The sequence below is a fragment of the Passer montanus genome, unplaced genomic scaffold, assembly GCF_014805655.1.
Source record: "Passer montanus isolate IOZ18808 unplaced genomic scaffold, ASM1480565v1 scaffold19, whole genome shotgun sequence".
NCBI classification, from domain to species: Eukaryota; Metazoa; Chordata; class Aves; order Passeriformes; family Passeridae; genus Passer; species Passer montanus.
In genome coordinates this window covers 267,532-411,710 of record NW_024366480.1, presented here as the reverse complement: position 1 = coordinate 411,710, position 144,179 = coordinate 267,532, and the positions used below count along the sequence as shown (strand labels likewise).

At 38.4% G+C, this 144,179-nt stretch overlaps 1 protein-coding gene across 1 annotated transcript; it reads right to left on the bottom strand.

The window, feature by feature from the left end:
* Window positions 1–69,962: 69,962 nt before the first annotated feature.
* Window positions 69,963–138,363, bottom strand: SLC26A7 (solute carrier family 26 member 7). Its single transcript, XM_039706370.1, has 19 exons — window positions 138,302–138,363; window positions 137,826–138,123; window positions 124,011–124,121; window positions 120,184–120,356; window positions 112,576–112,740; window positions 104,745–104,897; window positions 103,307–103,389; window positions 102,469–102,616; window positions 100,311–100,424; window positions 97,966–98,043; window positions 96,406–96,501; window positions 89,639–89,745; window positions 87,388–87,454; window positions 83,587–83,703; window positions 81,908–81,956; window positions 79,146–79,246; window positions 76,932–76,986; window positions 76,739–76,842; window positions 69,963–74,735 (listed from the first exon to the last, which is right to left on the bottom strand). The coding sequence occupies exons 2-19, from the start codon at window positions 138,016–138,018 to the stop codon at window positions 74,700–74,702; spliced, it is 1,950 nt and encodes a 649-aa protein (XP_039562304.1). The 5' UTR covers window positions 138,019–138,123; window positions 138,302–138,363; the 3' UTR covers window positions 69,963–74,699.
* Window positions 138,364–144,179: the final 5,816 nt, after the last annotated feature.

The following is a 144,179-nucleotide window of genomic DNA, read 5'->3' as shown; positions in this document are numbered from 1 at the left end:
CTCACTCATTCTGGTACTTTTCAAAAATCCCCTTCTTTGAAGGAAGATGCTACTTGTTTCCCAGTTGCTGTAGGTCTCACCGAGCTAAGGCTGTTCACACAAACAAGGTGTTGGTGACCATGTAAATTTAGGCAAAACTTCACGTATTGCTCTTCCTAAGAGTGTGACCTGGTGACTCCAGACTGCACTGCTGTCACTTGCACCTAGAGTAAATAAAGAAGGCATGGAGTAAAGCTGAGTGAAGTGTGCAATTGCACAAATGCCACGTCATTTAATACAGGAGTTTAATGCAAACTGTTGAAATAACCTGGTACAAGGGAAACACAAGCTGTACAAGAGGAGAAGAAAGGGCAAAGAGGACTGCATAGGAATAGAAGAGGAGCAGAAGCAGTGTTTATAGTAGGAAAAGGGATAGGGATTGTACTTGTTCAAGGAACAAGTACAAGCATCATTAAAATAAAGGGTAAATTCCTGTTTGCTTCCCCAGATGATAACAGCGATGATAATATGATTCACAGCCTGGTATTGCTGGGAGCCCCAGAAAGGCTCTCTTCGTGCAAGGAGCAAGGGTCTCACATCACCTCTCTGAGGCAGCAGGGCCTCATGTTCAGGCACTGTGAGGCTGTGTTCCCAGAAGACCATTGCAAAATACTAGGAAGCTGTTTAAAGTGGAAGGATTCCTCTTCCGCATTCTGATTTTAAGAAATCATAATGGAAAATTAAAGCATATGTTTTTAGCAAAGCAAACCAATGTCTTTTTGTATAGAACCCACTAGACCATCACACATCTAGAAAGTCCTAACATGATCAACAGTGCACATAAGAGAAGACAAGCTGGGAATAGAAAAGGCTAGACTTCAAGGGCAATTTAACAAGCAGCAGAAAGACATTTGCATATGTAGTGTTTGAAACAGGAGCACAGAAGTGTAAAACAAGGATCACCAATCCAGCCACGGCCACTGGCAAGCGTGTCATAACATTTGGTCTCTCCTTTACAGCCTACAAAACATTTCTGTGTGCCCTATTACCAGCTAATGGGCTTCAATGTGAGAGAAAATGTCACAAGCATATCCGAGGAGGAGAGCAGAAGATGAATGAAAATCATGACTAGACTTGCAACTTGCCATAGCAGTTCAAACCTGCTGTTCTTAAGGCACAAGCTTCACTTGCACTGGACATTGAGATATTTATCTCTGAGCCTCAGTCCTCTCTCTGCCTTTGTGTCTGCATAAAAGGAGAGAGAATCAGCTGTCATTTCAATGCTAAAGTCCTTGAGATGGCAATGAAATGGAAAGAGTCAAGTGTATATTTGTCTCCAAAGGTTGTGTCCTCGAGTCTTCATTTCATGGTGATGGCCAGGGGTTAGAGAAAGTGTGTATGTGCTTGTGTTCCAGTAGCAGATTTCTTTTATTCTTAAAAACATATGATGTGGTTAAAATTATTTTTTTATGTAAAACTGTGTCACTTTAATGATATATTTTCAGGGATGGATTTCTGTCTACTCATTTAAATCAGACAAGCAATTTAAAATAAAAAATGAGAACTGGTAAATAAAAGCATCTCATAGATGACTAAGTTCCACTTATTGAGCTTCTATTAGGAATAGCTGATATAACTCTACAACAGATCTTGCATGTAGGCATTATTTATTTATATATGGTTCCTGATCAAGAATGGTAAAGAAACATGGAGGAACAGCAAAGCCATGTGAGACTTCTTTAACAGTGGACTTGAAACATGCTGCTTCCTCATGTATTCCTCTTCTTCTGAGTGTGATGTGATTGCAATTATCAGGAAAAAAATACAGTCAATTCCCTCCATTTTTTTTATACTTGGTGCATTAAATTAGATGTCCATACTGTCTTTGAGTAAGTGCACTGGTAGGGAAAGGGGAGGAAAGATTTCAGACCATCCAGTTTCCATCAGAACATCCCTGGGAATACTCGGACACTTCTGACCTGCCACATGCTGAAGGCACTTTGTCTGTGGGATGTGTCAGCTTGAGAAGTAAAGTTGTTCCCAATTAGAAGTGACTGTAAGTATGACAGCTTGCATACAAGAGGTACTCTCCCAATAAAAACACTATCAAGAAGTTTGATTCCATTAAAGGCACAAAAAAAGAGAGGAGATTTCCAGCTGACCAGCAAACTCAGCAAGAGACGCAAGAGAACCTTTGTTATTCCTTTAATGTGAAGAAAAGCCCTGGACTACACCCAAAGGTGTCTTAAAGTGCCAACACACTCAATATGTCTGTGTTAATTTATACATCCTTACCTTAAATTACACTCTTGACATTCCTAATTATGGAAATCAAATATCTGTACAAACAAGACTTATGTTATTAATGTCCTGCACACCATCAGAAAGTGGGAGGCATTAGCCCTGGTGAAATGCAAGAGAGCTGATGACCCTGGTCTCTGCTGGGTGAGCTGGTTGTGCATCATTTCTGCCAGTGAGAGCCAGTGAAGGGCTTTGTGTTCCTGTGCTGTGGGTGCATGAGGCTGAGAAAAGTTCAAGGCAACAGCATCACAAGGATTTTTACAATCCCAGACATCCAGAAATTCCTGTCAGTAAGAACTGATGTCCTATGTGCCCGTCCCTTCTCCTTCTGCCCTAGACAAGGGCATGAGGGATAAGAACGTGCTGTGGTTGCTTTTGCTGAGCTGCAGCCACACTACAGCCCAGCAAAGATCCACTGCTGAAGCCATGAAGATGCAGATGTCCACATGGACTACACAAAGGCTGAAGCAAGCATCGCCCTGCTGCACTAGGAACCTTCTTCGGAAACATTTCTGGGAGTAACATCTTATTTTCATCAAAAGTGGATACAACTTCATTTCAGTAGGGCAGTCAAAGCCAGGGCAAAACAAATGCTTTTGCAATTTTTCTCCATTGTCTTTGTCTGGCAATGCTATCCCAAACTAACAGCTTCACTTGCATTGCACTTTCTCAAATGGGAGCCTGAAAGGCTTTTAGCTGTGCATGTTCTTGATTATTTTTATTCATAGGCTTCCATCTTCCAAAGCCTTATTTACGACAATAGTGACATTAATTATAACAGGACTGCCTTACTTGCATGATTGAGAACTACTCAAAGCTTTATCAGATTGTGTCCAAGATGCAAAGTAGAGAAGACTCTGTATGCCAAGAGTTTGTGGACTTTAACACTTTCCACTTTCAAGCAACTAAATCACACCATAAATAAAATAGACTACCAGGAAAATTAAGCAGCCTAAATGTAGCAAGGGGGAATATTTCAATAACAAATATTGCTACCCATATACCTCAACAGAATGTGCTAAAGTAAACAAAATGATAGCATAATTATAGTCATTTCAGTTATGTTAATTAGGCTATATACACGCTTCATTGATAAGCAACTGTGGTGCAAAAAGTGCTGTAAGCCTGATATTTCCTTGGTTAGCAGCTTTGTTGTGCATATGCTGCTGTTATGATCTTAGTTGCATTAATGCAGAGCAAAAAGCCCCCACAAGCCAGACCCAAAAACAATAGTAATAATAATGGTAGGTATCAGGGCAGGCTTGGAGCAAGGTTCAAGCTGAACAGCCCAGTGTGATCGTTCTCTCACTCTGAATCCAGATTCCCAGAGAAGATTGCCAGCAAGACTTCCCAAGACAACATCCCAATAAATGCAAATACACAGCAAACATCACAGTTAGTTGTGCTCCACAGAGGGAGCCTTTACACCTGTGTTTTGCTGACTCTGTAGCTATAATTTCTCAACACTCTGCAAGGTGTTTTGGATTGCAGCTGCTCAGAATTTAACATCGCATCTTTTTTTATGGAAGTATCACTTCTTTTTTTTTGTGTAAGGATTGTTGTTCCTTTTTTCCCTGAAGTGTTATTATTACACAAAAACTGCTGTCAATTTCTTGCATAAAAAAATCTTTTAATGGGAAGAAATATGCCTTTGCTCATTTTTGATGATTTTTTATGGAGCACCTAAATGAAAAAAAAATTGAAAATTTTCATAAACTCAACAGAGAAGAAAACATTGCATAAAACAATTTAAAAATAGGATCAACAATATTCACAAAATGTTTTATATCAGATAAAGGGTTCATTTTTTAAAACAAGCAAACATTTAAGCATTTGCCTCTTAAAATACTCTAGGTTCTCTGTTTCAATCTTAAACATGACCTATGACATTTTAAGTAATCCTTTCTATTTATTCAATATTTCTAATTTTGAACACTTGCGATTGCTGAAAAACAACCACCAACTTTAGTATTTTTACTAGTTTCCTTGTGTCATTGAACTTTTCCTACTGCTCATTTGGGCTGCTACTACTGTAGTTTAGGTGCATCTCTACTACTTGGTGGAAAGATCCCTGAAATAGCCTCATCCACACTGTGCCAATATTATGGTATCCCCAATGCTGTCAACAATTTTGACAACACATTGCAGTGCTGTGCACTGGAGATGCTCCTGCTTGCTCTGAGCTGCTCTCAGCCTTTCTCCTGCAGTGCCACTTTTCACTGTCCAGGAACAACTTTAGTGAAGAATTAGGCTCAAAATTAGAAATAGATCACTGTAGGATCACATTGGAACACAAAAGGAACAACTTTAGTGAAGAATTAGGCTCAAAATTAGAAATAGAAATGTCAGTGAAATAGATCAGTGTAGGATCACATTGGAACACAAGCACTTAGATGAGGCTGGAGAAACCAAAAGACTCATTTTGAGTTGCAGGTTACATTTTTACCTACATCAGGCAGTTTCTCTCTATCTATTCTGCTGGTAGGAGTCATGACCTCTGTGTCTTGGCCTCTAGAGTACTTTGGAGAGGATACTGCTGCTTGCCTCACTTCTAGTCTCACCTCCAACATTTATAAACTTTTAAAAAATTATGAGACTAGTTAAAAAATCAAAAATACACATACAAAAGTAATTATTCATGGTCCAGTTTTATTTTCTTCAGCTGCTGATGTGGCTCTTACATTTCAGAGTAATTGGCATTTCATCAAGGAACAGCGAACCCCAAGTGAACGTCCTGGCTCACCCAGTTCTGACTGCCAGCTGTAGACTCAGTGTTGCACAGACAAGTTTGTGGCACAGGAAACAAACGTGACAAACCATCCCCAAAGGAAGATAATTAAAACAACTTTCAGAAACATTTGCCTTGGTGATGCAAACATTAAATTAAAATAGCTACAAGCCTGAGATAAAACATACTTTTGAAATCTCATTTTTGTTCCACCCCTGCAGATTGATACTCCTCCTCTTAAAATATTCAAGAATTAAAGTTTCCTATCTAAGCATTTAATCTGAAATACCATATACAGATCACACCAAACTCCTATGTCAGTTTCTTTCACTTTGAGGAGTATTAAAAAAAAATATCCTGATCTAAACAATACCTCCAGAAATAATGAAAAGTCTTCTCCAAATTCTACAAATAGTGATGCTCAATTCTGCAAGACCTTCAGCTTCACCTAAGATTTGTTGAATACAAAGAACAACTTTCAAGAGAAACTCAGTAATGCCTTTCCCTGACTGCAAGACTGGAACTTAAATGCTCATGTAGAATTTTTCACAATATGTCGTGTTTGTGGTTTTAATTATCATCATAAGCGCCACAGTTAATCTGTAGCTCAACATGTGAAAATGTTTATATAGTTTTACATGCTGGCTTGGTAACCCATACAAACATTTAGGTTTAAAGGAACACTGCAGGTTGAGTCCTCATCACTTTATGAACCCTTACGTCAGCCATCTGGAGTACCTCCCCAGCTCTCTTGCCACCCGTGACTCGGCCACCCAAGCTCTTTCTCCTTCTGACCTCACCTCCTCCAGCCAGCAAGAGAAAGAAACCCTTCTCTGTCCAAAGGAAGAGGAGAAGCAAAGGCGAGAGACTCAGAATGGAGGATTTCTATGGTGCTGAATCCACCAGAAATCAATGTATAAGGAGCAATTCTGAAATGACCAGGCTCTTCATCAGTGGTTAATGGAGGTGGATTTTCCCCAGCACACAAATAGGACCTTGCTGGAAAGGAACCTTCCTCTTCCTACCTGCTTATTCCAGCATATGTCTGATGCCTGGCAGAGGGGCAGAAAAAGCATGGCAGAGAGGAATGCGGAAGGGTAGGAAAGATACCAGGAGGTGGATTTTCCCCAGCACACAAATAGGACCTTGCTGGAAAGGGATCTTTCTCTTCCCACCTGCTTATTCCAGCATATGCCTGATGCCCAGCAGAGGGGCAGAAAAAGCACGGCAGAGAGGAATGCAGAAGGGTAGGAAAGGTCACCGAGCACAGGCACTTCTTCACGAACCCAAAAGCCACCTGTTGCACTGTGGTGCCAAGCACAGGATAACCTGCTCACCATCCCACAGGAATGCCCAAATGTCACAGTCTTTACCCCCAACCAAAGGATGCTGGCTCTGACAGAGCACTCAGCTGATCATGACTGAACATTTGAAAGCACAGGTTATTACTAATGATCACACTGAAGAAATACAGATTGAAATGCTCTGAGTGATGGTGCTCCAGTAGAGAGGATACTGAGGCACATCAGTAGGCTGTGCACTCAGAAGAGAGTGGGCTTCTATGGATCCAAGAGCAATGCTGTAACATTGTGACACTCCTGTGCTTTTGCCTCTGGGACTGCTCCACAGATTAACCTGCAGAACCAGATCTTTCTTTTCTCCTCACCCATCTTTTCGAGGAGGAAAACCCAACTGCTCATCCTGAGCCCAAGAGATCATCCACTGTCTGATGGAGGGGAGATCACTGACCTCTCCACAACTGCCCACAGACCAGAAACATTAAAAAAGGACAAATCTCTATAAAAAGCCTGTCAGGCACTTCGCAGCAAAGCTGCTGTGCACTGTGCTTCTCATATTGGCATCTTATGAGGAAAAAACTCTGATACTGACTTTTACCATTTTTCTTAGAAGCTTCTTTCCTGCTGATGACAGACGTGGTAGAACTAGAAAGGAACTTAAATTATTTGTGCTGCCCATTGCCAGTGGTCTTCTAGATAAACTGAAAATAAAATTGTAAAGAAAAATTGTTACAGAAAAGAGCATAAAGAAGTAATACAGCTAAAAAATTCAACAAATGGAGTGGCGGCTTTTGTTTTTTTTTCAGCAAGGAGTTGTAAAAAGCTTTGGAAGAATCAGCTACTTCTGCATGGTCAACTTACCTTTAGTATATAGTTTAAAAGTAATGAAGTACATTTTTTTTTACACAACAGGATTGATGAAATCCTCATTCTTTCTTAAAATTCTTCTGTGCAAACCATGTGAGAAGTATGCTGTGTATGGGGTAGCCAGTAGTAAACTATGACTCAACAATAGAGCTTAAGAAGCAACCTCAGAATCTAGTAGGCCAAAATGCTGCCTTATGTTTTATCACAATGGCATTACCAAACTGCTTAATATGTCAGCATCTCTCTACGGCTCAGATCACAGGTGACACTTTAAAACAAGATTGTTCACACTCAAAGGAATTCTCCTAAAACACAATTCATTCATACCCAGCAAAACCAAACCATTTCCCTGAGTATCACCTTCCTTCCTAATAGTACTGATGTGATGAGAAAGGCAACATAAATTTAAATATTCATGGAAGTATGTAGAGGGCACAGTTTAAACAGCTGTGAAGAAGCTTATTCTGTATATACATCAAATCAATACCAGTCTTCAGTGTGTGGAAACAGGAACGTCTTCATTCAAACCCAAACTGCTTAACAAATTCATTCTGCTTCCAGATAAATCATATATTTCTAGATCTGTCTCTCATAACATTTTAGAAGTGTTCCTTGGTGAGAATGCAATAAATAAAGATTGAGCACTACTGTGCATGTGCATGTGTGTGATCAAAGCAACTGTATATTAGCTCCAGGAAAAGATTTGACTCTCCTTATGCATCCCTCCTGATTCTTTCATGGTTGACATGGACATATCAATGCTATTTCTTGGAACAGTTTATTTTAAGCTCCTCTTTCATTGCAGCCAACAGGCTATTTACTGGCCAACCAACAACAATAATTTTATAAGTCTAAGGTGATCCTGCACACACCTTTTCCACTTTTTTTTTTCTCTTGCTAGATAGATAAATGAAATAATAATTCAAAAGGAAATTAATGTTATTTTTTACCACAGAAGACATCCCTTTCATTCAGCAGTTTCACTTGGACAAGCAATATATGGAAACTAATGAGGGCGGTACAATGCAAAAACTTACTTTTTTGACTGACAAAAAAGCCATGGTGAACTTTCTGAGACATTTTAAAGCTCCTAGGTCCTCACAGTCATCTGCCAGCAGTTATCACCCCACAGCAGAGCTGGCAGAAGCGTGTGCCAGAGAAGACCCCCAAGCACCACCCTCAGCCACAGCTCAGTCACGTTTGCTGAGCGCTTCAGAGTGAGCGGCAGGAACCACGGCCCCGAGGCTCAGGTCGTGCTCCCTCCCACTGTACCACAGCAGCCCTGGCAGAAAAGAACTGGCATGGGGCAACAGGGGGGATTTTTAAATCAGCACAGCTCATGTGGACCAGCACATATTCATCATTGCATCCAGGGGACAGGGGCAGCTGGAGGAACAGAAACTCAGCAGGGTGGCATGTAAAGGTAGCTACCTTCCAGGCTTCTCAGCAAGATTCAGCAGAAGACCTGTATGACAATCCTTGGAGACATTTGATACAATGTCTATGACTGTTTTCTTAGGGATCAGCTCTGGACCCCAAATACTATGTGGCTCTGAGGAAGACTACAATGATTATGTACAGAGCTGAGAGAATTATTCACATCTGGATGTGGCTGGCAAATACCCAGCCATTCTGGCCTTTCCTTGCAAATTATTACAAGTGTGGGATGCTTCACAGATTAAAGTCATGTCTCAGCTTCCATGACATCCACAGGCCTGGCTGCACTGATGGGTCTGGATATGCCATCATCAGGGATTTCACATTATTCCTTCCTTAGCGCTTTCTATGTCAGACAATACTTGCAGTATAACTGTATCTTATGAAGAATCTCCAGGTAGATGAAGTTGCCCAACCCCTGTAGGTATTGAAGGGGAGACAATGAGACAATGTAGCTCATCCTAAGTGTCATCCTGACACTTTGAAAACAAATAGCACATCGTTGTAAATGTGTTGGGGAACGACAGAGTGAATGATTCATGGTGAGTCGTTTCTTGTTGCTGCTTTAGGAGAGGAAGGCCAAGTATTTTCTTGTTTGCTGAGCCAAGCTAGACTAAATAGGTTAGCTATGGCAGCAGCATCTTGTGTTTCCCAGTTAATATGGCCTGACCCAGGCAGCCATTATGTGACAATTTATATTTGCACACTTGAAGTTACAATACCATCTAACTGCTGTCCTTCCCAATTTGTTAGATTTCAGGTCTTGTTCAAAATAAATCAATCTGGAGTGTGCAAACTCTGTAAACTCAGGAGGCATTGGTTCAAGACAGAGTGAAAGATGGAGAATCTCATTTTTGGTCAGAAATCCAAATGTCTTCTAAGAAGGTTTGATTTTTTTACCTGCTGAGCAAATGTTACAGAGAATTTTATTCTGAAGAAAGATAAATTAAAGGACATTAGTGCTATCAGAAGACAGAGAGTGAGAACAGGTGACAGCTTCTAAATGGGCTGACAAAAACCTGGATTTCCTCTGCTTTCAAGCAGAGATGGGAACAAAACATGGTCAGTACCATTCCAGTAAAAAAGTCCTGACTGTCTGAAGGGCTGTTTAATATAACGTTGCCCTTGCAAGTATTTGCAATACTTCTGATGCACAATTAACATACGTTTTCACCAGCCACTTTCAAATATATTTAAATTTCAGAGCACAAAAAACCCCCCAACTTATAGAAGTAAACTTCTAACTGCATGCTACAGAAAAAGCAGAAAAATGTTTCTGCTATCAAAGCTTGTGTAAGAATTCTTCATGGGCAAGCTTACAAGGAGTATACCATCTCTTAAAACAACCTGAAACAGATGCTGAACTACTTGAGGCTTAGTTCCTTGAGGCAATTTTTGTACTGTAAAGTAGCACAAGCAGATGTTGCTACCTGAAGGCCTTCAACATCCATTGCACTTAACATAATGTGAAGATGACCAAACATTATTCAGAGCTGAAGACTAAATGCAGTAGAAAACATAACTCACTGTTAGTTCAGTATGGTCGTCTCTGAAGAATCAGTAATGATTGGAAGCTGACCTTTAAGACACGTCTTAATACACATATTATAATATCTTAATACAGCTTAATAGATACAGCTGAAAAGTAAAGGGTGGCTCCACAATGTTCCATAATGAGAAAGGAAAATATTGGAACAGAAGATTTCACTGGAAAAAATGTTAAGCCTAAGTGCTGGAGAATTCTGAGCTCCAAAGTAACTCCTCCTGCACTGATGCTCTAGTGTCATTGCCCAATAACATTTTCACTCCCTCCTAGGAAGAGGGTTCAAGATCCTCTTGCATGTTCCATGTTCCAAATAGGGCACATCTATCCATACCGCATTTGCAGTACCTTTTGGGTTTTCCTCAGTTGCATTTTCGAGCAATTGAGGTGAAAGAGAATCTTTTCACCCCAATCCCACTTAGAGTCTAATGAAACTTCACAACAGCATTCTTCTTTCACAGATCAAACTTTAGTATTTAAAGGAACTGCAGAAAAGTGAGATTTCCTGTGAAAAATTCTCCTTTTGGAATTTCCAGTCTAATTCTTATTTCAAGTAATAACAAATCATGGAAAAAAATAGTTTAATTGTACAAATCACTGACTTGAAATGAATCCAAAAGCAGCCCTAGACGCTCTTCTATCATCTTGATACAAATCAGAAAAAAAAAATGGAAGAGGCACGAAAGAAAGTTTCAATATTCTAAAATCTTATTTAAAAAAATAGAAGGTCCATTTATTTCCCTCCTTGCTGACTGAAGTTGAGGGGTTAGCTATATTCATATACTATCTATTCAAACTGATTTTATTTTAATTTAAATAAAAATTGAAAACATTGTTGTTTTTTTTTCTAAGGCAGCCACATCAGGAGAGTTTGTCAGGCTTTCCAAGAAGCATCTGCAATGCAAAAACTGAGCACGGCTCAAGATGCAGGACCTCAGAAGAAACCCACAGATAACGAGTTGCCTGGAGAGTTTGTCAGGCTTTCCAAGAAGCATCTGCAATGCAAAAACTGAGCACAGCTCAAGACTGCAGGACCTCAGAAGAAACCCACGGATAACGAGTTGCCTATTGTATGGACACCAAGGTTATTTTGTTTGTCTGAACAGTGGCTTGAAGTATAACCTCATTCCCACACAAAACAGCAGAGTGCATGGCGTTTTACCTCCTGCATATCACAGCAAGTCTCTACATTTGTCATTTCCTCAGAACTTATTTTTCTATGCTACAAAAAATGCTCCCAGATGAAACCCATGCCAAAAGCACGAAACTGAGAGGCAGTAATAGACACAGCAGAAGTCAGGGTCAATATTTCTCCTGCATATCACAGCAAGTCTCTACATTTGTCATTTCCTCAGAACTTATTTTTCTATGCTACAAAAAATGCTCCCAGATGAAACCCATGCCAAAAGCACGGAACTGAGATGCAGTACCGATGCAGACACAGCAGAAGTCAGGGTCAATATTAGAGAAGCATATACCACCTTAACTGCAGCAAGGTTTAATAAATGACACTTCTAAAATACAGCAACTGAATTCTACTGGTGTAATTAGTAAGCTGTCTCCTGTACTGAAGGAATGAACAAGGACAATATTGTTACTTATAATTCAGAGCTAGCTTGTATGAAAAAGACATGTGGCATCAGGAAAATGTAATTAATTTGGTGGTGTAAGCCTTCATAAATTATCAAGTATTCCCAATAGCAGTCCTGCAAAACTTACAGAGAACATGAGCTGCCTTTAAATTACTTAGTTTGCTTGCTACCAGAATTCTTTTAAGGTGGTTAGATACTGACACAGTATTAAAAATGCTCAAACTATTGCAATGGCTGACATATTGAGCCACCTTTAATTAAGACCATAATGTTCCTTTGGGCCATACCTAAGACAGTAATCTGTGTCCAGAGGCTGTCACTCTCTTCTCTAATGGACTACAGCACACAAAAATTAATTATAGGGGAAAGGTTGCTGCTCCAACTGGGACTAGAGATTCGAAGGCAAACGTTCCGCTGTTGATCAAAATGAGTAGCTCCTTTTGCAACAGCTAATACAGTTTCTGTCACATAGCACTTAACCCTCTCTTCCAGCATTAAATTGAGCAAATTTGTTGCCCAAGGGGATGTTTTTACATTTTTATGTATTCATTCATTTGTTCATTATGATACCATCACAATTTCACCTCTCCAAAAATCAGGAACAAAACTTCATCTGAAAAATTCAAAGGGAAACATCAGAGATTCCAGCCACAAGATTCTTGGAAGCCTATATCAATAGAAACAGACTACAGCTAAACAAGGATTTCAAAATATTTCTAACTCTTAGTTGTTTAAATTTTTAAACATAATTATTTAGAACCTGATTATGTTTTTTTTTATGTTTGCTTTCAGCAGATATTCTACTGTAAATAATTTTATAGGAGGGTTTGCTTGTGGACACAGTACATTTAAACCAAACAATATAAAATATTAGCTAAAAGAGAATTTCAAATCATGGATAGTACTGCCCATTGCCCAAGGCTGTTAACTTTTTGACTCTCTGAACCAGAGAAAACAAAGCTGCAGGAAACAGAAAGAAAAACATTCCCTGACAAAGATACCTTCATGGTAAACTCCAGTTACTTGTGTTTATCAAAGAATCCTCTTGTGTTGTGAGCTAACCACAAAGATTTCATAACTCACCATCAAGCTCACTGAAATATTCTGCTGGGTTAAAACACATCTGCACAGTGTTGACACAGTTCCTGCCTGCAAGAGGAATGAGGGAGAGGGAAATGTGAGTTATTGCAAATATTTAAGCTGAAGCAAGGGGTTAGGGATGGAGGAGAAAAAGGCATAACCTAAGTAGTAAGCTTGAAGACAAATTGCTAACTAAAAGGAGGAGACAGCAATGATTGTCTTGACACAGGATGGCCCATGCAATTTTTCACCAGACAATCATCAAAATTCAGAGCAGCAAATGCCAGAACGTAGCTGCAGACCCCCTCCTCCAGCCTCAGGATACAGGCAGCTCCCATGAACCTCAGGGGAAATCTTTCAAGCACCAGTGTTCCCTATTTCAGTAACACCTGAGATGATTAAATGAACAATGAAACTCAGCTGTAAATTTGAGCAAGGTTGTAGTCTGCAATCTGAATAGTATTAGGAGGAATGAAATAAAAATGAAATCAATGCTCACAGGATAATGTAAATCAGATGCAAATAACCTTCCATTTTATTTGTCTTTTCTTTGTTTCTTTCTAATAGTGGCATATTTAGCTCATGAAGTGCTCCACATTTCTTTTAAAACCCAGTGACTCTATTATTTCAGAAGATTTCTTGTGGGATAAGGACATAGAAAGTTCCCAATCCCACGAATAAATGAACCCATATCTTTGCCAGTGAATAAGTTCAAAATGCAAGTCAGAATCAAATATATGAATATGAAATTACAAAATACAATTCTTATTGCCAAAAAATCACAAAAGCAGTCATTTGTCTATCCTCCTTCAAAAAAGCAATGCCAGTGTGGGCAGCATGGCAATGTGCTGCAACACCCTTTTTTAGAAGCTCTTTGACCATTATTTCCAGCTCACACAAACACATATGTGTCATATATATGTCAGTGATACATGTACCATGTATCCTCATTTTGTCTGATCAAAGTGTCTGAAAAAGCATCTGAATCATTATCCTTTAAAGAGCAAGGATGTGTCCCTAGGATCTTAAGGATGCAGGTCTCAGGTTTGGTTCTGCCATCAGACTATGGTACTGATTTGGTCCAATTCCTCAATGTCAATAAACCAGCTTCCTAGTCTGCTGTATGGAATATTCCACAGTTCAATTTTTTTCAGAGCTGCAGTATAATCTGCCTCTCTAACACAAGTGCAGCCTTATGAAAGCTACCTATTCATCAACCCAAATATCTGACCTGTAACCCTGAAGATAACGGCTACCAAAAAATCAAAGTCAAGGACAAAAATACCTACAGAATCTCCTAATGTCTCTGTGGCATCATGTAAGTACTTCAGTCCTAGTAAAACTGTTTTGAAGTTAGCACTCATTCTTCAACCTGCTCCAGGCCAGCCTGACACAAACCCCTGCCAGTTGCCAGGAGCAGGCTGGAAAGTGTCGATGAGGGTTTGCGTTTTGGTAGATCTATTGCTACAGCAGACACAATCTTTCTCATATTTCCCTAATTTCCAAAATTAACCCCTCCTTCAACTGACCTTAAAGCATTAATCAATAGCTGAAAAAACCAGCATGCAGCAAGATTTCTCTATGTTTCTGTTCTTGTTTTCAATGTCTGAGCAGCAGACAAGACCACATAGCCAGTCCTTCAAGTCCATCATAGCTCCTGGCTTGTGGCATAGGCAGACATGACTGTAGAGAAAACACTGCACCTCTGTCTTGAAAATTCACTTTTTAACCCCAGTATAAAAACTTTCTTGGTAAGGTGTAATCTGTTCTAGGACAAACACAAAAGCAGACCCTTGGTCCACATGGTGGTTTTTTCACATTCAAATAGCCTGAACAGTTTGAGGCCAACACAAGTGCTTTAAGAATGCCCTGAAAACCTCTCCCAGAGCTTGTCAGAGCAATATCAATAACCAGCAGGAAAGATGTTTGAACTGAGAAAATTGGAAGCAAATCTGGTATGATACTACTTTAGTCTTTGAAGCAAAGTGTACAGCCAAGCTGGAAGCCAGGAGAGAGAACAGGAACTTCAAAGAAGTTCAAAGGAACTTCTCTTTCCTTTCACTACCACTCTTTGCTCAGCTATGTGTTTCTGCCTGAACAGATTGTTCTAATACCTTGAAATGTACAATGGCATCATCCTATGCAGAACTGGTCTCTGTCAACTGTGCGCACCAATAAGTACCAAAATAAACCAAAAATCTCAGAAAAGCAGCAAGCTTCATCAGTCTGTAGTCCTCCTGTCTTTTTAGTAGGCTGTCAGAAAGAATAATCTCAGACACAAAAAATACTTCCAGGCTTCTCCAGATCAAATATTTTGGGATTTGGATCTTCATCTATTATCCCCAATTGAGGAAATAAGGTAATAAATGGAAAAGACCACGGATCTATTTCATTAATGTCCCAAGTGTATGAATACACTTCAAAATTGCTTTGTTCCTAGAGCCAAATAGCTGAAAATCCTGCTTTGGTTAATCTTTGCCTAAAGGGTTGCTCAAAGTCAGCCTTTTTGATTATCCCCAGTATGGGAGAATAGCAAGGTGAAGTGTGAGCAGAGACACTGAGAAAGAGTGTGCGCAACAGCAGCCCAGGTAGCTGGTATTGACAGGGAAGCATTCCTGCTGCCCTGCCCTAAGGGAAATTGCATGGTTGAAGAGCTTTGGTCAGGAGCAGAAATAGAGCAACTCGGGAAGCCCCTCCTGGACTGCCAGGAACACTGAAACAGCAAACAGGCAGCTCCTTCTGCTGGTTATTCCCTGTGCAGAACTGCTTTTCTTTGTGCTACAGGTACACCCTACTTTTCTGAAAAGTACCTGACTCTCCTGTTTTCCTAGTCTTGATTTTTTCCTCCAGACTTTTTCACTTTTATTGAGTTATTCAAACAGCAAGGATAAAAGGGCCCTTTCAAAACTCAGAAGGATGCTGTGAGATTTAATACAGGCAGAGAGTTTGGGCTGCTCTAGATAGTGAAGTTAGGGTGGAAGAGGGATCTACCACCCATTATCACTAACATCCTGTTTCTTTGTCATTATCCCTTAATTATCTTGTCTTGTTTATTTAAACAACAAGGCAATTAAGAGGCACTGTCAATGGAACAGAACCCTGGCACAGGCGAATGGTCTCTGCTGTGAGATAAATGCCAAGATATTTAACAGGCAGCAGCATAACAGGAGAGAGATTGTTTCCAAAGCACTGGGCAGTGATTGCTGGAAAATGTGTCCCATTGCTACTGCAGGATACCTTACATTCCTCCTAATAGTCATTAATTGTCTGCTGCTGGCAGGTCCCTTGGTACTTTCTCCAGATATGGCTGTACCTTATGAATAGACCTAAAATTCTCTGGAGTTTGGCATTACCAAAAGAATGCTGTAAATACCAAATACCACAAACCAGAAAGAACTCAGAAAATAACAACTGGAAGTAGCAGTGACTTACAAGAAGTAGCTAAATATATTTTCATTAGGAGATTACTTATAGGGCCCATGAGAGGGATTGTCCTATCTCATCAGACCAACAATTCATCTAATCCAGTGGCTGTTCTCTGACAGCACCGACCAGCAAATTGTTCAAGGTGCATAATATCTTTGCACCAGGTAATGAAAGAACAGTATGCCTCTAGCAGAAGTTTCTACCCAAAATGTAGAACTAGTGGTGTTTTCCATCCTGAAGTAGCAAGAATGATTTGTCATTTCATTCTTTATTTTAGTTTAATCATGCTTACCATTTCACAGCTTAATGTTTTTTGAATAATTTTCATTTTGTCTGGATTTGCATCAAGTAAGAGTGGAAATTTGCACCTAGTAGATGAATAGGTTTCTCCTAGAAAGGAGAACCAACCACCTTTGGTAAGAACAGAATGCTTATGGGAGAGGAGCTGTGGGAGTGAAGACACTTTGAACGAGCTGAAGGGAAGGAAAGGATTAGGTCTGAGGTTTGAGGAACTTTGAGAAGCAGTTAGGAGCAGGTAAGATGAGCATCCCATGGGAAGCTCTCGTGGTTTGACATTGGCCCAGCACCAGGCACCCATGGGAGTGGCTTGCTCACCCTCCCCTGCCACAGCGGGGTGGAGGAGAGAAAAAAAATTAACAAACATATCATGAGTGAGATAAGGACTGGGAGACACACTTCAAGGGAAAAACAGGCTCAACTGAAGGTTGCAAAGTGAATTTATTACTATCATAATTAGAGAAGGATAATGAGAAATAAAATAAGTCCTTGAAACAACTTCTTCCCTCCAGCCCTTCCCTCCTTCCCACTGACAGTGCAGGGAGACAGGGCGTGGGGTTTTGGTCAGTTCATCACTGAGGTTTTCTTCCACTGCTCTGGGAGTGGAGTCCTTCCCCTGTGAGGTCGTGGGGTCCCTCCCACAGGAGACAGCTCTCCGTGAACTTCTCCAGGGTGGGTGCAGTCCCACGAGCAGCAGCCAAACCACACCTGCTGCACCCTGAGTCCCTCCCACAGGCACACAGTGCTCCCAAAACTGCTGTGGCGTGGGTCTCTTTCCACGGGGTGCAGTCCTCCAGCCTGGAGCAGGGGCCTGCTCTCTCCAGCAGGCCTCCCACAGGATCACAGCCTCCGCCAGGCATCCACCCGCTCCGGCATGGGCACCTCCCCCAGGGGCTGTGGGTGGATCTCTGCATCCCCCGTGGATCCCCATGGGCTGTGGGTGGATCTCTGCATCCCTCATGGATCCCCATGGGCTGCAGGGGCACAGCTGCTTCACCTCGGTCCTCACCCTGGCCTGCAGAGCAATCTCATCTCCAGCGCCTGGATCAGCTCCTCCTCCTCCTCCGTCTCCACTGACCTTGGTGTCTCCATGCTGTTTCCCTCACATGTTCTCACCCCCTCCTCTTCTCTGACTAGATGAAATATTGTGTGACTTTGTTTTGATTTTCTTCTTAAATGTGCCATCACAGAGGTGTTACCAACCTCTCTCATTGGCTGTGCTTTGGCCAGCAGCATGTCCATGTTCAGAGCCACCAGGGATTGGCTCTGCTGGACATGGTGGAACCTTCCAGGAGCTTCTCACAGAAGCCACCTCTGTGGTCTCTCTGTTGCCAAAAATGACACCATGCAAAACCAATACAGGAGCATTCCAGACACTCACACTGAAGCCAACCTTCCAACCTTGCACCAGCCTCAACTCTCTGTTTTGTTGATGGAAAGATGTTCTTTGCAGAAAAGGGTTTTTGCTAGTCTAATGGAATAATAATATGGCATATTTGTGGCAATGATTATAAAGAATGGCCTGAAGATCCTTCTTCCAGTTTTTCTTAAGGGTACAAAGTTCATGTTTTGGGTTTATGTTCATTTCTGCATGACCACTTTAATTCAACAGAAATAATAGCAGACTACTCTGTGGGTTAGTGCTTTAAAAACATATTTATTTATTGATATTTTTAAGTGCCTGCTTTTTCTTTGTTGCTCTCTGGAGCCAAAGGTCCATCTCTGGCAGAAACACAGCACTGAGTCCAGTTTTGAGCTTAGAAAATACAATTGCAGAAATGGTGTACACTTTGAGATAGAAACAGAGAATAAAAAATGGAGTGGAGGGGTGGAAGGAACTGGGAGGCACCAATAAAGAGGCATAGTTTATTCCTTCATACTGTTTTGATATTCTACCTGTAGTTGTGTATTTTCTTCTTTTTTCATCACCTTTTCTCAGTGATTCCAAACACTGTGGAAATACTGGTGCTGATGTTGCATAGATTATTATGACAAATGCCACCATCACTTCTTCCTGTTCTCTCACGTAAGTGAGCTCCATTGCTTATCTAAAGATCATGTCTGACTCCAGTTATCATTACTTATTAAATCAAGTTTGACTCAGAAAAATAATTAAATGTTTAAATTAAGGCATTCTGCTTTGCCACACAATTGGATCTTTGCTGGCAAGTATATGGAACAGTTGTTAATATTGAAAAAGAGATGAAAGATGTTCTAAATTTATCTCCCCAACATTTCCATTCAGCATAATAATGGGCATTTGACAGTAACACGTTGTTGAGCCAGTGAGAATCATTTCTGAAATGAAGTGATCACACACCTTTGAAAGTAGTTTCACACAAACCTGGAATCATTCAGGGTAGAATAGATAAATTTTCATTCACCTGGGAGCTGCCTTATGGCTCAAATAAAAATGAACAATTTTCAAATGAATATAAAAATCATACTTAAAAGACTTCAAATGCAAAGTATATAAGTATTTGCCAGCATCCATATATAAATTAATATGTACCATCTGGGTTACATCTGGTGATATTAAAGTGTTGTCTCATGAGCAGAATAGGTGTGAGAACCATGAAGAAAAGCTGAGCAGTTCTGGCACTTACTGCAAAGGAGACAGCATTCATATGTAACTCCAAAAGTAAACTGCCTTGTCCCTTCACTGCTGCTGCTTTCTTGTCTCACTGCTTTTCTCCCATATTTTCCCCTTTATTTTAATTTTATTTTTCCTAAGGAGGTCCAACAGCATCTCCATGATGCAGGTTGCCATTTGCTCTAGGTCCAGCTTTTGCAGCAGGCTTTCAGTCATGTCTTAAGTGAAATCCACAGGTCTTACATTTTCCATGGTGCTTTCACAATGAAACTCATCCTCTTCTCACCGTTCTCTGAAAATTCTGCCCAGAAAAGTATACACCTTTGGTTCCTCTGGTCATCTTCAGTCTCAGTAAAACTTTCCAGGGGCTTGACTTCCTCTATTCCATTCTTTTGTTTAAAGACTGTTACCCATCTGGACCTCACCTTCACCTCCCTCTCTTTTGCCTCAAATTACCCATCTTCCCCAAACCATATGTGTAGCTGCTTAATTTCTTTTCTTGGTCTACCTGGATCCCTAATCATGGGCACTCTGAGGGTTCCCTATGAGCAGCTGTCTGGCAATTTTTGTTGTCTCCTGAAGCACAAAGCACCCCAAAATTCTCTGGCCCCTCATAACACCAAGAAATCTTATTTATGAAAGGCTGTATTATGAATTCAGCACACATTCTATAATCCCAAAGTAAAAACTGAAGACAAAATTAAAGACATCTTCATTATTGATTGTAAGAGTAATCTATGGCCTAGGGAAGACTGTTCACAGTGTGGAAAGTGCAAGATGGAAACACAGGAAGGTGAAAGGATTACCTGATATCTTGCTATGGACTTCAGATCCTGAGGTATTGTGGACTGTAGTACCTCTCAGAAGTCAATTCCATAGCTGAAAGAGAAAAAATGTATTATCCTTACACACAGCTATTTTATTTTTGTTTTCAGATACAGTCAGATGAGATGTTAATATGATAACATTGATCTTCTCACAAAGCAAGGGAATTAATAACATGGCCTTTCCTGCCCCATTTCAGAACTATTCTTTCTTCTGTGGGCTACACAGTCACACTGTGAGAATGGCCTTTTGCCATGTGCCACTTCAAGAACCTGCACATTTCAGAAGAAATGTATGTAAAAGCTCTATGCACAAATAAAATCTCAGCCAACCTGTAACTGAGCAAAGTGCAGAAGATGCCCAACTTCTGATTTATCATGTGTGAAATTAAAGTACTTCAGCACAAGTCTTCACATGAGCAAGGGAGAACAGCACAACATTACTCACCCAAAGAGATTAATCTCTTTCTGCACATAAACAAAAGTCATGTATGTTTCTCTGGCTTTTCATATGGGGTGTGTTCATCTGTAGGACCTGTTCTCATCAATGGAGAGATCTTCAGGTTCCATGTGCAAGAATTTCAACATGTAAAAAATCTGCCTAGAAATGTGGAGAGAAAGCCTCTTCTAGCTCTGACTCACCAGACACTAAGTTATAGACAAGTCTGGCACATGTCTTTCCCTTTGCAATGCATGTAGGAGGCCCTGGGCTTTCCCAACATGCTGAAGCTTTGGAGATCCTGTTTGCTTTCCTTAGGTCCACTTCCAGGAGTAACATTTAGAGAGGGAAACTGTTTGTTTTTAACAGCTCAAGATATTATGCCTTTTAACTTACTTGATTAAGCAAATGAACACCTTTTAAGCTTCAGAAGAAGATTTTCAGACTGGCATCAACTGCCTTGAATTATGTCAAAAGGCAGGTATCTCTGAAGGTTTCTCTGCAAAAAGCATTATATAAAGACATGGTGACAGTCCAAATTATTTCCCAACATACCTAAATGAATCAGATAGAAGGAACAACATTTTCACTGCATTTTATGTACAAGAAACTGAGGCTTGCAGTTGAACAAAGAGACTCATCATTGTTCTGGACCAAGGACTGGCCCCAGTGCCTTTGCCATTGTTCTCAGCCCAGAGCCAGCACCTTCTTTTCACACAAGACAAGTTATCTTGAATTTGGGCTCACTGCAGAAGAGAGGGATGAAGTGAAAGGTGTCTCTTTCACTTGGATGAACTATGGTACAGGTGGAAAAGTTACAATATTTTTTATTTTACTTTTAAATGAAGCGTTAAAAAAATCTGCCAGGCAGAATATTTTTTCAGCTTTCTTTCCTAACCCTGGAGTGGCTGTAAAACCTCAGCAGTTAAAAATGTTTTCTCTGGCTCCAAGTCTCATGCATCCATAAAAATTGCATTTTAAATAAAGAAAACATGTTTTGTTCCAGCTCCAGAGTGGCTCTAAGACATTACATATTTTCTAAAAATGCATTTAATTCTCATTTTAAAAATCCTTCAATGCACCATGACTGAGTAATTTGTTGAAAAGTATATATATGTTCTAATCTTCAATTTATCAACCTTAAACCAGCATTTTGAGATCTGGTAGAAGAAAAGCCTTAGATTGAAAACCTTTCATAGTTTCCCCAGACCACATTTAGTTCATGGCCTCTCTGGGGATGTCTGGGCTGGATTTTATGTCATGTGAGAAGTAGAGCTCCCCTTGTTTTTTAAGTCAAGTCCAGATATTTTTCAGAGAGTCTGAAAAGGTTTGAGACCTCATGACAGAGAAGTGTCACCAAACACTTCTGCCTCTTTGAGTATAGCTGTGATTGTCCTGCTCTGAGCAGAAGGGAGGGTCTCATGAGATGCGTGGCTCTCTCAGAAAGGATCCATCCTAAGAAATGAACTGCATGACTTCCATTGTTCCTTCCATCTCCAGTAAAGGCTCCCTCTTCAATCTTGAGCAAGTCACTTAACCATTTTCATTTCATTTCCTTCTTTGCAGAACGGGAAAACTAATTTTTACTGGCCTTAAGGCATATCGTGCAGAGATCAATTCTCATGCTTTCAGCAGGCAGCATTTTGCAAATGCCTGTTTTAATGGATATGCTCTGAGTGAGGACAGGGGAGGAGAAAGGATGCTCAAATTGCCCATGAGGAGAGGTTGTCAGGGTTTGCAGTGCACAGAGCCTGTGCCCTCTCGCCCTGCTGGTCCCTGAGCTTTACCGTGTCTCACTGGAGACAAGGGACAAAGATGAAATTAGGGGTTAGAGGGGAAGAGCTCCCTCCAAGGATGGCTGCAACTGTATAAAGCTGTTTTCTGCTTTGTTCTCCATTCCTAACTCTTCTAAGGGCCTCCAAAACTTATACTCTGAGAGATTACATACATTATGGATTATTTTTCCCTCGCCCTCCCTCCTTGTTCTGGCCAAATGTTTTTTTTCTGTGAAATTCTCTTGCAACACATCACAGGCAGTTTGGGTGTTGCCAATCATTCACAGTCATGTATGACGAGGTAACCATCATCCCACTCTTCATTCCTCAGGTAAAACACAACCCAACCAGCACAGGCTCTGGTACAGATCAGGTTCATGTGGGGCTTTAAACACAAATTTGGGAAGGGTCTGATGAGAAGAGTTACTCAAAAGACTACAAGAAATCATCTGAATAGGTTCAACCACCCCCTTCCCACTGAAGCTGACTGGGAGTATTTTGCTTCCATGGAGAGTGGGTTCCAGCTCCAACTTTTCTTCTTGACTCATGCCACAAGCCAATGAGAGCTGTGGGTTAAAAAAATGCTGCCCCACAAGAGATATCTCCATCACCAGCTCAGAGCACAGCAAAACTGCCCAGGCAGCCTTTGCCTCTCCACGAGCGAGACACAGAGCACACATGGCCAGCAGTGCCCTGCTCTCAAAGGTAAACCTGCTGCCCACCACTCACAGAGCTCAGCCAGTTCCCTGCTGTTAGAGCTCTTCTGGGCACTCCTAGAAATGGTCTGCATTTGTTTGCAAAACTTCTTAATAACCTTTTTATATATTGAAAATTAAAAGCTGCCAGCAAGAGCAAATGGACTACAGCCATAGAATATAGTGAAAGGCATACATCTTTATTTTTTTATATAAATAAAAATTTGTTTAATGCCTGGAAGAGCCTGCTGTCATCTTCTAAGATTCTCAGTTCTGCTTAGTATGAAGCGCTATAAACACGGTTAAGCAGAATCTGTTTATGTTGGAAGTCTAAGGGAATAAAAATATTTTCACAGGTCTGCTAAAAAAATGCCATGATCAGCTCTGTCTCATGCTAAAGAGCACTGATCTTACGGACGGCCCTAAAAGTCACAGTCTCTCTTTAGCAGAGAGGAGCTGGAATACTTATTTCTTCCCTGAACAAAGAACTGTCACATTCTCCCTAAAATAATGAGCATTATTTATTCATATACAAATAATTTTAGTTAAGTGCTGAATGAAGGCATCCCAAACATTTTCTATTAATCAAAGACTAGAGAGACAGCTCTCAGTTACCACAGCACTGTTTTGTTAGATTCTCGATTCCTGCATCCCAACCAGGAGCAGCACATTGTCACCTTTTTGCTAGAGGTGACTACGACAGCTGAAAGAGTAAAAGACCAGGGTGGTTTTATGAACTGTGTACAGGGGGCTCTGCATTTGCTGCTTCACCTGACTGGTTGTTTATGAGATCTCAGCAACCCCCCCACTGCCATGGGGCAGGGTGTCTGTGATGTGAACACAACCAACGGCACTACCAAATGTTGCCACTGCGAATTAATTGTCTTTTGTTACATCAATTTAATGAACTGTTTTTCAGGGACATCTGGCTTCCCTGCCTGAGGGTGGGGGAAAAGGTGGACTACCAAGAAGGCAGGAAAATGCTGCTCTTCAGCATATTTTGTCTCAAATATCCCTGTTGTTATCGCTTGCTGATATGGCCCTGCTGTCCTGCGTGATTGATCCATACTGTTACATGTTCTCTTCCCAACATCTCCATGCGCAATCTTCTCCCACATTCCTCATGTTTACACTGCATTACACTGCAGAATCCACTTAAGGCTTTTCTCTGGTTTTCATGATCTCTGCTAAGCTCTTTTCTCCTCTAAAAAGACCTCACTACAACACACAAGACCACTGACCAGGGTAGAGTGATTCTTGCCACCATTTCCTGCATTAGCACAGAGGATCAGTGTCTCTCTAGAAGTGGGACCTTATTTTTACTAAATGGACTGTGAAAGCATTTCCATTAGAGATGGTTTGGCATATTATAACTAAGTGGACGGAACAGAGTGAACATTTATTTACCCAGGAAAATTTGGATCACACAGCACATCTGGTTTTCATTGAAATCCTCAACTTTACTAAAACACAAAAAAATCCAGCTGAGTCAATAGAGACTCAAGGAAGGCAGGTGGTTGATGTGATTGCAAGAGAGTTGAAACAGGATCAAAACATGAGCATCCTCCGAAGCTTCAGTTCAGATCATTCCTGGAAAGCATTTTAGCATTCAGTTTGTAGGCCTGAATGAGTAAAAGGATTGCTTGTAAGTGCTGAGTGCACAAAGAATCATGGGTCAGCCTAACCACTGCACAATCCTGAAAAAATACATGAGCCATTTGCAGTGTGGAACACTACACACTCAGCTTTGTAGCAGCCACACCAGACAGACCGACTGCCACTTATGCAGAGGCACAGGACATCCAGCTTAGCTGTCGGTGCTTGGGAAGAGTTTTGAGAGGGATGAATAATGCTAGCACTCAAGCCTGGCTGAGAGCTTTGTTCTGAAAGCAGTCACAATATGCAGCATCTGCTGCAGCAGCTTCAGGGAACAACAGTGATGAAAAAAGAAAATTTCCTTCAGTCTGTTAGTGCTCACCACTGTCCCCAGTGATATGGGATCCCAGGACAACAAAGTCCTTCCATTTCTAACGAGGTTAAACATTCTTCATTGTGTGGGAGATGTGTCCTGCATAGTGGGCACAGTAGGGCCTGTGACAGTTTGTCCTGGATATCCCACTAGATCTGGAACAAATGTAATGAGGAAACAGAGATGCTGCCATAAGAAAAAAAATATTGGGACTGGCATGGAGCATTGAACATTTTTCTCAGACACCAGGTGCTTTGAAATGGTGTTTTGCTCTTTCTGCAGATAGCCTTATGTCTTGGCAATGTGCTCATATGAGAAATAATGTGAAGAGGTGCCCTGTTTGTGTACGGGCATATGTGCCTGTTTTGCTGGCTGTGCTGGGCTGTTAGCCTGGCCCTGACAATGTGGGACAGGACCAAGTAGTACCATTTTGTGACTGGTACCATCAAACTGATATTTCAGTTACTATTTTTCACATCAGCTAAGACTTCAATGAAAGACTCAAAGAAAGAACTAAGGCCCCTTGATCCTCAGTCCCTGCTCTAATAAAGGAGTGATTAACATTACAGTTCATTATTATTTTCAATTTCAACTCCCATATGAAGCTAGAGGAGCTGCAGTACTAGCCAGAATCCTATTTTCTGCCTGTCAGTTAAGCAAATGAAGTCCCAAGACAGTTTGACTCACCTTCATATATAAAAGAAAATTCTTTATTCTAACGCACCTGTGTCTTTCTTAAAATGAGTCTTTATTCTGAAAAGTGGCTGTCAAAAAGTTGCATCTTTCACTCAATTATCTATTCCCTGTCTGTACATTTATCCAAAGTATTTAGTACTAAAATTAATTTTTACAATATTTTTTTTCTTTCACTTCTTAGTGTTGACAAAGGTATGAGAAAAAAGCTGGTTTCCATTCTGGCCTCATGTGTCACCAAAAGAATTGTTAAATGTTTTTCATTTCCAGGACCAAAATGCTGCCTCTTCAACTATTACTTTGCAAACTCAGAGGAAAATTTATCTGCAAAGGTTTAATTGTGAGTAGAATTTGATGTAATGAAGCTTTAATGGCAAAGCTGTATGAGCCAGAAAATGCACAGCTTGACTTTCAGATCCCAAGCTGAGTCTGCAAGTGGAGATGCTTCTAAACTGAGAAAATGTCATTCAAGTCACTCAGGCACAATAAGTGTGAATCCCTTGCCACCTTTTTTATGGCAAAGAACAGGCTCATATGAACACTAATGGAGGACTAAGACACTGATGGCTACTTCTGCATAACCAGGGTAGTATTTAATGACAAGACTGAAAGAAGCATTGTGTAAAAATTGTCAAGCTCAATACACACAAATGGCCAAATGTGTTTTCTTCAGAGCAGAACAACTGTGGTGCACCAAAAATGCCTTATTTTTCCAGCTCTACCAGTTAATCTAAAGAAAAATTACTCCCTAGAAATCTTCCCCTGAGCTGTCATGGCTGCAGCGACATTTCCACTTTTGCTCAAGAACTCATCTGGAGAGGCAAATTCTAAGAAAGCCTCAGGGAGTGATGGACATAAAAGTCTCTGCTTTTGTGTGAAGAATAGTGAAATGTGCCAACCAACCAGGAGTTGAAGTCTGGGAGGCTGTTCTAGGTAAAAAAAAGGAAGTACAGTAATGCTCATTGGAGAAAATGACAAAAAAAATTCTATGAGCGAAAAGTGTTCAACAACCTTTCCGTTCCTCACTCACTTTACCAGTGTGGTCTGAAGATTAATTTTGAAACAAATCTGTATTTAGAATCTATTCACTCAGTTTTCCCCTTAGGTTCTTCCTCCAGGCAAAACCAGCCCAGACAAAGTGGATGACACTGTCCTTGTTTACACAGGCAAGCACTGAGTATCTTGAGTCTCTTGGCCTCTGGGAATGCTTCCAGGCAGAGCCAAGCTGGTTAAACATCCATCTGAAGCATTGGAGATGGAAGGTAAGAAGGTAAGGGTAGTCTTTGATAGCTGGGAAGCTCCAATTGTTGGGAGAACATTTTGTTCTGCTATTACTTGTTGCTCACCACAGTTATGTTGTTGCCAAGGACTGAGTTCTCCCCTGTTGCAGCTTTGTAATTAATTGTGCGCTGTGAGTTAAATCATAGCAGAGTTTGGGTTGGCAGGGACCTGGACATTGTCAACTAGGCCAGGTTGCTCAGAGCTGCCTACAGCCTAAGCTTGAATGTGGCCAGGGGTGGAGTATCTATCACCTCTTTGGGCAACCTGATGCAGTGTTTCATTGCTCATCACAAAAGATTAATCACTCTCATCTTCCTCATATCTACTCTGAGTCTACCCTCTTTTAGTTTTAAACTATTACCCCTTGTCCATCTCAACAGGCCCTACTAAACAGTCTTGTCCCCACCTTTATTACAAGACCCATGTTTGTACTAAAGGCTGCACTAAGGTCTCCCTGAAGCCTTCTCTTCCTCAGGCTGAACCATCCCTTCCTCTCTCAGCATGTCCTCATAGGAGAGGTATTCCATCCCTCTGACCATTGCTTCCCTCTGGATTGTTTCAATATGTCCATGTCCTCTACTGAGGACTCCAGAGATGTGTGCAGCATTCCAGATATAGTGCCATGAAAGCAGAGCAGAGGGACAGAATCACCTCCTTGACCTGCTGGCCACGCTGCTTTAGATGAAGCCCAGGATAAAGGTGGCTTTTCTGGGCTGTGAGCACACACTACTGGTTCATGTCCAGAATGAATATCAAAGGGTACTTCAGATAGGTTCTTGCTAATGCCATATTTTTAAACAAGCACATTAAATAGAAAGAATTAAAGGCCAGCTCTGAATCTTGTTAAATTTACTGTCATCTTGCAAATTGACAAAGATGTCTTCAAAATTGTCCCATAGTAACTCAATTCAGCTGTCACATAGTCAGTTACAACTTGCTCTATTTTTGCGTAATTAATTTCCCCTAATATTTTGATTTCTTTGGCCAAACATACAGTGTTACTGTATTGCTGACATATTTACTTGTTTCAAAAACTATATATAGTTCCTGGCTGGTTTATCAGTCATTTCAGCAGAATATGAGATAAAGTGACCCCTGTATCTTCAAAGTGCTGCATGAGGTTTTAGCACTCATCTCTCATTAAATTCAATGATACTCAAGCTAAAAGCATGAATAGTTCCCTCTCTTCACTGCCCTCTTACCTGCAGCTAAAAGACAGGCAAGCCTATGATCATTCTTTTCTTTAGGTGCCCCATGTTAACCTGAAACTCAGTAAATACAGTTTTTATAACCCAGTCCTTTTGAATGTTAGTCCACGCAGCACAACGCTCTTTGTTCAGCTTCCAGGTACAGTGAGAGAAGTACTCTTGATGGGTTTGTTCACAGTCTCTACATGGCTGTCACTCCTTCAGTGGTGATCTGTTATATATGCTGTGAATAGTGCCTAACAGACATTTTACTGTATGTGGATGCATGTAACTAGCACTATTTAAGTGGAACCTTGAATTTCTCAGCATTTTCTAAATGGCCACACTTCATTTAAAAGAATTCTGAGATTGATCAATGTTGTATAATAAAGAATACCAATAAGCATAAAAATAGTTTCTCCATGGGGTTTGGGTTGTTTGTTTTAGGTTTTTAAAATTCCTTATAAAAAAGGGGATCCCAAAACAGTAATTATCAATCTTCACCTGACAGAAAAACTACATGCTCCTTTAGCCGTTTTTTTTACTGCCCTTGTAATCCAAGGTCTTCCCTTTCCAACAGTGCTTTTACACCCATCAAGGAGAGGAAGTGAGAGGTCCCATTTTCCCTTGTGTTGTGTTACCAAATGAGTGGACACAGAGGCTCAGAGGGATGAGCTCCTGCTCCGAGCAGCCTTTTAGCCCCTGTAAGAAATGATAAGCAGTGACTTTGCCAGCTGTTGTTGGAGGCAGCTCTGACCTATGCTATAGGGAATGAGACCTGAGCTCTGTGTGTCACCTACTTGCTTTGTGTGCCCAAAGAGCATCTCAAGGTGAAGGGCAGTCTCATCTAATACAGCAGTTTTCCTCTTTTCCTCCTCTTATTCTGTTCATGGCTGCATTTAAAATTTGTTTTGCTAATTCTGTGGCCCGATTATAAAAGCGTGAATGATACTGAGTGAATTAGAACTGAGTGCTAGTGGAAAAGTACAGGTGAAGCCACTGGTTTTCTGTAAAAACTGAACAGGAAACCTGAAACAGGAACACAGAAGGCAAGTTCTCATCCTAAATCCAAAATACAACAATATACCAGATACTGTGAACAAAATTAACTGTATCCCAGCCAAAACGAGACAACGCCCATTTCTAAAACATAGAAATGTGATGCTGTGCCAATAACTAAATACTTCATCACTGGAAACCTTAGTAAAAATGTGCTAATTTCAGTTCAGATTAGATGCTCAAAGGCAATAAATTATAATTCTCTATCCCACTCACATACCTTTCATGATTACTGTACTGCTATGGAATTAATGCTAAGTCTAAGTGTTTTCTGTTACCACAACCTTATAAAATCCTTCTTAAACCTAACAGAAATTAAGTGTTGATTATGAAATGTGAATTTCTGGATTCTGTTAGATAATCTCCAAAAATACTGATGGTAAACAAACAAGAGAGTCATATAAGAGAATTACAGCAATAAACACTTCATTTACAATGTTTTCCTCCTAACAGCAAGAGCAAAAAACTTCCAATACTAAGGAGGACGTATTTGTTACTAATATAATCTTTCATGTGCCTGGCTGCTTCTGAACTGATCTGGAGTAGAGCCCCAGTGTCACAGTGCTTTTAAGGACAGGGGAATCCTGGCTGCCCTGAGAGCAACCTAAGGGATAGGTATTAGCAAGACTGACAAAAACACCAGAGGAAAAGCACTTTCTGTTCAGGTTCTTTTCTTGGCATTTTTGTTCTCCCAAACACTCTTCCACCAAGCCCATACCCTCAGACCATTATCACCCAGAAATACAAGAAACAACTGGGTATTGACATGCTTTTCTTCCCTGTTCCCTCCTTTAGTCCTTCTCTTCATTCAAATATCTCATACCATTGTATTAGAAATCAGTTTAAGGCAAGCTGTTGTCTTGCCTTTCTTTAAAACATTTTTAAATTGATAACACAAGAAGGAGCACTCTAGTCTTCTCACTTTATAGAAAATATATTGTTCCTTCCAACTTTTCACGTTGGTGACATTGGAGATTAATTTCTCATACTTTGTCACATATATAAATCCATGGCTCTTGGTCTTTACTTCTGCCTTAAGGTATCTGCAAGGTATCCTCCAGATTGCTGACAGAACTGTAAGCAGATGCTTTGGAAACCATTTGGACTTCAATAAAGGAAGTATCCTTTATTTGGTCAGTAGATTATGTACAGATTTCAGAGGTTGAATTGGAGTCATGAACTTGACAACAAAATCCAGCTTCTTCTTCATTCAGAGGCTTTTTGAAAGATCGTGAGCAAGCAGTTTAGTCTGATATAGAATGTAAGCATTTCCAATATCTTTAAGGAAGTGTGTCTGGCTTTTTCTGTTCTTTGGGAAGTAGAAACATCTCACAGCAGTGTTCATAATTAAATTCTCTAAAGGTCCAGAAGTGTCCAGATATTATATCCTGACATCCCAGAAATTCTTTTGTTGGAGCCTCCTTTCCTTTTCTGTGATAGTATGTGTAGGATAAGGACAATTTTCTCTTCTTCCTGGCTACACCGCATATGAGTGGGATATAATGTAAGCTTCTTGAAAGAGTAGTCATTTACTGGCTCATTCAAAGTGCCTTCTTTTGCTACAATCTAGAGGCATGCATGGAGCAGAGAGACCACATAAGATTTGAAGAGTTATTATTTCTTTTACAGAACCTGACAAGTCTCCCATTGAACTTATGCACTTCCTTCTACCCTATCAGTCAGCACTACTAACAATAGCACCCATCTGACCACTTTCTTCAGAGGGTTTTTTTGATAGCCACCTGCAGGAATCTGTGTTCTGAATCCTCTAAACTACCTAGGGCTTATTGTTGCAATGCCTCAAAATCATCTGACCAACTCAGCTTGCCAGTAATGTCTTTTGCAGCGGGACAGGCAGCAAATACAAATCAAGTCTTACAACTAACAATCATTAAATAGCTTAAAAACACCCGAGTTTCTAAGATGTTTACAAATTGCAAGAGGAACATTTTGCAGAATAAAACTGCAGTCCTGGAGCTTAATACTCACTCTACCATTTCATTACTGCTCCTGTTTTATATTAGCGCACTGAGCAATTTGTATGCATCTATGGACCTTTTAGAAACACAGACCCAAAGCAATTGCCAAATGTTATTCGGGGCTGCTAATACGTAATAGTTCTAATGAATAATGTTTTTGTTAAGAATGTGGCAAACTGCTATTTATTCAGATGAATTCCAACCAACCATAATGCCTGGGTCTTACTTCTGAGGTATGAATGCAATAATTACCAAACACAGTTCTAAAACACAATTTGTTAACTTGGAGGAGATTGTGAGATTGTGACATACATTTAAAGTGTCCCCAAAGGTGCTTTTGGTCGCGTTTTTTTCCCCCTTGAGTCTTTGTTTATTCAAGCAGGATCTACAATTACTGAATCCACCAGCTGCACGTCTACACAAGCATTTCTGCTGCGTGCACCAAGATTCAATGACTGAACATGAAGCAAGCAATAAGGTTACACAGAAGATAAAGGAGGAAATGAATTTTCAAAACTGTCAAAACTCTTTTCCATTTTTAGGTTGAGGCTCAAAAGTAACTTACAGTGGTTTTGAAAATGTCCTCAGAAATGTCCCAGAATCAGCAGACCTTTTAAGTTAGCAAGAAATAGCAGCAGAAGCAAAGGTTTTGTATTGGACCTGAAAGCCACACAGTTTGCTTATGGGCCCAGGACCTGCACAGAGCTGTCAGAATCAAACAGAACCATGAGCAGCAGGCTGAGCCTGGGGGGATGGGAGAAGAACAAGAACAGTGTTGAGGGGTTGCCATTGACTAGACAGAATCAAATCAAATACAAAATCCTGCAATTATGTATTTATTAATTTAAAGTAAGCATAGTCAAGCTTGATGTCTTAATGTGGCACAGTAGATTAACAATTAATTTTAGATATTATGAAATTATGATTAAATACTTTTATTGGAGATTAAATTAGAACTAGCACTGACAAATGTGATCTAGAACAAAGTAGGTGAACTCAAAAAAAGAATAACTGAAACTAACATATTATTGAGAAACTAACATTGTATGAACATAAAAATATGTTGGAGACTGGCCAAAAAACTTTTAAATCACATGATTTAAATCTAAATCTAATCATGTGAATGTGAGTAACTTGTATCATGTTGTATGAATTTCCCATCAGCCAGGACTGTTCAGGACATACACTTTCTTCTGTCTCCCTGTAGAGTTTCTGCTGAGCTTGCAGAATTGCAGACATGTTTTATGCTGGCAAAGACTTATAAGCATTTCAACTTATGCACTGATAAGTGCAGAAATTTGCAGCCTCATAGCTGGGAGAGAGATGATACTGCAGGTGCATTAGTATGAATATAAATGCCACACTATTTTTATCATGACTCATCTGGGAATTTAAAGAAGAAGCAGTCTCCCCTCCTGCAGCTGAGAGAGGCCAGGAAAAAACCTCTGGAGAATTCAAGCAGCTGGGCTGGAGAAACATTTGAGTTTTGTGAAACTCATAACTTCAAGCATTTGGAAAGCACAGCAAATACAGAGACAAGGAAGGAAAAAGACTTGGGCATATAACTATTGGTACAGTTATATGTTAGTATATATATGTTAGTATAGTATATTAGGAAGAGTGTTCCAAAAGAAGGGACAGGTAGTACTTCTCTGAAGTACTTCTCTGAATGTTCTATACAGCCCTGAACTTTCCCATTATTAACATAGAGTTTTTTAACACTAGAAGAAGTGTTAAAAACAGATTGGAGTAGCTTGTCACATACACGACCACAGAAGGCAATTAACAGTTGAGGATGGCAGAATCTACTTCATGGCAATACAGACAATAACATCTCTGTGGCTGTGATCCTGATTAAGCTGAAGCCAGCTCTCCCATCTTGGGATACACAGGAAGAATTTGAGTTTAAAAAATGTGCTAATTTTTTTAAGGAAGTCATGTGTGTCTGTGTCCTGAATCCTTCTCCTGATTGTTCGACATTGCTCTCTCACAACCCATTAAATCAGCACAAGTAAGGACAAGCAGGCAGACAGATGCAGACAACAGGCTGGTGGGAAGAAGGTGGAAACTTTCAAAAGTAGTTGTGCCTCTTCAAAAATACTGTGTGAAATGGCACCAGGGAAGACCTGATCTGGAGAAAGGAGACCTCTGTATTCCCCTCCAGGAAAAGGCTGGAGTGATCTAGACTTAACTTGGAGGGTCTGTGGCTCAACTGATCCTTGCTGCAATAAAATTCCATGGCAAACCAGTGAGCTAGACAATGTTGTTCTCACCAGAAGAATAAATGGTCTCATGATGTCCAGCCTTGCAAACCAGAATTCACCTGGACACAGCTGTGGTCAGGAGAACAGAGTGGAAAAAAGACTTAATTTTAGAAGAAAGGGTCAACTTTTGTGCATTGGTTTTGTATATGGATTCAAAAATTATTTTCTTAGTCACATTTAACTCCAAACTGTACATTACATGTACTGGTATAAACTTCTCAGAACATTTTCTTACTGGTATTTTAAAATGGAAATTGATTTAAAAAAAATCAAAAGGAATATGAGCAAGCTATTTTTGATGAAATTTTTCTCTCTCCCTGTAAATGCACTGCATGGGCTGGGCGTTCCCTCACAGCAAGTCATGCCCCACTGCCCCAGCCAGGGACAGGGTAGGACAGAGGGCAGCCTGGGCAGACCCAGCCCTGGGCATCAGCCACCTCCCTGGGGAAAGTGGTGGCCAAGGCTGGACAGGAGCTTAGGCATTCTAGGACCACCTTCCCCTGCCTCCAAAGGAATGGATCAGCCAAGGCTGCCCTGTCTCTATGCCAGCCCTGGGCTGGCAGCCAGATCCCCAGAGGGGGATGCTCCCAGAGCCCTCACAGTCCTCTCAGAGACAGGTAAGGATTCCTGGGAATGCATTTCTTTTGCTGAGAGGAGAGGAAGGGAAAGCCCTTTTGATACCTGTGTGATATTTGCTCTTGTGATCCATGCCATCTCAAAAGAGAAAAGGGAAGACTGAAGAGTGGCAATCAACAGGGCAGAAAACATGGAAGAAAATGAGAGATTGATTAATTGCCAAAATTATGCTGCCATGAGTCTTGGAACCATTAGTGTACTGCAGCTTCCAGTAGAGCTCAATCCCTCATTGCAGTACCACCTGCTGCTCTCCAGAAGATTGTGGAGTGATGTGGTTTGCCTATGTTATATATGTGACATTCTTTTACATCAAAAAGATGAATTTTGTAATGCCTCAGATATTCCCTAACTTAATAAAGTCCAGGTGGATTTAGGGTGTAGATCTTGCCCAGAGAAACATCAAGGATGTCTATTTTGCCCATGAAGGTGTGGCATGCCCCTCTGCACACCCACTGCATAAGCTTAGCACTCAAATGGAGCAGCCACATTGTTTTCATCCTAGAAAACATCCCATTCATTGTTTTCACCCAGTACCTTCTTCAGTATTTCCCATTCAGCACACGGCCAGGCACTCCCACAACTACTTTAGCAGACATTATTCAAATTAGATAGTGATCACATCTTCAGTTCTCACAGAGCTCTTCTTTCTGGTTCTTCCACAGGTACTAAAAATGCCAGTTATATGGCATTCCTGACACCCCTACAATTTAACCTCTGAGGAACTGAGTCACAGGTAAGTGCCAGGTCCTTCCTTTGGATGAACATCCTTCCTTTGGAGATGATGACTCCTGATATTTCAGGATACTGCAATTTTCAGCCTATAACCAATCCTCTCATGGCTCCAATCCATCAGTTCTACCTTTGTGAACACTTTGCACCTCTGTTAGCTTGGCCTTAAGAAACTTGCAATTGGAGACCAGAAAGAAAGGAGCAAAGAGGTTAGTGATCCTCAGAGGAAAATAAGGTTTTATATAGCTTACCCAGCATCACAGAGGAATCCTGGGCCATAAATACAGCTGTCTAAACTCACATTTCATTGAACTGGAATGAAATAATTTCTTTGCTGAAACACATTCTATCAGATTCTCACATTTTTTAGAAAGGGTTTTTCAGGTAATGGCACCCTCCTTCACTGCAGCATCATGACACCAGCGCACCTGAAACACCTTCAAAGTGCACACACAGTGCAACAAAATAGTCTTAGATGCAATGTTAAAATAGAAATTTTTAACTTCTGAAGCCTAAAAATTGCAACTTATTTTTTGGATTTTGAAAGGCCTAGTATAATTTTAACATGTCTCATCCAACATTTTTAAGTTGTTAAAGGAGTCCTTGTAAAACCTGCTTTCTTTGGTAATATGCATGCTATTATTATGTTCCACATGCAAATTAAATGTGAAGGACCAATTACACACTGCCTTTTATGTTAGTGAGTAGTTTTCAAGTGTAGGAAATGTAATAAGTACATTTCTTTCTGAGAGGGGAGTTTTAAGTAGTAGTTTTTTACATCCACTCCATACTTTTATTTCCTTAGTAGCAATGACTGTGAGGAGCCCAGATGAGAGGAGTCAGGATCTATACTCTCAAAGACAGATTTTGCCATCTTCACCCACTTGAATGTTCTTTCTTCAGTTCTGTCCAGTAAGACAAAAACCCTGAATTTGTGAGATACTGAAGTGAAAGCCATCTGATGAGTGAGAGAGATTCGGCATAGGAGGATTCAGAGCTTCTTGATACCACCTACAGCAGCAAGAACTTAAGACTCACAGTGTGACCCTGGTCAGGACTAACAAACCAAGGGAGAGCCCTGGGTGGGCTCAGCCCCATTGCAAACAAGCGAGATAAGCAGCTGGTGCCTACAGAAATGGCAGGAGAGAGGTGCAGTAGGGCTGGAGGCAGGAGGGAGAGCCTGCCCTGCAGGAATGTCCCTGGCACCCTGCACACAGTATGTGTGACCGAGGAGCCACGGGGAGCTGTTCAGCTCCTGACACTCCACCTGCCAGCAGCAGGGTGGGCCTGCAGAGGGAAGGAGGTACATCCTCCTAACGTGCCAGGTGTGTGTGAGTCAACACCTGCATCCTCTCTGAAGCAGTTCCTCCTTCTCCATGCCACGGAAAAGTTGTACACAACATGGAATAGGCAGTGACAGCAGTTGGCAGCTGCTTAAGCCCAGGCAACTATTTCATCATTAGTCTGAGTGTAGAGTCATGCAAACTGATCACGTTTATTGCTGATTTTGTTTATACTTCTGTATACTAACGGGTTTTCAGCCAAGAGTAACTCCCTTGTTCAGACCCAACTCATTTGCAGCAGAAGTGATCCTCAATGCTGCTGCATCTGTGTGCACCCCTGCAAAAACAGAGGGAGGGTGGCAACAGCATTGGGAGCAGTGCCAATCTTGCTTTGCCAACATGGATGCATACTCTAAAATATCCAGAGCTGCTGTACACAGGGAACTGTAGTAAAAAGGACAAGCAGATGTGATTTACCTAATTGATGGCCTAATTAAGATCTGAAGAAGAGGTGGGTGATTTAGTGCTGTTGGAAAACAAGTTATTGAAAGGATTGAAAATTGATATAAAAGGTCTCAGTGGTGTTTAATAAACAGAATTCACTCCAAAATGTTTTTAAGTGTTCCAGACCTCATTTTCTACAACAGCTCTGCCAGACTACGATCACCATATTCAATACAGAGCCAAGAGAGCACAGCTGGGGTGAGTGGGGATTGCCACTTTTCTTGCTCTCCTCTGTTTGATGTGATGCCTGTCCCTTAGACTGTGGCATTAGTCAGTAGACAAAACAGTGTGCAACATGCTTCTCACTTCAGTGGAACTCCCATGTTCATTATAGCATGTTTTGTTCAGCAATTTCCACTCAGTTGCATTTTTAAGTGCTTCAAAACAAGTCACTCTGGGCTGGATGTGGTTTAAAAAGCAGAGAATTGCAATGCTCAGCCCTGAGGTGATCCTCCTGGAGTTTACCTCCTCCTTTCTATTTGTTCATTTGCCACTTTATAATTTTTTTACTGTTTCCCACAAAAGGGAATAAACTTCTGGATCTTCCACAGTGTTGTCAAATTCTAGCCATCAGTCATGAGGTGGTGCTGCACCACAAGGGAAGCCAGATGTCCCCAGGACAACCTTGCTCTTAGATTTCTAAAACAGATATTTTGGCAGGGAGGCTGGGAAGAGAAAACTGCTTGGTTGTTTGGAAACTCAGTAGGTTTCTTTACAAAGATAGTCTTGAGATGAGTGAGGAGCAAAGGCAACATGTAGGTGACAAGGAAGGGTCTTGCACAGTCTGAGTCACTTAGCAGTTTGCCCCACAGGAAAGGAAACCATTCAGTCCAGGGAATCACTGGTGGTGGGATCGCTGACAGAGCTACCTTTGAAGTCAGCTTTGGTGCCACAACTGGGCAAAGAGTAATGTGAGTGACAGCAAATCTGGCTTCCTGTCTAAAATGATCCTACTTGCAAGTAGGATCTCTCATTTTGTATCTAGATACCTCATCAAGCTACATCATATTCATACCATACTTGTGTAGAGGAGGGATCCCACACCTGTGGGATACTGCTTTAGCCACAGCCAGCAAAGAATGGTCATCTCTTATCACTTACAAAGGGAGATTATTAAAGAATCTGGTTTCCTAAAAATAGAGTCTCCAGGTGTTTTGCAAATCCAGCTTCCCACACAAATACAAAGGGTTTGATCCTTCTGGATTGATTCAATCAAATTTGACACAGATGCAGGGATTCAAAGGTAATTAACATATTTAAAAAATATGAGAAGTTAAGGACAGAGCCTCTATGAGACAGCCATGTGAAACCAACCAAAGAATCTATTCTGGACAGAGACTTCATGGTTCTATCATTGGCACGGGGGAGGACGGGAAGCATGGGGAAGGGGGAAAAAATCCCAAAAAGCAAAAAACAATTTTCCCCAAAATGTTAATCAAAATAGCATCTTTTTAGATACCAAACTCAACCATAAGACATAGCTTAATAGAAACTCTGACTCCAGTAGCTCAGACGTTCACAGGATAGTTTGTTCTCTGTGGGAATCCTTCTTCTTTGAACTTGCTTCCTCCACTTGGTCAAAAAAAAAATGTATTAATGATCTTCCCAGTACAGTGTTTGCCTTAAAGACTTGGGGATTGTTGCAGGAAAGGCCTTGAAAGGGCGAATGAAAAACACGTTTTGCTGATGGTTGAAATTAGTTGTGGCTTAGATTGATTTTATTTTAGTTTCATGACAAAGAAGTCTGAAATACTTAGATGTATTTTCTTGTACATTTGTACAAGAAATGAAGTTAAATATAGTAAATCTATGAATAAGCATTATCCAGTCCATGTTTAACAAGCCTATAGAGATGTAGTCCACAAAATAAATGAGCACAATATCACTGAGTGCTGGACTTTGGTCAGAGTAAGCTGAAAGATGCAAAAAACCATAATGAGACCTGCTAGCTTAAGCAAGAAGGACATTAGTATCCAGCCAATGATATTCCCTTCTCTTTTGCACCCTGTTTATTTTAAGAAGCTTGTGAAGTACTGGTCTCAAAAAATGTAGCCTGTGTACTTCTGAGGGGAGAGAAATATGCAAAACTGTTGATGTGGCTTCATCATGGGTTTTGAAGTGAACCAAGGTGTTTATTTTGTTCTCTTGCTATTTGTACCCAGTTGAGAATGACCTCATTCAGCACAACAGAAATGCCACCCTTCAGGTGATTATAAAGATTTAAACAGGAAGCTGGGTCGTTCTTTCTTTCTTTCTTTCTTTCTTTCTTTCTTTCTTTCTTTCTTTCTTTCTTTCTTTCTTTCTTTTCTTTTAGTTTATTTTCGTTTCTTTTCATCAGTAACTGTTCCAACATACTCTCAATACTGGAGAAAAAGGAGCTGGGAAAAATTATTTATAAAATTTTCAGGTAAAGGAAGAGTCAAGAAGGGACTTGGCAGCTATGTCTACTCCCCTCACTTGCTGCTTTATCTTGGAGGTGCCTGAGGTATTGAGGATACTAAGTGCCTGACACTGGGAATTGCCAAGATGCCATCAGCACCAAACAAATTTCTGTCCCTTAAGTTCTGGCAGAACTCCCCAAGCAGGCAGCAATCAAGCACCTGTGGCCTCCATGGATCAGTACCAATGCTCCAGCTTCAAAAAATGGGGTTTGGCTTTCCAGTTTCTGCCACTTAAAAACCCAAGAAATCTGTTTCTTTTCACCCATCAATCTTGGCTAGACTATGAGTCAAATTTAGGATTTTCCATCCAAGCTCTTAATTTGCTTCCACAACAACACTGAAAGCACTAAGTATGTGCTTTGGACACTCACTTACTGACTAAGACCTCATATACATTATCATCTGACACATTGCACAGATGGGCGCACATCTCCAGTGGGATCTTCTTGTCCAGCCATAACATATCAAACAAATCTGTAGTAATTTTCCCTTCAAACAAGAACAGCTTTCCACACATCCCTAAGATCCCCAAAACCAAAACTCATTGGATCTGAAAGCCCTCAGAGTGCCCATTTGCTCAGATTTTGAGAGATTTTGAACGGTGCAGGTCATATTGACTGAAGCTGTGACTGTCTGGACAACAGAGGATTTAGGAGGTATTAAAGGGAACAGCCATATATAAAAAAAGGTAACATTTCAAAGACACCTTATTTCTGCTGGTAGTCAAGCACTTTTCCTCCATGCTTATCTCCAGTGAAAAATACCCTGGAATTTCCCCCCTGCAACACTAACTAGTCTGATAAAAGAGAAAGCCCAGTTAACTTTGAAGTATAAGTATGCTTAAATTTGCTGCAGGCTTCAGTACCCCTGAGGGTCCTAAGGCCTACAAATTATTTTTATTCATTTAAAATGAAATAGAAATTTAAAAAAAAAATCAATACAGCTGAAAAAAAGACACTGAAGTGTTTCGTAACCCCATCACACTCCCTACAGTGTTTCGTCTTCAACCTAATGGGATCTCCTTTATCTTTCCTTCTGGAGAAAATTCTGCTTTCATTCAAAGCAAAGTAGAATTTGACAAATGGTCTGGGGTCTGGAAAAGGAAAAAAATATTGATGCCATAACTGTGTCTGTTGTGAATTAGGACTGTTTGTGTGTTTGTTTGCATATTCTGACAGCAGTGTATATGGAGAAAAGCTCCAATGAAAGTGCTGTCACAGAACAACTTATTACTGCGCCACAGGATACGACTGCAGCAAAGATGCCACATTTCTGCAGCCCCAGGAACACTGCAGTGGAGACCCTGAGCTGAACTTGGTCACACAAGAGGAGGGTTTAGCTGGTAGCCTGTGCTGATATCTGTGCTTCCATGTCTTCCGTGCTGCTACTTATATTTTAGCCCTCCTGAAGCTCCTGAAGATGTATCTGCCACACTTGTGTCAGACACCCAGTTACTCTGCAAGAGTAGCATGGGCTGACCCAAGGGAGCACAGATTGAGTGTTTGGAGGCAATTTTCCTCCTCCTGTTTGTGGAAACAGGAAGCTCAAGGAACAAATGTGTCATCCAGCCAACTTGCATCAACAGATTAAATACTGTAACCTTGCTATTCAGCCTATGGTTACCTCTGTGCTATTCAGCTAAATATTCCCCCAAATATTTAAATATTTCTGGGAAATGCTTGTCACCACCTATTAAGCTTAGGTCCTACAAACCCTTCTTAAACGTCATACATTTTCCTCACATTTCAGGTGCATTAGCTCCTATGGCAATGAGATGCCATTGGCATAGGAGAGCTCAGTGGCATTCATAATAACCCTTATTTAGGGGAAATTAAAGAGTCCGTTTATAAAACAGAAAGTCATTTATACTATGGTTTTTCAAATCAAGAAAGTGTTTATGGGCCAGGTTTGGATCTGCTGGTGTGGGTGGGAATTTTGCTACTGCCTTGAGTTGTATCCAGTAAGGTCCTTATGCTGCACACCATATGTCTTGCTAACCACCACACAATCCCTCACCCCAAACTGCTACCTCCTCTATTTTTTTGGAAGAGTATCTACACAGACAGATTCATGCAAAATACCCTCATTGTTTAGAAAGAACACTAAAAGCATAAATATTTTTAGGAGTTCCTCAGTGATAGGAAAATCTAGATTTCAGACAGAGATGCCAGATGATGTAGACATTGATTTCAGAAAAAAGATTTCTGCAGGTACTGCACTCTCTTCTGTTTCATGTCTCTGCACCCGCCTCTCACTGACTCCTGGCTGCCATTTTAAAGAACAGTATGGAAATTATTTCAGACATGTAGAAGATGGGGTGTGATTCAGTTCGAGATCTAAGTGGGCTGCAGGGATGAAACTGGTGATTGTGAAAAGTCTTCCTACACATTTTCCATATATTTTACATGCCATCCCACAAAAGGAATGAAAATAGATGAGTCCATTTTATCAAAGCTGTGAGAAGAAAAGTATAGAAACCAGAAAGGTGAGTAAAATATGGCAGAATGCCTCCATTTCACACAAGCCATTCCACAAAAAACAGAGAGAAGTCATCTTCCACACACAATATTTTTTAAAACCTCTGCCACTAATCCGATTCCTTCACCATGTATTGTGTGCAGTGTGCTCAGGATAGGGAAATAATTCAGAAAGAACACAATAAATCCCTAAGAAAATGCAAGAAGTCTGAAAATGGAATTAATAGCCAATGGCAATTAAAAAAACTGGATTTGGGCTTGTGTGAACTGGCAGATCAATATTACTGGAGTTTTCAACAAGGTATTTTCGGAGGAGATTTGAAGTGAGTGAGGGAGTTGCCCCATGTACTGCAATGAGAAAAGACTTGGATAAAATAGACCTCATATATTGTTTTAAAAGGTAATTTCCTAATGAGACCCTTTAACATGACATTATTTTGGTCATTATAGGACTTCTGATGATCCCCTACTGATAGAAGTAGTATCCTCAGACAGACACATGGAAGTGTGTGAAGAAAGGCGTCAGAATGGCCAAGTGAAAAGGAGTTTATTCTGCAATGCCCTCAGACGAAAAACACTGCCTGAAGCACACTGACATCTTAAAGCCTCTCTGAGCTAATTTCCACTTCCTCCTGGGACATCTAGGATGGGGAACTCTAGATATGAAGGCAACCAAGGATCTTATGAAGGGATCATATTAAACCTCTAGAAGCAGCATGTGTTTGTCAAGATCCAGCTTTGTGGTTGCAAAGGGTGCTAAATTTTAGAAATTCAGTGCTAACTAGGGAAGGCTACAAGAAGTTTTAATGTCTTACATTAACTTTCGCCTGAACTCTATTCAGCTCTGCCTGACTCTTTATGCAATATGGGACATACTGATATGTGTCAGTTCTGTCTGGAGGGATGTACCAAAAATATATCAATCTTGGTACATGATGAGACTGAATTGAATATTAAATTGTTATTCTACATAGGCAACACATTGCCTAGATTGACTCACACATACAAAAAGAAATGTCTGACTTAATTTCTGTGCTTTTTATGTCATTTTTGTGCATTTTTGTAATTTTAAGAAGAATCTGGTCTACTTTCACAGCTGAAGGTTGTTTCTTGTGAAAGAGGAACAGTGACATCCTGTGGCTCAGCTATAGTAAAAACATGTATTTTATCACTACCTTTTCTTGAATGTATTTTCTCTTCTTCTATGTGATTTAGCAAGAATAGAATCTAAATTTTAGATTCTATTCCAAAAAAAAAAGGGGGATAGCGCTTTACTTGGGACTCTTCTTCTATGTGATTTAGCAAGAATAGAATCTAAATTTTAGATTCTATTCCAAAAAAAAGGGGGATAGCGCTTTACTTGGAAATAATCTTTCTGTATATGTGGGACTACAGGGATGATGTAATTGAAGACATTTAATAAATGTGACATTCTAGCTTCATGTTAATCAAAATAGAGTTATTTTAAGTTATAACAAATTATAACAAGTTATTTTAAATTATAACAGTTTTCTATAATTTGAGAAAATAACTTAGACAAAAATAGGTATGAAAAGTGACTTTTGAAAAACAAAGTCTCATCAGGTCTAGGATTTAAGCCTTTCTTTCACAAGCACCTTTTGGTCTTTGGAAATACTTTGATTATCACTGTTACCAGAATGTATTTGAAGGAATAGACTTCATTCAGAATATGATGGCATGTCTCCAGGGTAAGCTGAGAGCACCAGCAAATGTAATAACTAAGCAAAGCATGGTCATATTCACAAAAGAAAAAAAAATCTGATATATTAATTTAAAAAGTAATTTCCTCATGAGATCCTTTTAAACTACATTATTTTGGTCATTATGGAACTTCTGATAATTCTGTACTGATAGAAATAGTATCTTTAGACAGACACTATTTTCAGATAATGTACTGAAAATTATACTAAAAAACTTTACAAAGGCCTTGCAATAATAACATAACAATTTTCTGTAGAAGAAAAGAACTTAATAACTCCTTCCCTTTGGCATAAATTTAGTGTCATATACTGGTGACGTCCTGAAGAACTTGTCTTAAGACTCTATTTTCTTATCAGATGTTTAATCAGAAAGATTGTTTCTGCAGTTGTCTTCACATCAGGTTCACACTCCAGATTTTCTTCTCAATATATTTTGCTCTATTTGCACATTTATCAGTTGTGGGGTTGTCCCTTACTTAAAATTAGTTTGCTTTTATTAAGATTCTCAGAAGCAGTCAGTGGAGCTGTTACATTACAGCTCTGCAGGTTCTGGTTCAGCTCTTGACTGTGGCAGCAATACAAAGAGCAAACGTTCTCCTGTCCCGACTCCTCAAACACAAATGGCCGAGCGGATGGGTGACAGTGATGAAGAATGAAGTTGGAATTGAAAACAAACCTGTTCAGACAGAAAGGCTGAAATGTGTTTCTTGAGCATAAGTGATTTTCTCCAGGGCTTCAATTTCATGACTTTTTTCCCCTTCAATGCAAACAACCTCCAAAGGCAGAAATGTGTTTACAGGAAAAGGACACCTCAATGTGATGTCGATGTTGTGCACGATGCAGACATTCATGATGGAAGACAAGAATTCCAAGCCTTAAGCTGTAAAGAAAGCATTGTTGACAATAGATTATTTCTTACCTTTTTTATCATTCAAAAGCTATGCACTCAGATAGGCACTGTTTTTTAAATATAAAGAGAAAAAAAAGTAAATCCCCACATACAGCAGAGAAATTGTTCACTGAAATAGCTAATTTCAGAGACAAAAGAATACACCATCAAACATTTGCATGTATTTCATTATGTTTGACTGGCATATGGTGATCCGTAAGCTTGCTGCTAATATAGAGCCTGTGTTTTTTAATTAAATTGGTGGTCTTAAAAAAGGTACCTAGTCTCCTGAGTAAGGTATAATCTTTTCAATTTTGAATATTGCATGGTCTCACACCAGCACTGCAGTAGTCCTAAAATTGCTTCAGCCTCTAGAAGTTGCTTCAGAATAATTTTTAAATATAGGCTTGTAAAATTATAGTAAAGGACAAAGCAAAACTATAATCAGGGATTTCCCCAAAGAAAAATGAAACAAAGAACAGCGCAGGCTATAATTCAAATTGTCAATTAGATTTGACTCAGAGGAGTTTGAAAATTAAGTTTTTAATTTCTATATATTCCTTCCACTAATCTGTTTGTGAACTTTATACTGTCAGCTGAGAAACAAAAGGAGAGAAAAACTAGACTCTTTTGAACCAGAGATTTAATAACTCCCCCAGGTCACAGTGCTCATTATAAAGGGAATGAAGTGCTGGTTCTTGGGCAACAGAGCAAACATCTGCATTCTGAAACAAGCCAGGTGCTCTAAATCAGGGCAAAACCAAGGCAGCCCAAGCAGCAAAATCTGAGCATGTCCTCTGTCTCTGCAGCCTGCCTGAGTCCCTGCTATGATTGTGTCTGCAGCTGGAGCGACCTCCCAACCGAATAAGCACACCTGGAAACACTGATGGGCAGCAGCTGTCTGGCACCCACAGCGAAATTCCCAGCAGGCATCAGGTGTTTGCCTGACTTTTCCTAGGGGAGCTGGATGCATGTGCACTGTGCAAGCTTTAAAATGTCATTGTTAGTTTGTGTGTCAGTGAATAACATTTAGGTCTTGAATTGAAATGACAAGGGAAAGAAACATGCTGCAAGAGGTTCTGCCATTGGCAAAAAATACTCGCTGCATTTTTATTGTGAATTTCCTTTCTGTAAATCTTTCAAGCCTCTCTCCTTGTGAACAACAAAATGTTACCTTACAAACAGCTGAAAACTGTGCACACCTATCACTACGAGCAATGCATCATCTCCTTTATATTCCCTTTCCCAGACACTGCTTTACCAAAGTACAGAGTTCATTTTCACGCATTTCTTCAAATACTTCTGTATAATAGCAGTTTACATGAACTGCTTATCTGCTCTGTTTCTCCAAGTCTGCCTTTGCTCATCCAAAACATACAGTACCTGCTTCCTGACTCCTAAAATGAAGCTTTCAAGAGAATCACTATAGGAGATGCCTATTTACACAGGGGTTTGTATACCTATATACTTTTTAATATCAGCAGTGCATGTGTAGGAGTATTCACATCCCTACAGATAGCCTCATGAACAAAAGCTTTCACACTTGAATGTTTGCAAGCCAAAGGCAGAGCAAATGCCACCAAAGGCTGCTTTTATGAATGGGGATCATGTGGTTTTATTTTACTCCAAAGGTTTATGCATCTGGGAGCTATGTTGCATTGCTTGAGTGGTGCATTTTTGCTTTGATATGATTTCATTCTCAGCTTGGCCCAGGAGTCATGTATTAAACACTTGCTTTCTTTCATTGGGTGAAAAAGCATTGGTTTTGCTCATACAATACCGTGTCCCAGTCCATAAATGCACAACAGGTATTTCCCAACTTCTAAAAAAACCACCTTTTGGGTATATCATACGTAAGAAAGAACCATGTATCTGGGTTGTCCCAGGCATGTCCCCTTTTTACCTCCATAATGAATCTTAGGATGCAGGAAATCCAAAAGCAACCAGAAATCCTACACTGTGTACATGTGTCATTTGTCTGATTCCCCCAGTAGTTTATGGGCTGTGCAGATGACAGTGTAAATGCAGCATGTACTGGATCCATCTGACTGACTGACTGTGCACAGCTGCACAGCACATGCAGAGCACATCAGACATGCTGAGGTTGGGATGCACTTCCAGTTCATATGTAGGCCACCTGGGTGGTTCATGCACACATACTTCTGGCCAGGAAACCCTTGTCACAAATACAGCAGTCCTAATCTAATCCAGGAGCAGATCTGGAAACAAGTGCCAATCACCACAATTCTTCTGCTTCCTCCCTTAGGCGTTCCTTTGGCATTGCAGATCAGAGATGAACTCCTAGATGCACACACTGAAATCTTAGGTTTATCTTTTTGTAACATTCATATTCAAAAGGTTTCCCACCTCTCCTAATTTTGATTTATTGTGACTTCAAAATTTAATAGCTCTCTATTATATTTTAAAGGTGCCTATATGAAAGGAAATATAATGCATTTATTTTCTAGAGATTTTATTTGGTGTTCCCAAAATGGGTTTCCAACTCCATGTTCCAAACCATCTGAGAGACAGCAGCAGCCAAAAACTTAATACTTTTACACAGGCAAGACATGGTTCTACTCCTGTATCCAGAGCCCAGGATCAGTCATGAAGAATCACTTAAATGCAACATCTCCAGCAGAGCTTAGCTGCATACTGGCAAAGCCTCTCTGAAACACTTTGCCACACTGAAAGCCTCCTGTAAATGATTTGGCTTGTCTTTGACCATTTCACTGGATTACTTGATATAAACACTAAGCATTTGTTGCTTGCTGTTACACAGTCATCTCCAGTCAGCCATCCACAAATTAGTGGTCAAAGTAAAGTAATGCTTTGTTGGTGTTTTCTCTTCCTCTGGTTTTATGTTCACTGATGAGAAGAACCTGCTTGTTATGGATGGACGAGTTTTTCCCAGAATTTCTGCTTTTTCTCAGGATGCTCTGAACAGAATCGGATTGTGGTTTAATGTGACCTCAGCTCTGGATTTCTGTTCTGTAGAAGATGTGCAGATTTGATTTAACCTTTGCTTACATTTGCACATGACTTTTGCATGAGACTTCTTATTCTTAAATGGTATTTAACACCAGATTATAAAGACATTTTTCAGCCTTAGAGTCACCTAAGCAAATATATTTGCCAGAATCACAATTATTCATCAGCCTTTCCAGGAAGTAAGTACCATAAAGTGTGTGGCACTGCACCTAGATTTATATCAGCTGCTCATGTTAGAAATTTAATTTTAAAAAACTGTATATGCACAGACCTATAAATATGCAATGTTTCTCAAGAAAAATCATGCAGTTTGATGCAGCTTAATAAGCACTAAAACAGATGATATTACAGTAACATTGCTAGAACTCATCCTACAGACTTAAAATCATTGAAAAGCTAGAGCTACCAAGGCAACCTTGACTGTGATCCATATCTCCTTAAGTCACCTGGCTGTATTGCAATAGACCATCTGATCACTGTCTGTAAGTTAAAGGTCTGTACTTCAGAGATGTGTTTCTTTCTCAGAGATGGTACATTGTGCTCTCAGCATGTGCAGCAATGGTAGTAAGTCAAGGGATAAAAATCAAGATGTTTTCCTTCTCTTGGCAGCAGAGATTTGGAAGCTTTGGCAATGTTATTTCAGAGTTAAAGGCCTCAATAACTCCACCTCATTAAATTTTCATAATTGCTAAAGCATATAGATCAACAACACAGATATTTTCTGGAGAAGGTGGATCTGGTATGGCAGGAGATAGGCTACTTTAATGACTCTGACAGTGCTGCTGGTGAATACATAACTAACTGTTGATAAAAGATTAGAATGATTTCATTTAAATTATCCACTCTATTTTAATGCAATTTGTGTCTGAATAGCAAAAATTATTATCAGGTAACACCTAGTTTTATAAGGAAGTCCTCACAAAGGTCAGCAATGACAGGTTCAAAGTGCTGCACCTGGGAAGGAACAACTCCATGCACCATTCTGGGAGCAACCCTGCTAGAAATGAGTGCTGTGAAAGGGACCTGGGGTCCCAGTGGACACTAAGATGAACATGAGGCAATGATGTGCCCTCCTGACTAAAATGAAACATGGTAGACGGGGCTGCATTTGGCAAACCATTACCAACAGGTCGAGGGAGGTGGTCCATGCTCTCTACTTGGCAGTGGTGAAGCCACACCTGGAGTGCTGTGCCCAGTTCTGGGCTCCTCAGTATGACAGAGACATGGACATACTGGAGAGAGTGCAACAAAGGGCCTTGAAGATGTTTAAGCATCTGGAACATCTGTCCTATGAGGAAAGGCTGAGAGATCTGGGACTGTTCACCCAGAAGAGAACACCTAAGGGGAACCTTATCAATGGCTATAGGATCTTTTTAGCAGTGCCCAGTGACAGGATCAGAAGAAAAGGCACAAAGTGAAGCATAGGAGGTTCCCTCTGAATGGCAGGCAACACTCTTTTACTGTCAGGATGACCAAGCACTCACACATGTTGCCCAGAAAGGCTGTGAAGTCTCCCTCTTTTGAGACTTTCAAAAGCTATCTAGACACAGGCTGGGGCAACTGGCTCTGGGTGGCCCTGCTTGAGCGGGGTGAAGTGAACCAAATGATCTCCAGAGGTCCTGCCAATTTCAGGCAATCCGTGAATCTGTGATTTTGAAAAGAGATGAAACTCTGCCATTTTTAGTGTTCCACCACCCATTTTAATCATCAAGTGGGGCTGTTCATAGGAGCTGTAACTGCAGGAAGGGACAATGTAGAACAATTTTAAGAAAGCTCAGGTCTCCAATCCCTGCAGCTCACGACCCAGCAGTCAGTCAGGCACACACAAGGACCACTGCAGTGTTTTCTTCACTGTTGTTTTTAGCCCTCACGCTGCTGGCTCAGAGGAAAGAGCAGCACTTATGTGCTGTGAGCACGATGAGAGTAACCCGAGGGAATGGGACCCCAGCATAAAGAACATGCTGTTTCACTTAGACACTTTTTCAGGAAAATGAAAAAAACTTAAAATAACATGTATGCCATCGAAGCAGTTTCCTTTGGATTAAAAACAGAACATTAGACACATATTTAATCAGTTTTGCTGTCCCTGGGGGTGTTAATATTTGGCACTATCCCCCTTTCAATTAAGAGGTGGTTCTCTAGTTCTTAAATAAAACTAGTCAGGAAATTTCCACAAATGCTTTCTCATATAAAATGCATTTTCTGCAAAACTGAACTTTACTGCAAGGAAACAATAATATTCCTTGAAGTTTCTGAATCTTCACTGGGCAACACTGACTCCAAGAAAAACACTTGGCCGGTTAAAACACTTCAGACCAGATCAGTTAGAACTTACCTCATGGTCACAAAAGTCAAAGAAATATCTCATGGCAGTTTAGTTCAGATAATATATGCTCCAGTTCTTTTCTGCAAAAACTTCCTTGTCTGAGTTACACCACAGACATTCCTGAAGCTGAAACACCAGACCAGGTCAAATTGAACAGGGAACCCCAAACCACTGAGGAAAAATGGGGATGCTGCATTTGAACTACAATTCCTGTGAGGAATCAAAGTCCCCCTGAGTCCTGAACTCAGAATGTTCAGGTAAATAAATCAAAATGAAACAATTTTATTTGGAGTTGTTAAGAAATTTAACTTCAGTCAAAGGAATTGAAAGCATCTGCTGAAATGCCTTTTAACTAGTTCTGTAAAAATATTGATATCCATTGTTTTCCCCCTTAAAATACAAAGACAAGTAATGTCTTGGGGTTGTTGTTCTACCTTTCTGTGTGAAGCAAGATGTAACAGAAACGTAGTCTGACACAGATAGTCACCTCAGAGTTTGCTAAAGTTTAAGGCAAGGATGATCCAACATCTCTCTCAGTCTGTTCTCCTGAACATCTCAGAACACAGCATTTTATCCAGTGTCCACGCAGTGAGTGAACTCAGTAACATGTGTGACTAAAGTAAAACTTGTGTGAACACAAGTCTCACAAAAAAGCATTTAGATTTTCTTAGGCAGTATCACTGGGTGGGGGGGGTTTGGTATTGTGTTGCAGTAGTTTCTTGCCACTGCTGCTTAGGGCCTGTTTCATGTTTTCTTCTGACTTCACCTTCATATGGCAGAGCTCCAGCCGTAACTCTTGCTGTGGCCATACCTGTTTGATTAGAGATTACGACAACATCCACCTTTTCACTTGAATAAACACACTGTGCTTCCAGTCTGTGAAGGGAAAGTAACTTCTCTAGCTCTCAGACAATTTTGTTTACTCTTTTTCCTTATTCTCCAGAACTAATTCTTTTTAATTGCTCAACATCTTGCTTAAAAAGCTGACTGCAGTCCCATGTGTCATGCTCCTACACTAGGCTTCAGATGCACATGCAGGAGAAAAGTAACTCCTGATTTCTACTTATCACTGACCTGATTGTATACCTGGGGACTTCATAAGTCATCTGGCCTCAATATCATGGCAGCAAATTGTCATGAACTTTAATGAGTTTCCATGTCCTTTTTCTTGTGTTCCCCACCTTATAGCTACAGCTGTTTTCCAATACTTTCTAACCTTACTAGGACACTCAACTTTTTTTAGTGTACTACAGTTCTCCCTTGATGAATTTACCACACAGGAATAAATTCAATATATTCTATGATCCAAAAAGTAATCTGAACTTTGACTTTTTCTTTAAATACACAACCTTCTTGAGAAAAGGATTTTTATGAAGAAGTGCTGATATGTCCATACTTTCTTCCCTTTCCTCACCCACCTTTTTTTTCTTTTTTGACAGAACAACACAAAAGCAAAACACACTGATTAAATAGGGATGGACATAAGTTTTCAAATTCTCCTATTTTTTCCCTTTTTTTCCCTCTTTTTCCCACTTTTTTCCCTAGTCAAATTCCCCCTTCCCTCCCCCCCTTTTTAAATGTTCATTTCTAGAAATTTTTTGTAATCTGCAGCTATGATCAATCCTGAAAGAAGTGAAAGAAGCAAAAGAGTCTGGAATGGTTTTCCATAGGGAAAGTAGAACCTGTGTTCTACTCTCTGCTTTGTTGAAAGAATGAAAAAGACTAAGTACAAAATATATTGGACCTCACCAAGAGACAAACTAAGAAGAAAATGAAATTATGAACTAGTCAGGACAAAGAAACTTGTACATATCTTCTCAGAAATAACTGCACTGCAGCCAACGAAGGTAAAGGATTGGGATACACTGGGGTGGTCCTGGTGTGGTCTTGCAGATTGAGGTGGGAGCAGAAGGGAGCACTGTGAATTCTTTCCACATGGAGACAAACATCTCAGTGTCCAGATGGGCTGCAAGATAGCATGAGGACAGGAACTCTCCCTGAACTAGCCCTTGAAGAATAAATAAGTGTTAGGGCTTGCAGAGTGGCTTCCTCAAGGGGATTTAAACCTACGACACAACCGCTGATTGCATCTCAGTGACCCCCACTGCAATCCTCACTTAAGTTACTGACAATAAGAACTCTTTACATGCACTTGCTGACTTTGCAATACAAGCCAGCTCTGCTTCCACACCTTGTTCCTTAAAGCCTGGGCTCTAATAAAGCCACCAAGAAAATTCCCATAGATTTCAGTAAATACAAAATTTCATCCATTGTGCATTTGGGCTGTACCACCATTAATAAAAATTCTATGAGCACATTCAGTGACAGATGAAAAGAACCCAGTACCCTTCTAATAGTCCTTTGTTCTGCATCTGGCGGGGATCAAATCCAGCAGCAGGGTCTCACTAGTTAGGAGGAGAACCAAACATTGTGTGATGAAATATACCCATGCAAGGCAGTGTTCTTGCATACTTCCTTTTCAGCTGAGGCAACACAAAGTAGATAGACAGCTAAGAGTGACACTCCTTAGCTTTCAGTAATCAAAGTATTTGAAGGGCAGGTAAATAAGAGAAGATGATGTTCCCAAATTTTTCCATGCCATGCATATACAAGGACCTATCCCTCTTCACCTAGTGACATCAGGAAGTGGCTCTCCGGAATTAATTAGACCAGTTCTCTTGTACAGCAGCTGGGAATCAAGCTTTTTTCATTTGCACTTTTAAATTTTAAAGGAGGAGCATACTGGTTATATGTTGACTTTGTGTGTGTCTGCATCTGTGTGTAAATCCATGTAGAAAAGCTTAGTGTAAAGCTTGGAATAATCATTAGAATATTAGGCAACAGAACCAGAAAATCTACTCATTTCCTTCATTTCACTGAAAGAAAAGTATGACAAGGAGCAAACCCAAAGCAATACTCAACCCTGGTTTTTGGATGCTGGCTCTGAACTGTCAGTGGCCATTACATCAGATAAGCCATGAGCCCAAGCCAAAGTCTAAAGCGTTATAAGGCCAGGAAGGTAAAAAGAATCAGGGCCAGTGCAAGCTTTAAAAGTCAGCAAAGAATTTTAAAGCCATATGCTGCTTAACAGGCACCAGGGTAGAGGGAACGTGAGACTAGAGAAATACGATCTGCAGATCAAGTCCTAGTAACAATTCTGGCAGCAGCAACATTCAAAACCATCTGCAGCCAGTTTAGCAAACAATCTGGAACACCACCAGGAACAAATTAAAATAGTCAATCCTGGAAGTCATGAAAGTCTGTATGAACAAGAGCCTGAGCAAATGAAATGGTGTTTTCATGAGAATATCTTGCAATATTCTCAAAAAACATCAAAAGATTTTTTTGCCCTCTCTTTCATGTGAAGACAAAAAGCTGAAAGGAGAGTCATATGGGTAAGCAGAAAGCAAGACGTTTCAGCAGCACTGGAGCTCCAAAGCAATCAAAATGCCACAGATTTCACTGGCAGCAATATTAATACAAGTCAGGAAGAGTCCTCCTATACACTGCAGGGCCTCAGACCCAGATATTCCACTACACATTGCAGCACATGTTGAGTGCAGGAGCTGGGAAGCAAATGTGCTGAGAAATCCCACGGAGAGGGGTGTGGGTGAGAAAACTGGCTAGCATATGCCGTGCTCCAACATGTAGCAACTGAACTCTCACTACATGGATCTCATTGTGCAGCACCTCCTCCAGCAAGTGAAAAAATCCAGTGCATGTGTGTAAGAGGTTAGGAGTTGAGCATGCAGTGCCAACAGGAAACGGAAAAGGGGAGACAAGTAGAAAAACAGGCAGTTGTGGAAAATGCAAGGAAACACAACTCCAATAATGCTATCCCAGGAGCATTTGAATTGTCTGGGGTGAAGAACAAGAGAGAAAGTACTTTCACAAAGGCTCACACACAGCACACTCAGGGACCTCTGTTGGGGACTAGATCCCCTCTTTAGGGGCAACTTCTGTCTGCTAAGTTTCACTGCAGGCATGAGAGGCATCTTCTGCTCCTGCTGCTCTAGCACCATGCCCCACTCTGCTCCAGCAGAGAGAGCAAAGGCCTTCCCATCTACTACTCCAGCTCACCCTCCTTTTCAACATGGGAAAGACAGGAAGGTTTTCAGCTGTGAGTTTGTCTGGATTTTTTGAATCAAAAGGAAAGCTGAATTCAATCCAAATCCCTGGCACTTCAGATTCTCACTAGTTTAGCTGAATACAGGAGCTATTGGAGAGCTCTTTTCACAGAGCAGTTTGACCCACCAGCACAGACGGAGACGCAGAACATACGATCTGGGCCAGGTTCTTGTTCAGATACTGCAGGGTGTGAACAGGCAAGTTTCAAGCAGTGTCTATTAAAAGGAACATTAGCATGGTATTAGCTTGTTTTTGAGCATCCAGGAGGACAACATGAGAACAAAAAATTAATTTGTTAATCCTGCTGTGATTCTTGTTTTCATCACTCTACATTTAGCTTTATTACTGCAGAATTAATAGATATTAAAGCAGAATTGTGTCCACTTTAATTGCAAGTCTTATACTCTTTGGCTTTGACAGGCAAGGTGAGACTGAACCCTTGGCCTCAGTGCTGAGGAGGGTTATGTTCTAGGGTTGCTGGCATAATAACAGAGCTGTGATGGAGCTGGCTCATTCCCAATCCCTGCTGATCTTTACTTTGCCCAGGAGAAGGGTGGTTAAGCTCACAGCAAGTCAGGGCTGATCTCACACTAGGTGATTGTCTCGTTGCCATTCTCTTTCTGATTATTTTCAATCCAGCCCTAAATCTACAGTCAGAGCAAAATAAAATAAAATTAAATGAACAAAAATAAAATATAAAATTATTTAAAAAAAAATATATATATTCAAGAAAATATTTTCTGACAGTCTGGGGCAGAGGAAGGGAAGCCAAGCAGGCACTCATAAAACACCACTGCAATTTGTGTATTGAGGCTTTTTTTTAGCACAGCGGATAGCAGGCAGCATTCCCGGCTGATAAAGCTCGCAATAAAAAAAACAGAGAGCGTTCCGTGGCTTTTTAATTGCCTTTTCTAAATCACCCATGGCATGGATTCGGGAATTAAGTGATTCAATAGGTGACTCGCGAATGGTTTTGATGACGGCTTTTATTTTCAAACGAAAGGCGAAACGGGCCCTCAGCGCGGCGCCGGGAAAGGCCCGTGTCCCGCTCGGGGTCCGTGTCCCGCTCCAGGGTCCGTGTCCTGCTCGGGGCCCGTGTCCCGCTCGGGGCCCGCCGGGGCCGCGGCCGGGCCGGCACCGCCACGGCGAGGCCGGGGAGCCCAGAGGGCCGCGCCGGGACCCTCGCACGCAGCCGTGCCCGCAGGAGGAGCCGGACCCGGCTGGTGACCGCGGCATTCCGGGGCTCGGCACCTGCCCGAGCCCCCGGGCAGGAGCAGCGCCCGTGCCGCTGCTGAGGGACAGCCCGGCAATGGGAGAGCTCGCTCCAGCCGCTCCACGGGGCCCCGAAACACCGACATGGCCAATCCTACCGAGCAAGGCGGCAAAGACAGGTGTAAAAATAGAAGTCAAGTTCCATTTTCATTCTCTTCTGTATCTCAGCTCCTCATTTCATGCCCAAACTTCGATCCATCCCTGTACCCCACGGAAGCAAAGCTACCAACAACAGAAGGCCATGCCAGCTGGGGTTGATTCCAGAGTAGAACCAGAGAGCAAGATGTGAGCCAAGAAGATGCCCAGTGACAGGCCAAAGTCCCTGCCCTTGCCCTGCCCTCCTTCCAGCAGGAGCAAGAGGGATGCAGTATTTGGGCAAGGGGGTCACCAGAGTTGGGAACACAGACTGCATTGTCTGTTTTACATCATGTATGATCCATGATCAAAACCCCAGATTCCCCTTCAGGCCCTCGAGAGCAGGAATCATTTAGATGCCTCAGCTTGCCAGAAAAGACCTGCCCCTGGAGGTCTTCAAAGCCCCTTATCCGTTTTTCATCACTTCTTTAGGGAATATAAGCACTGATTTTAGCAGCACTGTTTCACTAGGTACCCACAGCACAAGTCTACGTTTGGCAGACAGTGCCAGACCTGTCACACACCCTATTTTGCAAAATATTTTTTTCCAAACTTAAAAATGCTTTCTTCATTTCTGTGTCTGTTTTTTTTTTGAAAGTGCAGAGCACTTGAAGACAACCAAGTAAACTTGTGAAAACACAGTTCATGTGTTCTGTAGGGCTCCCAACTCACCATAATATCTAACAGGAATTTTTTTTCCACAGCTTCTAAATCCCCAGTAATTAAAGAAGTAGAAATAAAGATAAAAATGCTTAATCACTTTTACCCAATATTATTGCATCATCATTAGGACATAAAGGCCCAGAACTTTGGAAAGCTAATAAACCACAATATTTAGAGCAGATCGTATGATTTGTGATATGTAGCAAGTTGTCAGGAGCAAGACATAAAATGAAATGGAAAACAAGTGAAAAGAGGTAAGGAAGTCATAACTAGAGTTCCTACCATTTTTATAGAATAAGATATCCTACCTACAGCTTTCAGCACAAAATGGCCAACATAAAAGAAACCTGGGCTTTCTCACCTCTCTTAAAAAAATTGCATTTTCACAAACTTTCTTTAGAAAGCTGAGAAAGGATGAATGAACTGTGGATGTTTTTAAAGAGCAAATGGATGACCAAGTAGGATTAGGCAGGGCTATACCCCAAGAAGAGATTAGAAAGGAGATCCTCCACCTCTTAAGATACACAAAAAATTAATCACTGATCTTAAGAGATAATTGAGATTCATATAACCTCAGGAGAGGGGAACCAGAAGTCCCAATAGTTAATTTGTGGGCAAATGAAGTCAACACCCAAAAATACACAAGCAGGTGATTGCAGCAGGAGTACTCTGTTCATAGAAACACTTCATGGATCTTGGGTGAAACTCTCAGGCTCAATGCAAGAAAACCCTATTCTTTATTCTCTATTATACTTTATTAGTGAAATAGTTTTGTTTCCAGAAAAAAAATTTGAAATAATTTAAAATTACCGTAATTGAGTACTTATAAGCCCATTGAAAAATAGACTAATCATGGTATTCCAAATGGAAAATTTGTTCTATGGACGAATTACCCATTATTTTCTCATTTCAAAATTGTCCTAGTTTTCTGGCCCCCAGAAGGGGCAATTATAACTTGAACTGCTCAGAGGTCTGCTGTTGGAAAAGTGCATTAAACCACTGTCTCTCTTGTGTACTGACATCCATCAGTCAAGATCATTGCTTCACCGTCCATCACCCGGTACAAGAAATAGTGCTGTGATTGTAATAGCGTATGATCGATATCTTCTGCTTTGAAGATAAATCTCATTTCTGTAAACCAGCAAGAGACTATTACTCTATGAAAATACACTGTTTCTTTCAGACTACCTCTTGATTAAAAGTTTATGGCTTCTATTAAAAGTATCATCAGGAATTTCATGTGTACTACAATTTCATATGTAAAGCTAAAGCTAACTAGTTCTGTGGTAGAGACAGAAGGAAGACAGAAAAGCTGCTTCCCCTGGTCCTTGGCTCCAGATGCTGCCTCCCAGTTATCCTCACACTCCCATTCCCAAGAATGATACTTCACACAGGCTATCTAAAGAGGCTCCTGATAGCTTCTGACCTGTACCTTTATCTTCCAGCCAGATATGTCTTTAAAAGAGGATTTTCCACCCTAGCCTAACTTTATTTAAATCACAATTAAAGCTGTTAAAACCAAGAAAATTATTGTATTTCAGCAGTGAAACTAGTATCTCAGAAATTGCTTCAGAAAAAATATTTTTCAATTAATATAGAATACTTTGTATAATGCTATAGTTCTTTTTAATGGAAACTAGATATGGTTTGGAATTAAGAAGTTGTTCTAGAATAAGCAACATGCTTATCAGTATTACTATGGACTCTTGATATAATATTTTCAAGAGAATTCCATTTCATTTTTTTTCTCACATGCTCTGAAGAATCCACTGGCAAGAGAGAAGTCCCAGCCCTTGAGCAGAGTGAAACTGTCCAGCACAAAAATCAGTGGTAAAAAATCTCTTGACTTGGATGGGGTAAGGACTAGTCTGGAACAACTGGAATTTCCATCACTGTAGTCATTTTCCTTGTAAATACTTCTCAGGCTAATACCATAGCCTTGCAGTTTTCTTATAAAGTCTGTTTTGTTTTAAAATGTTCCCCATAATATTGTAGAGTAGAAATATTTTATATGAGAGTAGACTCAGTTAAGAACTAATTTTTTTTCCCATAGTTCTTCCTTTCTTGGCAGGAAATCAAGATAAAGTTCAAAAAAAGAGGATTAACACCATGAAATTGAAATATTTTATACAAATGGAGGTGTAGAGAGAAGCTGTGGTTCTGAAAATTTAAGAAAGTGAAAAGCTGTGTATCAAGTATCTAAACTCTCCTTCCAGATAGTGAGCTTGGGGGGTGATTCATCTTTCCATTAGACAATTCTCATGATATATGTCCAATTACTTTCAAGATATAAATGGATATAAAGTTAAGGGTACTCTGTGAGATTTCAAGACAGCTTTAATTGATTTCAGTGGGAATTGCATTTATGTATCTAAGGGGAGAATTCAGCTGTTCATATTTAAAATGTAGAATCTCAACATCCTAAAAAATATTGCAAGAAGCTGAAAAAAATAGCTTATTTTTTTTCTCAAGAGAGATAAGAATGCTGCAACTTACGTGACATACAGAACAATAATTTGAAAAGATGGATATTCACATCAGCAAGGATGTGATTTTTAAGTGCAGTGATGCAATTCAGATAAGAGGCCTGAATCTCAGATCAGAAAAATTGTCCTGAGTTTATGCCAATTTCATTTTGGACAGATGTCTGAAAGAAATAACAAAGCACATTTGGGAGAGCTAAGGGTTAAGGAGTGCTGCTTATTTATTTTTTCTTTGGAGCAGTTTGGTAGGCTGATTTATCATGCCCTCATGCCCCTCTGCAGGGAATGGACCTGCTTGTGTAGTAATGACCCTTTGGAGTCGGTGATTTCAGCCAGCTCTGAGAAGGGTATTGTGCTGTCCACCAGCCCAGTAGTTAATTCAGTGTGGGATTGGGGAGCCTGAACCTCCATCAGTCCCAGATGCTCTCTCCACTTTTTCCTCAGTATGAGGAAGGGAGAAGTAGCAGTACAGACCCTATCAGGAGTTTACAAAGCCATGTGTTTTCCGGCTTTGGCAGGATGGCTGCAGGTCATGCACAGAAGTGTGAGTGTAGGGGAGTGCTCAGCACTGAACTGTGTGAGAGCCACTGAGATTAACCCTTCTTAGCATATGCATTTGTGCATTTCATCCTCAGCAGATGCCGTGTCAGTGGGCACCAGGACAGGAACTAGTAGTTGTTATTTTCTGCTCATATGTGTTTCTCAGTGTAATGTGCAGTTAGTAGAGTTACTCGTTTCTGTCACTGTGGTTGGTGTCTGGTGGGCATTAACTGAAGCAAGCACACCGCGCTTAATTTCAGACTTGTGAAGGAACTTTATTTCATGCTATGTTTTCTTGCAAGAAAATCCAGACAATATATTAGGAGCGCTTTTCTGTCCCATTTCACCCTTCTGCATTTAGTCACTTGACTCTCTTTAGCTCACTTGTGTCTCACAAAATCTCCTTTGGGCAGTGGTAGCAGAGCTAAAAGCTCAAAGATTTATGACTTCAATTGTTTAGCTCACTGGCAATAATGCATCATGATAGAAGCAATTGTTGGAACAGGCAGCTATGATACCATTCTTTTATGAAAAACTGTAGTTGGAGATAAGGAAGGCAAAATAAGTCTCTTGTGAATATTATTATCCTCTGGAAATTATCCCCAAAAGATTTGCAGTTTCTCTATAGACTGTGGCTAGAGTTCATTGATCCACAGACTATCATCCTGAATAGAGATTAAAAACAGATGGCCGTAGATCTCAGCTTGGCTACAAATCTCAAAAGAAATGAGAGGGAGTACAGTGGTGACTGACCACAAATGAAAGCATTGAAGGGATTCTTCTTTTTTTTTATTTAATTCCCTATTTCGTTCCTCTATAGTTTTATACAAAGTCCATTGTACTTAAAACTCAAATAATATCAACACAGAGAAGGTATGCAAAGTATACTGAAGTAGATCAAAATTATACAAAGTGTCCTAAAAATACACTACAAAGTCTTTTATGTGGGGCTTTTGTTAAGTTATTGTGCTGGAGCAATGCATTGTCAGTGAAAAGGGTCTTTGTATAAACTGACTTGAACTGATGGTAATCCATTTGCTTTAGTGGCTCAGGTCAAGTGAGAAGTAGGTATAAATTATGTGCCTCCATAAAAGTGATAAATGTACTCTACCAGTTAAGACAATACAAACCTGAACCCTCAAAAATAAACCCCAAAATATTTTAACTGTCAGGACAAAATCCTTGCTTTTATTTAACATATGCACATATACAGATTTTTTAATAGAATAAGAAATATCAGTCTTCATGCAGCCTCATAGACCAAGATTTCCCAGCATCTACTTTCATAGTTTTTAATTTCTATTTTTGCATAGTGCCATTTCAAATTTTTGAGTAATAATTTCTATTTTTTTCTCCTTTGAATTGAATTAAGGGGAGAGATGAAATTCTGGTATTTCTCATTAAATAAAAAAAATCCAAAAATCTTTAGTACGTGCTGTTTGAAGCAATCTATTTTGGCAATCTTTCTAGTGTTATTGTAGTCTAATCTCAATAATATCAGTCTAGCAAAATAAAAATCACTCTATTTCAAATTGTAAAAATTCTCGAGATTCCAGTTACAATTCTAGATATTTTGTTTGAACTTTATTCTATATTAAATTCTCCTTTACATATAATCACTATCAAAGAAGTAGAGAAACTTTACATGTCTGTTGTTCAAGTGTTAGTAAGAATTATATGCAAAACTGACCAAAAAAACTGAACAAAACTCACCTTTTTTCAATATTGACAGTCCATTAAATACATGTATTAATTAATTGAGTTGTTGTTTATTGTTAATGGATAATGAAAGAAAAACCCCATAGCTCGGCTCAGTGTAAGTTAATGGAAGAGCATCAAAGTATTAAAAGGGTGACAGCCATTCACAGTCTGCCTGTGTTAGCATTACCTGAAGTGGATGACAGCTTGGAAACACAACACCACAGAAGTTTTGGTCAAGACAATTCCATCCTTTGAATTAAAATCTGTATTTTGTAATTAAAATCTGTAAAATTAAAATCTCTACATTAAAATCTGTATCTTGCAGCTAACACATTGGTTGCAACGTAGACTGAGCTTTTGGAAGGATGTTAAGGTTTTCAGCTGAACAGCCACTGAGGCTCTTATCTCCCATAAATTAAACTTGCTTTTCTGTGGTAGATTATAATTCCATTTGCATCATTGTTGTTCTCTAGCAACATGGAAGGATTTAATTCTGATTTATATCAGGCTAAATTTGCAACATTGTATCAAGATATTTTCCCCAGTGAAAAACTATTTTGCAATTAACATTAAATTTTTATAAAATACTTTAAAAATGTTCATCCTTTTAATTAATAGTGCAAAAATTCAAATAAAAATTAAATAATTTTTCTGTTACCGGTTGACAAAAAATACTTCATTTTCATGTTTCAGGTACCAAATCAGAACAAAGGGCTTTTTAAATCAAAACAGTTTATTTCCCCTGCTCAATCCCTTCTCAATGAATGAAAATAAAGGATGTTTTTCCAGAATAAAATATACTAATTAATTTGTTCTTACATACTTACCCTTTCTTTAACCAGCTCTGGTTTGTGGTGCTGTTGGGTGCTATCAGAATTTATCTATGAGGCAAGGCAGGGAATATCTCAGCACATCAATTCTTCTTAAGGGTTCAATCCATAAATTCAGCTCTTTTTTGATTATTTTTTTTGACGGCAGATAAACTGATCTCAGGGATGCTCTGCCTTTTTTGTCATGATAAGGCCTACTTCCCCTCAAATCTCAGGTTGAAGAATACAACACTATTGCCTTTATTCCAGATATGACTCCACAAAAAAAATGTAATAAAAATTATGACAATTTCAAAAACATTATTGTAATGTTTTTTGTTTATGTTTATGTTTACTCTCATAGTAAATAGTCCTTATTTTCTCTCCTTTGTGATTGAATTCTGATGTAAGTTAGACTAGCTAAACTTTTTAAGGATCCTAGCAGAGAAAAACTGAAATTGATATATCAGTTTTAAAGCCACAATCCAATATATAATCCAATATATAATTTATATTTCAGACCAAAGGAGACCAAGAGACTGCCTGTTTCTAGAATATTGTTCATGTGTATGTGTCGATTTCTACTTAGATGACAAGAAACACGTTCCTTCAAAATAGAGAGGATTGCTTGTATATTGAGGAAATGGGAATGTTTAGAAGTGAATGTATAAAGGAAGTTCCTGGTCTGGTTCAGTAAGCTTGTACAAAGAATGCTAAACTGGATGTAGTAATCCTATAGCAAAATTAATTCCTGTTTCATCCTCATGAACTAACATAGGCCTACAAGTCTGTGACTGTAAGCAAGAGCTCTCCTTGAACTGGCTGAACAGAGTTTGAAAAATGGGAATGCATAATCCATTGATTTCTCTGTTGACAAAGAGACCTTCAACACGAAATATTAGACAGTTTAGAGTTCAGCTACGCAGTTTTGAACTCTGTGGAGGAGCTGGACAAAAATTAAAGTCTTTCATTAAAGCAAATGTTAACCAAGTTTGCAATGCCTCTTTGATTAGCAAAAATAGCTTTGCATGTTATGCTTTAGAGTGCTTCCTTAAGGTCCCATTTCCTTAATTTTCTAAATGTGGTCTTATTAAGTCTTCGTGTACTGTCTTGTTATCACTTGTGCAATAATGAGCACTCTTTCTCCCTGGTTGTGTTGGTTACCAGCCGCAAAACATATTCATGATTCTCAACTGCCAAAGCAAATTCTTTGTTATTCATTCTCCTTTCTTATAACTTTTTCTTGTCCATCTGGTACAATGTCATTAAAGAAAAAAAAAAAAAAAAAAAGCATCATCCCTTAAAATGACTACTGCTTTTTTCTTAGTGAGTTTTTTCCCCATTTGTATTTCCATGCTCAGGTAGAACATCACATGAAATTTGCATGGAGATCTAACGTGGGAGTCTGAATAGTCTCACAAGGCTCCAGACCTTTCTGATCAAGTGTCTGGTTCAGAATACCATTGGTACAATGGTTAAGAATTATTTTGAACAAAAATCCCTCTTCAATAGCCCAGACTCAAGTCCTGAAGTGTTTATTATGTGAACAGTGAATGTGAACAATGAATCAAAATATCCTGCTGTTAAAATGACTGGTGTATCACCATATTTTTGAAGATAGCAACTATTTTTCTGTAATTTACAATGTCTTACATGCTGCAGTGCCCAGCAACTGTTCAGCCAAGAGCAGCAAGGAAGGTTAACTAACAGGTCCTGTCTCCAGAAGTCAGATGATATTATTGATTGCACTGTTATATAAAGAAGGAAACAAGGAAGCCACATTAATTTTAGTTTTGTTGAGTAGCCATCATATTGAAGGGTCAAAAAGAAGGAATGTGTTATGAAAACAAGTGGAAACATTAGAAAGGAGTAATTAATCACAAGGTCAGAATAGAGAAAAATACAATAGGCGTTGTGTATCTGTGTGTGCTGTAAATGATATTGCAAACTACAAATTCTAGGATGAAATGAGGTGTATTCTGAATATCTGCTTTGCTTCAGAATAGAGGCATAGATGCTTTGATTTTTAAAAAACGCAAAAAAATTGACAGTAGAATCTGTCTTACTAGCCAGAGATGGTAAGTCATAGCTACGTATATCTTCCAGGGGAATGACAAAGTGGGAAATGAAAACTTTCTAAACAGGACTCCTGTTTAATTTTATGGACTGCCCAGGGAGCTGGGTAACCTTTACTTCACTCACTGACAAATCTTTTGAATTTAAACATCAGTTGGACATACAAGTCCATTTTAAGCACTATAGTAGCTGGTTAGAACATGTCTTGTTACCCCTAACCAGTTCTGTGACCAGCTTGAAGGAGAATGTTCCCTGCAGAGTCCGTTGGCAAAACTAGTGTAAAATAATCCACTGCAATCTCCGTGTGCAGATATAGGCCTGGCCAGGAATAATGAATTAATTCATTCTGGGACTGGGACAAATGCTGGCGAAATAGAGGTTTGAAGCAACGTCTTTTTTGCTTTTGCTGTGTTTTTGTAGGAGGTAGCCTAGATGTAGACTGACATGCAATGATCACTGAATTCATCCTTTTTGAACAAATGCAAAAAAGCTGAACTTGTTGAATTTTTTTATATTGCATTTATTGCTTTGTTAGAGAAATCAATTGACACCATAAATGAAATAATTAGAAGGTCCTCCAGAAGAATTTTAGGGGATGGAGGCATTTTCAATAATAGAACATTTGCTTAAAGGCTTTTAGCAAAATCCCTTCCCCCTTCTTTTGGCTTTACATCTATTTTGAATCACAGCATGGCTGGTTTACCTTTCTACCCTTCTACTGTCACTGTTTTTATCTGGAAGTATTTTTCATCGGATAGGAGTGTCCTGTACAACAGGGAAGGAAAACATTTTTGCTCATTCAAAACAAATCCAAAGGTTTCACTGTGGAATGAGAAAGGGTCTGATGACATTTTCTAGCAGCTAGCAAATCATGCTGTCATGCATAGGGAAAAAGCCACTAAAATATCCCCAGCTAAAATATCGCAAAATTATGTAGAGCTCAATCCTAGGGAGCCATCTGCCATGTGAAAGCTCCACTGATTTCTAAAGGCGTTCATTGCAGGCAGGTTTGCAGAACTGGACGCATAATTTGTCCCTTTTAGAAACCATAGCTGTTGAAAAGAAATCCTCTTCAAAAACACAAGTGGCAGAAGATGAAAAAAGTCGGTGTACAATTGGTGAAAAATCCCCACCAGAGCTTGTGTGCTGGTTGAAAATACACCCCAGCTACAGGTAAGAATTGAGCTACTCATGAAAGGTGTGATCCTGCCATGTGTGTGCATGGAAATCTGACTGCTGTCAGGGAGCTTTCTGTTCTGAAAGTGTTCAGATAAGGTTCATCCTCAGTAATTGCCTTTTTCTGTGTTACTGGCCCTTTGAAAACTAAAGGTAAATAGTACCAACCCACAGGGAAGAATTTTTGACGTACACTGAACATGTATGAAGGGGATGTGTATATGTGTAAAATATTTTACTATTGCCTTCTATTTTGTTGAGAACTGTTTAGTTCTCAATGGTTTAGTGGGTCCTGCCTTGGGGCAGGGAGACAGAGAAGCAGCTTCTCAGGAGCTTCTCCCAGTTCTGTGTTTCTGGAAGCACTGAGCCTCAAAGTGAAGGAAACAATCTGCAGAGAGGCAGAAGGAGATGTGTTTTACAAACTGGAGCCTGATGAGCTCTTCAACAACATTAAACACCCACCTTTAACACCTAGAATTCCTTTAACACAAATACTAAATGAAAAATCTCTTATGGCAGTAGTGAAAGCTTTGATATATATCTGTAAAATGATAAAATTCCATTAATTTCCAACTTGGGACAGACGTTATATTTGAATTTACAGACATGCCAAATGGTAATTTTGGCTTCCAATCCTTGAGATGTGGCTGATCTATTATGTGTGATAACAGCATATGCTACTTTCTGAGTCAATTTCTATTATGTCATGAGAAGCAACACAGCTAGTAATGGAAGGCATTTTTGCAGTAGCTAAAATAGCAAATGAGGTCCATAACATAGAAGATAGGTGGGTTTCAGAAGCAGATCCAATATTTGAGATGGTTGTCAAATTGAATACTGAGTAAATAAGTCAGCAAAAGCAAATCTCACATGAAAAATGAACATGGCATATAGCTTGTTCAGACTTTTTTTTCTTTCATGATGTCAAAGGGTTGCATATCTTGACAACTTTCTTTAGCTGTTTATGTCTGGAAGAATTGATGGAGACATTTGGCCTTTGTGTGGGTCTGTGTCCGAACTTGTATGTCCCGAGGAGGTAAGTGGCTGCTTGAGATGCTGTGGAGCAGGGGTGAACAGCTGAGAAATGCGAGCATCTGAGTGCAATTTGATGGAGCAGATGTTTCATCCCAGCACTCCACAGCTGCCTCAAGGCTTTGTCTGGTGTCAGCCCTTTCCTAAATGAGTTTTCATAATGAATTTATTGTTAATTGACACATAAAAATCTATGTTAATATAACATTAAGGACCTATCTTATATTTGCAAATGCCAGGAAATGGAAGGAAAAAAAATAAAAAGCTTAAGCTTGACTGTCACCAAGACTTACCTGCTGTGTTCCATGGGGAAGAAATCACTGATGCAGAAACACTTTATATACCGCAGAGTTAAACATCACCTTTTCTTTCTTTTGGTCCTTTTTGACAACTTTGTGTAGACAGAGGAAATACCTCCAACACCTAATAAAAGGTTTAGGCAGTTGCTCATGACTTTAGGTATTAGAACACTTCATTTGTTTCTACCTAGTGTCCAGACTTATGGCTCTGGTGGCACCAGAGTTGTCCACAGCTGACCAGACCAAGCAGTGAGACTTGTCATTGATTTTTCCAGTGTGTCCATTGTGTTGACAGCAGACAGCTAACATATTGCTAGTCCTCTTTTCATAGTCCTCTTTTCATACCCTTCAATACAATAGCCCAGGTTTTGCCATATGAGTTGAGAAATCCAGAAACTACTTCCTCCTCAGGCTGTCAAAATTCACATCTACCTTTTTACCTTCAGGGTAAAAACCTTCCTACTGGTGGGTGAGGGTACTTTACAACAAAACTATGCCAAAAAGAGCTTAAGCCTTGACTGGGCTGCCTGGGAAAGGGAGACACTGTATTTCTGGGGCTGGGGAAGTCATAGGAGTGAGGAACTTCTGGGCACCATTCCTTCTTCCTAAGACTATATGTATTTAATGTTAAACCGCCATTATGAAGACCAGACCCCAGGAACTTAGATTGCCAGCTCATTCCCTCTGCTGTCTTTGACCTTGTCACCAGTGAATCTTGTTGCCCTCTTTTCTATGTAGCCAGATAATGTCCACAGGAAGAAGAAATCCTGGAAGAGTTGTGGTACCTTCCTGAGGTAAGTCCAGACTTGGGCACAGTAGATTTTGGCAATCTGGAAACACTTGGTTCAGGTTCTCAGACCATGCCTTGGTGCGCACAGCCCAGGCAGGCAGGATGATGCCATTCTAAGCTGAGGACCATATTAATAAAGACAGATTCAGCAGCTGTCCAAAGCCACACAGATGTCACTCTCCTGATAAAAGGTGCAATAGTGTCTCTGCCAATGCTAATGCTTGATTGCTCGATGGGTCACAGTGGTCCTCTGTGTAGTGTCTGCACATCTCCAGAGCTGTGCATCTCAGTGCGGCTCTCATGAGTACTGAGGGTACTGAAGACTCTACTGCACTGCCTGGTTTGGCCTTTCCCTGCACAGACAGAGTGGAAGCACTCACCAAGGCGCAGGGTACAGGGTGCCCCATGAAACTCTACTAGCATTGCCCATAGCAAAATGTTTATTAGCCCTAATGGACTGGTTATTCTAAAACTGTTATCCTACCTTGGAATTAGTCTTTCAACTGAAAATGTTTCCCATTTAACTTTCTTTTTGTTGCACTCTTCTAGTCCTGTGCTAAATTTTCTTTGATGCATAACATGAATGCAGCTGCCAGTACCCCAGGTGGATCCTGGTGAAGTATCTGAATGGTGAAAATGCTGGAGAAATGACTGAAGTGCTTTGAGCACAGTGTTTGCAAGGGCTGCCCATAACATGGAGGTGGCAATACTTGGGGTACACCTGTTAGTCCTTATGGACCACCTGTCTCTGAAAAGGTGTAGTCTGTGAAGCTGAAAAGAGACAGATGTGATCTTCATAATATGTGTACTTCATAGTTAGATGAATAAAACTCCTATAAATGCTGCATTTTTTCTGAAAAAGATGTCTGACTCAGAAAAAAAACAAACAAACAGACTCTTACTGGTATAAAGTAATTTAAATGCTGCTAAAATCACATTAATAGGATCAATCGCACTTGTGAGGAAATTATCCTTGTGTGAAGCAAAATTTGGAAGAAAATGACCTTGTGTAGTGATGAAGGGCCTGCCTATAGGAGTTTGTTCAAATTTTTGTGGTCTGCCTCCCTTTCATCCAGCACCTCCATGCAGCCTGACATCCCTGCTGCACCTTTGCTCTTCAGCTTTGTCATTCATGCACAGTATCACAGTCTGGTTCACTTGATTTTTTTTTCTCCTGTATAGCCTCTTCCCATATCCTGCTGTCCACCCCAGTGTGAACGGATGGAATGTAGGAGAATAGAGATAGTAATGAAGGTAATTTCACCCCTAAAGAGTTACAGCTGCACTAATTATCAAGAATTAGGAACAGCCCTGCCCTTAATAGGCCACAGCTAGATCCAGTTAGGATGGGTATTGTAAAAGAGTAGGTTGGCTGGTCGAGAAGTTAGATGGAGTTTGTTAGCTGTGCTGGGAGGAAAATGGAGTTAGTACTGTGAGGAGCTTCCCATAAGAAATCATCGACAAGGTATGGAACGTTTGCAATAAGATAAAAACACCCCAGCACCCTTCTCCTCCCAATCCCATGCATGACAGTCTCACAGCCCACCAGCATCTTAGCCCTGGTCTCCAGCTCTGCATCTGCAGCGTTTCACTTGTATTTTGATCACCTCTGCAGCCACTAGTGTAGAGGAGATTGTCTCCTGCAAGGAAAGAAGCAGAAGGAAGCTGCAAAGCAAGGAGTCCCCAGGTCTGCAGAGCATCATGGGTCACCTACAACACTGTCTCTGTTTCATGGGATATACTGGAGATCTCTGAAATCAGGACAACTGTGGAGTCAGGCCAGCACCAAACCTGAGCTGTGATCAGCAGATTTAAACACAATTTTATTACTAAAAATAAGGTCAAAATTATCACAAATTGCAGATTGCAAATGTAATATTCCAAAACATTCTTCAAATCTGGAAGCACTCCAGAACCAAAAAAGTGATGTTTTTGAAAATTTATACTGGAGAATAAACTACGCACTCTGTAGTGTCAACTCACAATTCCAGTACTGTTACTGTGAACTCAGACTTTATTTCCAGACCCAATGAGCAGCACACATTTTTTACTATACTATCTAACCCTACAAATCAGAGCAAATGTGCAAAAAAGCACCTTCCCCAAAATCTTACAACTATTAATTGCAAGTAACAATTAAGGGAGCAGACAGTTTTGCTTCTCAAATGGAATATAGAACAGTGTGTCCAAATTAGTGGGATATATTTTGTGGGATATAAGTGAATGTACAGGGTACAGCTTAATTCAGCATTGTAGAGGTTTCAAGAATTCCTACAATTTTGCTGTGTTTTTAAACTGCAACAATATGACAATCAAAGCACAATGGGAATGAGAACACTTCTTATCGAGTCAGTCAGAGCAACAACATGAGCCACTCTCTTGGTTCTTCTTAAATATTAACCACCTGAATTATCCAGTACAAAAGACCTCTTTATTGGAAAACACATGAGAAAAAGCAGATATTTCTCTGCTTTTGCATGTCACGCTCCCCAGAACTGCTGTGGAGCCAGAGGATTCCCAGTAGGGAAGGAGTTGCACTTCAAGTTACCTTTCAAGCTCCTGTAGAGCTGATCTTGGGTTTCAACATGCTCATTCTGGGAATAAAAATTATGATATTTTCTGTTATCTCACTCCAAAGAAAGATAACTTGGATTTTCCCTTACTATTGTGTGAGTGTAATTGGAAAGGATAGCTCTAAAAAATAGCCTAGCTCTAGAATATAGCCTATGTCATTAACATTAAGAATATTTAGCTGTCTAGCATCTAGGAGTTTATGGCACTGTAAATTGTTTATACTTTTCCATACCACTGTAAAATAAAAAAAATGTAGCAGTTGTATTCATTTTGGTAGAAGCACATGCTTTCATAAATTACCAGGCTTGAAAAATTAAGCTGCTACGTTCAAGGCCAAAGTTTTAAAGAGATGTCAATCCGTTTTTCATTAATGTCATTACAGTTATTGGGAGGTGGTGGGAAGGTTTGCCCATCATTTCGTCTCTACTGGGATAAGCCACAGACTGTATGTAAGCCATGCCGTCAGTATGTGCCAGTTGGATATGAGGTGCACCATCTGTAGATGCAAATGACAATTAAAAAAAGACATATTCAAATGACTGTGCATGCAAAGAGGCAATACTGGAGAAATTGGACCAAGATTTCTGTATTTCTTATAGAGGTAAAAATGTGTTGTGTGCCATACTCCTTTAAGAGCTGTGAGGAAATAAAATTTCTGAATGTAAGGCAAATTCTCTTTTTTCATTGTTAAAATTTAATACATTTTGAGGTTGGAGAAGGCAGCGTATCTCCCAACAAAGTGGCTAGTACAGAATGTAAAAAAAAAATAATTTAAATAATGAAAAAATGCATTTCCCTCCTTCTACATGCAAACTGTCTCATATTCCAATTTATTTCAGTATAAATTTATTCTTGCATATGCTAATACATGGAATCAGGAAAAAATATTTAAATGCATTAGAAAGCATATGGAAACATACAGATTATAAGCTCTTTAATAAAATCTATCTTAATGATAAAGGCACCACTTAGCATGCACTCTGGAACTGTGCTCCTTCATTTATTTATGAGTTCCTGTAGACAAAGAAAGTATCTTCCAAAAATAGGAATACCATATTTTCAAGGCATACTGTGTATTTTATTTTTGAAACTAGTAAATGTCAGACAGTATTCATACACAGTATTGACACATTAAAGTTTTCATTCAACAGTGAAGATACCTTTCCTTGTTACATTATATATTTATGACACACAGAGCTGTCAAATAAATTATGTCAAAGCAGCTACAGCCAGACCTTGTGACACTTGAATCATAGAATCAGGGCAAATAACCTTTAAAATGAAAGACATATGACAAGAATTAGAAACATTTAATTTGCATAAATATAATGTTAACAGTCTTTTCCTTATTACATATTTTATGCCTAATTTTTCATTGCCATTATACTCATTCTTTAACATCAGTTTGCTCTCTCTTTTTTTCCTCATTGCTTGCTTTGTTTTGGAATGTGTGAAACAAATTCTATAAGAGCATATGATCAGATCACCATCTGAATATACTCTGGTTAGCAAATCTTAAATGTTGCAAAAGACTCTTTACTCACGTTATATACTATTTAAAATGTAGAAAAAGTTCCTAAAGATAACTAAAAATTCCTAAACACGTCAAGTAAATATGTAATCTCTGATAACTTTGGACCATCTCTGCAAAAAACCCCCCATGTATTTAAGTTCTCCTATGAAGTGCAGAATACACCAAATGTGCAAAATTGAAGCGCTGATTTGCAAAAGCTTGGTGACTCATACATACTGAATTTTGCAATATAAAGTCTGAGCATCTAAGTATGCATACAGGAAACAGGGTGAATGATTAGATTTTCAGAATTGCTTACTAAGAGTGGTAAACTCATTAGTTTCATTACTTGAAACCTGTTTATAAATGAGAGACTTCCTTAAGCCTCTGCTGGCAGGTGCAGTCTCTCTCTTGCACCTTTAGAAATCACTGAGGACAGAGGAACTCCACAGTTTGCTCTTACTGCCAACACTTTGTAAGCTCACAGATGTAACCACACTTGATGAAACTTTGCATTATTCTTAAAAGTCCCTAGGGATGTTCAAGTAAACAAGGCTGAAGGTACAAAGATGAATGTCTGCAGCAGCAGGGCACAAATAACTAAACCCCTTATTGTAATTCCCAACTCCATTGGGATAGTGTGGCCAGGCCTGCACAGCCATTAGACATACAGACTTTTTGCAGGCTCTTTGCTACAGGATGAGTTTGGTTCCTTCACCCTTCTGGATCAGGAAAATAAGTATGGTCTGTTCTAATTCTTTTATAATGAGGGCAGTTGGACTAGATGATCCATGTTGGTTTCTTTCAAATGTTACTTTATTCTATTTAATTCTGTTCCATTCCAGTGAAGCTAATTGTGATGTTTTGGGTTTGGCTTCCATATATTTACATAATAATTCTGAGAGCCAGAGGAAAGCCAGTGAAGTCTATATAAAAAAGCACTGAGAGAAGGGTAGAAATTGATAGTGGGGATTGCCTCCAAAGCTTAATCCAGAAGGTTTAGGGTGTTTCCTTAAATTTTCACCAAAGAATTAAGCAGCTGTTTGTCAGTTGACTCTGTCAGTGGCACAAACACACCATCACTAGGCATTTGCAGAGAGCAACTCGGGGAGGACATGAAGCAACTCCCATCCCACCAGCAGCCCAACCATGAGCTGGCAGTCCATGAGGTCAGATGGCAATGTCCTCCAGGCCATTTGAAGACAGGCAAGGTGCAGTCACATGTTTCAGTAAACATCAGTAGCTCAGAAGGGTGGGTGGTGGAGAAATGGAAACTGCATCAGTGGTTTGTAATTTGCAATTTGCTCTTCCTAGTCAATGATAAAAAAGAAGCTACATTCCCTTCCCTCGCTGCCCATAGTTATATGGAGCAGTTCTGGTTTGATGGAGCTTGAACTCAGTACAGGTGTTTTAGAAGAAATTGAAAGGGCAGCTATCTTCACATGCCCCTTAACACTGTTCTGCTGAGAAACAACCATCCTAAGTGATGCCACTTGCCAGACGGGGAATACAATTAACAATGCATATGCTCAGAAACGGAAAGTTATTTAGACTAATTATATATAGCAAAATAGATTACAGAAATATTATCGCAAAGCCCAGTGTTGGAAGGTTGGAGCTAATGGGAGATAAATGTTCATCCCTAAACCAGCCATTTACTGATCAAGATCAAAAATTATTCCTATTGAAAGCAGTAAAACTTAGAAGCTATTTTGATAAGCACTACAAAATTGATTATTCAATGCAGAAGGTTTCTTAAAAGGCTAATACTACAAGGAATTTTAAAAGTATCTGTGTTGTTACATTTACAAGATCATTCAGAATAAAAGTGAAAGCCTCCTGAAAAGTGATGTTATCTTTGCTAAAGACCCTATTTTTAACAATTCCATTAATCAACTAATATATAAATTTTCAGAAAAAACATTTAACTGACAAAGAACAAATGCTGAACCTAGTAAAAAAGATACCATTTATTCACTTTGCAGTTAAGTAGAAATCTCCATTCAACTGTGACCTAAAATTGATGCTTCTGTGATTAAAGTACATTGTAAATAGTTTCTAAAGTGTTAATAAATTACTAAAACTGTTTCAGGAAATTATTAATCAAATGTTATAGCCTGTTACTGAGTCCAGTGATGTAATGAGCCATTTGCAATCAACTACAGCATCTGAAATTAATGTGCTTGGGACAATATACAGAATTTATTTCTCCTGCATATAATGAGTTTCTCACAGTTACTTATCAGCTTTTTGCATAGTAATTACCAAAGCAGTCTCAAAAGAATTTGTACTGAACATTTCTAGTCCTCTGTGGGACAAAGCAGGGAATAACTACAAGAGTCACTCATAAGTGAAAGGGAAAAAAACCATGGCTCTCTCCCATTATCATCTACTAGTGTGGAGTGACCAAAACCTGAGGAAAAGCATATTAATATCTTAACAATGTAGAGATACAAAAGTCACTCCGTGAACCACCTCATCTCCTGCAGGCAGCAGTTTTGGGCAGAGAGAGTGAGGAGGGTCCAGACAAGCATACCGATGTAACTGCTGCTGAAAACAGAATGCTTAGAACTGGATTTTGCCTATGTGTGTCAGCTGCACAAAGCCTCCTTGTACTTCCCTCTACTTCCCTCCTCTCTGTAGTGTAAGATGGCTGTTATGGCTGTGCCATATTCATTTACCTTTAGCTTCCTTAGATTCTTTAAGTTGGTGAAAAAAAACCAAAAATCCCTACTTCCTTATCTTTCTTATTTGTTGATTCCTTTTTGCTCAACTCACATTTTACTGCTAGTGTTCACATAAGGGAACAAAGGCAAGAGGAGAAATAAATCATACATAGAATGTTAGAATGGCCTAGGTTTGAAAGGCTCTTAAAAATCATCTGGTTCCATCACCCTGCCATGTGCAGGGACACCTTACACTAGAACAAGTTGCTAAAAGCTCCATCCAACCTCACCTTGGACACTTCCAGAGTCAGGGCATCCATAACTTCTCTAGGCAACCTGTTCCAGTGCCTCAGCATTGTCACAGTGAAGAATTTTTCTTCTAATATCTAGTCTAAACCTACTGTCTTCCAGTTTGAAGCCATTCCCCTATCACTAAAGCCATGCTCCTGCAAATAGTCTCTCTCCATGGTTCTTGTAGGCTCCCTTCAGGTACTGGAAGGCCTTAATATGTTGCCAAATAACATGATAGTTATGTGATTGTATGATCTAATACAATTGCTGACAACCCATAAATACAAACCAAATACTCAACCTGTGAGTTCCTCCACCCACTTTGTGTGCTCACACACAGTATACTGCACATCACATCAGGTTTGTGGCTGAAGTGTGGCACACACCTTATGTGTCACTCTGGTCACCTTTCAGCTGCCTCAGCTGAAGATTTCAACACCAAACAAATCACAGTTCAAACTGGAAATGCAGACCGGAAAAAATGTGCTGGAAAAAAGAATAAGTTTTGGGGAAAAACCCCCAGTTTTTCCTCTTCAGACTGAGCTAAAGAGCACCTGTGGCTTTGAAAATGTAGCAAACCATAATAGCACAAGATAACAAATAGAGAGGGAGGCAGTCCAGTGTTCTTGGTCAACATGTATCTGCCTTTTCTGCATATACTTGCAAGTTCTCCCACTGATCTAGGCAGACATTAAAAAGTATACAAAACCAAGTACCAAAAAGTGGAAGCATATGATAGCTGTGATATGATGCTGTTACTGCAAATGGCTGTGTTGAACAGAAGAAAGAGGAAGTAAAGCCATTAGAAAATGTATGCATTGCTATACGCCTTGCTGCAGATTCTGTATTAATTATAACGTACTCTTTTAAGAATTCACGTCTGTATTCCATACACAAAACTACAGATGCATATTATAACTAATGTTACAATGGAAGATACCTAAAAGAATACACCTAACTGGTAAATACAGTATCTCGTGTCTGCTTTCTAATAATTTGTATCTAAATGTATATAAAAATATTTTATAAAACCACTATAGAACAATTGCATAAAAATTCTCTGAGTGATCACAGCTGAAAGATTTTCTCTCTGAAAGGTAGAGCTGTCATTACTGAATGTACTAAATATATATGGTATACAAAAGAGCATCTATGAGATCCACTGGAGAAAAAAAGTGAAGGAGAAGCCATGATGTAGTTCATTTTGAGTATGAGCAGATGAAACTTGCTATGCTCAATGGGTGGGCATCACACTTCACTCTGTTCACTGAATTTGCTGTAATTCTAAAATGAGAGAAACAGGAAAAAAAGTATTATAATATTTTCCTAGAATATAATGTAAAATTAGGTTATGAAGGAGTGCTAGCTTGCAAATGCCACTAATATTTCAAAAAGTTATTTATGATTGCGATTAACTACATTAAGTAATAGGCAAGTATCTTATCAATTTATAAACATAAAAATGAGAACAACATAACATTTTGGAGCATATAGATAAGAATATCTTTGCATTTCTGAACAGCAGCAGCAGAGATGAAAATGGACCACAAAGCCCTCTTACTCTACCTTTCTGACAGTGGAAAACTATTTCCTGCTATATGGGGAAGCTGAAATGTGAATTGGGACAAATCACTTTCTGTTAGTCTCCAACTGCTTCCTGGTATTTTTTTCTATCCTATTCTGCCTATTCCACCATGTTAACACTCAAGAGTCCTGCTGACCTCAGCACCATAAACAGGCACAGGAAGAGTTCATAGACTGGTAGCTACAGTGTGCTGCTGCTATTGCAGTCACCCTGCTTTTTCACTCCTGTCCACCTTATCTTCAGGTGTTCAACACAATGAATACATTAACATCCCTGAAGCACATACTGTGACTATTCTGAAGAAGCATCAGGAGTATATATATGTTCATAATTACATGTAAAATTTGAGGTTGCATGCAAACCTTTCAGACTAAACTGCTAGTCCACTATGCAGAGGTTTGACTTGCCTGGCAGCTTGATAGAAACAAGCAATCGGTTCCTTAAAAAGTTGACTTTGAGTTTTAACTCCCCATATTCATTATGAGCATTTGTCCTAGTCTATCTATGTCCCACTTCCATAAAATGGGAATGCTAGCACAAAACTATCTTACAAGAATGTTAGGAAAGTTAATAATGTCAGTATAAAATGCAGACATTTTATAACACAACAATCATTCTAATTCATTTAATCAAACCCAGACAAAATATACAATAGACAACCTCATTATTTTTGCCCTGCAGTTACCATTTCAACAAATTATTTTTTGTAGGACAACATAATGAAAAATGTTGAAAAGTGCTGAAGAGAACATGTTTTTCTGGTCAATTCACTAGACCAACTGTGCCAACTCACCTTAATCTGGATAAATCAACGGAAAGTGGTTTTGTCCATAGGCAAGTCTGATTTAATTAGTTAAATACAAAGTGAGGAAAAAAAGCCAAATGACCAAACCGCAGACCATGATGAGTTTAATGTCTCTTGGAGAAGGCTCTGAGCCAAGCTCTAGCTATGTTTGAATCATAAATAAAAACACGGGAAAGCACACTGCTTTCATGGATACTCACTTGCACTGCCATGACAGTGGAAAGGATCCATAGTTCAAGAGGAAAGTCCAGGTTTACAATATTTTTTAAAAGGAATGCAAGAACCATTGAGCAACTAAATAGATGCTCAAGCCCTCCCTTCTCCCTCTTGCTCTCTCTTCTACCTCGTGCAATTCCCCTCATTCCACCAGTGAGCCAACACAGCATGGTAAAGTGCAGGGCAGAGACAAGATTTCTAACTCAAACCAAACTAGCTGGGGATCCAGAACCATTTCAGTCAAATCAGTGCTGTGATTTGTGAAGCAGCTTCAAGCATCTCGGGCTGAGAAACAGGAGTGTAGTTTCAGTGATGCAGAACTGGCTGTGAGTTTTAATTTGTCTCACTGAGAGGCTGTGTTGGGTGTTTCTAGATGACATAAATCTTTCCAGTGGAGAATGAGCCCAGATTAAAGCACCACAATGCAGCACCTCTGGATCTATCATAGAAGATCAAGATGTTGTTGCAAAAGGATTTGTGGTGATGGGAAGAGAGTGCTAGCAGCAAAAAATGGAAAACTGCATTCCTCAGGCTGAGAACTAGTTGTAGATTGCAGACAGATAAAAGATTTTTACATAACAGGTTCACTGGGTGAATAAGACTTTCCCAGACTTTAACAAAATGCTGTGAGCATCCAAGAAGCCCTTCCAGGCTTTACCTACTCCTGCTTGTAAGTCTTACCCTGTGAATCTGAATGGCATCAATTGCTGAAGAAATAGATTCAAAAAATACAGGATTTTCAGAGTCAAGATTTCCACCATACTGCATTGCTTTTATCAAGGAACCTGCAAAAAAACAAAGACATGAACACTGAGAAGGTAATGAAGATATATAAACCATCATGTTAAATTTTTTACTGTAAACTGATACTTGCCTTTGCAGTGTGCTAGCAACACGTCGATGTATCTGTTTTTACAGTCCACATAAATCTATGTTTGAAAACAAGAAATTTTTTTTAAAAAAAACGGTTTAAAATACCAACAGAGAAGAAATTTCACAAAAAGCCCATATTCCAGGTAGGCAGAGCCTGGAGTGCTGCTGCAGCAGCTGTACTGCCAGCAGCCACCAGAGCGAGCTCTTCTATAATGCAAACATCACCAAGCCACATTGATTTCCTGCCACCTCTTCACAGTACTCTGCAGCTCTGCTGAGAATTAAAACTGAATTTGATTAAGAATTTTGCAATTTCTGACTGTATTTTTAGGGGTATTATTTCCATTTCTCTTTTTTCAGCGTGTTTTCCCATGTTGTTACCATATGCTTACTACCAGTCCACACAGACAGGACTCAGACCTAGGAAACTGTGAGATTTATATCAAAAAAGCACCATAACTATCATGCTGCATTCAGCAGTAAGTTGTTCTTTATTCTTTCTTTGAAAGTGTTCAACTCCCCAGAGACAAAATATTAGTAAGATAGAAAACAAAACCAAAAAAAAGTGAAAATAACTCTAAAAGCAGAGTAGGACATTTTTCTGCCAAATGGGGAATATCCAAAGCAGTTACTGTTTCAAAAAATGTTTAAATAATCCATGTGAAGTAGAAGAATTCTGAGAGAGGAGATTCAGTGGGAACAACATCAGAATATTCTATTTTTAAAATAAAGCAAAAATCTTACTCAGTTCCAAAATACTCCATCTCTGACATCAGTGATTATATTTTGGGAAGGAGTGTAACAAGGATGTTTTGAGTGTGGTCCTCTTGGTAGGAGGAGGGGTAACTTGGTTTTGGACCAGCTGTTTATCCAGAGGCTGCACTACCAACCTGTGCCCTTCGCAGCCCATGACAGACTTACCTCTCACAAATTTGTCAAAACACTTCTTTGACATAATTTGTAATTTGGAGGTCTCTAAGACCCTTTGAAAATCAATTTCACAATTTTTTTGACTAATACAATATTGAATGCTCTATATTTCAAAGAGATAGCTAATAGTCACTTCCACTAACCTTATTTTTCCAGTTTTCTTTTTCATTATATCTCTGCTTATATGTGTAGTTTTAATTGAAAATATTTAAGGCAGCACTTACTTCACTGTGCAATCACTGCAGTAAATTGAGAAAATTGTTAGGGCAACAAGAGATCTGGGCCAAGACCCAAGTTCAAATCTAGTCCTTTATCAGAAAAATTGTGCAAACAAAGTCTTCCATACCCACTTAACTCATTACTCACTACACAACTTTTAAACTCCAGATCTGATGGAAGTGTAAGAAGCAGCTTTTGAACATAATTCTTTATCCACTATATAGAACTGCTTGTTATGTGGAACCATAGACTCATAGAATTGTTTAGGTTGGAAAGGACCTTTAAGATCAACCTGGGGTCGTTGTGACCTGAGTGCAGGACCCAGCACTCTGCCTTGCTGAACCTCACACAGCTGGCCTGGCCCATGATCCAGCCTGCACAGAGCCCTCTGCAGAGCCTTCCTGCCCTCCAGCAGACCAACACTCCCACCCAGCTCGGTCTTATCTGCAGACTGACTGAGAGTGCACTCCATCTCCTTGTCCAAACCATCACCAAAGATGTTAAACAGGACTGGGAACACCAGTTGTGGCCAGCCACCATCTGGACTTAGTTCCATTCACTGCAGTGACCAGCGACTGCTGGGTTTAGTGTTCTCAGAGCATCTTGGAACTCCTGCACTGCCTGAACCCAGTCTGCAACATATACTGGCCACCGGAGAAAGGATGGAGATCATGTTTTGACTTCTGGCTTAGCAGACAGTAGAATATACAGATAAAATCACAGAATTTAAAGCTGAAATTTTAAAGCAGTAAATTTACTTGTCTCTACAACTGATATAGCAGGGTCAAATATGACTTAAACCAACTTAAAAAAAAAAAGGGAAAGTTACAAAACTCCTCTTCATGACATATAGATACATACATTTACATTGTTACCCATAATATTTAGAAATATTTTAATGTAATTTTATATGTAAACACAGTACAGTTTAATACCAAATCTGTGTTTGTCTTTTCTGTGGGTAAAAGATTTATCCAGTGACATAGGTGGAGTGACTAGTAGCTGGCCCCAATAACTCATATGTATAATTATAACATATACAGAATGTTTCTAGTGTCATGAATACCTGAAGAAGCACGGAGACTCCAGTGTAGTCAAAGAAATTCAGTCCACTGCAGTCTAATATCAAAACACATCGCTCACTGTGGCATGGCTGCACCAACTCACCTACACATTTGATAAATTAAAACCTTTAATTAAAAGGACAATACTCAAGAAATGGGTATAAGAATGATGATAGCTCAACAAAATAAGCCCAAACTATCACAATAAAATTTTCATTTTTGCGTGCTGGGGTATCAGGAAAGCAAGTGCCATATTTTAGAAGAACAAATTAAGGGCAATGGAAAGAAGTGATGACAGACAGAATATATTAATGGAGAAGTTTTAGGCAGCTATAGTGTCTCAAGAATTAAGCAATTGTTTCTTCAAATTTGAATTTCTCATTGAGTCCTCTTCTCTTCTTTGTAAGATTTTTATGGTATAAATAGAAAAGATATTTATTTTTAAGTTCTGATATGATATTGATTTCCATAGTCCCAAAACAGCTGCCTATGTCTTAACTTAATATTCACCCATAAGGAAGAAATAGATGTAAAGTGGAGTATTTAATTTTCCTAGGGTTTTACTATGCTGGTTTTGCTTGGGTTATTTTCTAATACACAATTACATAATGATACTGGAGAAGAAAATTGTGTTGGTAAGATTTGCAAAATTCTTATACTCATTCTTCAACCTCAGGCCATCTTGTGTTTAATCAAAACGTACTCTGTTCTAAATGCATCCTGAAGTAGCATATAGATAAATGATTCCTGCCTTTCATAAAGGGAAAACTAGAAAATAATGCACATCATACATTGTGAATTTACATTGTTCTGTGAACAAATGTTTATTATCATAATGCACACAACTGGAAAAAAATATGAAGGAAAGGAATTCTGATTCTAAAGATGAGTTAAGCTAAATGGCTTTGGCAGAGCAGAGGTAAAGATTTTAAACTATTGAGGGGACTTGGAATTTCCCCATTATGCAAATTTATAATGGTGGTAATTCCTTTCCAATAGTAGTCTGAGAGCAAAGACTACTGGACTTGCATCTTCAGACATTTACTGTCTCTGTTCTGCAGCGACATTCTCTATTCATGTCTAACATACATGAATAGATACATACAAACAAAAAGATAGGATTTTAGAGGGAACCTCCTGAAAATTACTGTGATAGAAACCCAGAAAGGGCTCATGTGATCTCCCAGGCTCAGTGTAATAATTCCCTGCTCCATCCTGAATTGCAGTAGAGGCTGCCTGGCCTCGGAAGCGGGGGATAGGTAAAGACCTGCATCCTCTTTGGATCATTGATGTGAGTGAGAGCAGCCATTTCAATTGGTGCTGATACAGAAAGTATTCCCCAAAGGGAGAAAGGAAAGATTCTGACAAGAACGTAAATTTCCATGTTTTCCTGGACAACTGCCATAAGGCTTAAGGATTGTGTCCTCATGCTCCCATCCTTGAAAATTTAAGCTCAGCATTTTGCTTTCCTCTTTAAAGGGATTTTGCTTTTTTCTCTGTTTGTTGTTGAAAAGACCCCATGAAGAAACACCATAGACTAGTTGATATAAGTAACGACAGTGTTTAAGTCCTCAAGGCAGGACTTAGGCATTTGGAAAAGAGGTCTTGTGCTTTCTCTCACTTTTGTAATATGACAAACCAGTTCATCTTCAAGATGACTGAAATACGTACTGGTAAGATATCCTCAAACATAATATTTTACAATATAGACAATAAAATAGAATATAATCTTCAATAACCATTTTCATAGGTTGCTATATTACAGCAAAGCACTCTGTCACCCCAAGTTAACTATTCACTGTAGTACCATAAAAATGTCCTGAGTCTAGTTAACAAATGCAAGCATTCAGACAACAGTCTCCAAATCAGATTTTCTACTGTGGCCTTAATGCTTATAAGTGTTTTAAATAAACACTGTTTTAATTCTATCCACAATGAAGTCATCTGTATAGAGTATCCACTGCAAAAGGTTGCTGCAGCTCTCCTGTGGGAATGTATGTGCTCTGGTTTGATTTAAGTCCCAAAAAATGTGGAAAGAGTGGAGTTTCCAGCTTAATCCTTAATTGAAAGAAAACCTCTAAGGGTTTTTATTATATATTGTATTGATATATGGTATAATATTGGTGGTTATCGTGTCACTAACAATTCAGTTGACATTTTCAGAGATTTTCTCCTATGTGGCTTTAAAGATCCCAAAGATTTAACATGGTTCCAATCTTACTTTTACTTTTGCATACTAATATTCAACTCTGCAGGCAAAAAAAAACCCCCAAGACTAGAGTTTAGCAGAACAGTCTCTTCAGCCTGGTCTGAAGATCAGTCCAGGCAATAGTATGGGAAGTGTTTCCCCCACTATGTACCTATCTCTTAACACACACACTCATTCCAGTGCAATAAGCAGGGACACAGAGGATGGTTTGGTTTGGAAGGGACCTTAAATCATCTAGTTCCAACCCCCGTGTGATGGCCAATGAGACTTCCACTAGAACCTTCCACTCCTGTAAAAAGGCATTTTCAAGGGGCTCCCTGCTTTTGAAATCTTAAAAATTCTGTCAAAACCAGAATGAATTACAGGACTTAATAGGCCAAGGTTAACATAATTTTAGACTGTTTAGCATTCATGCTTCATTGAATGTTTGGTCTAAGTGAAATATATATTTCCACAAAACTTGTGTGCACCTAGAAATATATAGAAAAATGTGGAACTATTTTGCACTCTTACATCCATCTTGGTTTTAACACCATTTGTAGATAATAAACTCACCATGGCAACTTCCATTGGAAAATGAACAGAGCAATGTGTTCTGCTCACACTGAAATAAAAGCAGCAAATTATTAACATACCAAGGAAAACCAGTCCATTACATAGCAATGAGAGAAAATCAATGCAATACATAAAAAATCTGTTTCTCAGTACCAAAGTTAACTCATTCTCTCCTAAATCATGTCCTATGCAACAGCCTGTTGGATACATATTATTTTTTGGTATAACTTTAGAAGAATACTGAGTTATCTTTTTAGCTGGCTCAACTTCTGTCAAGTTTGGATTCACCAGAAAGCATATTTTGGACACAATGCTTTTGGGGAAGCAGGGGGTGGTTAAGAAGTGGTCAAAAGATGGGAAAAATGTTCTTGGCATGAAAAATTCTTGGCAGTGATTTTATAAGATTAACTTTTGATTAATTTTCTACTTGCTGCAATCTCATCTGCTATGCTAATATTTTAATAAGAACATTTTGACATGTAAATTTATTAAGGAATTACATTTATCTGGATAATTTTTATAATAGTTATTTCAATATGCAAGCTCTCAGTAGAAACATGAGTTAAAACCAGAAACAGAGCACAGAAACAAAAGTGAAACTGAATTTTTTTCACACCCATTATGTGCTACAGAAAGACATTTACTCAACAACAGCAAAAAATTTTTTAAAAAGCACAGTGTTTCAGGCAGCTGTACTGCTGAGTACCTTACAGAAGAGACAAAGGATAAAATCTCCTTTATAAGTAACGCACAAATTAACTTATTAAATTGACTCAAATTAATTCCATGCAAATCCTAAGTAATTTCTCTCTGTTTGGAGGCTTTTTATCATACTAATCCAAATCAGTCAGTCTAGCAAAAGCAAGGGAAAAAAGCATCCCATTTTCTGAGCTGAATTTACACCTATCTAAGCACATATGGGTAGCACAACTCTTTGTCAAGGGGCAGCAGAGGTGGTAGACACATGTTGCTGTCTTCACAATCCATCCAAGACACAGCTGGGATTTTCTCAGCCCAGTTTGCCAAACAGGATGAAATTGTCTACAGTAAGCATTGTATCATATTGGAATGTCTTCATGGCACTGATAGAAAAATGATAATTTATCTTTTCCCTTTTAGGAAGTGTTGCAGTAGTTAGGTGCAGGTAAACTTGGAAAATACTATACGTACTGGGATATTCTCCAAATATGTGATATACATAATTTGTATACTGTTCATTTTTCTAATACAATCAGTGCAAAAGGGGAAAAAGAAGCAACACCGTTGAGGAAAAAAGTAGCCACTTTCTTCCTAGTTCTCACAAAATTATTTATAGTTAGAAATGAAGTGTCCATCTCTCAAGGACTTCTCTCCAGGAAAAAAAATCACATTTTATTCAAGCATATCTGTAGCTCATTGTTTTTCTAAAATCCCAGTCTTATATCAGCTGAGATTATGCAAATTCTTCTAGAAATTTTTGAATTTGGGATCAGTGTGTTAATGTCTCTTACAGGATCACATGCAGAAATAGAAAAGATCTTATTCTAAATGAATAATTTCTAATGTAACTTTATTATACCTGTTTCAGTATCTGATTGACTTCTCTAAGAAATGCGAGGAAAACAAACACAATCTTCAAGCCAGTCATGGTGATTACTGAAGTGTAAAGCACATCCCACCTTGTTTACAATATCACATACCTGGCTGCTCATGCCATCCTTCTGGATTATCTTTAACAGGTCAGCATGAAATTTTCTGGCATTCAAAAAGACTAACGGGCTGTTGACGGAAATTATTTTTACCTGTTTTAGTGATTCCTGGGGAATAAAATAAACATAATGCTGAAAAGTTCATCTTGGATTTGGAGAACAAACTCCAGACTCATTTCTTTAAAAAACTTTAAAATACCTGCAAATTCACCTAGAAAGAGCTTTGGATTGTGAGAATGATTTAAAAGATAATTCTATTGATCAGCCTTCACATGTAACTGAAGTAACAATGGAAACACAAGTAATATATAATAAAAGTTATCTATAATATGATTTAGCATGAAAAAAGCATACACATTATGAGGCATAATACTATCAACAATTAGCTAATAATTATAATATAGCATTTTATATTTCAGTTGGTGTGATCCCCAAGCATAGGCAAGGTAACATTTGCAGACAGGGAATATGTTTTATTAGACAAACGCTTCTTGAAAAAAAGTACACAAGGATTTAGGGCAAACACTGCAGGTAGTTTGGGGAAAGCTGACAATATTCATCTTGGTCATCTGAAGATTACCTTAGTACAGAGAGAGTTCTGCATGAAAATACTTAGTGGATCTAGATCAACCTTAAGAGGCACATTTAAAGCTGTACCAGCACATTTCTACAACCAACACAGCAATCTACATGGGAACTCTCTGTTGCCCTTGAATCTGTCTGCACTTCACTGAATAAGCTACAGCAAATTTACCAGCACCTTCAGTCACATCGTGTAGCTCAAAACATAAATGTTACACAGCAGAACAATTTTGGAAGGACACCAGATAATGTACAGAAACCCCCAGGTATAAGTGGGAGATATTTTGCACGAAACAAGTGCTATTTCTCTCACTCTCAAGGTGTACATATTAAACATCTTCAAAAGACAGTAAGAAAATTAATATTTATATATAAATATATTGGACAGCAGCAAGACATGCTTAAAGACTGGTTTTGTAGGGGAACTTCTGTAGAAGTTGCTTCTACTGAACTCCCAATCTTCCACAGTGGAAGCAAAAATCAAGAATTTGCAAGAGAATATAGGTCAAAAATACTATTTTTCTTCCAAACAAAAGTCATGTAACAAGGTCACAGTCAAACACAAGTAAGTGGAACTAACACAGACCATTTTTTACGTAGTTAAAAATTGTTTGGGGTTGCAGTGAAGATATGCAGTTTTCCCAACAGACTTTCAAGCAAAACAGAAATGGAGCCACAAACCACACAAACTATCTCCTTATTGTAGACTTTTGTTCAGACTTCTGGGAATGAGGTGACCTCTCAGACACCACCACAGTGACCATGAAATAAAGGAAATATTTCAAACATCCTGAACTGAGGCAAAGAACCCCAGGACTATGTGTAGGGACTTTGCGCAATTTACCTATGGATACAATTGCAGTAAATACCACAGTCTAGTTTTGCCACAGTCAGACACGTGGCAAAACTCAACTGGCAGTTAAAATGTCTCCGTTTGTATGGAATAGAGCTCAAACATAAGGGCAAAACAAATGATGGTATATGCTTGAATGGAGAAATGCTCTGACATCCCACAGATTCCCACCAAAATGATGCTGTACACAGTTTGCTGTGGAGACAAGTGGACACTTCAGTGCCACTTCAGTGGCAAAGTAGAAGATAAAAGATAAGAAAAAAAGGAAGACTGATGTGCAAAGATCAAATCCTGTGATGATCAAGCTTCCATAAGTACAAGGTCCAAAACTTGAAAGGCTCAAACCATAAGGCCAGATCAAACAGATGGCAGACTTGGGTATAATTTTTGTCCAGAATGGATAAGGTCAACTGTGCCTAAATTTGACCAGCCAGTTATTCCTGGCTCTGGTTTGACTCTTTGCCAACAAGAACTGTTCAGAGAAAAATGGACTTCCTCTTTGTTGTGTCCTTGCTAAGAAAGCAGGAAATTTATCTCACGTGTCTGTTCCTGCCACCACTTGGAAGGCCCGGGGCGATCGCCCTGCGCACTCTGCACAGCGCTGGCTCTGCTCGGGTACGAGGTCAGTGCCAGTGAAATCCTGGGGTGAAATGTGTTTCACATAAGCTTCTAAATACCCTTTGATTTTTTCCACATTAAAGTGTCTTTTCTCTTATTGATTAAATAACCCCTATAAATCCACAGACCTTAATGGCAGGGTAGATCATTAAGCTTGCATATTTTCATGTTTAAAAGTCTTGTTGTTTATGTCTAATCTGTTACTTACCAGGGAAACTTGGATCAGCCTAACATTCATACATTAAAAATTACCCTAAATGCCTGCTGCAACCCAGTGACTCTAAATTCAATTAAAGGCATATTTTCCTTCTTTGTTTTGTGTAATAGCTCTTGAGCAATTTGCTTCTCTAACATAATGTTATTTTCCCCACTGTCTGCAGACACTAGTTTGTTATTAGGTTACTGGCATTAATCTTACTGAATTAGAGGGGAAAAAAGCAGGGGACCAGCAAGCTTAAAAAAAAAAAAAGTATAGGCATTTGTACAAAGTGCTTCATGAACTGATATGAAAAATAGCAGGCAAATCAAATTCTGGTTACCCATCTCTGACAGAGTTATTCCAACATTTTTATTAGGAATGAAAAGTGATATAATAATTGAGAGCTGGTCCAGCCTCAACAACAGTGTTTTTAATTCACATTTCAGAGTCCTCCCCATTCTTATGTACCTTTCACATTCCAATGTTTCTCAGTGTGCCAAAACAGTAAATGCCCTTGAGCCCTTGGAAGTTTGGATTTTTAGCCCAAGATAGCTCTGATTGAAGACATTTGCCAGAAATAATAAATTCTTTAAAGAAGATCTGCTTAATGGTGAAGCACTAACTGCTGAGCATGTAGTTTACTGATACATAAGATCGTTCATTAGCACTAAGAAGGGGAAAAGGACATAGGAGAAACTGCCACAGTGGAGAAGGCAGGATGTCCTGGTGATGGGGCTCTGTGCTGACAGGACACATGGTTCTGCTTGTGTCTTGGCTGCTGACCTACCATTTTTTCTTGGAGGAGGGAGTTCACCTCTCTGGGTCATTACCCTTCTCTTCTTTCCACAGACCTGAGCAGAAAGCAATTTTGATGATAATTGCAATGAAAATAACCAAAAGAATCTGACTGGTTGGTTTAAGTTTGTAAGAAGCCAAATTTAAAAGGCCCAGTCTTTGGGAGAGATTCTTCCATCCATTTTTCATGTGTACAGGGTGATGAAATTAGTGAAGCATTCTGTGACAATTTTGTGGTGCGGCTCCTCTTTGCCCAGCCTCGTGGTGTCCTCTGGGACAATCTGGTCACAAGGGGTTGGTGAGAGAAATGGTTTCAGAAAAGGGATTGAGGATGATAAAAATACTGAAGGACTTTCAGGAAAAGTGATAATAGTACAGAGACTGCTATTGTTTGCTCAGATTGCCCTTGCCATTCCTGGCAAGATATTTCCTTAAATTAAGGAATTAAGAAACGTTGAGAAAGAGCAATTCATAATGAAAAATGACAAATAAACTAAGATAAATCTAAGAGGACTTGCCTAACTTCACTTTGCAGACAAGCAGCAGAACCATGAAAATATTCCAGTTTCTGATGGCCATCTATAATATTATTATATTATCCTGGCATTAGATTTCAAGTGGTCATATCATAAAAGCATTCCCTTGACTCCCCGATTACTATCTGGTAACTAACTAGAGAAAACAAACAAATCTGGATTAGTGAAACACACACACAAACAAAAAGTTGAAAAAGAAATTAACTTACACAATTATCTTCTGCTTTGTATTTATATTCCACTTCTTTCATATTTTTCAAATTCAGTGTCTTTGCTCTGTAATTAATACATAGAGAAAAATCTGTACATTTAATCATTAGTATTCTTGAGCAGAAACAAAAAAAACACACCCAAACTACAGTTTAAAGGTCCAACTATGCAATCTGTATTTTTGTGATTACAGACCTTATCTTTTCTGATAATCATTCTCTTAAAGAGCAAAAAGCTCCTATTAGAATTGTAAGATCACTTTGAAAATATGAATAATTAAATTCTCTTGCGAAGACTATCTTAATTTTAATTTTCATTTGCTGGCCAGAGCTACTTTCAAGTCAAGGTAGCTCATATATAATCTATATCTTCAAAAGTAAAGTTTAATTATTTTTTACCTGCAAAATCATACTGTAAGGAAAGGGAAAATAAATATGTAGAACAGCTGTGTGTCATGAAAAACAAGGATATTTTATTTGTCATTGAAATTGACACATCTTTTCATGATGAAGCAGAACATTGCACTCTAGCTATCAAAATGGCAGACTTAACTGGAAAGCACCAGTATTCCTATTCTCTCTACAGAGAGAAAAGAGAAAATTGCCTTGGAAAGGGAACTCGGTGTTAGGATCTTCTAATTTAACATGTCATTTACAGGAGCACATTTAACTGCAGAAGACTATGGAACTATCTATCCTCTGAGACAGATGCCCCAATATACAAGGAGCATTTGCAGGTATTGGGGCCAGATAAATGAGCCTTACAAACATCAGCTGTTCTTTCATCTTTGCATAAATGAAGCTGTAGCTGCTGCTGGTTTTAATACAGTCTGATACATAACATGTACCACATCCAGTACTCTGATACTCTGACATCTGAACAGAAACTTTACAATAAATAATCTATGGTATTTTCCTTGCCTCACTTCTGCTCATGACTGCACGGCTCACTCACTACACATTATCTTGTTAACCCCATCTGTGCCGTGCCAGCTTTAAGGCTGCTACCTTGTTCAGTGCTTTTAGATGGTATGGACAATTATGTGCTGCCTCACTAAAGAACACAGAGATCACTGGGAAGAGTCTTATTTACATTAATAAGTGCAGCTTCAGACTGAGGTCTCCTCTAGATCAGGTTCTTTTGAGTTAGATATCCATCCCTTTCTGCTGTTGGAGAGCCTCTAACATCCAGGCTCAGAACAAAAACAACATGAAAACTTGCCTTTTGCTCTATTATAGAATTTACCAAAAATTTAGTTTGCTGAATAGCACAGTGTTATCACAAAAGTTGATTCAAGCAGAAGCAATCTCCCATCATTTTTAACAGCTTTGAGATTTTGAACTATTTCCATGCTGGTTCTTTAACTTATTCTATGAGAATAAAGCTGTGCACAAATGTGTAACACCATTAACTTTAACAAGCATTTAATCGAGCTGTCTATATTCTGCTTAATTTCAGTGGGATTCAGTGTTCGTGCAAACAACTGCATGCAAGCAGCAAGTCATTTCCAGGACTGGTGACCTGTGAATTAATTCTGTAGCACAAATCAATCATGAACCTCAGCTATACTTCCCTTTACTCATGATCCAAAGTAGCAACTGTAATATATTAAAAAAAACCCAAAAACAAAAAAACAACCAACTTCTGATGGCTCTAGTTTATTTGTCCTGACTTTTCTAAGTCATGCACAGAACTCACACTTTTTGTAAGACATTAAAATAGTTTTACAGTTATGTTTCATTAATCTATATTAGCAGTGCAGTTGTCAACTCCTGTCCAAGTACCTAGGAATTTACAGTTATGTTTCATTAATCTATATTAGCAGTGCAGTTGTCAACTACCAATTCCTGTCCAAGTACCTAGGAGTTTATAATGGCTTAGTTACTAAAGCTTGCCAGACACACTTTTTCCTTAAGGACCAAATAAATATCTAATGGAAAAAAATATTATTAATCTTTTAGTTGATTTTATGCAACCTACACATAATGAATCCTTCAGATGTCTAATAATAAGAGAAATCACAAAACAATGCCATTTTATAAAATGTTTTAGAGATTCCTTAGTCTATGGTAAATGGACAGATGTGACTTTTACTTTTGAATTGGCTTATCTTGCAATTTTCTGCAACTAAAACCCTGAAGTTTAGTTGTTAAATTTAGTATACCGTATGTCTATCCTGACTGTGAAGCAATATGCAGAATGAATACATAATGAAGTGCTAATGGAACATCTCAATAAATTGTTTCTTACCTGGGAAAGCGGAAAATCACGATTACTATAGTGCAGACAACGCCATACAACAGTCCCACATTAGCAGCAAAGCATATTGTAAACACATAGGTACTAACCCAGATGCTCTTTCAGGGGGGGAGCAAAAAGAAGTGATTAGTTTCAAATTTTATAGCAATGTGCATTTTATGAATCAGAAATAAAGATTTTCAAAATTAAGATAGTTTCTCAGATGTGAACATTTGGATCTTTGAACTGGCAAATACTGAAGACTGAATTAGCAATTAAAGTAATGCCTCCCCATGGGGGACCACATGCAGCATGGCACAACTCTTCCCACTGCTCACAGAGGTTTCTTCCAGGATTACTTAAAATAGCATTTGTACTTCTGCTAACAGCTTAAGTCAGAATAAACTCAGTTGTTTTGGAAAACCTGTATTTTATTTTTCACTGCAAATTCTTGTCACCTTCTTCACTGCATAGATTTTAAATCCTCCTTTCCTTTCACATAAAGAGGTGCCCTAGTGAGGTCACATACAGAGAGCTTTTCTTCCACTAATTATAAAGTGGGAATTATGATTGGCAAGAAGGCTGATTAAAAGTGGCATTTATCAGAGTACAGCTGACTAAAACAACTCTATTACAAATAAAAATTACTGGGGAATTAATTCCTTCCAATGGAAATGGTGAGATTTCATATTACTTCCCCATCTTTAAATATTTGATTACTAAAACTTTGGATTAATTTTAAATTCAAATTTTAAAAGTACTCAGAAGCATATGTGAAAATAAAGTCACTTTAAAAAGACGTTTTAAAAAACTTTACAAAACTCACATTTAAATTTTTCCTTAATTATTTTCTTGCCAGAAGTGATCACTTTTCTTTCCATACTACAATGATGTGTACAGCTAAGAGACATGCAGATTTTACAATTAAAAGAAAAGTACAAATTACTAGATTTCTTATACCAACCTAATTGGTATAATAAAGTACATCTTTCTTTCCTTGAGGCAGCCTTAAGCAAAGACTGCCATCTAATCTTTATATAAAAGGTGTTAAAAAAGAATGGAAATTATTTTCATTCCTCTGGATATACTGATCCCCACAGGTGCCTGTTTCAAGAATTACAGTGCTGCTTGTTCATGTTTGCAGAATAACAGATCACATTACAATGGCACAGTAATTTTTAAGATTATCTTTTCTGATGCTTTCACTTAACTCACAAAAGCCAGAGACAATAGAATACTTTCAGCCCAACCACAGGGATTTTGCTTGAGCAGATTTCAGAACTGTTATTTTATGAACCATTAAGTGTAATTCATACCATACTAACTTGTGCTTCACAGAGGACAGAGTGTTACGTGACTCTGTCAAGAAACCTTTCCCTCCCTCATTTTCAAGATTCCTAACTACTGCAAAAGACTTTTCTGTTTCTTCAACAGGAGGGCTGCTAGGTAAGGAGGTAGTTCATCCTCTGAAACTGTCCTTAATCACTAGTTCTATGTTAACATGACATCTTATACGAATTGTTGTGCATATATTTGCAAAGACCACCTTTATGAGCAACAGGTATTGAGGTCTGATTAATGAATAAGAAAGTAATGCTAAGATTTATAAATCCAATATACATTTATAAAGAAGCTCACCTGGATGTGAAAATGCTAACAGAACTACTAAAAACTTGAAAATCAGTGAGATCAAGAATTAGACTATCTTAATAAGGCTGAATCCTTGACAACACCTGAATCCACTCCAGTGCAATCCAGTTCAGCTGCAGACCTGAACCTCATCACATCTGACTAAATCACTGCTGCAGACCTGCAAAATTCTTATGTCTCAGAAGAAAACAGGGTAAAAACCACAATACAGAGTCTGCATAGGAAGAATCAAAACCAGAAATATTTAAGTTCTGCTGACTACTGAGAAAGCTGGTTAGGTGCCTCTCCAGCAGCCTAGTATCTTACATCTTAACTGTAATCAGAGACTGCCATTGTTGTAGAGGCTGAGCCAAAACAATCATACTCTCATTAATCAACCACCCTTTCAGTGCTTTGTATTGGCCTGGGAGCAGTTCTTCTTTAATTAAACTTGTAGAAAGAAGTTATGTTGATCTGATAGACCTTTATTTTTCTAATCCATGGGTTATTGCAAAGTTCAACATAGAAGTGATAAAAATATCAACGTTTTCCTTGGCAGCTTACATCAATGTGGTTATTGCATACTCCAGGACAGATAGAATCTAATCAATCTTCAAATCTTAGCAATAATGTGTTATAGGCACATGTTAATATCAAAAATCAAAACAAAATCCATCTTCAAAGTACTGTACTAATTTAAAGAAAAACTCTAAAGAGGGAGAAAAGAAACAAGCAGAAGAAATAGATTTATGTCAACTGTATGTATCAGAAAATATCAGAAGCACTGAGAGGTACAGTGAATATGTGTAGCAGCTGCCTCCTCTAGACTTGGCATTTCATAGAGTCTAATCATCCACCATTGATGGCAGTCTAAAATCAGTACTTGGTAGGAAAAAATCATATAAACAAGTTGCAGAATACTTCCTGAACCTAGGACTAGACAATGCAATGCTAAGGTATGGTGATAATAAATGTTTCTGTACCAGTTTGAAACCAGATTATGTGTTTGCCTTGTTTCATTGCAAACTGAGGAGATGATCAGCTATTGCTTGAATGGGAAGGGTTCCTCACATGTAACTATCTCCAACACAGCTGTCTAGTTTCCTACCATAATCAATGAGGTTGGTTATCAGAATGAATAAAATTTAGGATGCAGTTCATCTAACTCCTACCTGATGATGCTGTTGCTTATTGGAGGAAGAGATGAGCATGTCTCAGCTGACCAGTTCTGTGCTATCTGTAATGTGAGGCTGTGATGAGCTGCTCAAAGAGGCCCTCCAGCATATAGCCAAAAGAATCCCATTGAAGTCCTGCTCATTCCAAAACTGTCTCAGCAGAAGATACTGGAATTCTGGAGGAGGCTCTGTCTCAAAGGACTGAGTGACATGGCCATGCTCCCAAATCCTTCTGCAGACAATGTGTGCATTCATTCTCAGCACACCCTTCATCAAAACTTGGCAGTCTAGTTAAGCCCACCACAGCCATAGAGCAGGAACTGCCTAATGCGCTCAGGGACACGGTTTAGGAGTAGACCTGGCAGTGTTGGGTTAACAGTTGGATTAGATGGTCTTTAAAGGTCTTTCCCAACCTAAATTATCCTAAAGTGGTATGGTAGTTCTTTGATACCAACTACTGCGCAGGTAATATAACTCATGCTAGCATATTCACTAATGGAGGAAAAATAGAAAATCTCACTAGGATGCCATAAGATAGAGTAATTGATTTAAAATTATTCTCACAGAAGAGATGGTTTTCTACTCTGTAGAAAACTGTTTATATAGCAGAGCCCTGAGACCTCTCAGAGCCCTCTCATGAATCAGGGCCCATGTGTGATGAACAAATTTAAAAGGCCATCTTCCTCCTGAGGATAGTATCTGAAGAAGTTCTAAAAAAACCCAAGAAAATGCACTAATGAGCTCCAGATTTCAAGGAGGACCCTTTCTAGGGCCTCTCCTCTAAATATTTTGACAAAATAGATTGACGGGGTATTGGATATGTGTCCCAGTAATTCACAATGGCAAGATCTTGGAGGATACTTGTCAAAAATGAGACCCTCATTCTTGGATCTACTTTTAATTGCTGAATTAGTAGCATTCCTTACATCCTTTAATATTGATATGTGTGCATACTATTACAATTCATGCATCTATAACTGCCTCTCATCACAACACCATGTTGGGAATGTGTAATTTTTACCATAAATTCTGGCCATTCTTCCTGCTTTAAAAGTCGGGCATGCAACATGGCTTTGTCTCAGCTGTGATAATTTTCTGGTCAAGACATATGTGTAACTTTAAAACATTTTTTAATCTTTAAATGTCAGCGTATTTCATTGCTGAACTTCTCAAATCCCAGCTATATAATTGACTCATGAAAATGATCCTTATTCCATTATAATTTTTCACTTAGAACATCACCTTCTAAAATATTTTCTCCCAATCTTTGGTTACTTTCAAGTCAAACTGTTAACAGCAAAGACAACATTTTTCTTCAGCAGTCCATTGCCAGGCAGTAATTTTTGCCTGTCCTAAAAAGCAGCTTATCTGTGATCCTGATCCTGTGAGCCTTAAAATCAGAAGTTAACAAGAACTTCACTGGTCTTTTTCATAATGCTAGGAGAGTATCACCAGCACTGTCAAGCTGGAGAATAAAAACAGCATGTTAGTCAAGTTGGCCTGCATAAGAAATTAGGCTTATAGAAAAGACAAGGAAATAATGTTTTGACCTGAGCAGTGAGATGTATTTACAGACAAAGCCAGATTAGCTTCCTGGCTGTGCTCAAAAAAAGCAGAAAAAAAGATCAAAAAAATCACTCTCAGTTATGCATATAACATATACAGTGGAGCAATGCAATTATTAATCTGAGATTCTTGAAGTCATCCATCCAGGGTGTAGGAACTGACAGAAAACCTTAACTGAAGTAGGAGACGTTTGGCGTTCAAATGGCAGGAAAGAAACCTCTGGAATAAGGACAATGGGATGGTAGCTGAAAAGTGTTTGAATGTGATTTGAGAGGCAGGATGTAAATCTGAATGAAAAAGCGACCCATGGCTGAAAGAAGAGATTTTATAGAAACACAGAATATCCTGTGATTCAAGGAACAAATGAATTTCCTCGGCTCCGACTGCTGAATGATATAATACCTTCTATATTTAAAAGGATTATATTTATAGAGGACTAATCAACAAATAAATATTATTCATCCCATTTGTGTCTAGTGAGATGCTTAAACAAGTGTGAAGGAACAAGGTACAGACTCCATAATATTCCATTTCCATGCACAATCATTTGTCAGACCTATAACCAAAACAAACCTGACTTCAATGCTACATGACACACACCCTTCAAAGAATCAGTTCCAGAAAGGACAACTGCTAATTATTTCCAAATGTTTTGTTAGGGTTTCTATCTTCAAAACACTTTGGATAACCTGGGTGATGGAATGATTAATTTCTGGTGTTCTGTCAATTACTGGGGTGAATCCTTTCAGGCCAAAATAACACCAGTGTAGTTACACAAATCACTGGCCTTGGTGGGGCTCCTCAGAGTAGGCAGCAATGCAAGATCAATGTTTATAGCCTTACTTTAAACTATGCTATTTAAGGCAAGATGATTTGTCCTGTCAAGCTAAGGACTGATGGTAAAACTACTTGAAGATAAATCATTGCTCAAGTATGTTTAGTCAAAAAAATGAACCCAGCAAACTCCTCCGTTCTATAACCTCTCTTAGAAATGATGACAGATGTCAGAGATGTAATAACTAACTGCTCACACAACCTTTTCTGCCAAAATCAGAAAAGCAAAAATCAGTCAGGTTAGACTATCTGTGAAGACATGTCAAATCTAGTGAGATTCCAGAATATCCTGCTGGAAAATGTAACTACTTATTATCTCAACGAACTGATGAAGAAGATATATCTGTCTCCCATAACTACCAATGTTTTTAAGCCCATTGTTCCCAAAATAATTCTTGAACCACATCATCCATAATTTCTGTCATTGGCAATATGGGTTAAACTGAAGATAAAATACAAAACAAGAGATAGAAAATATTTTCACAATTTTACTGCTGGAGGAAAAAAATATTTCAGGAAAGACAGAGCTTTTCTTCTACGAAAGAAATCCCTCCAAACAAGTTTTCTGAACCTTTAGCTTTCTGCAACCAAGTGCAAAAAAAATCTCAGTCAAACTTGATGTTGTTTACTCAACTCTGTTTCCCATACTAAAACCTCTAATAAAAAAAAAAAAAAGTTTTTTCTTTCTAGACTTAACCATTACTGCTATAGAATACTAAGTAACTGGTGGATTAAAAGTCCAGTATTAACTCCAGTCACCTGTATTTCCCACCACAGAAAAGGACTATTTGGCCAAAATACATTTCTGAAAATTGTTAACTCAAACATACGTCAGCATGTATGTATTTATGTAAGTGCATAGAAATTTTGGTTCCACTGATTGGCTGTTATACCCAAAATCTCCCACAGAAGAGAAATCCAGGAGTCTTCTTACACATGGATTCATCTTTACTATTTGCTTGGAATTCTGTGCAAATTCTCTCAGACTATTTAGACTTTGCATTAAACTAGATTTTCATACTATGGCTCTTTTCACCTATCTACTTTTTCTGATGTATTCCTTCTCTCATAGTGCAGAATCTTTCACTGTGTTCAAACAGTAGATAGAATAGATTTCTGCAAAATCTGAAAGAGTTAAGGCAATTTACCTACAACACCTCCCAATATTGATCTTTCTGCATTGCTAATGTTTCCAGTTCTGTTTGACCTGTGTGGTCATTCCCTTTTCCCAGAGGACAATGATACCAAAATCTCTTCCATAATGCTACAATAGCAAAAGCACGTTAAACAGATAGAAAACACATAAAAATTAAACATGTACTTGCTCATATTAATTTGATGTATCTGTATGCACATCTCTAGCATCAGGTTTGATTCTTTGTCATTTGTTAAAATGTTCTTTTTAATACAACTGATATTACAGATGCTGTTATTCTGAGCTGATAGAGCACAAAAAAGTACTACTAATAATATCTTGCACTTATTTCTTCTAGGGCCACAGACCTGTTAAAGTTTAGTTAACAGATGTTTGCCAAATGGTCTCAGGAAAACCTCCTTAGATTAAGTTTTACTTACCCAGTCTATTTTATCCACATTCCAATATTTTTTTAAGTCCCGGAACTGCATTAGCATCCCCTTCAAGCCCACAACAATAATGCTTGCTAACACACACTGCAAAGACATAAACACAAAAGCCATTTGCAGAGTTGTTAGTGAAAACAAATGCTGTTTCTTTAATTTAGCAATCAATATCATAATTACATTATAAAAAGAACTGGTAGGTGCTTAGAAAATGGGATAAGCACAGGTGTCCTTGTGACGGCTGCTAACAACAACCACCTATCCCCATTTGTTAATGTGAAGGCAATCTACAAGCTACCTAACTGAGAGAAAAATGGCAGAAACCTCAGGGCTACTCAAGACTCTTCCAGACCAAATACATCCTGCCACAGTCTGAAGGACTCGAAAGCAAATCATCACTCATCTTCTATGCAGTGAAGAATTACAACTCACTCACTTCCTTTCCTTCCCCTAGAGAAGGCCTCTAGGGCAAAGGTCCATTAATTTTGAAGCAAAAAAAATTTTTTGTTGTTGTTCTTTGACTCAGAAAGGAGGAGGAGATGGATGAAGGAATCATCTATAGCCAAAAAGAGTGGAGTACAAACTGATGGACTTACAGTGCATAGACAGGGCTGAAAAAGCATATAAGAAGAGAAATAAATTATCAAGAAAGCAAAAACCAAAAAGTATTTTTAAAATATGGGCAGAAAAGCCTACAGGGAACTGGTCAAAATGTACATATAATCCATATGAAAACAAATGAAAGTAGGGAAGAAGTATAGCAAAAAACCTAGGACATATTGTGCACCGTTCTTCAAATGTCCTTACTTTGCATGGTTAAAATAAGCTATAAAAGGATCTGTGTTTGAAAAGTGAGAACTTTTATGACACCATGTAAACAATAGCACAAAGCAATTTTAAAACATAGTTGAGTTAAAACTTCATGTACATACATGGCAGAATTGTAGATAATTTTGGCACTGTATTTAGCAGCTTTGACATGCCTCTAGTTAAAATTAACTATTAATTTGTAATACCAAAAGCTAGAAATAGCTTATGTGAAAAGATGCCACACTGCTTTAAAGAGTCTTAGCATAGATATATTCCATGGCAGAGATATAAGAATACTTTATAATATTTTTGTTATTAAGCTTATACCACTATCTAAAATAATTTGTGTCAAATTTATTTGAAAAGCAAAATTGTATATCATATTCATATCTGGAGAAATAGCATGTATCTTCATTACTTTCTACCACACTTTGTCAGTTTACAAATCCACAGCAACCAGGGTGTATATTTTTAATAAACTACATGCCAAAAGTAAGTAGAAGAGAAATTCACTTCTATATGCTTACATGATAGTCTATATATGTGACTATATATGTTTAAAATCTATATGTCTTATGCTGTCACCCCTGTACTTTATGATTTTGAGATTTATCATGCCCTTACTATTCTTTTGGCCACTGAAATTATTAGAGCTGTTTTAAAGGTTGCAGTGTCTTACCCTTCAAGAAACTATTATTAGAAAATGTTTGACATCTTAATCTTTAAAAAGGTCAAGTACCATACCATAGGAAGCCAGTACAGCAGAGGTCCAATTGTGTAAATCACCACAAGAATTAATATACAAGAGATAAGACAAGCCACCTGAAACAATAAACAAGAGTTGCAGATCATTCAATCTAACAACAACAAAAACAACAAAAGAAATTGTGAAAAGGATTAATTTTAAAGTATTGTAGACAAAATCAAGAATCAGATGTTGAAGGTGTTAGCTATTAATGAATCTGTGGATTGCAGATGCATATAATTTCAATTTTAATCTCTGATTATTACCTTTAATCAACTGCAGTGATAACAAAGTGAGAGATCTCAACATCTGTGCTTGACCCTGCTGCCAGCACCCTGACACAGATCAGAGCATCACTTGCACATTTGGGTATTAAATGGAACGTGTGTGTGCAATGTCTCATCCCAGAAGTTTCTCAGCACCCACTGTCATTCTGTAACTTATTTATAGCCTTGCACCCTATGTGGTACTAAATAACAGATCTGTCATAGCACTAAGCAAGAATTATGTATGCTATCATTTTTTCTACAAGAGAAGACTTCTAACTTCTTTTGTTGGGATTAACACTAAAAGAAAACTATTTTTAAATAAGAAACCACTAATAATTTCATTTTAATATCATTGTGTTTACTTAAGAAAATGTAAGTACCATTAAAAATATATTAAAGATTATAACTAATGCAAGTAATATAAATTCAAAAAATATATGGTCTAATAATTATATATGTCTTCACAGTATATATGGTATTAATCTGATGGAAATGACAGTAAAATTGCACTGTCCTATTCCGCTGTGAGTGCTCACTGAGTACTTCTGGTCTTATAAATATACAGTTCAGATTCACAGAAGGTTTTTGACGATAAGTAGACAGATGCTCACTTTATTTTTATATTGATAATATGTTTCTTTACTAAAATAATTAGGTTTCATTTTAAGAGACAAGTTGTTAAAAACAAAACCAGACAAGTTGTTAAAACACTGGAAAATTAAAGTCATGGTGTACTTAAAAATACCATCAAGAAGGATAGACAGAGTGTTTACATAAAAATGGACAGAAAATCTGCTGGTAAAGTCACAAGGAACTTTTCCCTCTTTCTGCCTTCATAAAGAGCAAGAAAAAAAGTGTTGATTCTATTTGAAGAATCATCCATGATAGAGTTCCTCACTTCTCTTTTCTCCCAGGAAAATGTATCACTGAGGAACAAATGACAAAACTGCAATCCAGGCTTTAAGGTCATCAAGTTCAACCATCAACTACCACCGTGTTCCTCATTAAACCATGTCCTCAAGTGCCATATTTGCACAATGTTTGAAAACTTCCCAGGGTGGTGATTCTGACCTTACTCTGGGCAGTCTATTTCAGTGCTTTACAACCCTTTCTGTGAGAAAAAAAATAAAAATTCCTGATATCTCATCTAAACCTTCCCTAGATCAGCCTGTTGGTGTTTCCTATTTTCCTGTCACTTGTTACCTGGCAGAATAGCAAAGAACTCCAAAGGACATAGGTTGATCTGAAGGGTCCCTGGGTTTCAGAGGAAGAGGCAATGCTGTGGGAGTGCCCCAGGTGGTTTGCCACCTCTCTTGTTCACAAGCACAGTTTGGACAGATGACAGGCTGGCAGGGTCACAGTTATCATTCTCAGCCATTACAGCCCCCTCTTTCCTGAGCTACTGTAATAACAGCTTGTGGGTTTAGATTCCTCAGTAGGAAATAGCAACAAACATCCTCAAAAATCTAAATGTCATCTCTGTGGGCTCAGTGTACACTGAGGGATAGGACAAGCACACCATGTTGCAAGGTAGAAGCTGGGAGATTACTTGTGTTTTTTTAACAAACAGCTCTAAAGGTTACTTTAATTTTATTTTGGAAATCAGACAGAAGATAAATTAAATCAGATAAATGAAATGTGATTTTTTTTTCCCTCCAACTTTGGTTTAGATTGTACCATTAAATCCATTAAGCACCATTAGAGGGCACTTTTGTTACAATGCTGACAAATTCACATAAACTGAAAGGGCTTTTATGTAGTTTCCTGCAGCCTGAAAACACAACTCCTAACTTCATTGCTGCCACAGACCTTACAGTTCATATTGAATGAAACAGGTAAAAATAAATTGAACCATTATCTTTCCTAGGAATACATCACTGATCAGATGCAATTTCATGCAGCTTGTTAAAAATGACAGAGCAGCGGCATTGCCAGGACAGAGGAAGAGGGAGGCTAGGGAAATACAATGAATAAATCAGTACAAATTGCAGTGAACAGTATCACAGGTCTAATTCTCCAACGCACTTCACTCTAAGCCTATGGTTTTTACAGCCTGGGTTTTTAAAACACCTTACCTGTGTTTTGGCACCCGTACTGTATAAAAGTGCCGTCCGTCCCATCGCTGCTGCACTTGGTATGCAAAAGAAAAATGAAGGAATCACGTTGCTGAGGCCATGAGCCAAAAATTCCTGCAAAGTCGTTAAATAGAAGATGTTTTTTCCTATTGCGCTGTCATTTTAATGCGTCTTGCCAACAAAGGAGTCCCCTATGTAAATATCAGCAATGATAACGGATGGACATATTTTTAAGGAAAAAAATCCCACAGGTACATGACAAAGGGTTTCCCAACAGAACGGATCTTCTCCCATCTCAGAACTAATTTGAATGATAGAGCTGTTGAATCAGATTCATGAAAAGCAGGAGGGACATTTTCTTCCCAGAATAAATGCTACGGCTAAGTTTTGAAGATTAAGTTCAACCAAAATATTTACATCTTGATCCATGTCTGCTTTTTACTGGCCAGAACCCCAAGTACTGGTATCTGGAAACTGTCCAGATCATTTCTGGTGTATGGCTCACTGGAAAAAGACAGCCACTGATCTCTCTTCCTTTAGAGCATGTTTTAGTGAAACTGAAATGCAGTAGCTATACTATATGGCTGTAGCATGCTGTCCTTCATCATAAATGTATTTGGTGTTTGTTCACAGTCAAAATGCAGGCATGTCTGAACAAAGGATTTGTAGAAGATAAAGTGGAGAAGCCACCTTGTATGTGCAGCCTAAGAAGAGCAGTGTTTTCTAAGGAAGTGTTCCACCATGGCCACCCAGCATCACAGACTTTAAGGAGCAAGTTGGTCTGCTGAGGAAAATGTTTAGGAAAATGTTTCTGTATCCAGCCAGGAAAACACCAGGTCATGAGTTTTTGTTCACAGCACAGAACAGCACCCCCTTAAAGCTCACCCAGCAGCCTCATGCACCCACAAGCCTCTGCCCAGCACTATGCCTGGCCCTGAAGGCAGTGCAGCCACACCACCTCACTGCCCTCCTCTCATGGAGGTTTTGCTCTTTTGCTCCATTATTTCATGCAGATGTACACAGAGTTTCCAAGACTTCAGTAATGAACCTGTGTAAGCTGCAAGACTTCTAAAGGTGCAGAAAGACACACAGGTTGCCATGGAGTGCCTTGAAACAAAGCAGTGTGTCACCCTGGAGTCTGACCTGCACTAAGCTCAAAGCATTCTCCCTCTGCTCCATAGAAACATGGCTCTGAAGCATCAATTTGTGGCCCAATGTATTTAAACTGAGAAATATTTTAGAGACCTGAACAGACAAGAGTGTTCTCACTGTGTTTTCCAATGGCATACGAGTTGTAAAGGACAGGACCTGATGTAGCAAGACCAACCTGAGTAGAAAGGGTGTTCAAATAGACCTCCAGCTGCAAAAAAACTGTTCTTCATTCAACCCTGTGTCATTTATCCCAAACCACTTAACATAAAGGTAGAGGCAACATTTTCACACAGTACTAGTGCCAGTTATCTGAAATTGAGCCTTTCTTCCCACAGTGCTTGAATTATTATTTCCATGGATTTCCAGCAGGCTTGGAGTTACCCACCCACCATGACAAGCACTGTAGTAGTGTAGAGATGGCCCACTTTTATTTAAGCATGTCCTCTGCAAAATGGAACTTGGAACAAAAAGCTCCTGTGGCTGTAAATCCGGGAGAACTCTCTGAACTCACCCTCTCTGAATTTCTTAGATACAAATAAACCTTTAATTCAGGTTAGACTTGTACTTTGCATAAATATAAATAATTTCTTATTATAACATCAGGTAAGTCCTGGGGCTATAAGTACCTGGTTTTGGTTTAGAATTGTTTTGTTTCATTAATGGTGGCTGATTTAACATTGTAAATTGTCTATAAGAGCTCAACTGCCAGAAGAGAAGCTGTCTCATCTTAGAGCAGTGAAAAATGCATTAATACCCAAATGCTGCACTGAATGTAGCATTACAAGATTATCCTGAAGGACAAGCTTCCCCAAAAAGGAGCAGTTCAGCCAATGAGGGCATTCTACAGAGATAATTTAAACAAAATTTGGGTGTTACTGTAAACACTAGAAGGTGTCAGGATGCTATATGGAACATAACTTTTCCTACTGGGCATTAATCTATAATACTTTCCCCAAATGGTGAAGTGATTTCAAGGCTCAGTGACACTAAGGAGAAAGAGCTTTACCTGGTTGTCATCCACAGTGTATTTAAACTTTTTAGCAGAGCCCTGAGCAAGAGCTAACGAGGCTACATAACCAACCAGTGCCACTCCAAAAGCTTCAGTGACTACTTCAGGGAGAACACTCATGGGTGGTGCTTTTGGTGATGGCAACCTATAAAAATACAGACAGTAATTTTTGCAAAACCTGATACATATCTATATGTATCTATGTACAAGTATAGATGCAGTCTCTATGTACCTGCAATTTATGTGAATACCACAGAAACAATCGCTGCAGGAACAGCTAATTTTGTATTACATGTAAGGTGACATTTTTCAATATTTTAGATTAATAAGAGCTCAGTCTGTTGGAAACAGCAAAAGAGAATTTGTAGAAGATGAAAAAGCTTCAGATGGAGTATTCAATTTGAAAACTTCCATTTGAGAAATTATAAAGAGATGTTGATAAATTAACTCCATGACTGACAAATAAAATTAGCAATCATTCACTGGTTTGTAATGTTCAGTAGAAAAGACTACTGTATATTTTCTCCTTTTTTAAAGTAATTGGCTTTCTTGTAAAGTTAAATTTAAATATTTAATTTTTTTTTATTCCTGTTGGTTACTGACAGTACAGACATTTATTCCATCTAATGGAGATTGCAATGAAACTACTATGATTATATCTATACACATATAACTTGTTAACGTGGGATTGAATTGTGAGAGAGTGTTTGAGGAGACAGGAAAAAACAAAATAGATGTTTATCGTTTCTTATTTCAGAAACTACTTTGATCTTTTCAGAGACTGTTCTCAGAAATAAAAGTATTTAAAAACCATAAGCTAATGAACCCACATTACCCTTTAGGAATATTTCCCACAACTTCTATCCCGTAGACATATTCCATGTCAGCAGAGTAGCAAGCAATGGATGTAGCAATTATCTATTGATTCAAACAGAAAAAGATGTTACATTTCTGTTGCTTCTGACATGGTCCCTATTATTGCCATACCTAAGCACATGGCACTGTTTATACATTTATCATTAGATCAATCCAGTAAAACAGGTAAGTATTATGATTTTTTTTGTTTTTGCAAACGTGCAAGAGAATCAAAAGAAACTAAGATTTGGACACAATAATGATGTGAGACTATAGTGCAGTTTGTACATTGTGTGTTAATGAAAGATATTTGTATAGCTCTCTGTAAAGCCTCAGGAACCTTGGCAATCTGTGTCCAAAGTCCCTCTGTTCAGCACCTGCCCCAGAGCACTGCCATTCATCTAAGCAGCTTAAAGTAGTTCATTATTTAGGTGTTCCTGAGCAATCTGATTCAGCTGATGTTCTCAGCACATCTAATCCAGACTGGCAGTGTTGACTTCAGCACAGAACACAGCAGAAGATGTGTCTGCCTCGTTTTCATGTTCTAGCAGGTACAAATCTTGCAGTGGGAGTATAAAGTTTGACTCTGGGGAGGTTCAAGCTAATTTCCTGTATTTCAAATGAGATTAATCCCAATAGAGCAGGGCTCCAGTCTGTAATCCTTAGTTTGCTGGTAGGTTTTATCCAATATTTTAGAAAAGGTAACACTGAGACCAGGACCACACTACTTCCTTTTCCAGCATTTTGCCCTTTGTAATTTTTTTTTCCAGCAACAGAAGAGTAATTGCAGTAATGCACTCTGAAAACCAACTGTCCTTCATACTTTGTATTTTCTTTTAGAAGTTTAGAGAAAAACAGAAACTTTCTAAAGGTGATCTCGTGCTGATCGTGCTGATCATTTGACTATAGCTTAATTCTTAAAGCAGGAGTTTATAATGAAATTGCTAATCTTAATTTAGTCTATACCATGTTAAAAGAAAACATGTTAGTAAAATGACAGAAAGCAATAGCATAGCTATTTAACTTTGTTGTAGATAAATCACAAGTAACATCTAAGGCACAACTACCCAGCACAAGACTTGCTTGCAGATACAGTATGCCAGTTACTTTTTATTTTCTATTTGAAACTTCTTACACTTTAACATTCTAGGCTTTACGTTCCTGTGATTATGTAAAAAGTAGTAAACATAAGAAAAATATTATACAAATTGTGAGCTTATGTAATGTACTTCTTATTTATTAAGCCAAACTGTTTCCTGATTTTACATTTAACTTACAGCCATGAAAATCTGTATGAAAGTCTGTATAGTAAGTGGCAGGTGTGGGTGTGGGTAACTATAGACAGCACAGTAAACTTCAACAGATTGATCCACTGAAAGCTTTGTAAGAAAAAGCCTGATATATAATTTTGTACTTACCAAAAGTAGATCGATGGGAAGGACAACTTTAATGTTTCTGTGAAATTTCTCATTCAGTTCTTTAACAAGGACAAGTACCACAATGCTCAGCAAGGAGAGAAGTAATGCCTCCAACTGAACTGATCTGATATTCTCAAACACATAGGCATAAATCTACAGTGAACAGCAAATAACAATCACAGATCAAAAAATATATTCTGGATCACATGCCATCAACTTCAGACAAAAAATGAGTGAGAGCAGAATCAGTACTGCAGGAGCTGAGTCACTGGACATGTTTACAAGGAAGAAAATCATCAGTTTACCACTTAAGGACTTTTGAAAGCTAAAAACAAAAATACAGTGAATATTTGTATATATTAATATACAAATTTCTATTGGTAGAAGCAAGCTATAAAATTCCAATAAATATTATATGTTTCCTTTTCTTTTTCAGTCTCATTAATTTCAGTGAAATAAATTAGTATCGCATAAAAATGTTGAGAAAAGTTTCTTGCACAAAGGTTTATTTGTAGTGGCCATAGTACATAACATCTACCAATGCTAGTAGTAAAAGTTATTTCTGAGAAAAAAAAATTTAAAAGACAAAAAAGAGGAGAAAAGAGAAGGAGAGGGTAAAAAGAAAAGGGAAAGAAAAATTCAGTAGTGGCTGGATGGGCAGAGATGCAACAGGAATCTTCAAGATGAGCATCCTCTTCAGGGCATCCTCTGCAATCTGTGGGTCATTTTTCCAGAGTAACGTTTTCCCAGAGTAATTTCAGCAGGGCATCCTCAGCCCCCCTTTGGTTGTTCTTGCCCCTTACACAGTGCTCCATGGAGCATGCTTTGGTCTGGTCCAAGTGCTGCACACACTATGTGTGCCAAGCTTGCACACATATGGTGCTGGTTATTTAAATGACTGAAGTTGTCTGCTCAGCCCTGTTTGCTCCTTTTCTACTCACTGCAGAGTTGAGAGGGAAAGAGGATACCCAGCCAGAGCTATGGAGCTCAGTTTTTCAGCAGTTAATATGTGCTGCAATAAGCTGTAAAACAGGTTAGAAAAATGTAGTTGGATCTGTGATGAGCAAAAGAAATATGGTGCTGAATTATAAGGAACATGCAGAATAGAATTACAGAACAGGAATAGAATGACCAATGGTCATGAGAAACAGAGGTCTTTGATGATGGGTACCATGTTGTAAGTAACAGACTCAGAAGAATGGAGCTGCCTTTGCACCAGCACAGATGACACAGTGAACTGTAATTTTTGCTCTATGCTGAATTTGTAGGTTCAGGAAATAACACATAAATCATTATGGTAGTACATTAACAGAAAGTAATGAAAAAAAATTGCAGGTTTGCCGAAACAGAAGGGGTGAAGAAAGTTAGAGAGACCATCTATAACTTATAATAATGAAATTATGAGATCTCATCACAACTTATTTTTGGGCCTCATGAAGAAAAGCAATATTGCTTGAGAGAACAGCAAGTCATAAAAATGGATACAATGCACATGATTACTAAAGCTGTAAGGGAAAAAACAAAATAAGCTCAGTCTCTTGAGTTCTGCATTTAAATTCTGAGAACTATTGTGCATACTGAAATATAAACCATGGAGAGAACAGAAGTTAAGATTAGGATGTAGATTTAGACATCATCACAAATAACTTTTTTTTAACCCCAACATAAATGATAATAAAATAAAGCAAGTGATGCTTGAAATAATAATAACAATAATAAAAAGTAGGTGTTTTCTCTGGCAGTGACTAAGAAGACCAATAAAATAAATCAAAAGTGACACTTTAGTTTTATCAAAATAAAGATTAATAATGTTCTGCTCCAGAGAACTTATTCTCAAATACATGTATAATGCTAACAAGTTTTGACAGTTTGCAGGTTAAAATCATAAATTTATATTGGACATGGAAAAGTACTAGAAAAATTATTTTAAGAACCCTGTTTTAGCAGAAAGGTAGTCAATATGATGATAGAATTTATTTCTACTGTTCTGATTCTGTCACTCATTAAAGAAGTGATGCTCATATTGAAGAATAAGTGAATTAAAATCACTTCCTGATTTTCTCTCTCTGAGGATATTTTTTATAATCTAGAAAGGGAAAAAAACCCCAACCTAAATATGGTTTCAAAAAATTAACTTTCCTCATAAAAAGCCAATGTAGCCCTTGGAATTTTGATTAAGGATGCAAAACATAACCCAGCACAAACATTTCTCAGAAACCAGGAAAATACTTTAAAGTCAAGTTGTTAAGTAATATGATCTAGATATGTCTTAAATCTGAAGAATAGCAATTAAACCACAGTTTTTAGCCACATATTGCCACTGTAACCAGAAAATATGTGTATTGTATCTTGAGTGGCTTGGGACTGGATCTGTACCCATAATTTTCCAGGAGTGCATTTTCAAGAGGGCAGAGGACTTGGCTCAGTGCCCAAACAGAAGCTGTGATTAATTAAGACAAAAGGATACAATCTGGAAAACTGTGCCCACAAAACTCACCAAAGGCTGAGCTAGGTTTAAGGTGAAGTGGCAAGAAAAGGGAAGAAATGAGTTGATTCCTACTTGGTGAAGCCAGAGAGATGGGATTTGTTTTGAAATGAATGCTGGCTATTAAAGTGTCAGCATTAGTTATCTTTGCTCATGGCATCAAATCTATTTTTGCTAGACAAGTGAGACGAAAGACTGAGTGAAGAAATAAAATTTCAGTGAAGAAATATACATAAGCTTCAAGAGTTTTTGTATTTCAAATTGGGTAAAAAAGACATTTCCATTTAATTTTAAAAATACATGGCCAGATCTTATAAACCATTGCCATAGGTTTTTCAGACTTTGCACAAAAATCTTTATATGAACTGCCTAGTACATCCTTTGGTGTTTCTTTGAATCATACCCTTCTGTATGCAGTCTACGTCAGCCAATCAATGAAAAATAATGGAACTGCCAATGCTTTGTAGTTCATTTGAATTCAGCAGTCCAAACAGCCCTTTCCCCAAAGTGTCTGTAGCACACCAAAACAATTGTGGCAGTAATACAGTAGTATTAAATTAATTACTGCATTAGACTAAGGAGCTTCCACTGACTAGTTGTTAATGGGTAACCATTTTCTGAAAGCCTAAAACCCCTCAATTCATGGTCTGACCAGTGAGACCCTTTCACAAGAGCATGTGGCTCTTAACAGGAATGTAATTTACACACACAACAGACATCTCTAAACTGTACCTTTTACATTGTATTCTGACCAGTTACTGTACTTATCCAAGATGAAACTATAAATCCTAAATCTGAGTACATAAAGCTCAAGCTTGCAACAGCATTGGCATCTGATTCAAAAGAAGTGTTTACAAATGTTTCAATCAAAAATGTAATTATAAGTTCAGCATTTCACATATTTAGATTATGCACATACAGAAATAATTTGGAAATTATGCATCAGAATTTAGCTTGATATTGTGGTGTACAAAGCAATCTTTGTCATTCTATAATTTAAAATAGTTTTTTAATCTTTTTCATTCTATAATTTAAAATATTTTAAAAATCAGCAATAATATATTAATTAAGCTGCTTGCCTCTTGTGTTTTTAGTTTCATTGCTAGTTTTGTGTAAATATTCTTAATAGAGCCTATGTAACAGTATTATTAGGAATCAGTGGACTTTTTTGTAATCAACACAAATTTGGACCTAAGTGAGACAAAAAATATTTGAGCTTTGCACATATATACAGACACTGAATGTTCCTTTTCTCATGAGAAACCATCAGTTTTGAGGTGATCTTGAACATTGTAATGGTTTATATTCTAGAAAGGGTGTGTATTTGGATATATTAATGAAATGCTCTGAGTTGTTTTTTTTAATGTCTACATGCAACCTCAAAACATTAGCTTTAAAATGTGTACAGAGGCTGAAGCAAACAAAGGAATTAAAGGAAAACATTATTTAACACAATACATTTTAAGAGTGCACAAATTCATTTAATTTAAAAAAATATTTCATTATGATGGTTTTTAGATATGTGACACTGGAGGGAAAACATACAGGCAAATACAGTAAACTGTAGAGGTAGCTGGGGAAGAAAAGGGTAAAAAGAAAGGAATGATACTAGAATGTGAAGGTTTGGGGATGTTTTTCCAGATTTGCAGCAAAACCACACAAGGATTTTGCAACACAACCACAAAAGACCCCGTTTTGCAAAGCAAGATTCTTACATTACAGCTCATTTTGTAGTGTTGTATTTTTCAGAAACGTGTGTAAAGATAAATATATCTATACACAAATAAGGGGAAAATACATCTGTTTTCAGATGCTGAGTAAAACTTGATGACACTTTTCCCTCATCAAGTTAGATCACACATGCATTATTTCCTCACAGTTTCTCTTCTTCCCCTTCACTTTTCCTTTTCCATTTGCAAAATACCAGCGGATGCTGCCCTGTGCAGCTCAACTGAAATGTGACAAACTATGTACAGGGAAAACAAAATTTATTAAGTTACATAACCTATATGTAAACACAGAAATCCCACAGGCTCAGGGCCAGTGTACAAGATTTGTTCTCCATATGCAAAGTTCCTTCCTACGTATTTAACCATGATCTCACATGCTATAAAGAATTCATTTCACTGGCTTGCTGTGCTTGCAACTCTCCTATCACACTTTATTAAACATTCTTATTCTTGCTTTGCCAACCCAAAGGCTGCCTGAGGCAAAGCAATTGGTTTTGTGAGTGGGAGGTGTTTTGGAGTGGACAAAGAAAAAAAGCATAACAAAAGTACCAGTCCTTGGATTTTGAGAATTTGAAGTGAAGAACGTGTCCAGAGAGACATGCCAAAGTTGCCTTTCACTCTAGATATCTGTGCAAGCTACCTTATATCTAATTAATATAATTTTCACATGAAACTAAAACCACAGAAGAAAATGATTGTTTAAGTCTAGCTCTGGTGCTTTTGACTGAGATACTGGACCTTCTTTAGGCAATTTATAAGTCTGAACAGACACCAGAAATATTTTAAAATATTTATATAGTAAAATTTCCCCTTTTTTATCATTCTTTCAAGTTGTGCAGAGTACTTTTTTTTTGGTCATTTACTTTCACACAATTTACAGAGCAATTCAGAACCTTAAAACAATCAGGAAAGTTTTTCTTTGGAATATATTCAAAGGGATTTGATTTCAAAGGAGAAGAGAAGGGCAAAGAACTTGTTTCAAATGCATTAAAAATACAAGGGATAAGGGAATAGATTTCTTTCAAAGCATTTGAATGACTTCATTTATGATATCATCAGCACACCAAGGTGGAAATATTTCTTCATATCACTGCTGTTCTTTATTATTGCTCATAATCTGTATTTTGATTATGCCTTGGCTGCAGTACTTAACACCAGTCATCTCTACAAGATGACAATATTCCTATATGTAAGTATAGTTTCCATGGAAACGCCACGAAAGAGAGGCTATTCACATTTTATATTAAGAATAATTTATGAAAAGGTTTCTAAATAATGAAAAAAATATGAAGAATCATTTTTAATAGTCCAGTAAGCCAACTGATCACTCATAAAAATAGCTATGACACTTTTAGGTATATCTATACAAGATAAGTGGATAAATTACTTGTGTTTATTACATGCTCCTAATTTTCATTAATGAATTGGTCCTGTAAAAACCTTAACAAATGTATTATCCAAATGAAAAGCTATAAAATATATAAAGTACTATGAAAAAAAATTCTAAAAGGCAGCATCTTCTAATCAAGATTTCACATTAACAAATTTTCCAAATAATAGGAAAAAATAAAACACGTAGTAGGGCACAAAGACATAGTCAGTACTTTTAAGTAAGGTGGCCTAATTTATTGGCTGATTAGATGAAGTCTCACCATCCATGCAATGTAGATATCACCTCATCACGTAAATACAGTTTTATTATGAGCAAAATATCATTTTGACAGGCACTGTTGTAACACTGATAATGCCAAGAGGTTATGCTCACAGCACTGAAACTCAGGGCTTGCTGGAATAAGTTACCATCAAGAATATGTTTGTGGCTTTTGTACAATCAGATAATTCAGCTTTGCTCCTTAAGGTATCAGCCAAAAATGTGTACTTTCCATGGTGTGTAACCATGGCTCTGGTGGTGGTGCATCACCTCCTGGCCTTGGCCAAACCAGTCGGGTGGGGACGTGTCCCTGACCAGAGCAGGTGCTTTCCCATGGAACAGGTGGGAAGGCACTGTAACAGCAACATCCACTGTGGGGCTGAGGTGGGGAACAAAGGGTGATCAGTCATCCCCTGACAGCCTTGGAACATTCCCTACCTGAGCTGGAGCCCAAGTAGAACAGCACCATTGTTGCCAAAGTTTTGGAAACAATTTCCAAGTGTTTTGGAAACTCCAGTAGTTGCCAGCGTGGGTTATGGCCAGGATGGAACCAGCTGATGACTAAAGCAAACCACCTTGTGACCCTGCACTCGACAGTCCTAAGTGAGGCCTTCTGAGCTCTCCTGGGCCAGTGCCAGCACCTCCGTCTCTCTGGGGCACCTCTCAGAGCTCAAGAACCCTCAAGTCTGCAATAATTGAAAGACCATCACAGCGAGGCCTGGCTGATACACACACCTGCACACAGACTCCTTGAGGTGCAGCCCCTGCCTGGTGAGAAGCACTCAGGCATTTGCCATGAGTGTTCCCCTGAAGCCAAGGGGAATTTTTGATAAGCACCTTTACTCTAACAGACAGACATGCATATATCTGTGTGCATGTGAATTTATTCTGGTGTCAATGTTGTTATCATGAAACTGTAATTAAGTCACTGTCATATTTATTAAAAATTCCATTGAATCACTTCATATATGTTAAATTATTCAATGATAAATTTCTGTTAAACCCTTTTGCACACCTTATTTTTTGTGTCCATACCCTTTGCACCCTTACCCTTTTTCATCCTCAGTCTCCATGTAATCCATTCTGAATTGATACTAATGTAATTTTCCTATGAATGCTTCATCCTTGTAGTAAGTAAGAGAGTGAACCTTGCTGCTGACCTCTGTTGAAGTCACACTTTCATAAGTTCATTTTAAGCTCATACCTGCTTTTTACCAATACCCCTGATGGTGATGCTTTCAGCAGCCTAACCATCCATTTGCAACAATACTGCATGAAATCCAGCATGCATTTTATAAAAATTACCTTAAAGCCATCCACTTGCTGGATTTATGGCAAAGAAGTATCATGTCATAAAATAATAAATAACATATCTAGAGCAATTTTTGCATAGGAGATGCACAAGTCATGGGTCATTTTCCTTTTACCACAATGATGATCAGATTTCATTCAGCAGCATATGAAGAAAATATGTTTAAATTTATATTCCTTCCGCATGCTGACCCAGAGAGAGATTACCCTCCCTGTATGAGTGTATAATGGCTTAGGATAATAAAAGGGATTATTGATACCCTAAGAAACATATTTTAAATTAATTACTGTACCCATCCCAGCTAGTTCTCTATCAGGTTTTCCAAACTGAAGAAAATATGTTTAAATTTATATTCTTTCCGCATGCTGACCCAGAGAGAGATTACCCTCCCTGTATGAGTGTATAATGGCTTAGGTTAATAAAAGGCATTATTGATACCCTAAGAAACATATTTTAAATTAATTACTGTACCCTGCTAGTTCTCTATCAGTTTTTCCAAATCTTGCCTTACAAACAGTTAAAGCAAGATGAACATTCATCTTCTGTTAATTCACACATGTGCATATCAAATTCCATACTCTTACACAGAGACAAATAATGCATATATTAAAATTTTACCTAATGAAGTAACCCATCTCTGTCACTGAACTCACATGAAAAAATGCCAGTGGTCCTGATATATATGGCATTTTCATTCCCAGCAGATACTTCACTTGTGAAGTCACGACGTGTGTAGCTGCTCCTGTTGTCATGGCACTTATGACGGGTTCTGTTAACAAGAAAGTGGCACTGCCCAACTGCAGCATGAACATCACTACCTAAAAGGAAAAGGCAGCAGGATCAGAGCTTCTTGGTGACAGGACAATGAGTCAGAGTCCTTTTAATAAGTTATAAGATAAATGAGCTAAAGATACAAAGCAAAAGTCCTTTGGAAGACAAATCTATCTGAAAACAGAATGCACTGAAATTTTGTGGTTTTACTGCACTAGTTTACTCACTGGTTTACCAGACTCTAACACTGATTTAGCAACAAAAGAAAACTCAAATAAACTCTAAACATGCTCTCCTGCTCAAATATGTGAGCACAATAAACACCACAAAAACATCAACTCAACGCTGCGACAAGTACTGACAAAAACTGAGTCAGGTTCTTAGACTTGTTCCTGCTCCACTGCTATGCAGCCTAAATGGGCCAAGAAGCAGCCATGTCTTGGTCAACTTACTGATTGCCATAATGTCATTCACTGTCAGGATTCCCAACATTAGTAATTTCAACAGATACCAAACTTATGAGGTGCTATAGAGACTCTTATGGCGAGACCTCTAATCCAGAAATTTAAACTACAGCAGGATCTACAACTATTGTAGGTATTGTTGTGTTCAACTTTTTCCCCTTATCCTGGGCTTTGAACACTCTTTCCCTCCAAAGGATGACATTTGACAACTCTTAATTCTTTGTACAAAGTTGTTACATGACTACAGCTGCTACTGTGGTTTACATAACACTTCATGCTTTTCTGACCCACAGTAAGTCACATTGACATTATCTCCCCTCACAATGAGTTTTGCAGTTTCTTATTTCTGTGGTCTTTTGTATTTTCTCTTCTTCTCGCTGAAAAGTCACATGCTCTTGGCACAGAGTTGTTTGTTACAATACTTTCGGAGAGGTTCATTTTGTGATTACCATGCTAAATATGATCATTTTGTAACATATCACAGTCCCCCTTGCTTTTTTGGGGGGGTTGTTTTGGTTTTTTTTTTTCTGAAGCTAAAACTGTTATTTTCAGGTGTTATTTTTCTTTATGCCTGAACACCATTCATGTTCTCACCATAAAACTCACCTGTATGCAGAGAGCTTTGGGCATAGTACCACAAAAATATCAAAATAAGTGGCTTTTAATTTACCACAAAATCTCCAGTGAGCAATATCCTCTTCCATTTTAGTGATTAAATCTGAGGTTTTTCTTCTACTTCCCACTAATAGCATGTAAATTGTTCTTTACTATGAGCAATTGGAACAGTGATTGCCATTCAAGATTGGACTCCAATAATGATAATTACTGTATACCCTCAGTGAGTAGTAATTTAGTTAGTCAGGCCTAAAACTGATAATTACTAATTTCAGATATTTTGTTTAGTTGTTTGTTCTAACAGTGTGTCTACTACTATATTTAATACATTGTTCACAGTAACAAAGTTCAATAAGAATTCAATTCTTCCTTCCCTTGGGAATTTTTGTTTGTTTTCTAAAATTGGTTTCTATTGTCTGAATGTGAAATTTCTAACTGTGTAATAGCTTCGTTTCCAGGAAATTGGATGTTTATTTAGCCATGGAATCAAAACCACAGAGACAATTCTGTGTACTACATAATATCACAGAGAAGTATTAGTTACTATTAGCATTTCAGAGAAAGGTATTATTGTGAGTTACGACAAAATGATTGCTGAGCTTAGAAATTTTAGCATCACTCTCAGATCTACTTTTTGGTTTTTTACTTTTTTTGTTTAATCTTCAGCATTTTAAGGGGATGCTTCACAGGTACCAACTTTTTATTGATTGCATGGAACCATAGGCTATGTAAAATACATGCAAACCATGGCTATGGTTTCAGTTAGACAATTTCTGTAGCCACTCAATTAAACAAGCAACCCTTGGTCCCTCTCCTTACTGAAGAAGGCAGCTCAGCACTTCCAGAAACAAAGGCAGTACTTCATGAGCATGAACATCCTACTCTTTATTTACATGGTAATTAAATAAACATGATGTGCACCCATACACCTTCCATGAAGAAAATCTGAAAATGAAGCTACCAGACCAGGAAACATCCTGGGTGGAGGCTGTAATTTTCAGCACAAACTTCAGCACAAACCTCATGTTGTCCTCGCAACATGAGCAATGGACAGAAACTGCTTGGATCATGAGGAGGAAAAAAGTTTTGAAACAAGCCTCCCAAATCTAGTTGGATGTGAGTTTTCTTGACAGCTAAAATTATTAGCATTTACACAGGCCCAGACTGACTCTACAATTAACCATCCATGCTGGGCAAGGGCCATTTAAGCTTGGCTGCCACTGCATTTTGAATAAACACCATTTGAAACTTAGCTAAGCTGACAGCACTCAATTACATTACATTGCATTATGTCATAAAATCTTTCACCCAGTAAGACTGACCAAACTGTAGAAAGTTCAATATTCTTAAAGAAATGTCTAACAATTTGCTTTATTTTGGCTATTGGTTGTGATGCTCATTTTTGCAGATCTTCCAATTTATTTTCTGGTATATTTTATGATTTCTTTTTGTTCCTGATGCAGACAAACTACAGAGAAAAATGACAGTAAAGTACTGGAACAACAGCAAAAAAAAGCCCAAATATTTTTTTTCTTTTTATTATTTGTCATAACACTGAGATTTTATTAACCTGCAAAAGAAAAAAAAATCACATATTTTAGAATTGCATCTAGAATTTTTTTAATTTTTAAGAAATTAGTTCCTAGAGGATAAAAGCAGATTTCAGGGAAAGAATATGCATGGTATAAAAGTGGTTTGAAAGACACTTGGCTATTTTTTATTTGGGTGGCACTTCCAGTACATAATACCATGTAAAAAGGTTCATTAAGAAGTAACTTTCTTGAGATGAATTTTGGTTTTATCCGGTATACATTCTGGAATATAAAGTCAAGACCTTTCAGAGAAAGGAAAAAGCAATAAAAGAGAAACTGAGGGAAAGAAACCTTGAGTTTCTGTATTAATGAGTTAATACAGAAAAAAGGTATACAATGAAGTAATTAGACAGAAGTGGGGGAAGGTGTGATTCCCCCCAAAAATGGAAAAAATAAGTAAATTTCAAAATGGAAGAAAGACAGTACAAAGGGAACCTTTTTTGTGGCTGTCTTTATTGCTCCATAATTTTACTCTGACAAGTAGAAGAGAATTGGAATTTAGCCAGGAGAAGAAAAATGAGCAATTGATGTTCATTATTGAGAACCTTTGGTTCTTGTCCACTTTCAATACTTTCTTCCCATGACAACATGCTCAGTCTATTATTATTAATATTATTAAAATTCCATTCAACATGTATTCAATTTAACTTCATGGCCAGTAAAAATTTTTATCACTTAACAGCTCTTTGGAAATCACTAATGTCAAACTTTCTATCCCCAGAAATTGGAAGACTGATATCGTGTTACCTGCTGCGCAGATTCAGCTTTGGAGAATGAATTTTAAACCCTTCAAAACTCCACTGTTCTAGAAGGGGTTTTCCACTCTTACAGCAGACAAAGTGGTGGGGCCCTTCCTGATCATTGGCTGCATGGGCTGGGTAGATGAGGCCAGACATGGGGACATCACTTAGAGGGAACCAGCACAGGCTGTGAGACTCTCATTTAGTACATTATACTGGTTATCTCAAAATCTAAGGTAGCAAAAGTGAAGACTCCTATGGATTCTCTGGAGACAACAGCCAGACACATTTCAGCTTGACTGAGTTGCCAGTTTAAAACTCTCCATGGCCTGTTTCAATAAGACATCTAAGTGGTAGATGTCTGGCTTTTGGTTTTCTGAGCTGCAGCTCCTGTGCTCATTCTGGGTGTCTTGAGAGTCTCTGGTACCTTCGGATGGTGTGCAGAGTGAACTTTCCTCATTCCAGGACCTGAAAATATCTTTTCTGTGGTCTTTCTGTACTCACACATAGTATGCTCTACCATACTCGTGGCAACCAGAACTACTTGTAGTTTTCAAAATACAGACTATAAGCCTGCCATAAGGTATTTCCACTGTAAAAGAAAAATTACCTTTTTTCCTCATTATCACTGTATAATAGACTCATGGTTTTACCTCATGCAGAGCTATGTGTAACAGAATACTGCAGCATCATTTTTCCCACAGGGTAATAGAGATTTGGTCAAGAATATTGCCTTACAAAAACACCCTTCTTATTCAAATGTGTTCCTTTATTATTAAGCAAATTGATAATAGACTGTGTAAATTTGTTCTCCTGAAAACCAGAAACATTTTTATATCCAACACTGTCTATCAGCAACTAATTACATGTTAGTTTTTAAAATACAGTAAATGAAAAACTTTCTAATAAAAATGTTACAAGACTGGAATGCAATAAGCAGCTATTTCTCCCTTACAGAAAAATAGCCCAACTGAAGTCTATAACACCATGGTCTTAAGAGAATTAAGGTTTTTTCCTAGGGTATTTTTTTTCCTCAGTTTGATCTGTAAGGGACTTTATTTATTCAGCAAATTTTAATATTGAATTTCAGTTTAGTATGCTGAGATTATTTTAGAGACACATATATTTATGCAAACATTCTTGCACATATATTAATAGGGAAAAAAATCCTACCCAAAAGCTCTTTTCAGGATTTTTTTTAATGTTATAAAGGCAGCGTCCAATTTTAATTACAAAATTACTCCAAAGATGTCTGCTATGTTCCATCATTTTCTCTCCCCATCAATACCTCCGAGGTATTGGATATCAGGGAAGATTTCTATTAGTTTGATTTGTTTTCCATGCCCTGTTTATCTTTATAGAGTAGCAGATAGACAAACATAAAAAATATTCATTATGCCTTCCATTCTGCTTTTTAAAATGAAATAATGAATGTGTTATATTAAATGGTTTGGGTAATTACAGTTTTTATATAATGTTTACTTATTTTCTATTTTAATACTATTTTATCTTCATCAGAATGCCTCTTAATATAACTAAATATCCGTTCTCTTTTATGAACACTTCCTCAAACATTAGATTTCAGAAGTAGTTTAGCACTCTGAAATTTATTACTTTGAGAAAAATTTAAGCAGCTAAGCCCCAAATTTCAGTTGTGACAATCTGTACCTATTCTTGTCTTCTGATCAGAAAACAGTGCTAATTTATGTCATGTCTAGATGGCACTGAAACTCACAGAGCCTGCTCAGAGTTTGGCTCACACAGAAATGCACAGTTGTGGTCTGCAATAAACACAAACTAGCCAACAGCAGTTCACCTCAAAAACATCTCCCCCTTCCCCCGCCTTCCCTCCATTACTCACTATTTTGTTTTCCCTTTTATTTTAACATTATTTGCTGATTGGAGTACTTAGCCAGGCTACCGGAAAAATAGCATCAAATTGCTTTTTAGGCCAACGGTGTACAGCTCTTTACCTACTCTTTCCAAGAAGGAAAGAGCTGTTTTGGCAAGGACTTTTCATCCTTTGTCTGGAGGATGCCCAAGGTAGGGATTAGTCACAGCATCTGTTGTTTTTGTGCAAATAGTGGCTGATTTATAGAACTCCATTTTGACTGTTTTTCAGAAAAATTAAAGTCTTATAGTAGATAACATAACCCAGGTCTGCTCCCTTCACAGAGCAGTACCATCCCAGATACCAACTATACAGAAAATACAACTTCTGCTTGTATTTCAGGATGTCTTCAATGAAAAGCTCTTGGCTCAAAATGCATCATACAATTCTTCTTGTCCCAGAGCATACATTAGTTTCAGGGTATTAGTTAATTTCTAATCTAATCTGATAAATAGAAGAAGGTGGCTGATTTAGCTCTCCATTAAGAGCAAGATGTGCCCTGTCACCTCATCTGGGGTTTGCAGCAGCTCTTAATTGGGAGACTGGAATCTTGATGAGAAATGGATTCCCACACTTAACAGCACCTGGGAAGATGGCAAAGTTTAATCTGAGCCTTGATCAGGAATTTCATCTACTTATTGCAGTATTAGTAGCTTCGAGCACTTCTTTAGCAAATAAGTGTTTTACTGTGGCCACCAACCATTAAACTCACATAAAGGATGAGTGGCAGCATGGTGAGAACCAGCTGTGTTAGTATGATTCTAATGCAAGTGACATTGACCTGGGAGAGGAGCCCGTGCACGTGGCACAGTTCCCTGCCTGAACTCTATGAAGATGCAGACAGGATTTACCAGTTCTTCTCATTCCAGTCAGGGTTAAACAGGACATAGACTGAGATAAATCAGCCAATGCAGTGGAAGGCATATGAAAAACCAGAACTTTTCAGGATGAAAGAGTAAGAGGTCTGGAGGACTCGCACACCTAACGGGATTCTGCAGCCACCGAGCAAAATAATTTCTGCATTGGATTTTGAAGTTACATCAAATGAATGCAGGCACCAGCTTCCCACATGAGGCATTTTGGCCTCTCTGGGGATGATGCGGGAGCTTTCCAAGCTGTGGGCACAGGACTCCTCCATGAAGAGCTCCATTCATGCTCTGCTGTGGCAAGCACCCTGCATAAGATGCAGTGCTGGGCTGCACATTGGCACAGCACGTGCACAGCCAGGCACAATCTGCATCAGCTCTGCTCTCTGTGTTGTCTGTAGGCTGTCCCTCATGCTCCCACCCCAAGTTATAATCCAATAAAAGAATCCTCGTCATAAACCAATAAAAGAATTATAAGTACACGCAGAAATAACAATGCTTCTTGATATTTCCTACTGACTAACATAAGTACACTCCCCAGTTCCTGCCAAGCACATAGGCTACTGGAGATCTCATTCTGGGCCCCTTTGCCCATCCTCTGCATGGGATAGGGAACCAAAGCACCAAGTGGAGAGATCTGGGCTTGTTTCAGGAGCCCAGACACCTAGGAGGTGCTGCAATGTCACATGCTGGCACATTACTTCTATTTTAATATTTACAAGGAAAGAGGGAAGCCTTCATTGAAGACCTAAGCAACTGGCAATGGATAAAGAAACTTGGCCCTTTTAGCCAGAATAAGAAAAAAAAAGAAATTTAAAAGACCTCTGATAATTTAAATAAATTTTAGAGAATCATTTGAAGACATCTGTTTTACTATTCCACTTTAATGATGGGTGTGTGAACTCTAAAGAGAATTTAAAACTTTCCCTACTGTTTTTAATTATTGGATATTGTACAGCATTGCTTTTCAAGCCAAGGGCAACAGAAAGCCTCAGGAATATGTCAGTGCTTACCAGGAGCTGATTCATGTTTGTTTCTGAAGAAGGAAAAGGGACACCAACTGCAAGTGAGTATTATGGTAAAGCTGACTGAAGCTGGTTTTGCTTCATATTATAAAACACTGGGAGAATGTGTACAGATAATTACTACATCTCAACAAAGGAATAGCAAATTCTTAAAGTGCATTAATTTCATCATTTATGACCATTGAAGCAGATGTTTTCATTAGTTTTTCTCAGAGAGATGTAAAAACTATTATAAATGTCATAGCTGTAGCAAAGGCAGTACATCAGTAGCATACAGAAAATGTGATCACTACCAACCTGAATGATTCCTCCTAGAAATGAAACTGCTGCTGAAACTCCAATCCTCTGCATTTCAAATTCTGACAAACCCAAAATTCCTGAATTATTGTTTGCAGTGAAATTAGTTCTGACTGAAGGAACAAGACGCTCAACTGCATTGGCAGATATTAAGGAAGTTAAAGCAAAAGTTCCTGTAAAAAAAGCCACCAATCATTATTAATCACCAATAATTGTATATCTGTCTGTACTCATCACTCATGGTCTCTTTTTCAAAATGGCCATTATAAGTAAAAGTGCCATTTTTTACATTCCTGTCATCATAAGAATAATTTTAAGGTAGTTTTTCTATGTAATACACATTTCTTCCCATAAAATACCATTTATACAGGCAAATTAAATGTAATTTTTTTAGCACATTTGTTAAGACAGGTTTACAAAAGAGATTCAAATACAACAATTTACAATGACTTCAAGTTATCAGAAATGCTTTTAACTCACCTTGGATGTGATCAAGCAGCTATTTGTCAAGCAGCTTGAGAATCCCAAGTGTTCACCATTCAAATTTCTAGGGCAATTAATTCACACTATATATACAGTACCTAGCCCATGAAATAGTACCTAGCACTCTAATAAATGGAGGCAAACTATGAAAAAAACATTTATTTGCTGACAGAGGTAAAGCACATTTAATGACACAAAGATAGATGCATGACAATTCAACATTAAAAGACACAAACATGCAGAGCTATTAGACCATAAGAATATCTTGCTATGTCAGAGCAATGGCCCATCTTGCCCAGTACTCAGCCTCCAGCTGTGATAGTCAGATGTGTTACCTGGGGAAAGCACACAAGCCTGGCCATTTTCTGTGGGCCGTTGCCCTTATTGTCAGCATCCAGAGCTGTTGTGTTAGAGAAGTACTTCCTTAGCTGGCTTTTTTGATTTTGTTTGTGGACTAGCATTTGTGAATTTGACAAAAGTTTGTCTGAACCTGCCTCTAATTTCTCCTTGCACAGTGTCCTCTGAGAGCAGGTTGCAGAACTTCAGCATCTGCTGTATTGTTTTCTTTAATCTAGACTTTAAAAGTATTTTAAAATAATTTCTCTCTGAACTTGCCTTTTTTCTACTGCTGCAGGACCTGGTGTACACAGTCCTGCCCTCACCTTGGCCTTCACAGAGTAAAGCTCACAGCATGAATTCCTCAGGAACCCACCAGGGATACCACCACTGAAAAATGACCATGAGGTCCAGCCTTTTGCTTCATATCTTTCAACCTGCTAATAATTAATAAAAGGACTTTTCTTCTATCACAAGGACAACTTAGTTTCTTTAGTAACCTTTGGTGTGGAACCTTATCAGTAGTTGTTTGACCATTATGTTATCTCATATTCAAAGTATATCCCTTCTCCATGCACTTGTTGACATTCATACAGTAGTCTAGATGGTAGTGAGGTAGGATTTTCCTTTATGGAAGTCACATTAACTCCTCTCCAACAAGTTCTGATTATACATAGCTTTTTTGGCCCCATTGCTGGAAGCGTTTGAGGCCAGGCTGGATGGGGCTCTGAGCAACTTGACCTAGTGGAAGGTGTCCCTGACCACGGCAGAGGGGCTGAAACTAGAAGACCTTTAAGGTTCTTTCCAAACCTGGCCATTCTATGTTTGTAAGATGTTTGCATAAAATTAAATTTGAAAACATGAAATTCTGACATGAAATTCTATCTTAAATCAGAGACGTATATGTGTTGTTTACGGCAGATAAAACTGTCTCAGAGGATGGCTCAAAATCAGTTATGTTAACAAAACTCAAGAAAAGTTGTACGTGTTTATTGCTCAGGTGAGAAGACTCTTCAAGTAGATCAGCCTTTTCAAAGAAGAGGCATTTCAAGTGGAGAAAAGTTAACTGAGCAGGGCCATTGATGGATTTTCCATTTCTTACTAACATGACTGCCTTCACTAACAAAGAACACTTTTACAGCTTGTGTACATATGGAGAGCATCACACATCTTGCAGAAAATTCTGGTAAGTGAAGAGGTTTTCTCTAATGTCCACAAGGAATTATGGAGCAGTTGAGGCAGGCAGTATGGCTCCTCTACACTCAGCTACACACCACGATGCCTTAACTGAGGCTGAGGGAACAAGTGCATGAGACCTTCCTTCTGAAAAATTCAACAATGTATGTCATGCAAATTTATTAATTTTAAAAAATACATATGTGCAAGAAAACTCTTTTGTTACTTTTTTTTTTTTTTTGATTGAGATTAAATTTCAAAATAGAATTATGAATGGAAAGAGTTTCCACACCGAGGACCATGCAGAAATCTGCAGACATGAACCTGTGGAACTCAGCAAGGCATTCTCTGAACACTATTCCCTCCCATGGATAAAACATCAGACTTAACAGCATACCAGATGCTTACCTATCTTTCCTACATATGATGGGTTCTTGTCTTACTAATAATCATATACCAACAAATTTCTGAATATACACTTCTAATCTTTTTTGTTTTTGTTTTTGTTTTGAAACAGCTTTTTTATATAAGCTGAAGTTTTAATCTATCTCTATTGAAGAGTAAGATTTATTTTCCAGATTCTAAATTTTCACCTTTTCTTGGAAGGCTTCCTTTTTAACATGAGTTGAATACAATCATTACAACATTACAGCATTGGGACACTAACACATATACAGATCTTTTTTGGACATCAAAAGGCTCAAATACTCTCTGTACATCTATAGAAAGCAAACTTTCAACTTTCCTTTTTCTCTAAGAAAATTTATAGCTGTTCAGAATTGCATTTTTTTTTTGTAATGTACCTGAATATTTTTGATCAAAAAGGGTGCTCGAAATGTGTTGCTAACTTCTTAGTAGAACGTGCATACACTTGTGCAATCAGACTCTGCATAGTTCATTCTGAGTGCGATTACCCAGAACCATCGTTTGTCCTTTCAGGAGATTTTCTCCTCATCAAGGAAGGGATACCTCCTCCCTGCTTAAATCTTCTGGCAGCCACAAGGGCTGCTTCCCTTTACCCAGCCATGCTGTCTGCTGCTGCACCTTTCTCACCCTTCTTTCAAACTTCAGGGGCCATTGAGTGCCCACTTCTACACAGCAAAAGATTTGTGGTTCAATCTAATGAGTATTATTTCCAGCTGCCCTCTATAATCAGATTTATTTGGGCTCAGAAATAGAGCATTCATCAACCTATTAGGAGCACAAAGCCATTCAGTTCTTCAGCTGCTGAGGCTCTGCTGAGGGTAAACAAGTAACTCATAACTACCAGCAGATTAGCCAGGCAGAATCTTTCCCTATCTACCCAACTACTCTACAAGAGGGTAAGAGTCCTTATTGGGAGAATCTCTGCCTTTAATACAATAGCAGGTAATGGGCTCAGAAAGCAGTTTTTGGTTTTCTTTTCCTGAGAAATGCAGGATTTGCGTTTTAGACAGGTGAGAAGTAATTTGTGTTTTCTATGGTTTAAGAGGCAGTCAAACCTTTTTCATTTCCATTTACATACATCTTGTTGGCAGAGCCCTGTGTTAAACTCTTAGCCTGAAGCAGATTTCTAAAGCAAAGTTAAAATACAAAAAGCTCTTACAAAATTACATTTACAAAGGAAGTGTCAGTGTAATATTAAATTATAATGGCAGGAGTAACTCCAAGATATTCTTAATGAGGCTCTTTAAAGTGCTTGAACTGACAAAAAACAGTTGTAAAGAGAAGCACAAAACATCTTATTTCTGTTTAATCATAGGTAATTTTCCTTCCGTTGACCTTTAAACAAGAATAAATTTCAGTATCTGGTTCTTTATTTTTGAAAACTACTTCAGCACACAGACACTTACCTGTTGCAACGTGACGTCCCATTCCAAATATGGCATAAATAATGGCAGGGAAAAAAGATCCATATAAACCAAAAACTGGGTGGACTGAAGACAGAACAGCAAAGGCTAGTCCTGTAGAAAATTAAAGAGAATTACTTCAAAGGTACAAAGGTAAAACTGTTCTGTTTGCTTTGTTGTTTTTTATTTTTATGAGGCAATGTCTACAATTTTATTAAGAGCAGGAAAAAACTCACCTCCCTTTATTAAAACTTGGAGTGTAAGTGAACTACTGTACAATAAGGATCAGAAATAACTGTGGAAGGTTTTTGATTTCATCATCAAAATCCACATATCCTACCATGTTTCCAAGTTGTCTCCATTAATGGTTCCAAGCCTCCTTTAATAGCCAGCCCTCACAGGACGAGGCAGCAATGTTTCATCCCCACCCTCACAAATGTGGGTTTGAGACTGCCAGGCGGTCTCCAGGCAGTGGGATGGTTATTATTTACAAATATTTCAAAACCTGTAATTTTGGTTTGGTTGGAGCCCCTTCAGTCTGCGTTCTCCTAATTTCTTAAACAAAAAATATTCTAGAGTTCATCATTTTTTAGGTGCCTGGGTCTTATAAGCCTTTACATATTAACATTTCTTTCATCATGTAAGGCTGTCAGTTCAGAAACAGATAGCATTTGACTTTCATGTTGAGATGGAGAATGAACAGAATTTGTTCAGGTTTAACTTTATAGACTTACTGAATACCTTCATTGCTTAGCTATAGAGGACAGCATCCATCCTTTTCTTAGAAAGTCTTGGACAGGAACTCATATTTCAGTAGAAACATTCCTGCAAAGCAGCATATTTGATTGCTTTTCAACTCAAGATACAGCAAGTCAGACTGCACTGGCTTCTTGCAAGTCATCAGAAGGAGACTCCCCAGACCTGCTTCAGATCAGCAGGCTCCACATACGGCCATCTCACAGCTCTTACTTCTGGACACTAACAGCAGGAGAACTCGGCTTGCACAGTTGCTCCATAAATTTTGGTGAATACCTCACCATGCAGTCTGGAAGGACTGGCCTGTGTAACACGCAAGGTGTCTTTCTGAAGCCCATCTTCCACCTGAGTGTACTCACCAGCCTAGGGCAGAGGTGTGTGCACTGGGAGAATGACCACGTGTGGTCTGTGACACAGGAGATTCCGATCTGTGGAATGGAGTTGCCTTCAGTGTACGTGTGAAACCCCAAAGAAAACTAAACCTGTAGGATTCATTGTTTTCAACAAGCCTTCCTAACTGCTCCAGAAAGCATTATTCACCTGAAATGTTGGTGTTATGGAACTTTGGAGAGTGCCAAAGAATGTCTTTGCTTATGGGTTTTCAGTCAATTCTGAACATTTTTTATTCAAAATCTCCTTCTTACATTTTCATTTGAGTCTGTAACAAAGTGCACATTGTGGGGGAGAGGCAAGAAAATACAGAAGTGTCAAGTTCTCTGTGAAGAAGTTCATCCGTTCGTAGAAAAAGCTCACAGTGAAGATTTTGCTGAGGTGAATCCTACATGGATCATTTTCATCCACATTGTGCTCAGCAAAGTAGCACCATCAGTTATGACTTGGAGAAGAGATATTTAAAAATGTGTTTAGTTTTAAACTTCTTTTAAATAGAAATGGACTTGGTTGCTCTTCAGCCTTATAATGAGTGCATCTGCTGATAGTCACTTCTGCATTTTTCTTTTAGCAGAGCGTTATCATAAGCCAGAAAGCTCTTTGAAATTGGAGTGCAACGTCCATGTTCACATGATCAATAGAAGTAAAAGAAGATTCTGAACCAAGAGCAACACAGAAGGGTGTGCCTGAGGAGAATAAAAACAGCACAGGAGAGAACTACATGACCCAATCCAGATAAAATTATACATGGAGGAGGAGGGGAAATAGAGAATAGGAGAAAGAAATTTTTAAAGCTTGTGTAACACTGGAAAGCTCTTCCATTATAACCATTTTGAACATGAACAAAACCAAACAGAAGGAGAAAATTTGGAATTAATTTTCTAGTTGAATACTACTCGCACACATATTCCAGCCTTGCAACAAAGCATTATGCTAGGCTAATTATTTGACTCTCCAAAAAGTGAATGAATCAGAAAAATCAATATAATTTCAGTTTTAACTTAATTATAACAACATAATTGAAATGAAGTGACCTGTCTGTGTGGACAAGCATAATGGAAATACACAAGCTTCAATACTGAATGTTGAGCCAGATATATACTTTAGAAGGTTTTTGGGAAGAGGCTGGTAATACTGGTTGTGGTTGTAAATCCAGATTACCTGCTGCTGATAAATATCACTTGTTTACAAGCAGATAACTTGATCTTAAATTTTGCCCTTGTTTTCCTCCATTTCATGCCTAGACCTTTCACATTCTTTTGTATTAAGTTTCTAGAAGCAGTGTGTCATTCTTTTTCATAGTGAGGTCGTGACAATCAGGCCAGAGCTAAAACTACTTGAGCCCTGGCTCTGTTTGTTAAGTTTTTACTCCCATTACTGAAGCATGTGTAGCACTTTCTGAAGTGTGTAAGAACAGAGAGGCAGTATAAAATAGAATCACTAAAGACTTCAGGTTTTCTTATTAGGCATAAAATGTTCTAAAGGTTCAAATACTTTTCAAGATGTAATCAGTAGTATATTTAAGTTTATTTCATTAATTTTCATATTAAACTTCACTGCAATGCATTCTGTTTGCTCAAGAACTTTCCTGTCAAAAGACAGGAAACATTATTTTCTTTTTTTTTTTTTCATTCCATAGAGTAATACTTAAAGAAAATAGATCATAAAGTAAGGATCTCACATAATCTTCACTGGTAATATGGAGAAGCCCCCATGGCAGTGACATTAAGGTTTTCATATAAGAATATAAATACCATGAAAAGAAATGCAAACAAATATTGAACAGTAAGTTCAGATACAGAACATTAATATTGTTTGTTTTAACTACCTCCTTATCATAAGATAACATTGTGGGACACTTTCACTGAAAACCATGACCTGTGACTAGCACCAGGTGCTTAACAGTCCTCTGGCACATCAGGCTGAAAAGCAAGAGATGTTTAACACTCAGTGTCAATGCAGGTAACTGCAAAACAACAAACTTGATACGAAGAGAAACAAGGCCATCTCCTACCGCAGGAGAAAGGTCTCAGTTTGAGTTGGAAGTTTCTGCTAATTAGATTAGTGCCAAAACTACAGCAATAAAAAAATATTTTCCATTGGAAGAGCTATGAATCACCAGAGTATAGTCAACTAGTTAACAGTTCTCTGTATCTGGAAATATGCTCATGATACAAACATCTGTTCTGAGGAAAACTCTACCATGTCTTTTGGAAATACTAGGTGCAAACCAGAAATTAAACTAAGAAGCAGGAAAATATTAAGCCTATAATTAATTTGAGGAGTAACAACATTAGTATCATTTAATATTTACTGTAAAAAGCTATATATATATTTTAAGTTTTTCTGATAGAGTGTATATTCAAATAACTGTCTGTAATTGTAACCTTTTACTCTTAAGTCTGACTACACGAAGATGGTCAGACCCCAGGTTTATGGAACCCTAAATTACACTAATTCATCTTATCCCACTCAAAAATGCTATCTGCAGTTGTGGGCACTCTCTAATGCTTCAGAAAAATATAATTTCTCCATTTCTTCTCCATCTTCTCACAAAGCTCTATGATGTAGTAAGAAGGGTATTTTCTGAGGATGCCCTAAAATGTAGAACTGACACATGTTTAATTAATCTCCTATCAATACTTCCTGGAGAACTAACAAATCAGACAACCAATGACACATATCCCAGGCTTTATTTTCTAGCTCTAACTCTAGATAGCCAACTTCTATTGAATATAAAAAAATAAAAATAAAAATTTAAAAAAAAAAAAACAAGAATTTTTTTTCCACCACAGGAAAATATTAATATTATATTTCATAACAGTTTTTCTACACAAACCTCCTAGTTCTGGAGGGTTCTTTGACAATGGCTTTATAACTTTATAAAAGCAATAAAAATAAAAATTTAAAAAAAAAAAAACAAGAATTTTTTTTCCACCACAGGAAAATATTAATATTATATTTCATAACAGTTTTTCTACACAAACCTCCTAGTTCTGGAGGGTTCTTTGACAATGGCTTTGTAAAAGGTCTTAACACAAAATGATCTTTTGGTAATAATATCATTAACCTCCAAAAACTGGGCAGCTCAGTATCAGTTCTCTCAATGCACTGCACATTTGCTGGGGCTGCACAACTTGATTGTACCTTCTGTGTCACTTATTTAGTGACAAAGTACCAAGAGCTTAAAATCATTCCTTGGTTCTGTCATTCAAAGCCTGAGACAAATGAAGAATGTAAAGACAAAATAGAAGGACAGTCCCGTGATTGTACCTTCTGTGTCACTTATTTAGTGACAAAGTACCAAGAGCTTAAAATCATTCCTTGGTTCTTCTGTCATTCAAAGCCTGAGAAAAAATTAAGATTTTAAAGACAAAATGGAAGGACAGTCCCTCAAAAATTAACCATAAATCTTTCAGAGACCACAATGCTTATTTGGCAACACTCCTCTTTTTTGAAGGATCCTTCAGTGCAGGTCCTTCCCATGCAGCTGTCTCCTTCAGCCTGGTGAGAGAGGCAGGATGTTTCAAAATGAAACAGCTGTGTTAGCCATAGCACCTGAATTCACAGCATTTCACAGATTCTGAAGCTCTCCCAATGTATCATCTGACAACCACATCACAGGTAGATTTGAGAAAACACTGCTATTCTGCCACTTTACAGATCTCCATGTACTGACATTTGTATCTTAATGTTCAAAAGGAAAATATGCAAGATTATGGTGGAAGAAATAAGTGCACGGCATGATTTCAGTGTTCAAGACAGCTTGAACAATGATCAGACACACAAAACAGAACACGAAAAAGTTTCTAGTGTTTTCCTTTCTTTTAATAGAACACCTCAAAAAAAGCTATCATTCTTGACAGACAATCTGAGATGAAACGTTAAGACCCTTTTAGGATAAATTTGACACAAAATCTGAACACCACAAAGATTTTATAAACTGTTTCGCAGTGAGTTCTATGAGCTATTATCTACTAGCCAGCCATAATACATGAAGAATTTGGTCACATCCAGAAACAAAGAAGGATTTTGAAAGAGGATTATAGGTAAACATCTCTGTGTTTCAGTAAGAATAAACAGAGCCTTCAGAAGTTTCTGGCAGCCAGGTAATCTGAAAAACATCAACGCTGTGGAGAAAAAAAAAACCTGTCATGAGTGATTACAGACTAAACAAAGAAGGATTTTGAAAGAGGATTATAGGTAAACATCTCTGTATTTCAGTAAGAATAAACAGAGAATGAAGCCTTCAGAAGTTTCTGGCAGGCAGGTAATCTTCCGAAAAGCATCAATGCTGTGGAGAAAAAAAAAATCTGTCGTGAGTGATTACAGACCTTAATCCAGATGAACTGGACTTGCTGAAATCCAGGAAAAGGGCATCCATTTTGGCAAATCAGTGGCCAAGGATCTGAACACCAGCAGTTTTCTATCTGGAAGATTATGTATGGTGTCATTTCTTCCTTCAAGGATCAAAGTTTCCTGGGTTGCTCAGTCTCTGTCCATGGTGCTCAGGCACCCCAAAGCACAGCTCATCTGGGCATGCAGCGTATGCACACCAGAGTGCACCTGGACAGGAGGCCCCAAGGGAGTCAGAGGTCATCCAGAAGCTGAATTCACATTTTAGCAGTCAGTTAGACAGGTCTGCATTAGCACATGTGTAACTTGGAGGAATTTTTATAGACATTAGAAAGAAAATATTGCATGCACAGCAGCCTAAGTGCCGTGCTGCTCCACTGGAGAGCTGTAAAGTGTGAAACGCTGTCCCACATTTTCTCACTAACATGTTAAATTTCATATTCTGCTTACATCATTATTTTTTGCATGAGAGAACTATAACAGAGTTCAACTGGACACTCTTCCAGAAATCATGGATTCTCCAATACATTGGAGAGGGTTTTTCTGGCTGTAGGACTTTTTCTGGCTCTGTTTCCAAATGTGCCTATTCTATTTCATCTACACACGTTATTTGTAAACCAGATGTATATTTACAAGGCAGCTTTACCCCTTAATAAAATTATTAGCTCCAGTTAGTCAGCTTAGAGTATATTTATGTCTACATTTATGATCAGAGCCCCAGCAACTATCACCCTTGAGAAGACACAGCTGGAGTTCCTCTATGAAAACCTAAGAAAAAAAATTATATAAGTTCTTGGCATTATGCCTTCCAAAACACTGGGCACCAGTTCTGGAATGCAGGAAGGCAGTATAGTTAATTTTTTTTAATGTCAGGGTCTCCAGCCAGTGTTAAGGAATTAGTTGTTCAGCAATAAATCCAGCTCCAGATTAAATTAAGTTTAATTAAAACATACAAACCACACCAAGACTCAGTGAGTTATTATTGGGCTTGAAGAATGAAAAAGAAAAGAAGTTGGCAGAAATAACAATACTGATTTAATCAGATGCCATCTACATATTTAACTTTTAGAGGAAATATGTCTCAAGGGCCCTCCACCCTCCAAAAAAACAGCCCACCAAAATCCTCTTGAGCCAAAGCATTTCTTGTTCATGATAGGTCACAGGAAAGGCAGTAAATGTATAATACTGTATATAAATTCTACATTAAGCATATCCCTGTACTAGCTGCCTACAAAAAAATATTTTTTTTTTAAACTACAAACACTGACGTCATTGCAATCTGGTAAGTTTGCAAGTCCAGATCTTACACCCTCGTGCTTCCAGTGGGCAGCTATTGAGTACATGCAATGTAATATACAGAAAAATATTTATTTGAAAAGAAACAGAAAAATGTTTATGGTTCCACAAACTTAGCAAGCAAAGACTGAATCAGAAATAGAGTGACAGTGTTTTCATCTGAAACTCCCACATATTTCTCTTAACTTTTTCATATATATACAGAAGTTCCCAACTTTGCTTTTTTTTTTCTTTTTTTTTTTTTTAGCAACAGCTCCAAAGACAGCATAAAATTGAAGGGGAGCATAAAATTGTGAAGACCTTCCCTTGTGGTCTGCTCCCCCTTATGACAGCCAAACACAATTGCTTGTCATTTAGCACATCCATGATTGGAATTATGTGATAAGGAGATCCATCTTCTGAACCCAATAATTAAATATAATATTTTTAGAACTACTTCCAATTTTTGATCTAAACAGATTCAAGTTACTTTATTTTCATTTCTCAACTCTCTGCAACTCTTTTAATTTGAATGTCTTTCCTGATAAAGAAAAAACTTTCTCATGTTTTAATTAACCTGTCTGAGCCATTTTTCTCTCAAATATAATCTCTGCTTTTCTACTCCTTCTCCTAGCCTTTTCTTCTACTGACATCATCTTCTATGAACAGAGGCAACCAAAATGACACACTATATTTGTGATAATGGATCAACAGACAGCACTGCCAGTGGTCATCAGTTTCTTTGCACCTCCCAATTCATGCAGCAGCCTTTTTTTTTTAATAAGCTAATTATTTTCCAACACACCATTAAAACTACCTCTAACTGAGACCAGCAGCAGATTTGTCTTTAGAATCCATACATAAATCTGAAGTAAAACCCACCATCTGTCCTTGAGCCTTGCTTCAGAATTGCATAGCTGACTCCATCGCTCTGGTATCCTTTATTGCTCTACATGGATTTGTATTTTCATTATTATTATTATTATTATTACTAAAGAGAAATAAAACACTATGGGTTGCATCTGGTCCAGTGCCTCATCTGCAGTACAGACTTGTAACTGGGGTACAACACTATACTCACTATCAATCATAGAATATCATTCCAAATGTGACAGAATCATCTAGGGTAGGTGTTACCAGATCCACAATGACACTTACCTTGTTTTTCAGAATCCTGAGATGGCAATTACCTATCTCAGCCTTCAACCTGGATGTGTTTCATTTTCTCTGTTTGATATCAGTTATATATCCATGTGCTTGACCATTTCCCTCACGGAAAAGTCATCATCCTTCAGGAAACTGAGTCAAAGTTCTAATTTTGCACTGAGGCTTCCATTCACACCAAATGCTTCAGTAGAAAGTACCATGTCTTTATTTTGCATTTATTTTTTTAAAGGCTGTAAAAGCACTTGTAAGTTTGGGGTTTTTGGAGGGATTTAACTCAGTTGCAGTGTTAGACATGCATATCAGTAGCAAACTACTGAAACCTGAGTTCTTTGCACCATAAATGCTCAGTGTAGTATTGCATAAGTAATTTCTCTGTTTCAAGCAAAAGCATTTTTCTGTGTCTAGTTTCCCTACCCATAAACTTTTCTATTACTGGTCAGTGTAAGGAGCTCTAAATTGTTAAAATTAAAAGTGCAGGGTATAAGTATTATCATCACCCAGAAAATTACAAAAAAAAGAGAAATATTTAAGTCGTATATTTGTGTAAGCAGGAGACTGTCTGGTCATTAATAGCTTGAAGATGAAGTTTATAATTATCAAAACTTCAAGAGAGATCTTGGAAGAAGCCTGAGAGAAGGGTTGACATTGTCTGAAGTTAGGTACCTACATTAGGAATTTACATCCAGAAAGAGTAAAACAACTTCAGCTGTTATGCAGAGCACTTAATTTTACAGCATTTCATGACCAAACTGCTTCAGACACATTTGTGTCCCCTACCTGTATAGAGAACATAAATAAGTTACATACACTAAAATATATATTCAAAAAATAAAATATTCAAGCAGACTAACTTGGGTAATAATTCCTCTGGCAATGGACTCGTCTGCATGACAGAGGATCTCTTTTATAAACTTTTTCAGACAAATTTGGCTTTATTTCTGTTGCATTCAGGGACATTCAGGGAAGCTGATGGGTCATGGTACTAGCTACATGGTTTCTATATGCCAGCCTTTGTGAGCAATGTGCACAATTCTGCCCAGGGAAAAACAAGCAGCAAAACAAGCAAAAAACAAACCTCAAACCCCACATTCTATGTAGCAAAATACTGAGGTATGACTACCAACAAATATCCACTGCAAAATTTAAATCCTGAGGCAAAAAGTTGTTTGTTTGAAAAGACAAGACTGCATGAGAAGGATAGCAAAGTGGATTAATAGTAGATGGATCAAGAGCTTGGTAATGAATAAATAATGTCAGGAAAGATCACCTATGAAAGGTCTTGAAAGTAAAGATGAATCATTTGCTTGGTGCAATAAAAGTTACCACTGTGAAAACAAGCTAAGCAGATGCATTCTGAAGAGATAAGATGGGACTGTAGCACATGTTCAGAAGGCTACAGAAAAAACATGATGACAGTTTAATGAGATTTAGCTACATGGAAAGACTGCATCATAATGCATCTTAATTTTATCATGTAAGGAAACCAAGAAAAATTCAGACCCAGGCTGATCAAAGTATTTTTTCTTACATGAGTATGGGGTGACCATGTCACACAAAAAACCTATAAATAATTCTATTGTGACAGGTCAGTGGATGAATTACAGAACAGAAAACAGTAAGACCTGCCTTTAACCATAAACTGTTAAACATAAACTGTTTATTTTTTTATTACCCACAATGACATGGATATAATGGTTGAGACACCTAAACTTTGATGTCTGCCTCATCAGTGTCTACACCTGAGCCCATCCCTGTTACACTCAGAGGAAATCTTATTAACATAATTAATTAATCAGTCTTAACAAAGCAGATGGTTAGATTTAGTCAGGTGAATCACGCCTGTGGTGGGCTGATTCCAGCCAGCAGTTTACCCAGCCAGCCACTCACTCCTCCTCAAAGGATGCAAGAGAGAATCAGAAAAGCACAAGTGGGAAAACTTTTCAGTCAAGATGGACAACTTAATAAGTGAATGAAAGAAAAGAAAAAAAGTGATGTAAATGCAGTCATTCACCACCTCTCACAAGCATAGAATCGGATGCAAGAGAGAATCAGAAAAGCACAAGTGGGAAAACTTTTCAGTCAAGACAGACAATTTAATAAGTGAATGAAAGAAAAGAAAAAAGGATGCAAATACAGTCATTCACCACCTCTCACAAGCACAGAATCACAGAATAAACTAAGTTGGGAGGGATCTATAAAGATCATCGAGCCCAACTCCTGGTCCTGCTCAGGACAACCCAAGAGTCACACCATGTGCCTGAGAGCATTGTCCAAATGTTTCTTGAACTCCGTCAGGTTTGGTGCTGTGACCAGTTCCCTGGGGAGCCTGTTCCAGTGCCCAGACACCCTCTGGGTGAAGAACCTTTTCCTGATATCCAACCTAAACCCCTCCTGACTCAGTTTCCTCAAGTCCTGTCGCTGGTCACCAGAGAGAATAGATCAGTGCCTGCCTTTTTACCGCCTCTCATGAGAGTTGATGTTTTCCCTCAGTCTCCTCCAGGCTGAACAAACTATGTGACCTCTGCTGCTCCTCATTTGGCTTTCCTTTAGGGCCCTTCATCATCCTTGTTACCCTCCTTAGGATGCTCTCTAACAACTTAGTGTTCATTAACTCTGATCAATTAAGTCTTCATTGACCAGTGAAACAACTTAGTGTTCATTAACTCTGATCAACTAGAACACAGAAGCAGCTTGCTGAGAACTACTTACCTGCACAGCAGACCCTTTGTTTTATTAGCATGATTTCAATTTGGAAAGGAAAAAGAAGGCAGTTATGAGACATCTTCATAGAATGACTGTTGATGGGGTATTAATAAGTTTTAAAGGGAAAGGGAAGAGGGCAATGAATGCTAATCCAACAAGAAATTTAGAGATTTATTTTGTTAATTTAGAGACATTTTGCTCTAGTCTATCAACAACAGAGTTTTGAGAAGTTTTTTGAGACAAATTATTTCATGATTACCAAAACATAAAAGCTCAAATTTCTTAACTTCCTATTACAGTATATAGCAAACTTCAAGCCTGCCTCATGATGTTCATTTTAGATTCAAAGATTATTTTTTCAACCTTATGTATCAAAGTAAGAATAAGGATTCTATGTCAGCATTATTAAATTACACTTGGAACTAATATTAAATAGCTGGAACTGATGAAGCCTGATTTCTTTTACTGGTTTTGACTTCTGGCTGACTGACTTCGCAGTCTGAGACTGTGCAAGTCCAGCTGGACCTTTGTGCCAATTGGTGTATTTGAAAAGCTTTTTTTCATTAAAATTTTAGAAACATACTGTGCAAGTCCAGCTGGACCTTTGTGCCAATTGGTGTATTTGAAAAGGTTGTTTGTTTGTTTTCTTTTCTTTTTTTTTTATTAGAACTTGTAGGATCTTTTTCCTATGTGATATTTTCATTAAAATTTTAGAAACATCATTATCTTTGACATTTCTTTCTCCATATTCTGTACAAGTAGATAAAGGAATCTAAAACTAGGAAATACATACAAAGAAAACACAAGTATTGTCTCAATAGATAAAGAAAGAAGAATTTTGGGACTCCTGAATTTATATTTATTTATTATTTTCAGCAGGCAATGAAACAACTATAGAATATTTTCAGAATGACTACTTGGTTTCAGCAATGACTCTTTCATCACAAATGCCCAGCAGCACATTATGATAATTCCAAGCCTTTACTTTCCATCTTGCTACACCCCTCAGTCTCCTCTTCCCCAGCCCAGTTTTGTTGCTTTCACTATGACACAGTAAGGACTGTGACTTTCTTCTTCATTACAATACAAAGAGAAATCAGTTAAATCTAATATTTAGATTACAAGTGAGAATACAAACACATGACACCAGATCAGAGCAGTTGCCAACCTGAATAGTCTGAATATGACCAATATCAGATGAGTAAGAAATCCCACAGAAGGAAATAGTGAAAAACACAGCTCATTTAGAAGGCCTTTCTTAACTATTCTCAAGCTACTGGGCTGCTTTCTACCCTGGAGTTTGCAGCTTTCATCACTCTGAAAACTGTTGCTTATGAATACAACTGTACATTTTTCCAAATACTTCCATTACTCAGGTTTATTTCCTTATACTCTGATTTGTTAAAACCCGTTGCTGAGGTTGACACTGTGCTCAACATGTAAATTATCACCAATTACCCTTTTTTCTACTATTATTGGAATTTCTGCCTTGCATTGCATTACAAAATTTCTTGGTTTATCTTGTGGGTGGAAGAAAACAGTCACAATAAGACCTCCCAAAATTTGGGGTTTTTTGCTTTGTGCTACATAACAAATGGAACTTCTTTTCATCCATAAGTCTTCCAGTGAAAATATTAGGATAGTTCTGATAACTGGAATGCTTACAACACTAGAGAAAGAGCTTATATTTGCATTTAAATTAAAGCACCACAAACATAATGAAATGCTTTTGTCTCCAACTCTCTTCCTATTTCATCCCCTAAAATCATTCCAAAATCTTGAGAAGCAGCAAGCAGAGAAAGAAAAAAAAACCAAAAAAACAGATCAGGAGTTTCAAAGTATTTCTTTTTAGATAGCATAAAATAAGGATAAAATTGTTTCTAGAGTACTTATAAAGACTCCGGAAAATACAAGCCTGTATTTTCTGTGTTCACTGTATCTTCATAGATTTATCTGTTACAGTCAACAACTTCTTGGTACAAGAGTCAAACATTAAAGTCCTGGCTAAAACTACCAGAACTGCAGAAATGCTCTTTGCTTAATATAGTATTTTTTTTTAATTTCAACATACTGTTGTTAGCAGCATTTTAATTACAATTGTTGTATACACACATACCAGGGAAATTAGATACTTGCAGAGTTACAGTATTAAGGCTCCTTAAGTTAAATCATGCCAATGCAGATGTTCTTAATTACTTTAAAAGCACAAATACTTATACAAATCAGTTGTTTCAAGTTCCAGCATAATTCAATTAAAGGAGTGTTTAACAACAGGAATGATACTTAAGCACACTTAATGTGGAAGGCTGTTAGGAAACAATAGATGTCATTCACATGAAGGAAGGAGTTAAAGTCCATCTGAGTCCAAGAAGCTGTGATTTGTCTGAGCCAAATATAAGAGATTGTCATAAGAAGGTGACACTATCAAAGACACATCAAAAACTGACAAAAGCATTTATTTCCTTGTAGCAATCACTTTGCTAAGCAAGATGACTGGAACTTAAAGTTTCTGCAGGTCATTGTGCAGGGTTGGGAAGCTTCTCCTTTTTCCTGCCTTTGTTTTCTTCCTTTATTTTTTTTTTTTTTTTAGCTGTAAAATGGAGTCTAGCTCCACCCCTACTTTGTATTGCTGCTTGAAAAGAGGTGTGGTAGGTAATGCAATACAGCATTAAATCAGCACACAAGCTATGGATGCCACAGATCCTCTCCCTGGATAATGTCTCTGGCAGGAACACTCTTTAGGCACAGAAAGTTGTGAACTCTTCCTGCTGTGTTTTGGAATTTTACATGTAATAGTATCATGCATGTGTTTATTCCAGAACAGCATATTTCATAGTGCAATTATCATTGAGTTAGATTTTGTTTTCCATGTGAAATAGAGAAAAAGGTGGTCATTTAATTGATAAAACATTGTATATAACCATATCCTGTATGAATAGAGTTACTGCTCTCTCACCTTCCATATTAAATGTTTGAAAATTTGTCAAAGGATAAATAGTAAAGTTCTACAGAAATTAGCCACAATATCACAATGCATTTCTATCCACATTTGCACATCCACCCTATGAATGAGTTAAGACTATATCTTTTTCCTTGTATTGTTTAGATTCAATCAACATCAGATATGACCAGACAAACTTAAAATATTAACTTAAAATGAGTTAACTGTACCTTGAGTCACCTGTTGGATGGCTAGCATCATCCCAGAAACAGTATCAGGAGCCAAATTTTCCTTCCAGTTGTAGACAGGCACCCATTTCAAGATAGGCAGCCTTCTCATACACCAGGCTTTGATATCTTCAAAGCGAACAGCCTGGATCTTCCTCCAGACTGTACTTCTTTTCCTTTTTGCCCTTGTCATCATTCCTACCCCACAAAAGCAGTGCCTCTGTCAGGAGAGTGCACAGTTGAGGAATCACCCCGATCTCTGTCAGTGTCCAGTTTTCTTCTGAGATTTTTCAGTTCCAAACTACAAAGAAAAAAAAAATGAACAGAAGCACTTAGATTTCTGCAGCTGTTCTGTAGCTATACTCAACGAAAACACTTATTAAGTGCTTCAATCACATAAACAACTATATTAAATGCAAGAACTGTCTACAGCAAAGATCACATTTTCTGCTGTTTGCAAAAATTTGGTCTAGTCTCACGTTAGTTTGTGATTCTTTCCAGTAACTTCCCGCTTTATATCCCTGTAATGCTTGTGCTTTTGGCCTCATTCCAGTGGCAAAATGAGGTATTACTGGGTGTGTGTGTGTGATATAGGCTGGGCTATGCTAATCTGAGCAAGAAGTGCCCAGCAGAGCAGGCATCTCCCTGCCAAGACCGGGAGAGCAGCCTGTCTCTCCTGGGGGAGCTTTTCTGGCCACAGGAGGAAGGCATTAAGACCTCAGTAAAGCTCGTGCTAGAAGACTTGTCTTACTCCATCAGCATTTTGTCTTCTAAATGACACAAAAGGCTTATTTATGTAGCAAATGCAGAACATCAGGTAGCAATAAGTCCTACCAGAAACATACACAGAATCTCTCTGTAGGCTGAAACCTCAAACTCCAGAGTAACAAGCTCCAAGTGCAGTGAGGGACTGCGAGGTATCAGCTTCACATGGGCAGTGCCAAAAATTCTTGTAAGAATCATTCTTGTTCAAAGCTAGTCCTTTCTGCTCTTGGCTGTCCATTCAATAAAGGCTCTCCCAGCACAGACAGTTCAGTTCACTTAGTAACATTTGTTCTTGTAATAACATCATGCACCTTGTGTACGATACAAAGTGCCCAGACACAAGTGATAAGGGCATAGAAGAGCTTTAAATGTTCAGGCATTTAAATGCCTTGACTGATATGGAGCAAGGACACAGTAAGCTTTCCTCTAAGTTTTCTGTAGTTCAGTTCATTCTACAGAGTGACACTCAGTTGATGTCCAGAACTGTGCCCCATAGCATTGCAAAGATAAAAAGAAAAAAGGAAGAGAAAGAAAGAATTTCTTAGCATAAAACAGACCCTTACTTATAACTATTCCTGGCATATTTATTCTTTGCCCTGCCCACCCATTAACAACATACACTTTTTAAAGATAGGTAATCTTACTTCTGTTCATTAGAATAAACCTCTGAGCATCAATTCTTTCTTGTTTTCTTTGGGTTTTTTTTAACTTGAAAGTGCAGTTCAAGGATTTCATAACTGAGGCATTTATGTCTGCCAAGTGTTCGCAACACAAATTTTTTCCTTCTTTCAATAGTCAGAAGTGGACAGGAATCCTCACAACTACAGTGAGAGCTAGTCAGCAGTCAGGTGCTGCTTAGTTTTGATGAAATGTTCAGTACCTCTAACTATAACAACCATGAAATAAAAATCAAAATACATTTCTACACATAAATATGCATGTGCATATTGATATGACAATGTTTGAAAAAGTCTGTAATTGAGATTTTCCCACCTCCTAATTGCAGAGTCAGTTAAACTGGACAAGTTTTCATCAATCCCAGACTGGTATCTGAACACCTAGGATTTCCATTATCAACAGATTTTGTCCCCCACCAACCACAAAGGATGGTATCTCTCTGTAAATGTGTGCATGCATGAGTGCAAACATCCATTTCCACATTCCATTGTGGAAACTTTGTTTTACCCCAACAATTTTTTTATAAGTAAAAAACTGCATTATCCATAAATCTGAAGTTGATGATGCCATCACTATTGAAATACATTCTTCATTCTTACTCTGAAATTAATAAATACTCCTAGTTACCTATGACACAGAGCAACATTTCAGTTACAAACCTGCAGAGAAATCAACATTTTTAAGGGAAAACTGATATATAGGTATAACAAGCTAACATAACTGATGGATATGTATAACAAGCTAACCTCACTACAAAATACACTATACTCACAAGTATAGCCTCACTACAAAATATTACAACCTTTGAATCCTAAAGAAACATAAAATCGCCTCCACTTTCCTAGAACACTTCAGTATCCTAGTGGAAACACATTGTGTCACACACACAATGTTTAAACTTTTTCCCATCAGCTGTTGTAAATCTTTAGTCTGTACACTCCCACATTATGCAGGCTTTTCATAGGTTGAATTGTATCATGATATACCTGAACTATCAGGACTATGAGACCCTCTCTTGCTCTGAAACAAGTGAATAAAACTTCTTTTTCTGGAACACTAAAAGATAAGCATAAGAAAGCTTCAGTTTTGTCCATTTAAGTCAATGTATTCACACACACTTTTGTAATATTAGATGCTTCATAATTAGCTTTTTTGATAATCTCATATAAGTAAAAACTATCTTCGAGTGATTACATAGTTGTTTGTTCTGGAAATGCATAAAAATATAATTCTAGCAGAATTTTTATGTACAAAGCTAAAAAGATAATTACTGTAAGTCAAAAATTAGAATACAAGTAGTATATAGAGGGAGATATTTGTTGCATCATAGATCAGCTATGGTGGGCTTTTAAACCCTGATGTGCAACGGGTTCCAAAAATAAATGGGGTAACCTCTGTGGAAGCTGCCTGTATTTTCATCAGCTCATCTAACATTTACATACATGGGAAGTTTACATACACGTGGATATGTGAAGAAAGGGGGTTTGATTCTCTAGTTCTGGCCTCAAGGGATTTAAAAGAAAATAAATGTGTCACCTTACTCCAACTTAGACCTCAAAAGGACAAATTAGTGGCAAACTCTGACAGAGAAGCCCTAAACCCCACCTCATACAGAAGCAGATTTTGTAGGAAATCTTTGGATTCTTGCATGACAACTGCTTTTAGACTTCACATAAACTGGCAGGCAAGTTCAAAAACTGTACTTATGTGGACAAACACTCCTAGAACTTAAATGAAGTTATCCACACCTCAGACAGGCATAGATGGAAAAAATGGGGCATGTGGAATCTCCCATACGGGAGATATTCAAGAACCATCTGGACACAATCCTGTGCCAGGTGCTCTGGGATGGCCCTGCTGGGGCAGGGGGGTTGGAACAGATGACCCTCTGTGCTCCCTTCCAACCTTAACCACTGTGATTCTGCAGTGTGACTCGCTCTTTGTAAGTTTTCTCAGGAAGGAACTAAATATCTGCAAACATCCAGGATTAAACCAGCGTGAAATAACTAAACCTGTGCTCCTGCTGCTGTGCATAATTTTTTTCCCCTCAAGAACATCCAGAGCACCCAACTCACCTGCTGAAGTTCTCCCTTTCACCATCACTGGGTAAAGGGAAGTACGTGCTATCATTAATCCAAAAATGCATCTTTCTGGCTGGCCATTGGCAAAAACATATTAGATCTTAAGATTTAGATCTTAATATATAATGAATACATAATGATTGAGTTTTCCTCACCTTTTTATTCTGTGCAGAAACTAACTGCTCTTCATCCTTGTCCTCTATCCTGATCAATAATTTTTATGAACTCAGTTTTGGTACTGCTCTGTTTCTGTCAGATAAGGATGGCTAAAGGTTTAAAGTGATACTAAATGAAAGATTTAGGAAAATAAGACGGGCAAAAATCTTGGTCACATATATCTTGGGTCTTTGGCAACTATGGCTAAAATTCCTAGACAAATTTTTGGTATGAAAAATTTAAAGTATTTTGACAAAGCACAACTGGATAGGAATGAAAGTCAAATTTTAAAAAGAGGGTGATAGGAACTAATTTAGAGAGACCAAATTTTGCAGTTCATATATTGCAGAACATAGCACATGGGAATATAATACAAGCTACTAGAATTAAAACAGAGTGCTGACAAATGCAACAACACAAAAACAGTGATAGATATCCACACTGTTCAAAACAGCATTCCTGAATTTTGAGAATTTGTAAAAAAGTAGGTTATCAACCACATGTATTACATAAACCTGGGTTAAACTACAACACTAGGCAGAGAAGAAGCATATGTGTAAGTATTCAAATCATTTATTACTGATATTTAAATAACTTCCCCCTCTGAAATTCTGCTGTATCAAAGCCAGACAAAATCCACAAACTCCAAATCTTGCCAATTTATCTCCTAGACTTGGATGCAGTGCATTTTCAGTAATAATTAACTTCAAAAGCACTGATTTCAGTCACCAATTACTTGAATGTGGACCTAAACTGACAAAGACACGATTCTCACCCTTCACAAAACACATAAAGCTATAATCTCCATCCCCTCATCCTACAGATGATTTACGAGACTATGGGGACAGTAACACCGAGGCAACTCAGAAGCCAGACATGTCTCAAAAGGCTTGGGCTCTACTTAAACATCTTCTCTGTAAAATGGATTTTTCATCTCTTTTAAGGATGCTGTGCTAGGCAAAACTCGGTGAAGCAACACTGACATCGAGTGGCTTCGCCTGGGATTTCCCTTTGGCTATTGCAGGATGCAGGAGCGCTGTTCCCATCTGACGCTGTGCCGTGACAGGATGGGTTTTGAACTGGACAATATTAACTATATAGCTTATTAACACAGTTAATTGAAAATCAGCTATCTGTAGCATCAATAAAAAGTTTACTCCCTAAATTTTCAATGTGTTTACTGGTCAGAAATTTAAGGCAGGAGGTCAGCTGATTGATTAGCAAGGTACTGAACCATGAGAGCTCCTTATGCTCAGGATCAGTCTGCTCTGAGCACATCTAATGAATGGTGAAGGGAGTGTAGAATAGGCAAAAAAAAATTTGTCACAGTGCAACCATCTTCTTAAACTCTGTTCCTAATGAGATCCTTACAGCTGTCTGCTAATAAACTGACATACACGTGCTAATGAAATTTTTTTAAATAAATTATTAACAAGTTATATTAGATAATTTTAGCATATCTAAAATGACAATAAGAAACATAGTAGTGTCCACTTCTTATGGAAAATATCTGTAAAAAAAAATGTAATTTTTCATTTCCTTTTAAGGTTGTTTCTAACAGCTGTTTGAAGGCTACATTCAAATTGGTAAAAGAGATATTTTTTTTCTTTTTAAACTAGGTTAAGTGTCACAGAATGGACTAGAAACAGATTTAAGAACTCTTACATTAGAGAAAACATCTTGGTAGCCAAAATACATAAATCTATATACACAGACACTGGCATTTAACAGAAATATTTTGTGGTAAACCCTCCCCCTTGACACAGATTTGTCTGTGCAAGACATTGCTGTTTAAAGTTTCAACATCAAAAACGCATGTTGAAAATATATTTAAATCACAGGCATTGGTTTCTTCCTATTATTTCACTTAACCAAATGTTACGACAGAGACAGTAAACCAGATTTTCTGATTATTGAGTGTACAGGCCAGCCTATAAGCCACACAAATAAAGGAGAACTTTTCAATTTAGGCAACCAAAAAATTCTAACTCAAGTGACCCCTTCTCTTGCACATCTTATTGACTGGCGGGTGCTCAGCAGCCTGTGGAATGGAACCACACCACAGAAGCAGATCTCCACTGGTTTCAGTTCCAGCCTTGACCTCCAGAGAATCAAAGCCTCTGCTCACTCTGGCCATCCTTTCATTTCAAAGCAGTGTGTACTGAGCCTTTAAGCACATCTTGAAGAATATCCATTCTCATGTCTGAGACCTAATCTGTGAGTGACGGTGCTGAGCCCTGGCCCAGCAGAGGCGGTGGGACACTGAGGCACAGGTGCAGCTGGGAGGGCCAAACCTGAGCTCCCGTTGAAGAACACACTCAATGCAGGCAGCTCAGGGTGCAGCTGCAGTGCCAGGTGCAAGCTGAGCTCTTGGTGGCAGGAGCCCATGGCAAGAGGCCATGAACTGCAGAGGACAGGGGACCTGTGGCACCAGCCTGGTGACTGGACACTGAGACACAGCAGGAGCCAGTGAAGCAACAGGAAGACCCCAAAATCTTGCACATCTTAGGTAAGGTTATAAAAGCCTCAGGGAGTCCTTTTTTCAGGCTCCACTTGGCACAAGATCTTATTCTGTTGTTGCACCATGCATAAATTATTTTAAGGATCCAGAGGTCTAAGACTAATATGGGAAACCTGAGGTTGAGCCAGTTAGAAAACCTGGTTGGAGTGTGTGAGT

Bases quoted from the DNA above. Each gene is read 5' to 3' on its own strand.
- SLC26A7 (XM_039706370.1), bottom strand. From the start codon at position 138,018: ATGATGACAAGGGCAAAAAGGAAAAGAAGTACAGTCTGGAGGAAGATC. The intron at 124,122-137,825 runs GTACAGTTAACT...AATTTTCTACAG, and splicing joins CATCCAACAGGTGACTCAAG to GACTAGCCTTTGCTGTTCTG. The intron at 102,617-103,306 runs GTAATGTGGGTT...GTATTTTTATAG, and splicing joins GTGGGAAATATTCCTAAAGG to GTTGCCATCACCAAAAGCAC.